The sequence below is a fragment of the Myxine glutinosa genome, chromosome 2 (assembly GCF_964187855.1).
Source record: "Myxine glutinosa chromosome 2, kmMyxGlut1.1, whole genome shotgun sequence".
Classification (NCBI taxonomy): Eukaryota; Metazoa; Chordata; class Myxini; order Myxiniformes; family Myxinidae; genus Myxine; species Myxine glutinosa.
Window position 1 is genome coordinate 109,539,215 of NC_136262.1, and position 144,179 is coordinate 109,683,393.

Consider the following 144,179-nt stretch of genomic DNA (forward strand, 5'->3'; position numbering starts at 1 on the left):
CAGGACCGAACTCTCTTATCTGTCTCCCTCTTCCAAATCCTCGTGGCGTCTGGTCAAATCTGTTTCTGGTGTTTGTTCCCCCTCCATCCCCTCCCTCACCTCAAATGGCCACACGGCTGACTCCGCACATGAAAAAGCTGAATGCCTCAACTCTGTGTTTGCCTCTAAATCCTGTGCCCCAAACCCATCCCTCTCTGTACCCACCGTACCCAGTCATACCCAGCTGCTCCTGGACTCTGTGTCCTTTCCTCCTGACAAGGTGGAAAAGTTTCTGTCAACCCTCGACTCGGATTCTGCAACTGGACCTGACGGCATCAGCCCACGGGTCCTAAAATCCTGTTCTTCTGCTCTTTCACTCCCTCTCTCTGTTCTCTTCACCCTCTCTTTTGCTCAAGGACATCTTCCATCTGCTTGGAAATCTGCCAACATCACTGCTTTGCACAAAAAAGGTGCAAAAACAGATCCCAGCAACTACAGACCAATCAGCCTTCTCCCAATTATCAGCAAAGTCATGGAATCCATCATTGCTTCAGATATGAAATCTTTCCTCTTCTCCAATGGCTTGATCTCTGATCATCAATTTGGTTTCAGACCTGGACACTATACTCTGGACATGCTGCTTCTGCTTTCTCAACAATGGATGGAGGTCCTCAATGCCAAACAAGAAATTAGAGCAGTCTCCCTTGACATATCATGTGCCTTTGATACTGTCTGGCACCCCGCTCTGCTCACCAAACTCTCCTCTTTTGGTATCCATGGAAATCTCCACGCATGGCTGGCGGACCTCCTCTCTAGCCGTAGTCAACGTGTGGCCCTGAATGGGTTTCTCTCATCTCCTCTTCCTGTTCAGGCTGGAGTTCCACAAGGCAGTGTTCTGGGCCCTGTGCTTTTTCTGGTCTTCATCAATGATCTCTCTGACTCTCTTGAAAATCCTCTGTATCTCTTTGCTGATGACTCTACTCTCTGTCGCTCCATTCTTTATCCCTCAGATCGGCAGTCTGCAGCCTCCTCACTCTCTGCAGACCTGGACAAAATCACAGACTGGGCAAACAAGTAGAACATGTCTTTCAATCCTGACAAATCTCACACTCTTACGATGTCTCTCCAAAAAGACCGACTGGACAACCCTCCCATCCACTTTCTGAATAATCCTCTCCAAGAAGTTCTGTCACTCAAGCTTTTGGGTCTCACTATCTGCCATGATCTTTCCTGGGAAAACCACATTTCAAATCTGGCCTCCAAAGCCAGTCGCCGACTGGGCATCCTCTGTCGTGCGAAGTCCTTCCTTGGCACACCTGAGCTCCTCACCACATACAAGGCTTTCATCCGCAGCTCAATGGAATACTGCTCTCCCCTCTGGGCTGGTGCTCCTGCCTCACACCTAGCTCGCCTTCACGCTGTTGAAACCAAAGCATTCAGAATCATTGGAATCTCCCGCGATGAAGCTAACTCCAAGGGCCTCTCACTCACTCACCGCAGGCAGGTTGGTGGTCTTTCCGTCTTCTACCGAATTCTCTCTGGCCTTGCCCCCCCAGCTCTCTCTGGGCTCTGTACCGCAAATATTCCTACAGGTCGCACAAGATCTGCCTGCAACCCTCTTATGGTCAAACTGCCAAAATCAAGACTCTCTGCTCACCTTCACTCCTTCATTCCTCTTTTCTCCCGCCTCTGCAACAAACTCCCTCACTCTCTTCAATCCCACTCCACCCTCCAGGTCTTTAAAACAGCTGTTCACCACCATCTCTTATCTTCCCCCATCCAAAACCTTGATCTTTTCTACCCCTGCTAATTTCACCCCAATTCCACTTTTTTGAAATACCAACTTCTGTCCTGGAAGTCCTTGGTGTTCTTGTGTTTTATACTTCTCCCCCCCCCCCCCCTTACCACGCCTCCTCCCCCCAAGCCCTCTCCCTTCCACACATCTCCCTGCTCTCAAATGTTGTGTTTGTGTGCTTCCCCTTCTCTCCCCATCTTGTCTTCTGCTCCCTCTTTTTATATATTTTGTTTGTCTGGTCGATTTGTTTGTGAAGTAAATGTTAGCTCTTTCACGAGACTCGATTCAGTATACAAAAAAAAAAAAACAAACAAAAAAAAACAACCTAAATTGCCTATAAAAATGTAATATCCCAAACACTACAAATCAATATGTGCAAAATAATTGATTGTATTGAAGGAGCTGTGCTCCAACTCGAATCGAAAGAATGGACGCGAAAAAAGCTGGAATTCGTCCGAGTTTCTTTATTGCATCAAATCAACTCGGGTAAAACTGAAAAGCCCGTTTATCTGGCGGCATTATATACAAGCACTCGAATATCTCATGCCGGAGCGTTTGCCCTTAAAAGGCGCGACTGGGCGTGTCCGGGAGACCTGGGTGAGTCTGGACATGCCCGGGAACGGCGAGACTGGGTGTCGCCGGACGGGCCGGGCGTGCCTGGACATGCCTGGGAACGGCGAGACTGGGTGTCGCCGGACGGGCCCGGGAAAGGCGAGTCCGCGCATGCCCGGGGAAGGCGCGTCTGGGCATGTCCGGGTGGCCTGGGCAAGCTCGGCCCGGCGATCGCTCCCTGGTTGCGTCTTTGGCCTGTGCAAGGCGATTGTGTATGTTCAGCGGCAACCGCTACACGCGCCCCCCCAGAATCGACTTGCACCGGCAGGGTCAATTTAAGGGGGGTCCTGATGACCCGGCCAAAGCGACCCCTGGAGGGTCGTGGGGGGGGGGGGGTCCGGTGTGGGGGTGGGTGGTCGAGCGGGAGGCACCGTGGACGAGGGGCGGCCTCGCCGCGGAGGAAGGGCCAACCGAGGTGGTTGGTCGATGTCCATGTGCGCCGGCTTGAGGCGGTCCACCAAAATCCGGTCCGACCTGCCGCCGACGTCGATGACAAAGGACTTGTCGTCCGGTCGCAGGACCCAGAAGCGTCCGTCGTACGGCGGCCTGAGTGGCCCCCGGTGTGCGTCATGACGCACAAAAACGTACTCCGCTGTGCGAAGCGCTGGGGGGACATAGGACTGGGGGTCACCATGGTGGGACGTTGGCACGGGGGCAAACTGTCGGCGGTCTCCTGGAGGTCCGAGCGCTGGCGAGCTGCAGACCAGGGACTGGTAGCGTCGGGCACGAATTCGCCCGGGATGCGTCGCGGCTGGCCGTAGACAAGCTCGGCGGTGGACGCCCAGAGGTCCTCCTTGGGGGCCGTGCGGAGGCCCAAAAGGACCCACGGCAGCCGGTCGGCCCAGCCGCCGTCCTGAAGGCCGGCCATGAGCGCGGCCTTTATGGAGCAGTGGAACCACTCACACAACCCGTTGGCTTGGGGGTGGTAGGCCGTGGTATGATGGAGCCTGACCCCCAGGTTGCGGGCGACCGCGCCCCACAGCTCGGAGGTGAACTGCGGCCCACGGTCCGAAGAGATGTCCGCCGGTGCGCCGAAACGGGCGACCCAGGTGGCTATGAAAGCCTGCGCCACGTCGGCGGTGGTGGTGGAGACGAGGGGAACGGCCTCCGGCCACCTGGTGGTCCTGTCCACCATGGTGAGCAGGTGTGTGAAACCCCGTGATGGGGGGAGGGGGCCCACCAGGTCCACGTTGACGTGGTCGAAACGCCGTTCGGGCAAGGTGAAAGGTGCCAGCGGGGCCTGGGTGTGTCGGTGGACCTTGGCCTGTTGGCAGGCCGTGCAGGTGCTGGTCCAATCGCGGACATCCCGTCGAAGGCCATGCCAGATGAATCGCGCCGACACCAGCTTCTGGGAAGCTTTCCGGCCTGGGTGGGAAAGGCTGTGGAGGGAGGCGAAGATGCGGCGTTGCCAGGTAATGGGCACGATGGGGCGAGGCTGGCCTTGGGAGACGTCGCAGAGCAGGACAGTGTCCGCGAAGGGGACGTCGGCCAGGTGGAGGCCCGTGTCCGCCGCCCGGAGGGCCTGCACCATGGTGTCGGTGGTCTGGTCAGCCGCCATAAGCGCGAAGTCCACGCTGAGGTGGACCGCGTTCGCGCTGGCCCGAGAAAGACAGTCGGCCACGGCGTTGTCTTTGCCGGCGACGTGCCGGATGTCCGTGGTAAACTCCGACACGGCAGAGAGGTGGCGCTGCTGGCGGGCCGACCACGGCTCCGTGACTTTGGCCATTGCGTAAACCAACGGCTTGTGGTCGACGAAAGCCGTGAAGGGCCGGCCCTCCAGGAGGTGGCGGAAATGGCGAACGGCCAGGTGTAGACCGAGGAGCTCGCGGTCAAACGTGCTATATTTGAGCTCGTTCGGCCGGAGTTGCCGGCTGAAAAAAGCGAGTGGCTGCCAAACCCCGTTCACCCATTGCTCATGTACGGCGCCCACCGCGTAGTCGGAGGCATCCGTGGTGAGGGCGATGGGAGCGTTGAGCACCGGGTGAGCGAGCAGTGTTGCATCGGCGAGGGCCCGCTTTGAGCTTGTAAATGCCGCGTCCATGGCTGCGGACCAGATGACGTCATGTTTGGCCGGCTTGCCCCGGAGGGCTTCGTAGAGGGGCCGCATGTGCTGAGCAGCGCGGGGCATGAAGCGGTGATAGAAATTGACCATTCCGAGGAACTCCTGCAGGGCCTTGATGGAGCGGGGACGCGGAAACACGGTGATGGCCTCGACCTTGGTAGGCAGCAGCATGGCCCCGTTCTTGGTGATGTGGTGGCCCAAAAAATCAATGGCCGTCATGCCGAAGTGGCATTTGGCCGGGTTGACGATTAGGCCGTGCTCGCTGAGGTGCCCGAACAGTGTTCGGAGGTGGAGGAGGTGCTCGGCCCGGGACGCGCTGGCGACGAGGATGTCGTCCAGGTAGATGAAGAGGAACGGCAGGTCGCGCAGCATGCCGTCCATCAAGCGCTGGAACGCCTGAGCCGCATTCTTGAGGCCAAATGGCATTCGAAGGAATTTGAATAAGCCGAACGGCGTGATGACGGCCGTTTTTGGGACGTCGGCCGGCCTGACAGGTACCTGGTGATATCCCCGTATCAAATCGATCTTCGAAAAAATGACCCGTCCTGCCAAACGGGCGGAGAAGTCTTGAATGTGCAGGATCGGATACCTGTCGGGGGTGGTAACGTCGTTAAGGCGGCGGTAGTCGCCACATGGGCGCCAGCCGCCCCCCGGCTTCGGTACGATGTGTAGTGGCGAAGCCCACGCGCTATCGGAGCGCCGCACGATGCCGAGGTGTTCCAAAGCGTCGAACTCGGCTTTGGCCACAGCGAGCTTGGCTGGGTCGAGGCGGCGGGCTCTGGCATAGACCGGCGGGCCCGTCGTTGGTATGTGGTGCTCGATACCATGTCATACCGCGACGGCCGAAAACGTCGGCCGCGTGAGGGCCGGGAACTCCGCGAGCAGGCGAGCAAACTCGTTCCCCGCCGGGAGGGCGCATGTTAGCTTGGTCGGCGCGGAGCTGCTCAACGTGCATGCCAGGGAGCTGAAGGTCTCGGCGTTGATGAGGCGACACCGTTTGACGTCAACCAGCAGCCCGTGTGCGCAGAGGAAGTCGGCGCCCAGCAGAGCCATGGGCACGCTTGCGGTCACAAAAGTCCAATTAAAGCGCTGGCTGCCGAAGCAGAGGGTGACGTTGCGCGGGCCAAAGGTGCGGATGGCCGATCCTGATTGGAGGCGGGTATGACGCTCAGTTGGGCGCCGGTGTCACACAGGAAGCGCCGTCCGGACGCTTTGTCCCTGATAAAAAGTAAGTTACCCGTGTGGCCGGCGCTCATGGCTGGTAATGAACGCCGGCCCGGCCGTTTCCCGACTTGCCGAAAGTGCATGGTGGTCGGCATGTCCGGACCTTTGGCCCGAACCTGGCATGGTAGTAACACCATGCCTGGTCAGGTGGAGGCCCCGATCGTCATGTTGGAGGCGGTCAGCGCGGCGTCGCGGCCGCCAATTGCGCCGGCAGTTCGGCCGCCGACCGTGCCGGGTGCTCGGGCGCCATGGGCGTTGCTTCGGACGGCGGCGGGCTCCACGTCACTGCCACAATGCGTTGGCCTGCCGAGGAGATCTTGTCGGCTTCCCTGGCGAGGGCGCGGGGAGCCATGATCTGCATGCTTGCCAGCGCGAGGCGTACCTGGCTAGGCAGCTGACGGAGGAACAGCTCTTGAAAAAGAAAATCCGGGGCATGCTCCCCGAGCAACGAGAGCATGTAATCCATTCGCTCGGACGGGTGCGTGTCGCCGAGCTCGGGCAGGTCGAGCAGGCGCCGTGCGCGTTCCGCCGATGAGAGGGCGAAAGCGTCGAGGAGGAGCTTCTTGATCGCGCCGTACTTGTCAGCGGCTGGCGGGTGCTGGAGGAGGCTGAGGGCGCGGGCCGCGGTGGTTGAGCCGAGTGCTGCTACCACGTGATGGAAGCGGGTGTCGTCGGCGGTGATGCCTCGCAGGGCGAACTGGGAGTCCGCCTGGGCGAACCAAACCGCCGCGTGAGCCTCCCAGAAGGTAGGCAGTTTGAGGGCAACTGCCGTGTCCATGTCGGTAGGTCACCAATGAAGGAGCTGTGCTCCAACTCGAATCGAAAGAATGGAAGCAACAAAAAGCTGGAATTTGTCCGAGTTTCTTTATTGCATCAAATCAACTCGGGTAAAACTGAAAAGCCCGTTTATCGGGCGGCATTATATACAAGCACTCGAATATCTCATGCCGGAGCGTTTGCCCTTAAAAGGCGCGACTGGGCGTGTCCGGTTGACCTGGGTGAGTCTGGACATACCCGGGAACGGCGAGACTGGGTGTCGCCGGACGGGCCAGGCGTGCCTGGATATGCCCGGGAACGGCGCGTCTGGGCATGTCCGGGCGGCCTGGGCAAGCTCGGCCCGGCGATCGCTCCCTGGTTGCGTCTTTGGCCGGTGTAAGGCGATTGTGTATGTTCAGCGGCAACCGCTACAGTATTATGATTGGTGTAAATCATGACAATGCAGCAACTCAGGTACAGTCATTATCCTCAGCTAATGCAAGCCCGTTCCGCTGCAACGGCGTTTGGTGAGGCGAGCGTAGCGAGCCGAGCCAAGCTTGTATGTATGTTTATGTACGAGTATATTTGTATGTGTGTTTGCGTATGTGTGTATGTTTGTGTGTGTGTGTGTATATATATATATATATATATAATAATAATAATAATAATTCATTTATTTTGTATAGCGCTTTTCCAGAAGCCCAAAGGCGCTTTGACAGAGTGGAAAACATAATGCATAACAATACATGAAAACAACAATTGCAAAAAGACAAGAATCAAGAAAACAAACAGCAGCGATATACGGCATATATATAAGACAAGAATCAAAAAGACAAGACAAGAATCAATAGGGAAATATTTAAAGCAAAAGGAGGGAGAAGGAGAAGAGATAGTCAGGGGTTAAATGCTGTGGGTTGAATGTTGAATGCAGCGTTGAACAGGTGGGTCTTTAGTGATGTTTTGAATGTGGTGAGTGAGGAGGAGTCTCTGATGGTGTGAGGTAGTGAGTTCCAGAGGGTGGGAGCAGCGATGGAAAAGGCCCTGTCCCCCCAGGATCTGAATTTGGTCCGGATGGAGGGGGTCAGGAGGTTGGTACCAGCAGAGCGGAGGTTGCGGGTGGGAGTGTGTCTGGAGAGGAGGTCAGCCAGGTAGGATGGGGCCAGGTTATGGAGGGCTTTGTATGTCAAGAGGAGGATTTTGTACTGGATTCTCTGGGGGATGGGGAGCCAGTGAAGCTTGTAAAGGACGGGGGTGATGTGGTCACGGGTCCGGGAATGAGTGAGTAGACGGGCAGCGGAGTTCTGAATGTATTGGAGTTTATTGGTGATTTTTGAGGGTGAACCATAGAGGAGGCTATTGCAGTAGTCCAGACGGGAGGTGATGAAGGCGTGGATGAGGGTTTCTGCAGCCGTGGAGGAGAGGGATGAGCGGAGACGGGCAATGTTTTTCAGGTGAAAGAAGGCTGACTTTGTGATCTGTTTAGTGTATTTGTCGAAGGAAAGGGTTTGGTCAAAGATGACGCCAAGATTCCGGATGTGAGGGGAGGTGGATACTGGGATACCGTCGATGTTGAGGGCAAAGTTATGGGTGGATTTTGTGAGCGTTTTTGGGCCAATGATGATTATTTCAGATTTATCACAGTTAAGCTTGAGGAAGTTGATTTGAAGCCAGGATTTTATTTCAGTGATGCAGTTTGTCAGGATATATATATATATATATTGTTGCGGATATGAGGATTGTGTTTTTTTTTATTGTGTTGTATTGTGTAGTAAATTGTTGTAAATATCACCCTCTGTAAAATGTAATGATTCCTTGTAAATACCTCCGTAGTGTAAAGGTCAAAGGGCGTCTCGGTAGTTATTCCATAAACACCACATTGCAGGACCCGTTAAAACCCTTGTTCAGTAGCTTATATCTTATTATGTGTTTTAGAGTAAGGCCTTGTCTTCCATTAGAATGACACTCCATTGCACCGAGTGAAATAAGAGTAGATTCCCTTCATTCCCATTCCCAAAACCTCCATTTCCCCTTTAGTCATTGCCAGGCCTCAATTGCCATTGCCAATTACATCCCCTCCAATTGCCGCCATTGACCACGAGGCAGGGTCGGAGAAGAAGGGCGTGTCTCCACCTCGTCATAGAGGGGAGGAGTGAGCCAGCCCCACTCGACCAACCATGAACAAGGGGTTTGGCTTGAGAGGGCGAAGAGAGAACGTTTTGGGGGAGGTTCGAAAAGGTTGAGGGGCGGGGCCTATATAACCCGCCACGAGAAGCTCCCAAAAGAGACGAGAGATGAGTCCCAGAGATGAGCTGAAAGGCTGAGCTGAGCTGCGTGGTGAGGTGCAAAGCAAAGAGCTGGGTCATCAGCAGATGCGCTTTTACTGAGACAAGGAGATGAGTCTGAAAAGAGAGGTCCATGACAAGAGCTGAGTTGTGTGGTTTTGGTCAGAGCTGAGTTGGCGTCAGGGGTGGTCAGTGGTTGCGTTGAGTGGTTGCGTTCGTTGCGTTGAGTTGTCGGTGGAGAAAGAGTGGTTGGACCAAGAAAGAGAGAGGAGAGAACCCGTCACGCCAGACCCCCCACCAGCGCGTCGGCTCCGACCGTGATCCGACCCGTGATCCGAACCGTGATCCCGCGCACACGACAGGATCGGTGGCATCAGCGGCCGTCGAGGTCCAGCCCGACGTCCCGTGCGGGATCAAGCTCCAGCCAGCTCCGTGCCGTCCTCCCCCTCCAGCCATACACCTCCTTCCAGCCAATCCACTCTGCAATTCCCCGTGTGAGTCGTCTTTGTTTGTTCTGTCCTGGGTAGTAACTAAGTCTGTATAAGCTAGTAATTTTCACTGTGTCACCTGCGTCTCATGTCCCCTGTAAATAATCGTGACTGCTCTTTTTGCTTATGTGTGTAAATAATAATAAATCCCGTTACTCTTCTGTACGTCTTCTTCGTCTTTGCATTCGGTCGCTTTAGAGTTTTCCAGATTGAGTAGCTGTGGCGCGATACGGCCAACGTTGGGTGAATCGGGTTTAGTGGGGAACAACTGTTCGGCCGCGGTCCGCGGACCGTAACATCTAATCCGCGGACCGTAACAAATTGGTAGTCAGGAGTTGGGATTCGAACCTGGGACTAAATTTATTTAGCCCAAATTGTGGAACACCAATTGTACTATTGGAGTAACAAATTGGTGTCGGGGAGTGAGATACGAAGCCCGAAGCGTGCTTAACGCGCTCAAAATTACGAGCTGCTGGAAATTTGTGTTGTAAAGCAAAACCCGAATTTTGAAATCGCGCCATGGCTGGTCAAGGCGACGGGATGCCGGTGGGAGAGATAGACGGGGTGGAATCGACCCAGGACCTCGGGGAAATGTATGTGGAGGAAAGGGAGGAGGAGAAAAATGGCAATGTGGTTGCGGAAGGTTTCAGACGCACAAAATGGCGCTCTCGCGCCCGTGGTTGAGGGGGCCACGGCCGCGGAACCAATGAGCGCGGCCCAAATGCAAGCCTTCATGACCCAATTCATGGTGGAAATGCAGGAAAAAAACGACAGTATGGAACGAATGGAAAACAGAATGAGGGCTGATAGTGAGCGAATGAGGGACGAAGCAAGGGCTGATAGTGAGCGAATGAGGGACGAAGCAAGGGCTGATAGTGAGCGAATGAGGGACGAAGTGAGGGCTGATAGTGAGCGATTGGGGGGCAAAATGGGAGAAATGGGGGGCAAAATGGGAGAAATGGGGGAACGGCTAGAAGCTAAATTTGAGGGATTAGACAAGAAATTTGAGGGGTTAGACAACGGGATAAAAGAGGTAAAGAATGGGTTAACGGGGGTGGAAAATAGAATGGCTGCCCAGGAGAATCAGATAGAGGGGGTGAAAAATGGGTTAATGGGGTTAGAAGATAGGATGGAAGACAAATTGCGGGAGATAGGGGAGCAATCCGCCCGAGAAATTAAACAAATGGGAGAGCAGATAGAGGAGGTAAAAATCGGGGTAGAAACCAAATTGGATGCTCAGAGGGATGAATTGGGACAGATGAGGGCAGCATCTACAAAAGAGATGGAGGAGATGAAAGAGGGGATACGACGAGGCGTAAGTGAGGAGGTCTCGGGGGTACGCGAGGAGGTAAAGCGAGGTGAAAAGCGTATGGAGAAAGAGGTGAGAAATGGAACGGCAAGGTTACAGGGGGGAATAGAGGCCCTGACGGAGGAGGTGGAACAGCTGACGGAGGGACAGACGGAGTTAGTGGAGCAGGTTCAAAGGAACACTGCGGTACTAGGAGGGTTAAAAGCGACACAAAACGACATAAAAAATGACCTGATAGCGACGCAGAGGCAATGTCAGATGGTACGTGAGGGACTGACAACGAGGTTGGAAGAGGTGACAGAAGTAATGGAGACGAAGGACCGAGAGGTGAGGACGCACATAGAAACGGTCAAGGTAGCCTTAGAGGACGAACTTGAGGAAACGCACCGGGAAATAAAAGAGGTGAAGCAAAAATTAGAGGAAGTGGAAGAAGAGGTGAGTGAAATTAAGAAGAGACGGACAGAAACTAAGAGAGAAATACAGGAGGAGGTGATGGAATATGTACAAGGTCGGTGCTCAACTCATAATGTTGTGCTCACTAAACAAATAATGAGTTTGCAGGTGGTGAAGGAGGTGCGGAGACGAGGTGCCAAGGTGAGTGGCGAAATATTCGGCAATGTATATGATGTGAGGAAAGCTTCAGTCGGCTTGGGGGTTGATTCGGATCCGGGTGTTCGTGAGAGGCCGTTGGTGAAGTGTGTGACAGGTACGGTGTGCGAAGGAGGAGGTGTGCGAGAATGTCCGACTCTGGGGTGTGTGAGGAAAAAGGGCGCGCCAAGGAGTGAGTGTGCTGTCGAGAGTGAGTCGGTCGTAGCGCATGTGCGAGGGAGCACATGGAAGCGCGTAGTGAGGAGTGTTACAGAGGATGTAACGAGAGAATGTACGCCGGTGGTGAGTGTTATGGAGGAAGTAACGGGAGAGTGTGCGCGAGAAAGGTGTGTAATGGACGGGTGCATGGGGAAAGAGTGCACTGTCAAGAGTAAGGAAGAATGCACACCTGTGGTGAGTGTTACGGCAGAAGTAACGGGAGAGTGTGCGCAAGAGGGTGCGCGAGAAAGGTGTGTAACGGACGGGTGCATGAGGAAAGAGTGTGCTGTCGAGAGTAAGGGAGAATGCACGCCTGTGGTGAGTGTTACAGAGGAAGTAACGGGAGAGTGTGCACAAGAGTGTGCGTGAGAAAGGTGTGTAACGGACGGGTGCATGGGGAAAGAGTGCGCTGTCAAGAGTAAGGGAGGATGCACACCTGTGGTGAGTGTTACGGAGGAAGTAATGGGAGAGTGTGCGCAAGAGTGTGCGCGAGAAAGGTGTGTAACGGACAGGTGCATGAGGAAAGAGTGCACTGTCGAGAGTAAGGGTGAGTGCGCTGTCAAGAGTGGAGGTGAAAGTAGTGAGAGTGACCCGGAGCGTGAGTTGGTTGTGACAGGTGAGAGAGGTTGTACACCTGGAATGGAAGGATGCACACCTGGAATGGTAGAGCGTGTGTGGGAATGCACACTTGAGTTGGTAGTGAGGCACGTGGTTGGGTGTGCGAGTGAGAGCACACCTGTGATTGTCACAGAGGAGGTGACCGAGGAGGGAGCGCAAAGAGGTGTGTTGGTGAGGTGTGCGAACGACGAATGTGTGCCAAGGTGTTCGGTGGTCAGGTGTGTGACCAAGTCTGTGAGCGGAATGAGTGTACCTGGGTGTGTAAGAGAAGGTGCAATGACGAGGAGCATGGGAACAGCTGGATGTATGAGCAAGGAACGGGCTGCTGGGTGTAAGCATGCATGTGAGGCATCGACGGTAACTGGGTTAGAGGTTAGAGCGACTTATAGCCGAATCGGGCCCTCGGTGCGTGCCGGGTTTCGCGTGCCGCGAGGACCAGCGGGGATCCGAACCACGGCGGGTTGGTTCGAAAGGACCGCCGTACGGGATCCACGCTGGGCCGTGCTTGGAACGGCCGCGTCCGTGCTCCGCTAGGCGGAACGGGCAGCCCGATAGGAAGGGTCGTCATGGCGACCCCTTTTTGTTGACGCGTTCCAGCAGGTCGAGATCGGGCCAGGGGATGGCTCCATGCCGAGGTGGTGCGTGGGATCTCGGCCCGGGTAAGCCCCCGTCCCTGCACCGAATGCGGGACGTATCCAGCCACTGGCACCAAGCAACCTGCATTCATTGCTCGGCTTTACGAAGCCGGCCTGTAGAAGTGAATTGGCGCACCGAGAGGCAATAGTAAGTAGACAGTGATGACGAGGATAGTGTTTTGGCCCCGAAATTAGAAAAATAAAATTTGATGATTGGCAAAGGATTGGCAGAGTGATGATTGGTAATGGTACAGTGATTGGCAGATGATTGGCAAATTTTTGATTTGTTGGATTTGGACGAGCAAACATTTATAGTAAGAGCTGCCCCATGTGATGGGATGGCCAATCCACCATCCCTCACAAAGGGGGGCAAAGGAGCACTAGTTTATGGGGTTTATGGCAGTGTAAGCTCGCCGAGGGAGGGTTTGGATAATGTGTAGGGTCCTAGAGATTGACATTAGGTAACGTTAAGGTTAGGTAGTGACAATGACACCTGTAGTGGGGATGCAGGTAGTTTAGAGTGGATGATAATGACGAGGGAGCGCAATAATGTAAGGGGCGACTGGGAAGCGCAAGTTTCAGAGGGGAGTAGTTAGATGAGATGATGCCGTGTGAGTGTTGGAGGTGTATTCAAGTGTATTGAGCAGTGTGTGAGGATTGAACAGGTGTGATTGAACAGGTGTGATTGCACAGGTGTGCAACTGAACAGGTGTATGGAGCAGTGTTTGAGTGAGTAATGGTGATGTGTGTTGTGTTGACCAACTGGTCCAGGAAGAGGAGGAGGGTGCAGGTGGCACCAGGTGTGAGTGCACAGGTGTGCAACAACAGGTATGAGGAACAGGTGTATGGAATAAATGGTAGTGTGAGCTATATGGAGTATTGGAATGGATGGTCGTGGAGTGAGTATGGTGGAAACTACGGAGTGGAGTGGATGGTGCGAAGGTGTGAATGGGGGAAGAGTGGACCCCCATCACGAATACCCGGGGCGGGTAGTGTAAGTGTTAGGTAGAGGGTATAGGTAAATTGTGGTTGGATATTGGCATCTGTGGTGCGGGTGGAAGAATGGTATTTGGATGGGTGCATTAGTGTTGTGGAAATGGCTGGGCGTGTAGCCTGTTAGTGTGTGTAGTTGGTTTGGGCACTCCACCACTGTGAGGATGTCGGCCAGGTGAGGCCGCAGGTGGGCTCTGGGAGCCGGTAATGTTGTGGATGGGGCCCGAGGATCCGGAGGACGGACCCGGGTAGCCCAGTGCCAGAGGGCACCGAGTGGGGTGACAGAGCCAGGAGGGGCCTTCCCCAGTTAGTTAGGTTAGGGTGAGGAGCTAGGTAGGCTCGGGTGGCAACTGCAGTGGTGGAGGTGTGCAGGTGGGTAGACCTGCTGGGAGAGCTACACGTCACAGCCCAGAAATTGTGCAAGGGCACAGAGAGATGAATCGGGGGAGTGAGACCCCAAATTGAGAAGCACCACAGTTTGGGCAATGGGAATTGGTTTTTAGAACCCATAGTGTAAGTTGGCCAATGGATTGGCAGGGAAAGACCCCGGGTAGTGTAACGTGTGTTAAAGTCATTTAGAGGATAGTTAGGATGAAGAAGTCTCCTCGCACCATCTGCATGCACTCACCTGAGATGACGTACCTCCACACCATGCCATGTTTTGATTATTTTTTATTGTGCAGATGTTTGGAATGTGAGACGCATCATGACGTGGGTGTGACATTGTGCTGATGTTCCATCTCTTCCTCCTTATGAGGATTGATGAGGAATTGATGATGGCAAATTTTGAAGTAGAGGGAGTGAAGACGAATTTGGTATTGGGGAAATATGGGGAAGACGTGACGGTAGCGACGGATTGGTAATGTGTAGATTTTGTACATATGGGGTAAGGGCAAGGGTAGTGTAGGTGACAGGGGGGTGACGTACGGTAGGGACGAGCTTTCTCACTTCGCCCTCCGTGCGCATTTCGCCTTGCATTGCCTTATTGATGTGTACCCTTGTGACCTTACCCCTCGCTCATTTGTCTTCCCCCTTTTGTCTCCCACATGACCTGTGCGCCATTGGGCGCCGAGGGGAGCGTGCGTGAGTCGGCCATTGTGCACCCGGAACTCCCAGAACCAGCTGTCTGCATCGATGCACCACATTATGGACCACATGTCTGTGGCCGAGCACCACTTATGGACCCCATGGGTAGGGGCATGGCCCCTCTGCTGGAACCGGCCATGAGGGCCCGAAATCTTGCTGGCGGACCTGGGCCACCGGGCACCGATGCCCCACAGGTGAACCACACTAGTCGGCCCTGTGGGCCATAAAGAAAATAAATACAAATGGACACGTTGGGTGCAAGTTTTATTACAAATAGGCCGCCAGCAAAGAAAATGACAACAACTGGAAGAAATAATAATAGCCAGCAGAGGGAGCCGAAGAGCAAGAGATCACCTGCAGGGTTAGGGGTTGTTGATTTTATTTTTATTGAACATAGATGAACAGTGGTGACTGCACCGATTGGTGCTTGGGGGTGTATTGGTGCGTTTTTGGGTGCTTTCATGGTGCATTGATGCAGAGCAGACTGTCTCCCCCCCAGAAAGAACAATTACAGGTCCTGGGTTAGTTTTGTAAATAAAAGTAGTGTCAATTGTAAATAATACTCCCCACCGTCAATGTATAGTTTGAAGACCATTCCGCAATTCGGTTAACTGTGGGCGTAAGTCTGTTTGGCAGGGTGCAATGGAGCAGCGGGACCCATTTATTTATGTTTTAAAACTGTCGCACTCAGGGTCAGGTTAAAAGTAGAGGGAACTACACCTACGTGTCACACTAAATTAAAGTTGTAGGCCCGGGCCGTGCCTAAGAGGAGGAGGGTGCAGTGTTGCGGATATGAGGATTGTGTTTTTTTTTATTGTGTTGTATTGTATAGTAAATTGTTGTAAATATCACCCTCTGTAAAATGTAATGATTCCTTGTAAATACCTCCGTAGTGTAAAGGTCAAAGGGCGTCTCGGTAGTTATTCCATAAACACCACATTGCAGGCCCCGATAAAACCCTTGTTCAGTAGCTTATATCTTATTATGTGTTTTAGAGTAAGGCCTTGTCTTCCATTAGAATGACACTCCATTGCACCGAGTGAAATAAGAGTAGATTCCCTTCATTCCCATTCCCAAAACCTCCATTTCCCCTTTCGTCATTGCCAGGCCTCAATTGCCATTGCCAATTACATCCCCTCCAATTGCCGCCATTGACCACGAGGCAGGGTCGGAGAAGAAGGGCGTGTCTCCACCTCGTCATAGAGGGGAGGAGTGAGCCAGCCCCACTCGACCAACCATGAACAAGGGGTTTGGCTTGAGAGGGCGGAGAGAGAACGTTTTGGGGGAGGTTCGAAAAGGTTGAGGGGCGGGGCCTATATAACCCGCCACGGGAAGCTCCCAGAAGAGACGAGAGATGAGTCCCAGAGATGAGCTGAAAGGCTGAGCTGAGCTGCGTGGTGAGGTGCAAAGCAAAGAGCTGGGTCGTCAGCAGATGCGCTTTTACTGAGACAAGGATATGAGTCTGAAAAGAGAGGTCCATGACAAGAGCTGAGTTGTGTGGTTTTGGTCAGAGCTGAGTTGGTCGTCAGGGGTGGTCAGTGGTTGCGTTGAGTGGTTGCGTTGGTTGCGTTGAGTTGTCGGTGGAGAAAGAGTGGTTGGACCAAGAAAGAGAGAGGAGAGAACCCGTCACGCCAGACCCCCCACCAGCGCGTCGGCTCCGACCGTGATCCGACCCGTGATCCGACCCGTGATCTGACCCGTGATCCCGCGCACATGACAGGATCGGTGGCATCAGCGGCCGTCGAGGTCCAGCCCGACGTCCCGTGCGGGATCAAGCTCCAGCCAGCTCCGTGCCGTCCTCCCCCTCCAGCCATACACCTCCTTCCAGCCAATCCACTCTGCAATTCCCCGTGTGAGTTGTCTTTGTTTGTTCTGTCCTGGGTAGTAACTAAGTCTGTATAAGCTAGTAATTTTCACTGTGTCACCTGCGTCTCATGTCCCCTGTAAATAATCGTGACTGCTCTTTTTGCTTATGTGTGTAAATAATAATAAATCCCGTTACTCTTCTGTACGTCTTCTTCGTCTTTGCATTCGGTCGCTTTAGAGTTTTCCAGATTGAGTAGCTGTGGCGCGATACGGCCAACGTTGGGTGAATCGGGTTTAGTGGGGAACAACTGTTCGGTCGCGGAGCCTCCGCTCGGTAAAATAACATCTCATCCGCGGACCGTAACAATATATATACTAGCAGAAGTACCCGGCATTGCCGGGCGGGGGAGGGAAGGGGGAGGGGGGGGGGGGGAGCGAGCCCCTTGGCAAAGCGAGCGATTTTTTTTTTCATAGCGTCATAGCGTTCATAGCGTCATAGCGTTCATAGCGTTTCATAGCGTCATAGCGATTTTTTTTTTTCATAGCGTCATAGCGTCATAGCATTCATAGCGTCATAGCGTTCATAGCGTCATATCGTTCATAGCGTCATAGCGTTCATAGCGTTTCATAGCGTCATAGCGATTTTTTTTTTCATAGCGTCATAGCGTCATAGCGTTCATTGCGTCATATCGTTCATAGCATTCATAGCGTCATAGCGTTCATGACTTTTCATAGCGTCATAGCGATTTTTTTTTTCATGGCGTCATAGCGTCATAGCGTTCATAGCGTCATAGCGTTCATAGCGTCATATCGTTCATAGCGTCATAGCGTTCATAGCGTCATCACGTGATCGCTCTGAGCAAATCAGCGCCCACCGGCTCTGATTCCGTTGATTCCTTGCGCTGAAATGCGCTGAGGTAAATATGAAAAAAAATATGGATCGTCAAATATTTTGAGTTCGGCCATGTTCGTCCCAGGCTCAATGGCCATGTCTATGCCAAATATCAAGCACGTAAGCCTCTCCGTTTGGGAGTCTATCGGTAACATTACACACACACACACACACACACACACACACACACACAAACTGTGTTTTATATATATAGATATATATATATATATATATATATATATATATATATATGTAAGAGTATATTTGTATGTGTGTATGTGTATGTGTAGGTGTTTGTTTGTGCGTATATATATATATGTACGTGTATATTTGTATGTGTGTATGTGTATGTGTATCTGTGTATGCGTATGTGTGTGTATGTTTATGCATGTGTGTATATATATATACATATATATATATATAAATATATATATATGTATGTATATATATATATATATATGTATATATATATATAAATTGTTACGGACGCGGTTTAGATATTTACCGAGCGGTGGTATTGCCGCGACCGAACAGTTATTCCCCGACTAGACCCCGATTCCACCCAGACGTTGACCAAATCGCGCTATGCCAAATCAATGATGGAAAGGACACGACGACTGGGAAAGAGGAAACGACGCAAGGGGTACAGTTCTCAAGACCTCCGGAGGAGGGTATAATTACAGTGGTGGAGAAAAGGGGGTAGATTACACGGCAGAGTGAGGTAAAAGACACAGAAGAGATGGGCACTTAATTACCGTCTTATCTTAACCCAGACAGACCACAGACAAACAGAACAAGGCTGACTTACACAGGGATTGATGGCAGGAAGGGACAGGTAGTTCGATGGCACAAGGTGCACCTTGGCTCGGGGACAGGATAAAGCACGGTCCAGTCCAGAAGATGCGGGGAGGCCTCACAGCGCTCGGAGGGTACGTCTTGCTTGCTCCAAGCTCAGCGCGCATCTGACGTCACCTCCCTCTCCCTGCGCATGCTCAGTGGGGAGTGACACGCCCTCGGCTGGTTGGCTCCGCCCCACTGGGGCCGGTCCGCCGCTTCCATTGGGTGCGGGGGTTACCGGGCTCCTCCCTTGACGAGGAGCTGACAGGGAGCCACTATTTGGTAACCCCGTCGAGCACATGTTCGATGGCGGCTCGTTGGGAAGGCCTGATGCCCTCCCAACACCCCCTACCAACCAAGCCGGAGTGAGGACGCGCACTTCCCGCGCCCGCCGCTGCCGTTGTTGTTGTTGTTGTTGCTGAACCGTGAGGAAGAGCTGCGGGGAGGTATTGGGAGGTCCTAAACTTCCTAACGGTGCCATACAATCACATTCTGGTGCAACGAAGGGTCAGAATTAATGGAAACGAGTCCTTAACTGACATAGACTAAGAATAACTAGCAAGATGTCCTATAGTTGTCTTACATGAGATGCGGTGAACCTGGGCACGACATTTAATGGGGGAAATAGGGGGAGGTCGGGTCTACAGAGTGTTGTTTACAGAAAATGGGACTAGGGAATGGGGGATTGGGGATAGTTGGGAAGTATTGAGGAAATAGGGGAATATTTACAAGCGGATATGGATGGATGCAAATCCCATATCCGCAACATTGCACCCTTCTCTACCTCGGGGCGTCCCGACCCGATAAATTTTTACCTACTTTAGTGTGGCACTCAGATGTAGTTCCCTCTACTATTAACTCAACTCTGAGTGCGACAGTTTTACAGATGTTCACAAATGAGTAAATATGTCCCCCTGCGACGTTGCACCCTTCTCCTAACAGAAACACACCCACAGGATAACCGAATCGCGGAAAGCATCCTCAAACTAAACATACAGCCGGTAGGGAGCATCATTTATACAAGACTACACTGATATTTACACTACGATCCAGGACCTGTTCTTTGAGGAACACATGCAGATGTTATGCATAGGGAGAGCACGCATGCCAGCATCGATACACCAACCCACGAGTGCCCTGTGGCCCTACGGCCTTTAATAATGTGCAGAGCACCCCGTCCAAGCACCAAAAGCACCACCCCATTACGCACAGTCAGCACCATCCGGTGCACCAATAAAGTGTTCAATAACAATGCACAATTAAGTGTCCATGGTCACCGGTGGTGTCGCAGCCGGCCGATGTTCTGCCGCTGGTCTTGCCTTCATGGAGTGCACTTGGCCTTCTGGCTTCTTTAGAAATAAAGAAAGGCGCCAACCGCGTCCATTTCTGAATTGTGGCCGTCAGGGGGCCAACTAAAAGTGGTTCACCTGTATGGCATAGGTGCCACGTTGACCCAGAGGTCCATCCACGGGTGGTGCTTGACCGCAAAAGAACTGCGGTCCATTGTGGGCGGCCACAAAAATTGCGGTCCATATGGTGTATCGATCCAGGCAGCAAGCAGCGGAAGTACAGGCCCACAACTGCGGAGCCAGCACCTCTCTCTCCTCTCTCTCTGCCCCAAAGCCAGATCCTCGGAGGTGGGAGACAAAAGAAGACAAGTGAGTAAGGTGGTAAGGGCGCAAAAGTGCACGCAATACAAGGTAATGCACACTGGGGGCACATGGGAACCAGGTGAGACAGGTACGTTCCTACCGTACGCCCCCCCCCCCACCAGGTAACCTACATTGCCCCTCCCTTACCCCTTACTGTATCCACAAAACACAACACTACCCATAAACATCTACTTTACACATCAACAACGTCCCTACTGCCTTCCCCGTTCCTCCCATAAACCAAATTCGTCTTCTCTCCCTCCTAACCATACAAATTTGCCATTTCCAACTCTCATCAAAATCTGCCATCTCCAACTCAACATCAAAATCTGCCATCACCAATTCATCATCAGTCCCTCCTAAGGAGGGAGAGATGGAATCACCCCAATGTCTTATCCATGTCGTGATGCGTCTCACAAATCCAAACAGCAATTCTCATTTCCTGCAACACAAAACAAAGAAAACACAGGTGTGGAGTCATCATCATCACCTCAGGTAAGTGGCTGCGTATGGTGCGACAGGTTCATCAATCCTAACTATTTCCTAAATGACTTTAACAACTTTACATTACCCGGGGTCTTTCTCCTGCCAATCCATTGGCCAACTTTACTCTATGTGGTTCGAAGAACCAAAATCCCATTGACCATCTGTGGTGCACACCATCAATTTGGGTCTCACTCCCCGATTCAACACTCGGTGCCCCCGCACAATTTCGGTGGCTGGGTCGTGTGACGCTCCCAGCTGGTCCGCCCACCTGCACACCTCCACCACTGTTGTTGCCTACCGAGCTCACCTGCTCCCCACCCTAACCTAACTAACTGGGGAAGGCCCTCTCGCACTCTCACCCCCTCAGTGCCCTCTCTGGCACGGGCTGCCCGATCCACACCCGGGATCCTCAGGCACCCACTGACACTAACGGCTCCCAGAGCCCACCTGCGGCCTCACCTGGCCGACATCTAACAGTGGCGGAGTGCCCAACCATTCACACTCATACGAACAGGCCGCACGACCAGCCAATTTCACCACACCAATGCACCCATCCACAATACCATTCTGCAACCGCACCACAAATGCCAATATCCAACCACAATTTACCTATACCTTCTAACTATTCTTTAAACTACCCTCCCCGGGTACTCGTGAAAAGGGGTCCACTCTTCCCCCATCCACACCTTCGCACCATGCACACCACTCCGTACCACTTACTCCAACTCTCTCCACACCACTCATTCTCTGCTCCATATATTCCACACACCTGTACTTGCACACCTGTGCTCTCATACTTGGTGCCGCCTGCACCCTTCTCTCCCCCAAGCGCATTCGCGCTGATCCACAACACTCACTACTCATACACTGCTCCACACACCTGTCCAGTTCTCACACAGCATCATCTCATCTAACTACTCCCCTCTGAAACTTGCGCTTCCCAGGCGTCCCTTTAAACTATTGCGCTCCCTCGTCATTATCATCCACTCTAATCTACCTGTGTCCCCTCTACAGGTATCCTTGTCACTAACTAACCTTAACGTTACCTAATGTCATCTTCGCTAGATCCCTACACACAATATCCTAACCCACCCGGGCTAGTTTTCACTGCCATACACCCCATAATCTATAGCGCATCTGCCCCATCATGGGAAGGGTGGCAGGGATGCCACCCTTACCCACCGGGCCCATCGCTCATCAATCCCCCAGTCCTCTGGCACTAATAAGCCCCCCTTATTCAGAGGTACTGGGTCCCGCCTCGGCATCTAAAGCCGAGGCAATCCACGGGGGCGCCTGCTCGCCGGTGTAAGGCCTTATCCGGTCGGCGTGGACGATCCGAGGGAGGGCTCGTGGCCCCATTTTGATTTTTACTACCACGTCACAGACTTGCGACAGGACGACCCCCGGGCCTTGCCAGGGAGAGGTGAGTTTCGGGCACCTACCCTTCCTCCTCCGGGGATTGAAGAACCAAATCTTCATCCCCGGAGTGTACTGACTCCCCTGGCTCCGGTGGTCGTACCTGCGCTTCATCTTTTCCCCCGCCAGATGGAGTTGGCGGCGGGCGAAGGCATGGACTAGCTCCATGCCTTCCTCTAGGTGACGTGCGTACCCCTCCCTCGGCGGCTTAACCACTGTGTCTGGCACGGGACCGCATAGCAAGTCGGCGGGAGCCCGTAACTCCCGCCCATACATAAGCAACGCTGGACTGCATGCGGTGGCCCCTTGCTGGCTGGTTCGGTAGGCCATGAGCAAATAAGGGAGATGTTCGTCCCAGTCATCCTGACGGGTGGCGGTGAACAGTGCCAGTTGTTGGATTAAAGTTCGGTTGAATCTTTCCACCATCCCGTCAGATTGAGGTCTTAAAGGCGTTGTTCTTGTTTTCCGAATTGACAGGAGACTGCACACATCTTTTAGCAATTTGCTCTCAAAATTTCGTCCCTGGTCGGTGTGCAACTCCTGTGGAATCCCATGCCGGCACACAAATCCTTCCACGAAGGCCTGCGCTACCACCCCTGCTTCTTGGTTGGGGAGGGGGTAGGCCTCCGGCCACTTGGTGAAGTAGTCCATCACAACGAGGATGTACTTATTACCTAGGCGGGTGCGGGGTAGTGGGCCTAGGATATCCATGGCCACCCGCTCTAGGGGGGCCCCCACCTGGTGTAATTGAAGGGGGGCCCTCATCCTCCGTGCTGGTCCCTTTTTGGCAGTACAGGCGTCGCATCTCCGACACCAGTCCTGTATGTCGCGCCCCATATTCACCCAATAAAACCTCCGGCGTACCTGCGATGTCGTCTTTGTCCTGCCCAAATGGCCGCCGGGGCGGGTACCATGCACCTGTTGCAATATATCGGTCTTAAATTTATTTGGGACTACCACCAGCCAGGAAGTTTTATCAGAGGGAACCTCCACCCACTTGCGATACAAGATGTTATCCTTCAATTCCAGGGTTTTCCACTGAGCCCAATATGCCTTGGTCTGTGCCCTGAGGGGGGTGACCTCTTCCCCATTAGGTCTTTGCCCCAATCTCACCCATTCGTGCACCGGCCCCAGTACGGGGTCCTCCCGCTGGGCCGCGCTCCAAGCCAAAGTTCCGAATTCCTCATCTGCGGTTAGTGGCAAAATTGGCCCTCTCACCCGGGTTGCACGGACAACGAGGGTCGGGTCCGAATCGCCCAATTGTTCCCTCTCCTCGTGTCTCGCACAAAATTTGCAGTTTTCCCCCAGACAAGGACGCCGAGAGAGTGCGTCCGCATTACCATGGGCCTTCCCGGCCCTATGGGCCACATCAAAATCGTACTGCTGCAACTTTTCCAACCACCTTGCAATTTGGCCCTCCGGTTCCTTGAACCGAAGGAGCCATTGCAAGGAGGAATGGTCAGTTCTAACCAAAAATTTCCGCCCGTACATGTACGGGTGGAAATGGTTCATGGCAGCCAGCATAGCCAATAACTCTTTGCGAGTGACACAATAATTTCGCTCGGGCCTACTTAAGGCCCGACTATAGTAACCAATCACTCTCTCCACGCCCTCCTGTGTCTGAGACAAAACTGCGCCCAATCCTTCCTGGCTCGCATCCGTGTCCAGGGTAAATGCCCCGTTGCTAGTGGGGTAAGCTAGAAGGGGTGCGGATGTTAGACACCCCTTCAATTTTTGGAAGGCCACGTGGCACTCCCTTGTCCAATTAAATCTCGTCCCCTTCTCCGTAAGGCGGTGAAGGGGCCGAGCCAACTCCGCAAATTTCGCCACGAAGCGCCGGTAGTAGGAGCAGAGTCCCAAAAATCCCCGCACCTCTTTGATGGTACGTGGTGCGGGCCACTCCTCTACCGCTTTAATTTTGTCTGGGTCCGTTTTTACCCCCTCGCAACCGATGACGTGGCCTAAATAGGCCACCTCCTTGGCAAACAAGGTGCACTTACTGGGGCTCAGTTTCAACCCTGCCTGTCTGAGGCACCTAAACACCTGGTCCAAATTAGCTACTGCCTGGGGGAACGTTTTGGCATGTACTAGGACGTCATCCAGGTACACCAGGCATGATTGCCATGGCATGCCGCCTAGTACATGTTCCATCAATCTTTCAAAGGTGGCGGGGGCGTTACACAAACCAAACGGCATCACAGTAAACTGATACAGTCCCTTACCTGTGGAAAATGCCGTTTTCTCCTCCCCTGCCCTATCCATCTCCACCTGCCAATACCCACTCTTGAGGTCCAAAGTTGAGAACCAATTTGAGCCCGCAACGGCATCGAGGGTGTCATCAATCCTTGGCAGGGGATATGAGTCCTTGAGTGTCACGTTGTTTAGCTGGCGATAGTCCACGCAGAACCGCGTGGTCCCATCCTTCTTTTTGACCAGCACAACAGGTGACATCCAAGGACTTCCCGAGGGCTCGATCACGCCTGCGTCGAGCATTTTTTCAACCTGCTCGTCAGCTTCCGCCCTCTTGCTCCAAGGGAGCCGTCGGGCGGCCTGACGAATAGGCCGGGCCTCACCGGTGTGGATCTGATGTTTCACCAGGCCCGTACGTCCAATATCCTCGGTGGACAGGGAGAAGAGGTCCAAATGGGACCCAACCAGTTTGTGTAAGGCCTCCCTCTGGGTACCTCCCAACTCTATGCTACTACGATTTACCATCTCGCAAATGGGATCGGGCCAATTCCTACTTCTTATTGAAGGCTCCCCCTGGGGCCGGCTCGGCTGGACGTTCTCGCCCCTCACTGTCGCGACTTCCTCAACTGGGGTGCAGCCAGCTACCCTCGTGCCCCTTCCTATAGTGCGTGGTTCTGTACTTATATTTATTACTCGGACGGCCACTACCGGTCCGTCCGTTTTTACAAGGGTGCGGCCCACGATTAAACCCGGTATGGACTGCACTGCCACCGGTTCGACCAGGCCGCAGACTCCTGCCATGTTGGGCGAGCTGCCCATCGGGCCGGCACTATCGCCTCGGCCCTTGGAAGAATGGTCACGGCCTCGGAAGCCTCCAGCTCCGCTCTCTCGGCCGTGCTCACTCCCCCTAACGGCAGCTCTTCTACTCCCACCTGCAGGATCCCCCGGCACAAGTCGATTTTACAACCGCTGGCAGTCATCAAATCCAACCCTATTAAACATGGGTCGCACACCTCCGCCACCCAAACATCTATCTCCCTCCTTACCGACCCTAACTTGAGGGTCACAGAACCACGCCCTATGATCGGGGCCGTTACCCCGGTAGCAAGTTGCAAACTATAATTTTGCAGGCGCTGGAACTTATCCCAGCCACCTGCGCTCGAATCAAAGACCACAGGGCTGATGATCGTGGCGCTAGCTCCTGTGTCCACTATGGCGTCTACCCCCACGCCGGCAATTTTGCATCTGATTGTCAGGCTACCGGTTCCAATTTGGCCACAATAAATGACCTGTTGCGTCAATGAGGGCTCTCCTCCATCCTCTTCTGCCGAACACCGCCCTACGTGCCCGACACCTTCTAGTTTCCCGGGGTCTGGCGGGGGGGTGTCTGGGGTCGGCTAACCCGCTCCCCCCTGGGCGGAGTTGAGGACCTCAACCGCCGGGGATCATCCCGGCGCGTGGCTCGACAGTGCCGCGCCAGGTGACCCAGACGGTTGCAAGTATAGCACCTCACCTGATAAGGTGCTTGTCTCCGGAATTCCAAATTCCCCCCCCTGAAGGTCCAAATTGGATTACCCGCTCGTGGTCCACTGCGGGCCACCTCCGGGGCCGCCTGCCATGGTCCAGGTCCCGCCAGGCGCTGGTCCACCAGCCTCCGGACCATGCCCGCCAGGTCAGGACTCACGTCGGGGGCGGGCCCCCTAAGGGGTCCGCCCTCCATCGGGGGTCCCACCTGGCGGACCGCCATTGCGTGACGCTCGCTCCCCCGGGCCAGGGGCCTCGCTGCTTCCCAACGGGCTGCAGCGTCAGCCGCCTGGCTCAGAGTCTGCGGGCGCCACATGGCGAGCTGTTGCCGGAGCTCAATATCCGGGAGGGCCTGGATAAAATGGTGCAGCGCCAGGCTTTCCCGGGAATCCGCTGCCATGTTAGCATGTGCGATCCCCACTGCGTGGCGAATGTCGTGGGCAAGTTCCCCGATGGCTTCCTGGGGCTTGCGTTTTCGCAGCGCGAGCTGAGCTTTAACAAGCTCGCTCTGCTGTTCAATGCCGAATCGATTAATTAGGGCGTCGCGGAGGGCTGGCAGAGTGAGAGCACCCGGTGGTAATGCCGTCAGCACCTCCGCCGCCACGCCGCGCAATGCGGCCACCAGGTGTACTCCACCTTTGTCCTCACCCCAACCGTTGCCCTTACACACACAGTCAAACTGCGCCAGGTACGCGCGTAGATCACTCTTGCCGTCATACGGCGCGAGTGGGACCTTGTGGGACCACCTCATATGCGAGTCGTTGCCCGCCTGCCGGACCCCGTGCGTCGCCCCTTGCGGGGTCAGCGCGGGGCCGAACCGGCCGGGCCCCCACAGTACATTACCCCCAAGGGGCTCCCGTGCCTCCCCTGTCCCTCTAAAAACTACCCCTGTTGGTGTCGATGCATGGGTCACGCTTACGCAACCCGCTACCCATTCCATACCACCACAACCTTGCTCACTCACACCTCGCACCTCTCCCATCACCGGACCCTCTCGCTCGCAACCTCGTTCCATACCCTCCGGACCAGCCATACACCTCACTCTTGGCCTCTCACGAACATCCGGGTCCATCTCGACCCCCAAGCTTATTAAATCACCTGGCGCATCATACGCACGACCATATTGGTCACCACTTACACCGGGTCCTCTTTCTCTTCGCTTCTCCTCCATCACCTGCGAATCCCTCATCCGGTTAATGAGCACATCATCACGATCCGAACACAGACTTTGGACCAATTCTTTTACTTCCTCCTTTATCTCTTTCTTATCCTCTCTCCGTCGCTTCTTAATTTCGCTCACCCCTTCTTCCACTTCTTCTAATTTCTGCTTCACCTCCTTCATCTCCTCGTGCGCCCCCTTAAGTTCTTCCTCTAACTCCACCTTATTTTTTTCTATGTGCTCCCACACCTCCCGCTCTTTAACCTCCATCACCTCTACCACCTTGTTCATTTTCCTCGTCAGGTCCTCATGTACCGTCTGACACTCTTTTTTAATTACCCATACGTCCTTTTTCATCTCCTTCTGTGTCGATTTTAAACCCTCTATTACCGCTGTGTTCTTCTTTACCTGGTCCCCCAACTCCTTTTGTCCCACTGTCAGTTGTTCTACTCCCAGCGTCAACTCCTCTATACCACCTTGCAATTTTACAGTCCCCTTTCTCACCTCCTTCTCCATGCGCTCCTTACAGTGCCTCACCTCCTCGCGCACTCCTCCGACCTCCTCACTCACACCTCTTCTGATCTCCTCTCCCATCACTTGCATCTCCTGCCCAGATGCCACCCTCATCTGCTCCATTTCCTCCCTGTGAGCATCCAATTTAGTTTCTACCCCCATTCTGACCCCCTCTATCTGCTGCCCCATTTTTTTAACTTCCCTTTCCGCTTGGTCCCTCATGTCCCTCAATTTGCCTTCCATACTGTTTTCTAACCCCTCTAACCCCTTTTTCATCCCTTCCATTTGATTCTCTTGAGCGGCCATTCTGTTTTCTACCCCCGTTAACCCATGTTTCACCCCTTCTATTTGATTCTCTTGAGCGGCCATTCTGTTTTCTACCCCCGTTAACCCATGTTTCACCCCTTCTATTTGATTCTCTTGAGCGGCCATTCTGTTTTCTACCCCCGTTAACCCATGTTTCACCCCTTCTATCCCATTGTCTAACCCCTCTAATTTAGCTTCTAGCCGTTCCCCCATTTCTCCCATTTTGCCCCCCATTCTGCCCCCCAATCGCTCACTATCAGCCCTCATTTGCTCACTCTGAGCATCCATCCGGTTCCCCATTACCCCCATCATTCTGCTTTCCATTTCTTCGCTATTCTTGTCCATAAGGGCCTTCATTTGTATAAAAAAAAGGTTCAAATCCACCAGCAGCGCTGCTAGGGTCGCGGGCGCGGTCGCCGTAGCCATGTGCGAGGCGCCATTTTGCGCACCTGCCGCCCTCACTGCTTCGCTCTCCTCATGTCCCTCAATTTGGTCCTGGATCGACCCTGCCTCACTCTCCTCTACCGGAACCCAGCCGTCTTGATCTCCCATAGCGCGACTTTCAAAATTCGGGTTTTTTGTAAAACAAAATCAAATTTCGGTTACTTGTAATTTTGAGCGCGTTAAGCGCGCTTCGGGTCCGTATCTCACTCCCGACACCAATTGTTACGGACGCGGTTTAGATGTTATTTACCGAGCGGTGGTATTGCCGCGACTGAACAGTTATTCCCCGACTAGACCCCGATTCCACCCAGACGTTGACCAAATCGCGCTATGCCAAATCAATGATGGAAAGGACACGACGACTGGGAAAGAGGAAACGACGCAAGGGGTACAGTTCTCAAGACCTCCGGAGGAGGGTATAATTACAGTGGTGGAGAAAAGGGGGTAGATTACACGGCAGAGTGAGGTAAAAGACACAGAAGAGATGGGCACTTAATTACCGTCTTATCTTAACCCAGACAGACCACAGACAAACGGAACAAGGCTGACTTACACAGGGATTGATGGCAGGGAGGGACAGGTAGTTCGATGGCACAAGGTGCACCTTGGCTCGGGGACAGGATAAAGCACGGTCCAGTCCAGAAGATGCGGGGAGGCCTCACAGCGCTCGGAGGGTACGTCTTGCTTGCTCCAAGCTCAGCGCGCATCTGACGTCACCTCCCTCTCCCTGCGCATGCTCAGCGGGGAGTGACACGCCCTCGGCTGGTTGGCTCCGCCCCACTGGGGCCGGTCCGCCGCTTCCATTGGGTGCGGGGGTTACCGGGCTCCTCCCTTGACGAGGAGCTGACAGGGAGCCCCTATTTGGTAACCCCGTCGAGCACATGTTCGATGGCGGCTCGTTGGGAAGGCCTGATGCCCTCCCAACACCCCCTACCAACCAAGCCGGAGTGAGGACGCGCACTTCCCGCGCCCGCCGTTGTTGTTGTTGTTGTTGCTGAACCGTGAGGAAGAGCTGCGGGGAGGTATTGGGAGGTCCTACACTTCCTAACGGTGCCATACAATCACATTCTGGTGCAACGAAGGGTCAGAATTAATGGAAACGAGTCCTTAACTGACATAGACTAAGAATAACTAGCAAGATGTCCTATAGTTGTCTTACATGAGATGCGGTGAACCTGGGCACGACATTTAATGGGGGAAATAGTGGGAGGTCGGGTCTACAGAGTGTTGTTTACAGAAAATGGGACTAGGGAATGGGGGATTGGGGATAGTTGGGAAGTATTGAGGAAATAGGGGAATATTTACAAGCGGATATGGATGGATGCAAATCCCATATCCGCAACAATATATATGTATGTATATATATATATATATATATATATATATATATATATATTGTTGCGGATTCGTGGGTCGGCGCTCCCCTTACCAAGGGGGGGTTAATCCCCTTGTCTTTTAAGCTGGCCGTCCCCCGATTCTGGAAATTATAACGCTCCTTTCCGGTCGGGATTGGCCAGGGTGATTGGTCAATGGAGTCCCAAATACCTGAGTGCCAATCCGACCGCAAAGCAGGGAGATAATTCCCGATCGAACCACGGATATGATGGTAATTGCCGAGCGGTTTAGCAATCCGAAGTCTGAGCCGTTAACAAAGGGACTAAACCCGATCCTGAGCGGTTGGCCAAATCGTGCTGCAGGCACCCAATGGGGAGAAAAGACTAAAGCGACCGAATGGAGAAGAAACCAAAAGGGTAAGGAAGAACACAGGATTTATTACAACAATCAAAGAGGAAGCGGCAGGGAAGAATGTACAAAGGAAGAAGAAGAAGTAGGACACAGGGCAAGCTTACCTATACAGTCTTACTTAACCCCAGGATGAACAAACAGACGTACACAGGAGGGTAGTGGTAGGAGGAGAAGGGTCCAGGCAGATGGTAGGGGAGGAAGGTCCAGGCAGATGGTCGGCGTTGAGGTCCGGCTCCAGGTGTTAACTCGTACCGTGGCGAGAACCCAGGCAGCAGCGAGCACGTACCGTTGGCGCGCGATCGGACACAATTAATGGCTCGTGGCGCAGTCCGTTATGATGATGCAATCGACGGTCCCCTGCGCAGTCCTCTCTCTGAAGCAGTCCTCTTTTGCGTGCCCTCTCTCTCCCCTCATCCTTTTGCGCGCCCTCTCTGTCTTCTCTTTTGCGTGCCCTCTCTCTCTCTTCTCTCCTCTTTTGCGTGCCCTCTCTCTCTTCGCTTCTATTACGTGCCCTCTCTCTCTTCTCTTCTCTTGCATGCCCTCTCTCTCTTCTCTTCTGTGTCAAGGCGCCGCGCTTGCGCTTATATAACGCGCTTAGAAATCAAGCCGCGTATTCTCGCACTTCGCCCATCGGTGAGCTCACCTCAGCCCTGGTTGGTTAGCGAGGGCTCACCGGCTCTGCCCCTTATGGGTCGATGACAGGGTTACACCTCGTTCTGGGCGCTCCACCCCCTTCTGAGCTTGACCGCGTGCGTAATGGCGGCGCTTGGGCGGAAGCTCAGCGAGGCAGCGAACGCTGCTGGCCAGGCGCGTACCACAATTTGGAGAGAGTCAAGCCGCAAAATGAATGGCATTGAAAAGGACCTATCTTATTTAATTAATACAATGCAGATGCAACTATTGGGAACACAGCCTTACCTAAACACAGACTAAGGAAATAACTAACGTCCTATGGTGTCCTACGTGTTGCTCATGGACCAACTATGGGTGCGACCTTATTAAATAAAGAGATTTATTTACAAGTATTATTTAAAAGTGAGGTGTTCTAAAACTGCAACAATATATATTGTTACGGATCCGGGGGACGGCACTCCCGTTAGCAAGGGGGGGGTTAATCCCCTTGTCCTGTTAAACTGGCCGTCCGCCGGTCCTGGAAGTATGACGTCACTTCCGGTCGGTCGTGAGTAGGGTTGTAAGCCCAATCTGTCCTACTACCTAATTACCACCACCGGCCGTAAGCGAGAAGATACTCCCACCCGGGCCGCAGCGTGAATGGATGCGCCGAGTGAAGCGAGCTGCGACTCGGGCCGTTAACAAAGGACTAAACCCGATTCCGAGCATTGGCCGAATCGTGCCACAGGTACTCAATCGGGAAAGGACTAAAGTGATTGGGGGAAGAAGAAACCAAAAGGGTAAGAAAGAACACAGGTTTATTCACTATTTACAAAACCAAATCCAAGGAAGAAACGAAAGGTAGGACTGTACAGGAAGAGGAAGAAGCAGATACACAGGGCAGCCTTAAAACAGTCTTATATTACCATACGCCCAGACAGAACAAACAGACTTACACGGATAGGGAATGGCAGGAAGGAATGGCTGGAAGGGGGAGGAGGTCCAAGCAGATGGCAGGGCAGGAAGGTCCGGGCAGTTGGCACAGCGTCGAGGTCCGCTCCAGGTTGCGCTCCAGTCCACGCTCCGGGCTTGAGGCAAAACCTGGTGGCAGCTGCACGTATTGGTTTCACGCGGTCGGACAATGCGAAGATATTGCGGTATTGTCATTGTCAACGGACCCACTCTCCTGCCTTATGATTCGTCGTGTTCTCATCTGGTACCTCGTACTTCGGACCTTCGCACTCATCTGGTGAAGCAGTCCCTCCCAGCTGCTTTTATTAGGCGTTTCTGTATCCAGCCGCCGGCTCCTAGGACACGCCTACCGGTCGGCTCACCTCGGCGCTGGTTGGCCGGCGAGGGCTCGCTGGCTCCACCTGTTGAGGAGACATTGACAGGCCACGCCTTGTTCCTGGCGCTCGAACCCACTCCTGTCCTTTTTCCTCCAGATTACCGTGTGTTCAATGGCGGCTTTGGGCAACCAAACCAAGACAAAGGGCAGCGAACGCTGCCACACCGCTACTGCACTTTGAAGAGAGAGAGATGATTGGGGATAATTGAAGGGGCCTATCTTACTTGATTAATGCAACGTAGATTCAACTATTGGGAACAGATCCTTAACTAAAACACATAATAATGAGATAACTACAGAGAGGTCCTATGGTGTTCTACGTGTTGTACATGGACTAACTAGGGTGCGATCTTTAACCTTTATCAAAAATGGGAATATTTACAGGGGATTATTTATGAGGGCACATTTACCAAAATTTACAAAGTGAAGGTTCTAAAAACCGTAACAATATATATATATATATATACATATATATATATATATATATATATATATATATATATATATATATATATATATATATATATATATATATTGTTACTGATCGCGGTTTAGGATGTTGTTTGCCGAGCGAAGGCTCCGCGACCGAACAGTTGTTCCCCGACTCACCCGATTCACCCAGAACTTTGGCCGTATCGCACCGCAGCTGCCCAATCTGGAAAAGACTAAAACGACGAAATGCAAAGAGGAAAAGGAATAAGACGAGAAGACGGACAGAAGAGTAATTGGATTTATTATACACACAAGCAAAAAGAAAGCAGTCACGTTTATTTACAACACATAAGACGCAGGTGACACAGTGCAAATACTAGCTTATACAGACTTAATTAAATACCCAGGGACAAGACACACAGAACAAACTCACGTACACAAGAAGGGTGGAAAGGCAGGAGGTGGATGGCTGGAGGGAGAGGAAGGTCCAAGGGGGTCCTGCAGCACGATCGGCGCGTTTAGCAGCCGCCGTTCCTTCGCGGCCCTGCTCAAAACCGCCATCCAGGCCCCAAGCGGCTGTTGGGTGTTGTTGCTGCTGTGGCCGCCGCTTGCTTTGCCAGGACTCGTCTGACTCGTCTGGTCCAAACCCTCAACTCAACAACACTCTTGCATGTCTCCCTGTCCAACCACTCTTTCTCTCTTGGTCCAACCACTCTTTCTCTTTCTTGGTCCAACCACTCTTTCTCTCTCTTGGTCCACTCACTCCTCACCACCGACCCGCCCACGCTTCTTGCGCGCGCGCCTTTATAGCGCCTCCGTCGATCAAGCCGCCGGCCTTCTGGACACGCCCATCGGTGTGCTCACCTCGGCCCTGGTTGGTCACGCGACCCTCTGGCTCCGCCCTTGATGACGACAGGCGGGCACGCCCCTCTTCCCCGACCCGAGCACATGTTCAATGGTGGTTTTGGAGGGGATGTAATTGGCAATCGAGGCTTGGCAATGACGAAAGGGGATGTGAAAGGAAATGGAGATTTTGGGGATGGGAATGAAAGGGGATCTATTCTCTTTCACTGGTGCAATGGAGTACTTCAATTAATGGGAGACACAGCCTTACCCTAAAACACAGAATAAGATATAACTATCGAACAGGGGTATTCTATTATTGGCTGACGTGTATGCTTGTGGACTAATTATGGGATGCCCTTTCACCTTTACACAGCTCCGGAGGCAGGGGGCGCAGAATAAACAATAATAATAATAATAAAGCACACAATCAAAAAAATACAGTCCTCATATCCGCAACACTGCACCCTCCTCCTCTTAGGCACGTCCCGGGCCTACAACTTTTATTTAGTGTGACACGTAGGGGTAGTTCCCTCTACTTTTAACCTGACCCTGAGTGCGGCAGTTTTAAAACATAAATAAATGTGTCCCGCTGCTCCATTGCACCCTGCCTAACAGACTTACGCCCACAGTTAACCGAATTGCGGAATGGTCTTCAAACTATACACTGACGGTGGGGAGCATTATTTACAATGACGCTATTTTTATTTACAAAACTAACCCAGGACCTGTGATTGTTCTTTCTGGGGGGGGAGACAGTCTGCTCTGCATCAATGCACCATGAAAGCACCCAAAAACGCACCAATACACCCCCAAGCACCAATCGGTGCAGTCACCATTGTTCAAGAATAAAAAATAAATCAACAACCCCTAACCCTGCAGGTGATCTCTTGCTCTTCGGCTCCCTCTGCTGGTTATTATTATTTGTTCTTCCAGATGTTATCATTCCTTTGCTTTGCTTACTGGCGGCCTATTTGTATTAAAACTTGCACCCAATGTGTCCATTTTTATTTATTTTATTTATGGCCCACAGGGCCGACTACGTGTGCTTCACCTGTGTGGCATCGGTGCCCTGTGGCCAAGGTCCGCCAGCAAGATTTCGGGCCCTCATAGCCAGTTCCAGCAGAGGGGCCATGTCCCAACCCATGGGGTCCATAAGTGGTGCTCGGCCACAGACATGTGGTCCATAATGTGGTGCATCGATGCAGACAGCTGGTTCTGGGAATTCCGGGCGCACAATGGAGGACTCACGCACGCTCCCCTCGGCACCCAATGGCGCACAGGTCATGTGGGAGACAAAAGAGACAATTGAGCGAGGGGTAAGGTCACAAGGGTACACATCAATAAGGCAATGCAAGGCGAAATGCGTACGGAGGGCGAAGTGAGAAAGCTCGTCCCTACCGTACGTCACCCCCCTGTCACCTACACTACCCTTGCCCTTACCCCATATTTACAAAATCTACCCATTTACAAATTCGTCACTACTGTCACGTCTTCCCCATATTTCTCCTATACCAAATTCGTCTCCACAATCCCTCTACTTCAAAATTTGCCATCACCAAATTCATCATCAATCCTCATAAGGAGGAAGAGATGGAACATCAAAGCACAATGTCACACCCACGTCATGATGCGTCTCACAATCCAAACATTTGCATCATAAAAAATAATCAAAACATGGCATGGTGTGGAGTACCTGTCACCTCAGGTGAGTGGATGCAGATGGTGCGAGGAGACTTCATCCTAACTACTTTCTAAATGACATTAACACACTTTACACTACCCGGGGTCTTTCCCCGCCAATCCATTGGCCAACTTACACTATGGGTTCTAAAAACCAATTCCCATTGCCCAAACTGTGGTGCTTCTCAATTTGGGGTCTCACTCCCCCGATTCATCTCCCGGTGCCCTTGCACAATTTCTGGGCTGTGACGTGTAGCTCTCCCAGCAGGTCTACCCACCTGCACACCTCCACCACTGCAGTTGTCACCCGAGCTTACCTAGCTCCTCACCCTAACCTAACTAACTGGGGAAAGCCCCTCCTGGCTCTGTCACCCCACTCGGTGCCCTCTGGCACTGGGCTACCCGGGTCCATCCTCCGGATCCTCAGGCCCCATCCACAACAACTACTACCGGCTCCCAGAGCCCACCTGCGGCCTCACCTGGCCAACATCCTCACAGTGGTGGAGCGCCCAACCAACTACACACACTAACAGGCTACACGCCCAGCCATTTCCACAACACTAATGCACCCATCCAAAGACCATTCTTTCACCCGCACCACAGATGCCAATATCCAACCACAATTTACCTGTACCCTCTACCTAACACTTACACTACCCGCCCCGGGTATCCGTGATGGGGGTCCACTCTTCCCCCATTCACACCTTCGCACCATCCACTCCACTCCACAATTTCCACCATACTCACTCCACGACCATCCATTCCAATACTCCATACCATTTATTCCATACACCTGTCCTCCATTCACCTGTCATTGCACACCTGTGCAATCATACCTGGTGCCACCTGCACCCTCCTCCTCTTCCTAGACAATTTGGTCAGCACAATACACAATCACCTTCACTCACTCATACACTGCTCCACACACCTGTTCAGTTGCACACTTGTGCAATCACACCTGTTCAATCCTCAAACACACGGGATCATCTCAGCTAACTACTCCCCTCTGAAACTTGCGCTTCCCAGTCGTCCCTTTAAACTATTGCGCTCCCTCGTCATTATCATCCACACTAATCTACCTGCGTCCCCACTACAGGTATCCTTGTCACTAACTAACCTTAACGTCACCTAATGTCATCTTCTAGGTCCCTACACACAATATCCTAACCCACCCGGGCTAGTTTTCACTGCCATCAACCCCATAATCTAGTGCTCCTTTGCCCCCCTCGTTGTGAGGGATGGTGGATTTGCCATCCCACCACATCGGGGAGGTCCTATCAATTTCGCTCGTCCAAATCCAACAAATCAAAAATTTGCCATTTACTGCTAATCACCGTACCAATCATAAAATTTTGCTTTTTTTCTAATTTCGGGTCCAAAACACTAACCTCATCGCCCGTCTACTTATTAGATCCTCTCGGTGCGCCAATTCCCTTCTAAAGCTCGGCTTTGTACAGCTGAGCAATGAATGCGGGTTGTTTTGTGCCAGCGGCTGGATACGTCCCGCATTCGGGGCAGGGACGGGGGTTACCCGGGCCGAGATCCCACGCACCACCTCGGCGTGGAGCCATCCAATGTCCCGATCTCGACCTGCCGGCACGTCTCAACAAAAAGTTGTCGCCATGACGACCCTTCCTATCGAGCTGCCCGCTCCGCCTAGTGGAGCACGGACGCGGCCGTTCCAAGCGAGGCCCAGCGTGGATCGCGTACGGCGGTCCTTTCGAACCCGCCGTGGCTCGGATCCCCGCTGGTTCTCGCGGCACACGAAGCCCGGCACGCACCGAGGGCCCGATTCGGCTAAAAGTCGCTCTAACCGCTAACCCGGTTACCGTCGATGCCTCACCTGCATGCTTACACGCATACGCTACCCCTTTCTTGCTCATACCTCCAGCTGTTCCCATGCTCCTCGTACCTTTCCTTACACACCTCGGTACACTCATTCCGCTCACAGACCTGGTCACACACCTGACCACCGAACACCTTGGCACACATTCGTTGTTCGCACACCTCACCAACACACCTCTTCGCGCCCCTTCCTCGGTCACCTCCTCTGTGACAATCACAGGTGTGCTTTCACTCGCACACCCAACCACGTGCCTCACGACCAACTCAAGTGTGCATTCCCACACACGCTCTACCATTCCAGGTGTGCATCCTTCCATTCCAGGTGTACATCCTCGCTCACCTGTCACAACCAACTCACGCTCCGTGTCACTCTCACTACTTTCACCTCCATTCTTGACAGCGCACTCACCCTTACTCTCGACAGCGCACTCTTTCCTCATGCACCTGTCCGTTACACACCTTTCTCGCACACACTCTTGCGCACACTCTCCCGTTACACCCTCTGTAACACTCACTACAGGCGTGCATTCCCCCTTACTCTTGACAGTGCACTCTTTCCCCATGCACCTGTCCGTTACACACCTTTCTTGCGCACACTCTTGCGCACACTCTCCCGTTACACCCTCTGTAACACTCACCACAGGCGTACACTTTCTCGTTACATCCTCTGTAACACTCACCACACCGCGCTTCCATGTACCCCCTCGCACACGCGCTACGACCGACTCACTCTCGACAGCACACTCACTGGTCGGCGCGCACTTTTTCCTCACACACCCCATGGTCGGACATTCTCGCACACCTCTTTTTTCGCACACCCGACCTGTCACACACTTCACCAACGGCCTCTCACGAACACCCGGATCCATAGCAACCCCCAAGCCGACTGAAGCTTTCCTCACATCATATACATTGCCGAATATTTCGCCACTCACCTTGGCACCTCATCTCCGCACCTCTTTTGCCACCTGCAAACTTTTTATTTGGTTAGTGAGCAGCACATCATGATTTGAACACAGACCTTGTACATATTCCATGACTTCCTCCTTTATCTCCCTCTTAGTTTCTGTCCGTCTCTTCTTAATTTCACTCACCTCTTCCTCCACTTCCTCTAATTTTTGCTTCACCTCTTTTATATTTCCCGGTGCGTCTCCTCAAGTTCGTCCTGTAAGGCTACCGTGACCGTCTCTATGTGCATCCTCACCTGCCGGTCCTTTGTCTCCATTACCTCTGTCACCTCGTCCAACCTCATTGTCAGCCCCTCACGTACCATCTGACATTGCCTCTGTGTCGCTATTAAGTCTTCCTTGATGTCTCTTTGTGTCGCTTTTAACCCTCCTAGTACCGCAGTGTTCCTTTGAACCTGCTCCACTAACTCCGTTTGTCCCTCTGTCAGCTGTTCCACCTCCTCCGTCAGATCTTCTATTCCCCCTTGTAACTTTGCCGCCCCATTTCTCACCTCTTTCTCCATACGCTTCTCACCTCGCTTTACCTCCTCGCGTAGCCCCGAAACCTCCTCACTTACACCTCGTCGTATCCCCTCTTTCATCTTCTCCATCTCTTTTGTAGATGCCACCCTCATCTGTCCCAATTCATCCCTCTGAGCATCCAGTTTACTTTCTAACCCGATTTGCACCTCCTCTATCTGGTTCCCCATTCGTTTGATTTCCCTGGCAGATTGTTCCCCTATTTCCCGCAATTTGTCTTCCATCCTATTTTCTAACCCCATTAACCCATTTTTCACCTCTTTTATCCCATTGTCTAACCCCTCAAATTTCTTGTCTAATTCCCCGATTTGATTTCCTAGTCGCTCCCCCATTCTGTTTTCCATTTTCTCACTATCAGCCCTCCTTCTGTCTTCCATTTCCTCCATTTCCCTGGCTCTTTTTTCGTTGTCGCACTTCGACTCTGCCATGTATTCGCTAAACCGTGCCATGAACTGCTGCATGTCAAACGGCTGCATGTTAAAGCCCGCTGATACAGCGGGCTCGGCTACCGCGCGCTCGTGTGCGGCGCCTTTTTGCGCGCCTGAAACCTCGTGCACGAGAGCGCCATTTTGTGCGCCTGATACCCCCTCAACCACATTGCCAATGTTCTCCTCCTCTCTTTCATCCACATACATTTCCCCGAGGTCCTGGGTCGATTCTACCCCGTCTATCTCTCCCACCGGCATCCCGTCGCCTTGACCAGCCATGGCGCGATTTCAAAATTCGGGTTTTGTAAAACAAAAGCAATTTCGGTACTTTGTAATTTTGAGCGCGTTAAGCGCGCTTCGGGTCCAATCCCACTTCCCGGCACCAATTGTTACTGATCGCGGTTTAGGATGTTGTTTGCCGAGCGAAGGCTCCGCGACCGAACAGTTGTTCCCCGACTCACCCGATTCACCCAGAACTTTGGCCGTATCGCACCGCAGCTGCCCAATCTGGAAAAGACTAAAACGACGAAATGCAAAGAGGAAAAGGAATAAGACGAGAAGACGGACAGAAGAGTAATTGGATTTATTACACACACAAGCAAAAAGAAAGCAGTCACATTTATTTACAACACATAAGACGCAGGTGACACAGTGCAAATACTAGCTTATACAGACTTAATTAAATACCCAGGGACAAGACACACAGAACAAACTCACGTACACAGGAAGGGTGGAAAGGCAGGAGGTGGATGGCTGGAGGGAGAGGAAGGTCCAAGGGGGTCCTGCAGCACGATCAGCGCGTTTAGCAGCCGCCGTTCCTTCGCGGCCCTGCTCAAAACCGCCGTCCAGGCCCCAAGCGGCTGTTGGGTGTTGTTGCTGCTGTGGCCGCCGCTTGCTTTGCCAGGACTCGTCTGACTCGTCTGGTCCAAACACTCAACTCAACAACACTCTTGCACGTCTCCCTGTCCAACCACTCTTTCTCTCTTGGTCCAACCACTCTTTCTCTTTCTTGGTCCAACCACTCTTTCTCTCTCTTGGTCCACTCACTCCTCACCACCGACCCGCCCAAGGTTCTTGCGCGCGCGCCTTTATAGCGCTTCCGGCGATCAAGCCGCCGGCCTTCAGGACACGCCCATCGGTGTGCTCACCTCGGCCCTGGTTGGTCACGCGACCCTCTGGCTCCGCCCTTGATGACGACGGGCGGGCACGCCCCTCTTCTCCGACCCGAGCACATGTTCAATGGTGGTTTTGGAGGGGATGTAATTGGCAATCGAGGCTTGGCAATGACGAAAGGGGATGTGAAAGGAAATGGAGATTTGGGGGATGGGAATGAAAGGGGATCTATTCTCTTTCACTGGTGCAATGGAGTACTTCAATTAATGGGAGACACAGCCTTACCCTAAAACACAGAATAAGATATAACTATCGAACAGGGGTATTCTATTATTGGCTGACGTGTATGCTTGTGGACTAATTATGGGATGCCCTTTCACCTTTACACAGCTCTGGAGGCAGGGGGCGCAGAATAAACAATAATAATAATAATAAAGCACACAATCAAAAAAATACAGTCCTCATATCCGCAACAATATATATATATATATATATATTATATATATATATATATATATATATATATATATATATATATATATATATATATATATATATATATATATATATATATATATATATATATATATATAGTTGTGGATATGAGAATGTTTTTTTGTTGTTGTTGTTGTTGTAGTGTAAATTGTTGTAAAGATCACCCTTTGTAAATGTCATGATCCTTGTAAATACCTCCGTAGTGTAAAGGTCAAAGGGCGTCCCATAATTACTCCATAAAGCATACACGGCAGCCAATCATAGAATACCCCTGTTCAGTAGTTTATTTCCTTATTATGTGTCTTAGGGTAAGGCCTTGTCTTCCATTAAGATGACACTCCATTGCACCAAGTGAAAGAGATAGATTCCCTTCATTCCCATTCCCAAAAACCTCCATTTCCCCCTTTCGTCATTGCCAAGCCTCGATTGGCAATTACATCCCCTCCAAAGCCGCCATTGGCCACGAGGCAGGGTTGGGGAAGAAAGGCGGGTCCCCACCTCGTCAGAGAGGGGAGGAGTGAGTAACCCCACTCAACCAACCACAAACAAGGGGTTGGACTTCGAGAGGGTGTGGCAAGAAAGATCAAGGAGGTTCGAAAAGGTTGAGGGGCAGGGCATATATAACCCGCTGCGGGACGTTCCCCAAGCAGATGAGTTCTGAGTCTGAAAAGAGACGACCTTCAGAGAGACAAGTGCGCAAGGAGAGAAAGACACGTCAGACGATTTGGGAGAAAGAAGGGGAGGACCCAAAAGAGCCCGAGACGTGGAGCGACAACCAGCCCCGGCCGCGTGCAGCGAGATACGCGTGCCGCCGTCGCCCTGCTCGCTCCCAGCCTGACGAGGCCCGGCTTGCTGTGCGCCCTGCCAAGCCTTCCAGCTTGTGGTCCGAGCTGAACATTCCTCCTTCCAGCCAATCCACTCTGCAATTCCCCGCGTGAGTCTGTGTCTTCGTTTGTTCTGTCCTGGATATTAATTAAGCCTGTTAGGTAAGCTAGTCATTTGCACTGTGTCACCTGCGTCTCATGTCCGCTGTAAATACCCGTGACTGCTCTTTTTGCGTATGTGTGTGTAAATAATAATAAACCCCGTTACTCTTCTGTACGTCTTCTTCTTCTTCCTCTTTGCATTCGGTCGCTTTAGAGTTTTCCCACATTGAGTAGCTGTGGCGCGATACGGCCAACGTCTGGGTGAATCGGGTGAGTCGGGGAAAAACTGTTCGGCCGCGGTTACCTCCGCTCGGTAAAAGTAACATCTAATCCGCGGACCGTAACAAATTGGTAGTCAGGAGTTGGGATTCGAACCTGGGACTAAATTTATTTAGCCCAAATTTTGGACACCAATTGTGTTATTACCGTAACAAATTGGTGTCAGGGAGTGTCAGATTCGGACCTGAAGCGTTTAACGCGCTCAAAATTACAAAGTACCGAAATTGCTTTTGTTTTACAAAACCCGAATTTTGAAATCGCGCCATGGCTGGTCAAGGCGACGGGATGCCGGTGGGAGAGATAAACGGGGTAGAACTAGAATCGACCCAGGACCTCAGGGAAATGTATATGGAGGATGTGGTTGAAGGGGTTCCAGGCGCGCAAAATGGCGCTCTCGCGCACGAGGTTATGGGCGCGCAAAATGGTGCCTCGCACATGGCTACGGCGACCGCGCCCGCGACCGTAGCAGCGCCACCGGTGGATTCGGACCTTTTTATGATACAAATGGGGGCCCTTATGGAGAGGCTAGAAGCCAAAATGGGACAAATGGGGAACCGGATGGAGGCTCAGAATGAGCAAATGGGGGCAATGAGGGACGAATTGGGGGGCAAAATGGGCGAAATGGGGGCGAAATGGGGGGCAAAATGGGAGAAATGGGGGAACGGCTAGAAGCTACATTTGAGGGGTTAGACAACGGGATAAAAGAGGTAAAGAATGGGTTCACGGGGGTGGAAAATAGAATGGCTGCCCAGGAGAATCAGTTAGAGGGGGTGAAGAATGGGTTAACGGGGGTGGAAAATAGATTGGCTGCCCAGGAGAATCAGTTAGAGGGGGTGAAAAATGGGTTAGAGGGGCTAGAAAATAGGATGGAAGACAAATTGCGGGCAATAGGGGAGCAATCCGCCCGAGAAATTAAACAGATGGGAGAGCAGATAGAGGAGGTGGAAATCGGGGTAGAAACCAAACTGGATGCTCAGAGGGATGAATTGGGACAGATTAGGGTGGCATCTACAAAAGAGAGGGAGGAGATGAAGGAGGAGATACGACGAGGTGTAAGTGAGGAGGTCTCGGGGGTACGCGAGGAGGTAAAGCGAAGCGAAAAGCGTATGGAGAAAGAGGTGAGAAATGGAACGGCTAGGTTACAGGGGGGGATAGAAGATCTGACGGAGGAGGTGGAACAGCTGACGGTGGGACAGACGGAGTTAGTGGAGCAGGTTCAAAGGAACACTGCGGTACTAGGAGGGTTGAAAGCGACACAAAAAGAAATAAAAAATGACTTGATAGCGACACAGAGGCAATGTCAGATGGTACGTGAGGGACTGACAATGAGGTTGGAAGAGGTGACAGAAGTAATGGAGACGAAGGACCGAGAGGTGAGGACGCACATAGAGACGGTCAAGATAGCCTTAGAGGACGAACTTGAGGAGAGGCACCGGGAAATAAAAGAAGTGAAGCAAAAATTAGAGGAAGTGGAAGAAGAGGTGAGTGAAATTAAGAAGAGACGGACAGAAACTAATTGAGAAATACAGGAGGAGGTGATGGAATATGTGCAAGGTCTGTGTTCAAATCATGATGATGTGCTCGCTAACCAAATAAAGAGTTTGCAGGTGGCGAAGGAGGTGAGGAGACGAGGTGCCAAGGTGAGTGGCGATATACATGGAAATGTAGATGATGTGTGGGGAGCTTCAGTCGGCTTGGGGGTTGCTTTGGATCCGGGTGTTCGTGAGAGGCCGTTGGAGAAGTGTGCGACAGGTCTGGTGTGCGAAGGAGGAGGTGTGCGAGAATGTCCGACTCTGGGGTGTGTGAGGAAAAAGTGCGCGCCGAGGAGTGAGTGTGCTGTCGAGAGTGAGTCGGTCGTAGCGCGTGTGCGAGGGAGCACATGGAAGCACGTAGTGAGAAGTGTTACAAAGGATGTAACGGAAGCATGTACACCTGTGGTGAGTGTTACGGAGGAAGTAACGGGAGAGTGTGCGCAAGAGGATGCGCGAGAAAGGTGTGTAACGGACGGGTGCATGGGGAAAGAGTGCGCTGTCAAGAGTAAGGGGGAATGTACACCTGTTGTGAGTGTTACGGAGGGAGTAACGGGAGAGTGTGCGCAAGAGGGTGCGCGAGAAAGGTGTGTAATGGACAGGTGCATGAGGAAAGAGTGCGCTGTCGAGAGTAAGGGTGAGTGCGCTGTCAAGAGTGGAGGTGAGAGTAGTAAGAGTGACACGGAGCATGAGTTGGTTGTGACAGGTGAGAGAGGAAGAACACCTGGAATGGAAGGAAGCACACCTGGAATGGTAGAGCGTGTGTGGGAATGCACACTTGAGTTGGTAGTGAGGCACGTGGTTGGGTGTGCGAGTGAGAGCACACCTGTGATAGTCACAGAGGAGGTGACCCAGGAGGGGGCGCGAAGAGGTGTGTTGGTGAGGTGTGCGAACAACGAATGTGTGCCAAGGTGTTCGTTGGTCAGGTGTGTGACCAAGTCTGTGAGCGGAATGAGTGTACCTGGGTGTGTAAGAGAAGGTGCAATGACGAGGAGCATGGGAACAGCTGGATGTATGAGCAAGGAACGGGCTGCGGGGTGTAAGCATGCAGGTGAGGCATCGACGGTAACCGGGTTAGAGGTTAGAGCGTCTTATAGCCGAATCGGGCCCTCGGTGCGCGTCGGGCAGCTTCGCGTGCCGCGAGGCCCAGCGGGGATCCGAACCACGGCGGGTTCGAAAGGACCGCCGTACGTGATCCACGCTGGGCCGCGCTTGGAACGGCCGCGTCCGTGCTCCGCTAGGCGGAACGGGCAGCCTGATAGGAAGGGTCGTCATGGCGACCCCTTTTTGTTGAGACGTTCCGGCAGGTCGAGATCGGGCCATTGGATGGCTCCTTGCCGAGGTGGTGCGTGGGATCTCGGCCCGGGTAAACCTCCTTCCCTGCACCGAGTGCCGGACGCATCCAGCCGCCGGCACCAAGCAACCCGCATTCATTGCTCGGCTGTACGAAGCCGAGCTTTAAAAGTGAATTGGCGCACCGAGAGGATCTAGTAAGTAGACTGTAATGATGAGGATAGTGGTCTGGACCCGAAATTAGAAAATCAAAATTTGATGATTGGCAAAGGATTGGCAGAGTGATGATTGGCAGAGGATTGGCAGATGATTGGCAAATTTTTGATTTGTGGAAATTGGACGAGCAAAATTTATAGTAAGAGATGCCCCATGTGATGGGATGGCCAATCCACCATCCCTCACAGAGGGGGGCAAAGGAGCACTAGTTTTATGGGGTTGATGGCAGTGAAAACTAGCCCGGGTGGGTTAGGATATATAATGTATAGGGCCCTAGAGATTGACATTAGGTAACGTTAACATTAGGTAGTGACTGATACCTGTAGTGGGGACGCAGGTAGATTAGAGTGGATGATAATGACGTGGGAGCGCAATAGTTTAAAGGGGCGACTGGGAAGCGCAAGTTTCAGAGGGGAGTAGTTAGATGAGATGATGCCGTGTGAGTGTTGGAGGTGTATTCAAGTGTATTGAGCAGGGTATGAGTAACTGATTGTGATTGTGAGTAGTAGTGTGATTGCACAGCTGTGCAACTGAACAGGTGTGTGGAGCAGTGTATGAGTGAGTGAAGGTGATGGGTGTTGTGCTGACCAAATGGTCCAGGAAGGAAGGAGGGTGCAGGTGGCACCAGGTGTGAGTGCACAGGTGTGCACCAACAGGTGTGTGGAATACATGGAGTGTGGAATATATGGGGTATTGGAATGGATGGTCGTGGAGTGAGTATGGTGGAAACTGTGGAGTGGAGTGGATGGTGCGAAGGTGTGAATGGGGGAAGAGTGGACCCCCATCACGAATACCCGGGGCGGGTAGTGTAAGTGTAAGGTAGAGGGTATAGGTAAATTGTGGTTGGATATTGGCATCTGTGGTGCGGGTGGAAAAATGATGTTTGGATGGGTGCATTAGTGTTGTGGAAATGGCTGGGCGTGTAGCCTGTTAGTGTGTGTAGTTGGTTTGGGCACTCCACCACTGTGAGGATGTCGGCCAGGTGAGGCCGCAGGTGGGCTCTGGGAGCCGGTAGAGTTGTTGTGGATGGGGCCTGAGGATCCGGAGGACGGACCCGGGTAGCCCAGTGCCAGAGGGCACCAGGGGGTGACAGAGCCAGGAGGGGCCTTCCCCAATTAGATAGGTTAGGGTGAGGAGCTAGGTAAGCTCAGGTGGCAACTGCAGCGGTGGAGGTGTGCAGGTGGGTAGACCTGCTGGGAGAGCTACACGTCTCAGCCCAGAAATTGTGCAAGGGCACCGGGAGATGAATCGGGGGAGTGAGACCCCAAATTGAGCAGCACCACAGTTTGGTCAATGGGAATTGGTTTTAGAACCCATAGTGTAAGTGGCCAATGGATTGGCAGGGAAAGACCCCGGGTAGTGTAACGTGTGTTAATGTCATTTAGAGGATAGTTAGGATTAAAGTCTCCTCACACCATCTACATCCACTCACCTGAGGTGACAGGTACTCCAACCATGCCCTGTTTAATTATTTTTATGTGCAAATGTTTTGGATTGTGAGACGCATCATGACGTGGGTGTGACATTGTGCTTGATGTTCCATCTCTTCCTCCTTATGAGGATTGATGATGAATTGGGTGATGGCAAATTTTGGCTTGAGGGATGACGAATTTGGTGTAAGGGAAATGTGGGGAAGACGGGACAGTAGCGACAAATTTGTAAATGTGTAGATTTTGTAAATATGGGGTAAGGGCAAGGGTAGTGTAGGTGACAGGGGGGGTGATGTACGGTAGGGACGAGCTTTCTCATTTCGCTCTCCGTACGCATTTCGCTTTGCATTGCCTTATTGATGTGTACCCTTGTGACCTTACCCCTCGGTCATTTGTCTTGTCCCCCTTTTGTCTCCCACATGACCTGTGCGCCATTGGGCGCCGAGGGGAGTGTGCGTGAGTCGGCCATTGTGCGCCCGGAACTCCCAGAACCAGCTGTCTGCATCGATGCACCACATTATGGACCACATGTCTGTGGCCGAGCACCACTTATGGACCCCATGGGTTGGGGCGTGGCCCCTCTGCTGGAACCGGCCATGAGGGCCCGAAATCTTGCTGGCGGACCTTGGCCACAGGGCACCGATGCCCCACAGGTGAACCACAGTAGTCGGCCTGGTGGGCCATAAATAAATAAAAGGGACACGTTGGGTGCATTTCATTTTATGCTCAAATAGGCCACCAGTAAGAAAATGAAAGGAAATGACAACATCTGGAAGAATAATAATAGCCAGCAGGGGGAGCCGAAGAGCAAGAGACCACCTGCAGGGTTAGGGGTTGTTGATTTTATTTTTATTCATGAACATTGATGAACTGTGGTGACTGCACGGATTGGTGCTTGAGGGTGTGTTGGTGCGTTATAGGTGCTTTCATGGTGCGTCGATGCAGAGCAGACTGTCTCCCCCCCAGAAAGAAGAATCACAGGTCCTGGGTTAGTTTTGTAAATAAAAGTAGTGTCAACTGTAAATAATGCTCCCCACCGTCAGTGTGTAGTTTGAAGACCAATTCCGCAATTCGGTTATCTGTGGGCGTGAGTCTGTTAGGCAGGGTGCAATGGAGCAGCGGGACACATTTATTTATGTTTTAAAACTGTCGCACTCAGGGTCAGGTTAAAAGTAGAGGGAACTACACCTACGTGTCACACTAAATTTAAGTTGTAGGCCCGGGACGTGCCTAAGAGGAGGAGGGTGCAGTGTTGTGGATATGAGAATGGTTTGTTTTTTTTGTTGTTGTAGTGTAAATTGTTGTAAAGATCACCCTTTGTAAATGTCATGATCCTTGTAAATACCTCCGTAGTGTAAAGGTCAAAGGGCGTCCCATAATTACTCCATAAAGCATACACGGCAGCCAATCATAGAATACCCCTGTTCAGTCGTTTATTTCCTTATTATGTGTCTTAGGGTAAGGCCTTGTCTTCCATTAAGATGACACTCCATTGCACCAAGTGAAAGAGATAGATTCCCGTCATTCCCATTCCCAAAAACCTCCATTTCCCCCTTTCGTCATTGCCAAGCCTCGATTGGCAATTACATCCCCTCCAAAGCCGCCATTGGCCACGAGGCAGGGTTGGGGAAGAAAGGCGGGTCCCCACCTCGTTAGAGAGGGGAGGAGTGAGTAAGCCCCACTCAACCAACCACAAACAAGGGGTTGGACTTCGAGAGGGTGTGGCAAGAAAGATCAAGGAGGTTCGAAAAGGTTGAGGGGCGGGGCATATATAACCCGCTGCGGGACGTTCCCCAAGCAGATGAGTTCTGAGTCTGAAAAGAGACGACCTTCAGAGAGACAAGTGCGCAAGGAGAGAAAGACGCGTCAGACGATTTGGGAGAAAGAAGGGGAGGACCCAAAAGAGCCCGAGACGTGGAGCGACAACCAGCCCCGGCCGCGTGCAGCGAGATACGCGTGCCGCCATCGCCCTGCTCGCTCCCAGCCTGACGAGGCCCGGCTTGCTGTGCGCCCTGCCAAGCCTTCCAGCTTGTGGTCCGAGCTGAACATTCCTCCTTCCAGCCAATCCACTCTGCAATTCCCCGCATGAGTCTGTGTCTTCGTTTGTTCTGTCCTGGGTTTTAATTAAGCCTGTTAGGTAAGCTAGTCATTTGCACTGTGTCACCTGCGTCTCATGTCCGCTGTAAATACCCGTGACTGCTCTTTTTGCGTATGTGTGTGTAAATAATAATAAACCCTGTTACTCTTCTGTACGTCTTCTTCTTCTTCCTCTTTGCATTCGGTCGCTTTAGAGTTTTCCCACATTGAGTAGCTGTGGCGCGATACGGCCAACGTCTGGGTGAATCGGGTGAGTTGGGGAAAAACTGTTCGGCCGCGGTTACCTCCGCTCGGTAAAAGTAACATCTAATCCGCGGACCGTAACAATATATATACGTATATATATATATATATATATATATATATATATATATATATATATATATATATATATATATATATATATATATATATATATATATATATATATATATATATATATATATATATATATACAGACTTGGCATTTAATATGGAATATTTTTTTTTTTCTCGACTTTGGTTTACTTTCTGAACTCAGTATATCAATCTGGTGAGTTTCTTTTACACTTTGGTGATTTATTTGTTAAAAGAACCATGTCACTGATTGTCTGTCGCAGCAAGAAGTCAACAACAGGATTATATCACAGTTGGCATGGCAAAATGTACGGACAGGTGCATTTGATGATTGGCTTCACAGTCGGGTATACAAGGGTTGTTGCGTTCTGTATTAGTGGAAAACAACTGCTGCACATCTCCAGAAGTTATTGCCGCTTCCTCTGGAGATGGTACGTCAACTCGACAATGCTGTTTGTCATGGAGTGGTGGCTTTACGAAATTACGGCATGAAACAGCGTGCTATTGCTCGGCAGTATGGCATCACTCAAGGTCAGCTGTCAAAGATCCTGAAACGAAATGCTCAGAGGGGTGTCCCTACTCCAATACCGAGGCCAGGACGTCCCTGCAGAACCACAAGGAGGGATGATCGCCAGCTGCACCGGTTAGTCCGCAATGGCCGTACCAAGTCAGCTAATCGGCTTAGGGCTGAGTGGCAGCAACTGACAAATGTGCCTGTATCCAGAAGGCTAGTCAACCAACGACTGGTTCAAGCAGGCTATCGTGCCAGGCGTCCCCTGAGAAAGCCATGCCTGACCAGACAACACCGCCAGCGCCGATTGCAGTGGGCCAGAGAGCACCGTCAATGGCAGCCAGGACACTGGAATCACGTGATCTTCAGTGACGAGTCTAGATTTCTGGTCTATCGTCAAGATGGCTGCGTCCGAGTGCGTAGACAAGTGCATGAAGCCTTCAACAAAGATTTTATAGTGCCAAGAGTCCAAGCTGGAGGTGGTGGGGTGACCGTTTGGGCTGCTTTTCATGCAGGGGGCAAAACTGACCTGGTTGTTCTGAATGGAAACCTGAACCAGATCAAGTACAGGGCCATTCTGGAAGAAACATTGCTTCCATTTGCTTGTGTAGCCTTTCGAGGAAACTTTGTCTTCCAAGATGACAATGCACGGCCTCATTGTGCTCGCATGATCCAACACTTTCTTGCTGACCATGTTGTAGAGCATATGGAGTGGCCTGCCATGTCCCCGGATATGAATCCGATAGAGAACTTGTGGGCAGAATTAACGTGTCAAATCGACCACTTGGACCAGCAGCCGACCTCTGTGCGTGAATTGCAGCAGACTATTGTCACTGCATGGCAAGCGATTCCTGTCCAAACCGTGGCAAATCTCGTGAACAGCATGCCTCAACGTGTACGTGCTCTCCTGAATGCTCGTGGGGGTTACACGAAGTACTGAACTGTAATTTTACTGTCCGTAATCCCAGTCGTAATTTAACTTTTGTTTAAAATTTTTTTGGCTAATGTGCAAAATAAAGAGATACTTCTGGAAAACGTACAGAAGTTTAACACAGTACTGTCCATGAATTGAGTTCGGTATCAGTTTACATCATTTTCAAGGATCAATTTATTTGTTTCGAAATGTCAAATGTGGTTTTTGTTTCTTTTAAAGGTCACATTAACAAAATCTAGAATAATTTCAACATAATTCCAATGAACTTTTGGTTCTAAGACATCTTGAAAAGTAAGTTCACCCCCACAAAAAAAATAATCCATATTAAATGCCAAGTCTGTATATACATATATATATATATATATATGTGCGAGTATATTTGTATGTGTGTATGTGTTTGTGTGTGTATGTTTGTTCGTGTGTGTATATATATATATATATATGTAAGAGTATATTTGTATGTGTGTAGTGTATGTGTATTTGTGTGTATTTATGTGTGTGTGTGTATGTATATATATATATATACAGTATATATATATATATATATATATATATATATATATATATATATATATATATATATATATATATATATATATATATATATATATATATATGTATATATATATATATATATGTACGAGTATATTTGTATGTGTGTATGCGTATGTGTGTGTGTATGTTTGTGTGTGTTTGTGTGTGTTTACACAGTCAGACCCCGCTATTCGCAGGTTCGCATATTTGCAGGTGATAAAATGGAACCTGTTTCTCTATTCCTGGAAAAGTGTCCCGTGAATTAGTGGGTTTTTTTTCCGACTCGTTGCCATGTTCCACGAATTCACGGTTTTTCAGGGGTGCAAAAAAAAATAATTCATGAGCTGTTAGTTTGACATACGATACAGGTACAGCTATTTATAAAACCCATATTTCACCAGCCATGCATAAAGCAGCTGGACGTAAGCAAAAAAACATCTACGATATGCGAGCATGACCTGCTTCTACATTCACTGCTGTGAATTTTCATGGCTTTTGCGGCCGCGAATTTTAGCCGCACTGTAATCGAGAGCTTCGCGGGATGTTCCACCAGCTGCATAACACATCATCCCCGTGACTTACTGTACAGATTTAAAACACTCCACAGTATCTATTAGTGCAATTAGCTGTCTCCCTTTTCCCCCATTGAAACTGGCACGGCATGCATTCATGGATTTTCATCGACATTCGTGGGATTTCCCTGACCATTCGCGGATTTTGCCCAACCATTCACGGTTTGGTCCTCACTCTTCGCGAATTTTCGTGACTCAGGAACCTATCTCCCCTTTTTCCATTGAAACATCCCCCGCTATTCGCGGGTTTCGCTATTCACGGATTTTCCAGGAACGTATCCCCCATGAACAGCGGGGTCCCACAGTGTGTGTATTATATATATATATATATATATATATATATATATATATATATATATATATATATATATATATATATATATATAATATATATATATATACACAGTGCATTCAGAAAGTATTCAGACCCCTTCACTTTTTTCACATTTTGTTATGTTGCAGCCTTTTGCTGAAATTGTTTAAATTCATTTTTTCCCTCATCAATCTACACTCAATACCCCATAATGACAAAGAGAAAACAGGATTTTAGAAAGTTTTGCTGATTTATTAAAAAGAAAAAACTGAAATATCACATTTACATAAGTATTCAGACCCTTTGCTATGACACTTGAAATTTAGGTCAGGTGCCTCCCATTTCTCTTGATCATCTTTGAGATGTTTCTACACATTGATTAGAGTTCAGTAGTAAATTGGTAAATTGTGGTAAAACCACTGTGGTAAATTCAATTGATTGGACATGATTTGGAAAGGCACACACCTGTCTATATAAGGTCTCACAGCTGACAATGCATATCAGAGCAAAAACCAAGCCGTGAGGTCGAAGGAACTGTCTGCAGAGCTCAGAGACAGGATTGTGTCGAGGCACAGATCTGGGGAAGCCTACAAAAAAAATCTCTGCTACATTGAAGGTTCCCAAGAGCACAGTGGCCTCCATAATTCTTAAATGGAAGAAGTTTGGAACAACCAGGACTCTTCCTAGAGCTGGCCATCCGGCCAAACTGAGCAATCGGGGGAGAAGGGCCTTGGTAAGAGAAGTGACCAAGAACCCGATGGTCACTCTGGCTGAGCTCCAGAGATCCTGTGTGGAGATGGGAGAAACCTCCAGAAGGACAACCATCACTGCAACACTCCACCGATCTGGGATTTATGGCAGAGTGGCCAGACGGAAGCCTCTCCTCAATGAAAGACACATGAAAGCCCACATAATCTTGTTTCTCACAGTCTGAGAGTCCTTTAGGTGCTTTTTTGCAAACTCCAAGTGGGCTTTGGAGTTTGCAAAACTCCAAGAGGAAGAGAAGGCTACTGATGTTTGGCCCAGTTGAACTCATCACCATTAGTTGCAGGCTTCACAGTTTCCTTGCGACCAGTATGAGTATGGTGCTCTATACTGATGAGCATTAACACCGAAGGTTACGTGGTACCAACACCAATCTGGAGTGTTCACGGAAGGTGAAGGTGAACGGTAGCTCCAGGTAGGGCGTTTCTATTGGCTCCTACAAAAGGTACACAAAGATGGGCTCTTTCATGCCTGTTTGAAAAATCTCCCTTCATTTTTTCCTTTTTTGTCATTGGAAGGCCGCTTTTGTCCTTTCAACGTCCTCTCTTGATGCGCCTTTGGTTTTCATCTCTCTTCTTCTGCCTGTAATATGTATCACCTTGTCTGACATCCATTTTGACTTCTTCTTTCTCCTTGCTTTTGGGTTGTTGTTTGTGGCCTCTTCTTTTACAACGTCTTCAAGCTCTTGCAGCTATTCGTTTGGCACTCTGTCGCCCGACAAATGAGATCGATGTAGCGGACATCGTCAATAACAAATGTGTGCCTAGCAGTTTCAAAAGAGGAAGAGCACTTTCAACTCTAAAATCTTGATTTTCTTCCATTAAATGCATGGTAATGTTATGTCGGTTGGGTAGAGCATATCTAGATCCAGGTAGATCTGCATAGGTAGGTGCTTCGTCTGTCGTGATAGGGAATCCTCACCTGCAATAAGTTTGTTTAGGCGGGTTGACAGATTAAGTGTATATCTGTGATCATACAAGGATGATCGTGTGGTAGGTAGAGTAGGGATTATGCTAGTTCCCCTGTGTGTCGGACCCGGTTATCATTCCATTTGTCCTGTATGAAAATGCACTCATGGACATTAGTTAGCCCCAATAGAGCACCACATTAATTAATTCCCCTCTCACAATGACTGACGAAAGAACAAACAGGAGGCAACCATGCACTATGGCGCCATAGCAGGCAAACATCGATCAGGCAGGTAATAGCCATGCCCAGAAGGACTCTTGATTGACAGGGGGGAGGGCGAGCAAAGAGCCTGCCACCGATTGGCAAAGTAGGGAAGGACGTGTGATTGGTCAGGGAAGGGATAGAGCTTCTCTGTGATTGGGGGTAATTAAGGTGAAGGACGAACCACATTGACTGGCCACCGACCGATGACACCATGGCCAATCAGTGCAGAAGGCGCAAAACCACGACCAAGAAGCTACGCACTGGTTGGAGGAGAAGCGCCAGTGATGTGAGAAGGCGCCAAAGGCTATGAGTAAGTGACGGACTGGTTGGCAGAGAGAGAGACCTGACGTGAGACAGTAAAAGGAAAAGTAAAATCGTGAGCAGTAAAACCTCTCGCTCACTGGAATTTTCCTCTCTTCCCTCCTCTTGCTCTGGACTGTCCGTTTGCATTGGCTCTTCTCGTTTTGGTTTCCTTCCCGTTTGGACCCCTTCTGCCCTCGCTTTTCGTTCCCATTTGGACCTTGGTGATTGAGCGCCGACGATCATCCTCCCCTGTTGTTCATCCTCGCCTGGTGCCTGCGTGCGAGTGCTGTGCTGAGTGGCGTGTGATGGGCCATGCCGCGAGGCCGGGGTTTGCGCCAACCGGAGTACGGTCGGACGACTGCGCTTGGAGCTGACCATCCTGGACAATTCCCAACGACCACATCCAGACAGATAAGACGCACAAGACAACGTTTTATTTTATTCTCCATTCCCTTGTCTTGTATTTGAAGTGAAGTGGAAGCTTCCCGTTTGGACCTTGGTGATTGAGCGCCGACGATCATCCTACCCTGTTGTTCATCCTCGCCTGGTGCCTGCGTGTATTTGAAGAGACACAATTTGTATTTGAAGAGACGCACAACACAACGTTTTATTTTATTCTCCATTCCCTTGTCTTGTATTTGAAGTGAAGGGGAAGCTTCCCGTTTGGACCTTGGTGATTGATTCCCTTGTGATTGGTTTGAACCTTGGTGATTCCTTTGGACATCCAGACAGATAAGATGCACAACACAACGTTTAATTTTATTCTCCATTCCCTTGTCTTGTATTTGAAGTGAAGGGGGAAGCTTCCCGTTTGGACCGTCACGGGGAAGCTTCCCGTTTGGACCTTGGTGATTGAGCGCCGACGATCATCCTCCCCTGTTGTTCATCCTCGCCTGGTGCCTGCGTGCGAGTGCTGTGCTGTGTGGCGTGGGACGGGTCGTGCAGCGAGGCCGGGGTTCGCGCCAACTGGAGCATGGTCGGACGACTGCGCTTGGAGCTCACCATCCCGGACAATTCCCGACGACCACATCCAGACAGATAAGATGCACAACACAACGTTTTATTTTATTCTCCATTCCCTTGTCTTGTATTTGAAGTGAAGTGTGGGAGCGCTCCATTAGAGGGGTTTCGTGATTACCGGCGCGTTCTTTTCCTGTCCCGACACCATATTAAATAAACCCTTGTATTATTTTCCCAACCAACTTTAATTCCGTTTTCGTTTGTGAGTTATTTTCAAAGGGTGAAGACATCGTCGAGGCCACCCATGTAAGCCGCGGCATTCCCCCCCAAATCCCCCTGCTCGTGTATGATCCGCCATTGAATTAGATAAGGCCTCATTAAGCTCGATTCCATCCGTGGACGCTCTGTCCTAATAGAGTCGTCCACAGGACAGTAAGATTGGTGAGCCTGGTTCATAAAATTAGAATAACAAGGCTAGAGCCGGGCACGTGCTTCATAAATTGATAATAAACTAGATAGTTCATAGAACACTTTACTCCACAGAATCTTGAAAAAAGGACACGGGAAGGGGCTTTTCAACGTTTCCAATGCAATAGTGCTCACAGCAAATTTGATTGGTCAAGATGGCATCAATGGCATTATATTTTGCCCAAGTTCAGCTAAACTGGAGGATTTGGAAGTGCCAACAAGGCCATTTGTGTTCTACTGTAGCGGCCTCATTTTCCCTTCAATTTTACAATATATAAATATGCTTGAGCTCTGGTTTATCAGGGGATTTCTGTTACTGTGATTCCCGGAAAAAGGACAAGGGCATAGGATGTTTTTTGTCGAATAAAAGAACAGACTCCAAATCTGAACGTCTTAGACATCTTTTCTTCCACGTTAAATTGGTTACCACAACGTGATCCAAAAGTCCTGACAATGAGTTCCAAGTGCGCAACCAGTCGCCGGAAACGACCAAGCAGCCCTCCTCTTCCCAGATGCTCAACCAGCTTCACCTGTGGCAGCGGTTTCGATAAAGCTGCCACCATTTTTGGCCTAATGACCCACAGCTGTGGTTTACCCAAGTCGAAGCCCAATTCGATACCTGGAACGTTACTACTGAGTAGACGTGACTCAAATACATCATTGGCTTATTCTCACCAGAGTATGCGACGAGGTCCAGAGATATTTTACTCCAACTTTCAATGAACAACCAGTGCACGATTTTGAAGGCCGTGCTCATAAAGCACACGTCACCCCTCTGTGCACTGCAGCTTTCAACAACTCCTTACAATTGAGGATTTAGGAGATTGAAGACCCACCCAACTACTGCGTAATAGGCAGCAGCTTCTCGGTGACCGCCATGCTACCTTCGGCCAGTCGCTTAATTCATGAGTTGTTCTTGCAACATTTACCGACCACACATCCGCATGATACTTGCAGCTAACGTAGAGTTGGAACAACCTGCTTCTGTGGATGTGGCTGATCATCTCATGTACACCGTTACACCGACCGTGGCTAATGTGACACCGACACCACAGCACGTCACACAGCTACAATCTGAAATGTCGGACCTTAAGAGTAGGACAGGAAAAGATCTAAGAAAAGAAAGACCAGTGAAAAAAAGATGGAAAGACTATACCGAGACTATACGAATATGATGGCAACCTTCGAAGAAAGAGAATATAAGCAAGAAGCAATAGTAATATACAGTGCCTTCAGAAAGTATTCACACCCCTTGACTTTTTGGATCTTGTTGTATTAAGCCTGAATTTAAAATGGATTAAATTTAAAAATTTGGTCACCGATCTACACATAATACGCCATAATGACAAAGTGAAAATATGTTTTTAGAAAATTTTACAAGATAATAAAAAATGAAATACATAAGTATTTAATTTATATAACTATTCAACCTCCTGAGTAAATACGTCATAGAAGCGCCTTTGGCAGGGATTCCAGCTTCGAGTCTACTTGTGTATGTCTGTATCAGCTTTGCACATCTGGATTTGGGGAGTTTCTCCCATTATTCCTTGAAGATTTGCTGAAGCTCTGTCAGGTTGGATGGGGAGCGTCAGTGAGCAGCAATCTTCAAGTCTTTCCACAGATTCTTAATGGCATTCAAGTCTGGGCTTTAGCTAGGCCACTCAAGGACTTTCATGTTCTTGTTCTGAAGCCATTCCATTGTTGCTTTGGCTGTATGTTTGGGGTCATTGTCCTGTTTGAATGTAAATCTTAGCCGCAGTTCTACGTCTTTTGCACTCTGAAGCAGGTTGTCCTCAAGGATTTGCCTGTATTTGGCTCCATTAAATTCTTTTTTTTTTTTTTGTATACAAGATCGAGGCTCGTGAAAGAGCTAACATTAATCACACAAAAAGTCAAACCGACACATAAAACACAAAAATAAGGGGAGCGGTAGACACAAGATGGGGAGATAGGGGAAAGGACACAAACACAACATTTGAGAGCAGGGACATTGGGAGAAATGTGGGAGGGGTAGGGCTTGGGGGGAGGTGGGAGAGGTATAAAACATATGAACACTGCAAGGACTTCCAGGAAAGAAGTTGGAATTAAAAAAAAAAAAAGTATCTGGGGTGAATTAGCGGGGGTAGAAAAGATCAAGGTTTTGGATGGGGGAAGATAAGAGATGGTGGTGAACAGCTGTTTTAAAGACCTGGAGGGAGGAGTGGGATTGAAGGGAGTGGGGGAATTTGTTCCAGAGGCGGGAGAAAAGGGGAATGAAAGAGTGAAGGTGAGCGGAGAGCCTAGATTTTGGCAGTCTAACCATAAGAGGGTTGCAGCCAGATCTTGTGCGACCTGAAGGAATATTGGGGGGACAGAGCACAGAGAGAGCTGGGGGAGCAAGGCCGGAGAGGAGTCGGTAGAAGACAGAAAGACCACCAACCTGCCTGCGGTGAGTGAGTGAAAGGCCCTCAGAGTTAACTTCATCGCAGGAGATTCCAATGATTCTGAAAGCTTTGGTTTCAACAGCGTGAAGCCGAGCTAGGTGTGAGGCAGGAGCACCAGCCCAGAGGGGGGAACAGTATTCCATTGAGCTGCGGATGAAAGCCTTTTATGTGGTGAGGAGCTCAGGTGTGCCAAGGAAGGACTTCGCACGACGGAGGATGCCCAGTCGGCGACTGGCTTTGGAGGCCAGCTTGGAAATGTGGTTTTCCCAAGAAAGATCCCTCTATTTGTTCATTGTTCATTGATTTTTAAAAAGTTTTTTGTTATTTTTTTGTATACAGAATCGAGGCTCGTGAAAGAGCTAACATTTATCAAACAAACAAATCAAACAAACAAGCAAACAAAGGAAAAAGGGGAGCTGTCGACAAGGTGGGGAGAGAAGGGGAGGAAGCACACAAACACAACATTTGAGAGCAGGGACATCGGGAGATGTGTGGGAGGGAGAGGGCCTGGGGGGAGGCAGGATAGGTATAAAACGCAAGGACACCAAGGACTTCCAGGAAAGAAGACAAAAGTCACCTCAAAAAAGTGGATTTGGGGTGAAATTAGCGGGGTGAGAAAAGATCAAGGTTTTGGATTGGGGAAGATAAGAGATGGTGGTGAACAGCCGTTTTAAAGACCTGGAGGGAGGAGTGGGATTGAAGAGAGTGAGGGAGTTTGTTCCAGAGGCGGGAGAAAAGAGGAATGAAGGAGTGAAGGTGAGCAGAGAGTCTTTATTTTGGCAGTTTAACCATAAGAGGGTTGCAGGCAGATCTTGTGCGACCTGCAGGAATATTTGGGGGACAGAGCCCAGAGAGAGCTGGGAGAGCAAGGCCGGAGAGGAGTCGGTAGAAGACGGAAAGACCACCAACCTGCCTGCGGTGATTAAGTGAAAGGCCCTCGGAGATAGCGTCATCGCGGGAGATTCCAATGATTCTGAACGCTTTGGTTTCAACAGCGTGAAGACGAGCTAGGTGTGAGGCAGGAGCACCAGCCCAGAGGGGAGAGCAGTACTCCATTGAGCTGCAGGTGAAAGCCTTGTATGTGGTGAGGAGCTCAGGTGTGCCAAGGAGTTCCCTCTATCCTCACATTCATTGTTCCCTCTATCCTTACAAATCTCCCAGTCACTGTTGCTGAAAAGCATCCCCATAGCATGATGCTGCCACCACCATGCTTCACGCTAGGGATGGTGTTAGATGGGTGATGAGCTGTGCTTTGTTGCTGTCAGATGTAGCACTTTGAATTCAGGCCAAAGAGTTCAATTTTCATCTCATCAGACAACATAATATTTTGCCTCATGCTCTCAGAATCTTTCACGTGCCTTTTTGCCAACTTCAGACGTGCCGTCATTTGCCTTTTTCTCAGGAGTGGCTTCCGTCTGGCCACTCTCCCATAAAGCCTAGATTTGTGAAGGGCTGCACAGAATGTTGTCCTTCTGGCAGGTTCTCCTATCTCAGCCAAGGAGCTCTGTCGTTCTGTCAGAGTGGTCATTGATTCTTGTTCACCTCCCTGTCCAAGGTCCTTCTTGCCTGGTTGCTCAGTTTGGTCAGATGTCCAGCTCTATAAAGAGTCTGGATAGTTCCATATTCTATCCCATTCCTCATGATGGAGCTCTCTGTGCTCTTGGGAACTTTCAATACTCTAGAAATTGTTTTATATCCCTCCCCAGATCTATGCCTCCTAACAATTATTATATTTCGGAGTTCTACGGACAGTTCCTTGTACTTCATGATGGGGTTTCTGCTCTCTGACATGTACTGTCAACTGTGGGAACTTATAAACTTGTGTTTTTTTCTAAATCATGTACAATCAATAGAATTGGCCACATGTGGACTCCAATCAAGTTGTACAGACATGTCAAGGATGATCAAATGAAATTGGATGCACTTGAGCTCAATTTGGAGTGTCACAGCAAGGGGGTTGAATACTTTTTTTTTCTTCTTTTTTTTGTAGACAAGATCGAGGCTCATGAAAGAGCTAACATTATTCACACAAAAAGTCAAACCGACACATAAAAGGGACATCGAGAGATCTGTGGGAGGGAGAGGGCTTGGGGGGAGGTGGGAGAAGTATAAAACATATGGACATTGCAAGGACTTCCAGGAAAGAAGTTGGAATTTCAAAAAAGTGTGTTTCAAACAAAACAAGTTTCAAAACTTGTGTAAATAAGATATTTCTATGTTTAATTTTCAAAAAAATTGTAAATATTTATATTAAAAAAAACATTTCCACTTTGACATTAAGTGGTATTATGTAAAGATCAGTGACAATAAATCTCAGTTTCATCAATTTTATATTCAGGCTGTAACACAACAAAATGTGAAAAAGTCAAGGGGTGTGAATACTTTCTGAAGGCCCTGTAATGTGAGGTATGTGGAGCACTGAAAGAGCTGGTAAATGGAAAAGTACCAGATACCAATTTTTGTTAGGTAACTGGGGAGGCGCAATCAAAATGTTAATAACTATCTGTACACAGATCTGGAGCAGGATTGAGACATAAAATGGTGGAAGCAGTCAGTCTACATATGATCGCCAAAGAATGGGGAATGGAGGAGAATGTTGAAATGACAGTCCCATTGCCTTGATTTTGCATGCCAGCAAGATATTACTAGAACTCATTCAACACAGAATACAAGAAGACGTCATGCAGAGCACGATACTTGCAAAATACGCCCCCCCCCCTCCCCAAGAAAAGAAATTCCATTGATACAGCAAATTGTCCATTTCATCAAGATTAAAATTGACAATCTTGATCAAAGCTCGGGTCAACAGGAAGAAAAGTGAGGATTTTTCAGATGAAAATGATGATTTTGGAAGGTTGACCTTGAGTTGACCTTTGACCTTTTTACCTCAAAAATAGTTGGTTTCCCTATTTAGTGACTCAATGTGCAAATGCTGTTCAATTTTCAAATGAATCGGATGAAAATTTACGGTTTTTCAGATAAAAAGTGATGACTTTGGAAGTTTGACCTTGAGTTGACCTTTAACCTTTTGACCTCAAAACGAGTATGTTTCCCAATTTAGTGACTCGATATGCAATTGCTGTTCAATTTTCAAGTCAATCGGTTGAGAATTGACGGCTTTTTAGATGAAAATTGATGATTTAATTTTTTTTACCGTATGTTGACCTTTGACCTTTTGACCTCAAAAATCGTTCATTTCCCAATTTAGTGACTTGATATACAAATGCTATTCAATTTTCAAACCAATGTCAATTTAAAATTTAATTAAAATTAAATTAAAAAGTCAATTTAAAATGGCGATTTTTGAAATTTGCCCTCCAGTCTCCAGATGACCTTTGAGCTTTGACCTCAAAATCAATAGGCTTCTCAATTGGGACGACTTATACAACTTGGTAAAGTTTCGTGACGATCGGTTTAGAATTGTGACCTGTAGGCCGGTGACAAACAGACAAAAAGACAGAACCACAAACGGAACCGACCAATATACTTGAAAAATCTTCGATTTTGCAAGTAACAAGATAGTGTAGCAGCATAGCAAACCTGTTGTGCATTTTGTGATACAAGCACCAAATTTGGCACAAATGTACATTAATATGTTGCGAACATTTTCAGATATTGGGCCACTTGAAATTCCGTAATTTTTTTTTTCAAATTTTTTCAAATTTCGTAATTTCAAATTTTTCGGGTGACACCGTCACAATTTCGGTCTTCGAGGCCGGCCGATATAGTGGGGCGGCTTAGCCCAAATATTCAAAAGAATTGTGCATTTTGTGATACAAGCACCAAATTTGGCACAAATGTACATTAATATGTTGCGAACATTGTGTGGTCAGCAATGAAGACGAGAGTCTGAATTACATGTATGCAAAAGACCTTGTGAACCAGTGAAGCAAATACACGGGTAAGCATGAATTAAATCTAGGGCATGATATAATTTCCATGATGTTTACCTCTACACTCAATGGTGGAAGGAGGTAATGTTTTGATCCCAGCTTGTCTGTATGTCTGTTTGTCTGTTAGTCCACAAAATTCCAGACAAAGCTTGTAGTAGTGGTAGTTGTAGTGGTAGTGGTGATAACAGAAATTGTTATATAGAACTGAACTTATATTATTATTATATGCAGAAAATAACTTCATTTCTATATGCCCTGCAGTGGACAGGTTAATTGGTTTATGCACTGAAGGGGTCGTCACCCTGGTGTGCACTGCTGTGTTCTGCCTCACTGAGTTGTTCAGGTATGATGTACTCAGCACAAGCTTCCGGTCGGCCCGGAGGTGGGGGTGCGGGGCCTGTCACGGAACGTCAAAACAAACGGCCTGCCGGGGCCGCCCAAAAGTCGGGCGTGAGGGGCGCGTCCACTAATGGAACGCCTCTCGCTTCCAGATCGAGGGCCACGTGGTCAGGAGAACCTCGTCCCTCCGGTCACACTTTGCCTATCGCCGGCCTCGAAGACCGAAATTGTGACGGTGTCACCCGAAAAATTTGAAATTACGAAATTTGAAAAAATTTGAAAAAAAATAATTACGGAATTTCAAGTGGCCCAATATCTGAAAATGTTCGCAACATATTAATGTACATTTGTGCCAAATTTGGTGCTTGTATCACAAAATGCACAATTCTTTTGAATATTTGGGCTAAGCCGCCCCACTAAGACTTAACATACTAGGGCATGCCCGTACTATATATATATCTAAAATTATATCCCCCCCCTCTATTTACATGAAATGGTTTGGTCCATTCGCAAAGCCAAAGCGAACGGCTTGCGAGTACGGTGACAATCCCCCCCCTCTATTTACATTAAATGGTTTGGTCCAAAGCGAACGGCTTGCGGAGTTTGGTAAAGAAATCGCCATAGCTCGGTAACTACTTCTCCGATTAATATGAAACCTTGAAAAGGCACATCCTCGGGTCCCCAGCAATATACCTGGCAAGTTTCAAGTATATCGACCCGTGGTTGTCGAGAAACAGCGGTCACAGACAAACGACAAACACACAGACAAACACACAGACATACAGAGATTACTGAATTATAGATAGATAGATAGATGGATGCGAGTCGTGAACAGTGAAAAAGAAAGAAGAAGATTGACAGTTTTAAAATGTGGTGTTGGAGCCGAATGTTAAAAATTCCATGGAATGCAACATGAACAAACAAATCATGAGTTATGAAGAAATGAAACCATCATGTACATTAGAATCGCTGATGTTAAAATAGAAACTGTCAAACTTTGGACACATCATGCGTGAAGAAAACGAAAGTCTGGAGACATCAACCATGCCGGTAGAGTTGAGGGAAGAAGATGAAGAGGCAGACTTTGTAGGTGGATGGGCTTCGGTAGGCAGTTCAGGATAGGGATGTTTGGAGAAATCTGATCAAGAATGTCACCAGAAGTCGGCCATGGATTGACGGAGTCTACTGCCAATGCTTTCCCTACCTAGGACACTTTAATGATTCACAGTCACAAAATACATAATATGGGGGGGGGGGGGGGGGGGGGTTAGTGGATTTTCTGGAAGGTTCTAGTGAGCGAGCACAATGGAACCTTGCCCACGTGACCTCGTTGCCCTCTTTTTTTTAATGCTAAAAGAGGTTGTCTTGGGGTCATATTTTTGCGATTAAAATAAATCTCCGAAGCTGTTCCACTTGAGTTCCGCTGGGATTTAATGGAATTGGCGAACATTGATGCCAATTTGGAAGCTCGGTGGGTTTTCACCCAAGCCGGGAACATCCGAGTTTAATCACCCGAAGCCAAAGCTGTGCGTAGGAACGACTGAGCCAAGATCCAAGGTGAATACTTCCCACAGGTTGGATTTCAGGTGTTAAGCCACTGGGAGCAAGCAAAATTCTCCATTTCACTGGGGTAACCGTGAGTCCGCTCTACCTGATTCCTTACGCCACCCTAACCTGGGCTTGCTGGGTTTCAGCCCCACGAATTGTCAGTTAAATATCCAGGAAAGGGTTAACACGGAAAAGAGCTCCTAATGCCATCCATTATGTTTGCTCATCTGTGTGTTTTGTGTTTTAATTCCCAGCACAGATATTTACAGTGAAGGAGAGTTATTTATAGAATTATTTATGGCATTGGAATGAAGTTTCCAGACAGAACATGCTGTGAAAGTTAATTATCACGTGTTATACCATTTGATGAATGTTGAAAGTTGTGTTTCTAAATATGTTTGTAATTGTTAAATAAATTAGTTTGTTTCATATTTATTGTTTTAATTACTGCCGACTGTGTGTGTAATGATGATGTCCATGAGGTGATGTTGAAATTATGTGAAATAAATTAATAATAGCAATATGAGATTATGCATGATGACATGAAAGCAAAGTGTACAGCATATACCGGAAGGGTGGGTTACCATTTACACATTCAGAATATACCACCAGATTGATGCTGGGAATGTAAGTTACCAGTTACACATTCAGAATATAACACCAGGTTGATGCTGGGAAGGTAAGCGAAAGTGAACTCTTAATTACGTACTGTTGGAATATACCTTTTGACCCTTTAGACTGATGAGACCCCTCAGACCTTTGATGACCCTTTAAGTCCCCCAAGACTCTTAAGACCACCAAGACCCCTGATGACCCAAGATACCCTTAAAGACTGCAAAGACCCAAAATACCCTTAAAGACTGCAATGACCCAAAATACCCTTAAAGACTGCAAAGACCCAAAATACCACGAAGACCCAAAAGATCCTTAAGGACCCTGGATACCCAAAATACACTTAAAGACCCAAAAGACCCTGACGACCCAAAACACACAAAAGATCTGAAAGACCTCAAAGACCCAAAATACCCCCAAAGATCCTTAAAGACTCAGAGGAACCAAAAGACCCTTAAGACCCAAAAGCCCCTGAAGATCCAAAAGACCCTTAAGACCCAAAATACACCAAACACTCCAAAGACCCTGAATACCCAAAACACCCCAAAGACCCAAAATACCCTTAAAGGCACAGAGGATTCAAAAGACCCTGTGGACCCAAATGGCCCCAAAGACCCAAAAGACCCTGAAGACCCAAAACACCCTGAATACCCAAAACACCCTGAAGACCCAAAAGACCCTGAAGACCCAACATACCCCGAAGACCCAAAACACCCTGAATAGTTGGTGGTTGGTTTCAGTTAACTGATATGCAAATCATATTCAGATTTTAAGTCAATCTGATGAAAATTGAGGATTTTAGAAATTTCAAAAAAGTGGATGACCTTTGGCCTATGTTGACCTTGCGACCTATGTTGATGAAAAAAAAAGTTGGTGGTTGAATTCAGTTAGCTAATATGAAAATCCCATTCAAATTTCAAGTCAATCGGATGAAAATTTAGGATTTTAGAAATTTGAAATTGTTGTTGACATTTGGCCTATCTTGACCTCTTGGCCTATGTTGACCTCTTGGCCTATGCTGATCTCAAAAGTAGTTGGTGGTTGAATTCAGTTTGCTGAGTTGAAAATCCTATTCCAATTTCAAGTCAATCGGATGAAAATTGAGGATTTTAGAAATTTAAAAAATATTGGTTGACTTTTGGCCTATGTTGACCTCAAAATATATGGGATTTTGTCAGACCACGAACTCCACCATTAGGTGAAGTTTCGTGAAGATCGGTTTAAAATTGTTACCTGTAGGCAAGCGTAAGTGAGCGGACAAATAAACACACAAACACACACACACACACAAACAAACAAACACACACACACAAACCGGAGTGATCAACATACTTGCGAAATAAATAAATAAAATTTGCCAAGTAATTAAAAATTACTCATAGAGCGACACTTGACAAAACAGAACAAAGTATAATGGCACTCAGTAGAGCATACTTTTGACCTCAAAAATTATTCCTGGTTGGATTCAGTTAGCTGATATGCAAATCGTCTTCAAAGTTTAAGTTGATCTGATGAAAATTGACAATATTAGAAATTTGGCCTATGTTGACCTTTTGGCCTATGTTGATCTCCAAAAATAGTTGGTGGTTGAAAACAGTGAGTTGATATGAAAATCCTATTCAAGTTTCAAGTCAATCGGATTAAAATTGCAGATTTTAGAAATTTGAAAAAAAGTGGTTGACCTTTGGCCTATGTTGACCTCTTGGCCTATGCTGATCTCGAAAATAGTTGGTGGTTGAATTCAGTTAGTTGATATGAAAATCCTATTCAAGTTTCAAGTCAATTGGATTAAAATTGAAGATTTTAGAAATTTGAAAAAAAGTGGTTGACCTTTGGCCGATGTTGACCTTTTGACCTACTTACGTCAAAAATATATAGGATCTGTCGGACCACGAACTCCACCATTTGGTGAAGTTTCGTGAAGATCGGTTTAAAATTGTGACCTGTAGGCAAGTATAGGTGAGCGGACAGACAAACACACAAACACACAAACACACAGACAAACACACAAACACACAGACAAACACACAAACCGGAGTGATCAACATGATTTTTTTATTTTTTATATTTTTTTTTGGCCAAGTAACAAACACACACACAAACCGGAGTGATTAACGTATTTGCAAAAAAAAGCATTTTTTTGCCAATTGACAAACAAGACAGACAGGAGTGAAACCATAACCTGTGTGCACGCACCTTCGGTGGTGGAGGTAATCATAACATTTTGCTCTACTTTGAAATTCTGATATTTCTGTTTTGTTTTGGAAAGTCCTGTTTTGAAATTCTGATATTCTTGGTCCATTCAATTGTTTGTTGAACTTTCTAAACAATTCAGATTATTACCTCCACTACCAAAGGTGGATGGAGGTTATTTTTCACCCCTGTCTGTCTGTCTGTCTGTTTGTTTGTCCGTTTGTTAACAAAATATCTCAAAAACTTGTGGCTGGATTCGGAGGAAATTTGGTGGAGAGGTTGTGTGTATGACAAAGACGAAATGATTACATTTCGGTGAAGATATGGATATGGTTTCGGATATGAGGATTATTTGATTTTCTAACTGATTCTTCACCATTGGGAGATAGGGCCAAAAACAATACTGAGCAGGATATCTCAAAAAGTTGTGGACGGATTTGGATGAAACGTGGTGGACAGATTGGGTGTCTGAAACCTGGTAGATAGTTTTGTTTCGCAATGCGGACAACGATGGCCGGCTGGCGGCCATTTTAGTTGTAGGATGTTGAACACGTCCTCAACCATTTCGCGGACATGCATTTACCGATGTTGTTCAAACTTGGCAATCAGATTAAGAATGACGGCTTACATATGCACGTCATTTTCTTCCGATCAAGATGGCCAACTGGCGGCCATTTTGTTACTTAAACGTGTCCACCACAATTTTTCTGACATGCATAGTCCGATTTTGGTCAAACTTGGCACAAGCACAGCACATGACGTCATATACGTGCACCTCACTTTATTTTGCGATCTGATCAAAGATGGCCGACTGGTAGACTGGCGGGCATTTTAGTTGTAAAAAACCTGATATTAAACACATCTCGGAAGCTCCTTGTCCGATTTTGTTCAAACTTGGCACAAAGACGATACATGAGAATATGCATGTGCGGAAGGTTTTGTTTTGTAATCCGACCAAAGATGGCCGACTGAGGGCCTTTAACTCCGCACAGCAAAATTACTAAAACCCCAGAGGGGCTATGACATTTTATGTACGGTACTTTTATTCTTGTTACCTGAAGTTCTGAAGTTAATATCATCCCGTACTGACACTCCATCCACTCTTTCTTTCAAACGGCCATCTTATCATGTCACTTTACACTCAAAACAATTCAACAAGTTCATATTGTACTACTTTAGATTAAATAATATACATTGTCAGCTTTTTATATTTTTTGAGAAATGTTAATTTGGCCACGGCATACTTGTAGAGGGAGATAGGCTTCATACTTGTCTCCTGTAGAGGGAGTTCACCTAATGTAGGGCATGATGTGATTAAATAAAATGGATATTGTCATGGAAATCAATCAGGTCCACGACTTGTCCCAAAGGTTGGTTCAATCACATTTAGATCTTTGGTATCATCCTGTAAAATACAATCATGCAATAGATATCAGCATCTTGGTATCAATCATATAGAAAGGTCCGATAACAGTAGGCAAAGCAAGCGAGTCTAGCATATAGGTGCGTACATACCATTCAAGACTACAGGACTATATGTCACAGTAAATGTCTCAGGAGTGGCCCCGCGTCGCGGTTGTCCCAGGTCTTATAGTCGCCCCACAGTGGTTCAAGCGAGTATCACTCCCGGGTTCAGCTTCGGTATTATTTCACTACATTCTCCCTGCCGTTAGAACTATACTGCCACTAGGCAGGTCGCAAGCGAGCATCAGCATTAGTCGGTTAGGGGTACGTTCCATGTCAGTCGGTCCACCCGTAGCGGTCGGGGTGGCGAACTACCCTGCCAGCTCGTGTCCGGAAACTACCGGGTACGGCGTCCCCAAGCCCGGAGTCCCCTGAGTCAGAGTAGCTGCTGGTGGCAGGTGTCGGAGGGGGCACCTCAGAGCCGTCAGGCAAGGGTGTAGGTGACGTCGAAAGTGTCGGCGGTGGTTCCATAGAGGAGGCTTCGGTAGAGTCCATAGACTCGTAGATCGGTTCGTCGATATCCCTATAAGGGTCGTCGACCCCACAAGGGGCGAGATGGCGTACGGAGACAGTGGACTCACGTCCATCTGCCGTCATCACTCGAGCATGCTCGGGATTAGCCTGGAGTACCTGCACCTTATCTACAAAGGGGTCGTACTTGCTTGTGCGAACCGTTCGTTTGAGATAGGCCGGCCCCGGCTCGGCGAGCCAGCTGGGTAAAGATCGGATACTACCCGAGCTTCTAGGGTGGTGGAACAGTTGTTCGTGAGGTGTCTGGTTGGTGGCCGTACATAGGAGAGCTCGGATCGAGTTCAGAGCCGCAGGTAACGACCAAGCCCATTTATCGAGGCCCCGACCGAGGGTCCTGAGGCTCAGCATGACGGCCCTCCATATAATCCCGTTGAAGCGTTCGATCTGCCCATTCGCCTGGGGTCTGTACGGTGTGGTGTAACTCGAAGCGACATTATTTTGGAGCAAATAACCTCTCACCTCCTGAGACAGGAACACCGCACCCCGATCGGTATGCACGTAGGCCGGATACCCAAACATAGAAAACAAATTCTGCAGGCACGGTATGACCGTGGTAGCCGTCATATCCCCGCACGTGTAAGCAAAAGGGAATCGCGAGTACTCATCAACGATAGTGAGCAGATAACGAGAGTTACTCGACACCGGCAGTGGCCCTTTGAAATCCATCGCTAATCTCTCCCACGGTCTAGTAGCCCTAACCAGCGTCCCCATGGGAGGGTTGTAAAAACGCGGTTTGAGTTCCGCACATATAGCGCAGTCACGGCAGATCCGGCGGATGTCCTCAATTGAGTACGGCAGATTACCACTACGCACAAAATGAGCGAAACGCGCCACCCCCGGATGACACATAGTGGCGTGCAAAACGCGCAGTCCCTCCAAAGTTGCGATCCCCGCGCACGTAGCCGGCCTCGATAAGGCGTCGGCGACCATGTTATCCTTCCCCGGGCGGTATTTGATAGTGTAGCAGAAGTCGGCGAGTTCGATACGCCAGCGAGTGATTTTCTCATTCTTAATGCGTTGAGCATGTAAGGTGTCGTACATGAACGCTATGCTTTGTTGGTCCGTGATGATTTGGAAGCATCGCCCGAGTAAGTACGGTCGCCATCGCCGAATCGACTCGACGATCGCGTACGCTTCCTTTTCGACAGACAAATGCCTCCGCTCAGCGGAGGTGAGAGTCCGCGAAAAGAAAGCCACAGGGCGCCCCCCTTGGGATAGAGTCGCCGCTATCGCATGATCCGAGGCATCACTTTCCAAGACGAAAGATTCGCTCTCGTCGATCGTCGCTACAGTGGCGCCAGCGATGTCGGCCTTAAGGCCCCCGAAGGCCGCCAAGGTGGCCGGGCTCATGGGGAATGTGTCGCAGGCCATGAGGGGGTGGAGCTTCGTGGAGCAACTTTGCACCCACTTTGAATAGTGGGCGAACAGCCCGAGGACGCGCTTCAGCGAAGCCCGATCGCTAGGCGGAGCCATATCGAGCAAACGTCGCAGACGCTTCTTATCCAGAGAGACAGAACCATGGGTCACGGTGTACCCCAGAAGATCTATTGTGCATAGAGAGTAACGACACTTAGCCTCATTCATAGTTAGGCGATACTGCCGCGCGACCTCGAGGAAGTGCTTCAGATTAGCATCATGATGCCCCTGGTCATACCCACAAACCGTAAGATTGTCCAGATATACAAAGACATCTGTCAAGTTCTCCTTAGTAACGAGGTCGTCCATAGCCCTCTGAAAACAAGCGACCCCATTCGTCACCCCAAAAGGAAGTCGGGTGAACTGGTATAACCGTTGACCCGATTCAAAGGCGGTGTAGACGCGATCAGCCCTAGAGATGGGGATCTGATGATACGCACTACGCAGATCGAGGGTGCTGTAAACGGAGTACTGGGCCACCTGACGTACTAGCGCGTCCATCCCCGGTAAGGGGTAGGCATCCAGCTGTGTAAAGCGATTAACCGTCTGTGAGTAGTCGATTACCATGCGCCGGCGATGGGCCTCACTTCGCACCACTAAGACTTGGGCCCTCCACGGCGACCTGCTGGGTTCTATAATACCGTCCTTTAAGAGCTGGGCCGTTTCTTCCGCAATGAATTGCGCGTCTGCGCGGGAGTAACGGCGCGATTTTACTGCTACAGGAGCGCAGTCAGTGGTCAAGTTGGGGAACAGCGAAAGAGGCTCCATGTCCATCTTAGCGAGTGCGCACACTGCAAGCGTGTCCGTCCCACCGAATGCCATTTACAAACGTCCATGTCGCTTAAGGAAATCGTGTCCTAACAGAATGTCAGCACACAAAGCAGGTAACACCATGAGATGTACATCTGGGAACATGCGTCCTTTTATCACAAGCTTTAACCGACATTCCCCCTTCGTGCTGAGCCTAAGTCCCTGGGAAGCCATGAAGATCCGTCGCATAGTCCCGAGAACCGGCCACCCATGTTGACGCACTAGCCATTGATCGATAAAACTATCCATAGACCCCGTGTCGACTAAGGCTTGCGCAAAAATGCCCTCGACCATGAGCGGAATGATGGCCTGGGCAAGGCCGGGAGATCCGATAGGTATTGTGCCGTCCTAGCGAGAAGAGCGCGCTTCGCGTGTAGATCCCACGCCGGCTGCAGTTTTCCGGTCGTTTGGGCAGCCTCCAGAGGGCCTCCGTGCTAAACGCATGGTTGGATCACTGCCATCTGCAGTTTCACATGCCGGAGCGAGTGCGTGCAATTCGTTTCCCACGCCGGCTGCAGTTTTCCGGTCGTTCGGGCAGCCTCCGGAGGGCCTCCGTGCTAAACGCATGGTTGGATCACTGCCATCTGCAGTTTCACATGCCGGAGCGAGTGCGTGCAATTCGTAAGAGCCGCCGTCAGATGGCGCTCGAGTCACGCGAGAAGGATCACTGCCATTTGCAGTTTCATATGCTGGAGCGAGTGCGTGTAATTCGTAAGAACCGCCGTCAGATGGCGCTCGAGTCACGTGCTGTGTTTGCCGCACATCAAGAGGAGTTTTCAAAGCAGGAGCTTGTCGTTTGTTTGAGGAAGGCGTTCGAATGCCAGTCAAGGTCGGTTGCGTTTGCGACATTTGTTTCGGCGGCCCGGTGTATCTCACCAAGGTCGTGCGTGCAGCCAGGGGCTCGCGAGGAGGAGGTCCGCTCATCAAAGCCGGGTGAGGCGCCCTGTTCTGTGCTCGGTCCGTTGGCTCAGCGATAAGCCCATTCAAGGTCGCGCGGGTTCGCGTGCCCCGTGCGGTCTTCTTGCAGACCTTCGCGAAATGTCCTTTGGTAGAACACAGATGGCATATTGCCTCCCGAGCCGGACAAGCTGACCTGGGGTGCTGTTGGTTGCCACAAAAGTAACACGTCGCGTGGCGTTCAGGCCGTGGCCAGGCAGCTGTAGCAGCTGCCAGGCCGGAATCCGAGTCCACCTCGGGAGCAGCCAGAGGCTCGGCCGTACTCGAGTCCGCACCCGTATCCTCGGCGGTAGCCCTCTCCGGTCACGCGAGTTGAGAAACCCCCGCCACGACTCATGGGTGGTCATATGCGGTAGATTGTTCACGGGCATCTGTGTAGACGTGGGCCAGCCGTAGTGCCTCCGTGAACGTTAGGTCAGTGGTCTCCAGGAGCCTGAGCCTCAAAATCGAAGAGCTTATGCCGGAGACGAAAGCGTCTCGGACAAGATCATCCTGAACTTGTGCATGTGTCCGTACCTCTTGAGCAGTGTCCGCAAGGAGGTGCTGCAGCTCCTGGGCATAGCGATCGATCGACTCCGTGGGCGGCTGACGCCGCGTCGAGAGCAGATGCCTGTTGTACACCGCGCTACGTTTTTTTTACATATATTCGCTTTAACTCTGCCATGGCGGTGTCGTACGTCGTAAATCGTGCGATGTTCCTGTAGACGCGGTGGTCGACCTTAGACTGCATCACAGACAGTTTCGTAGCAGCGGTGGGAACGGTATCCTGCGCTCCGAACTCCGACTTCCGAACCCAGAACCGAACTGCGCAGCGTGTTGAGCCAGTGAGTGAACTCCGAGCCCGCATCCTCAGCTTGTGGGTCGGCGCTGAGAATCGGGACATTGATCATCTTGTGTCCCGCCATTTCTGTAGATCTTAAATGTGATTAAATGTCATGGAAATCAATCAGGTCCACGACTTGTCCCAAAGGTTGGTTCAATCACATTTCGATCTTTGGTATCATCCTGTAAAATACAATCATGCAATAGATATCAGCATCTTGGTATCAATCATATAGAAAGGTCCGATAACAGTAGGCAAAGCAAGCGAGTCTAGCATATAGGTGCGTACATACCATTCAAGACTACAGGACTATATGTCACAGTAAATGTCTCAGGAGTGGCCCCGCGTCGCGGTTGTGCCAGGTCTTATAGTCGCCCCACAGTGGTTCAAGCGAGTATCACTCCCGGGTTCAGCTTCGGTATTATTTCACTACAGATATAAACTGAGCGCAGCATTGAACAGGGGTAAATATAAGAATGTCATAAGTATTTGTAATGTCACAATGTGTGAAGATGAATGTCCTAATTTGCTGCAATATTCCAACACAACTGCGAGAGATTGTGCAAATTCAGCTGCTTGTGTGGATTGTCTGTGTTGAGCTGAGTTTGTCTGTCCCCTGTAGAGGGAGTCCCTGTAGTTTGTCTGTCTCCTGTACAGAGGGAGTCCCTGTAGTTTGTTTATCTCCTGTAGAGGGTGTTCCTGTAGTTTGTCTGTCTCCTGTAGAGGGAGTCCGTGTTCACGTATTGTTCCCAAACCCAAGAACTTTCTTTCAGGTTTAAGTTGAACTCTCTGTCAAGTGTTCATCGTGGTTCTGTATGGTTTGCAATCAACTAAAATGGGGGCAATGGATTGGATGGTTCGTATTTATGGGATTAAAGGAAGGAGAGGGAGATTATAGAAAACAAGACCAAAAGTCAAACAGCGGCGTAGCTGGGCTTGTAAAATATTATAAACCACAAACACACATGATTAGCTTTTTAAACAGTCGATAATGCTGTTTATAGCATTAAACAAATAAATTTGGAGGAATCCCGACATCCGTGAGGTAAGTTTTACTTACAGAACTGAGCGAAGATCTACTGCAATCTATATACCCCACAGGTTGGGGTGTGCTCATTTACCAAGCTGCAAGCACTTGCCAAGCCAGCCGTTCTTTAATGGTTTTGAATGGCGTGCTTACTCGAATGCTTAAACCACTTGGCCATCTCTTCACAAGAATCTTGGTAAATGAACACACACCCAATGTTCTTGAGACCCAATCGTAGAGAGACTGTAATCTATATACCCCAAAGAGGAATGACCCTTCCTGCCGCTCCCATAGTGAGCGGGGGTACTAGTAAATTAAAATGTTGGTCGGTGGACTCAGCCATCGTAATGACATCATAGACGTAATGACATAACGGACACAAAACTGATATATTTTAACTTCCAGTACGTTTGCAGTCACTATGAAGGGATTAGTGCTGCGATTAGATTTACTATAATATTAACGTTACGTTATCATTATTTCGAAAATGATATTACAATAAAAAAACTGAGGCTAATTCCTTACTTCCTCGATTATTAATATTAATGCCGAACACCGATCATCATTCATTCATGAACCATACACCACTTCAATCCATAAACCTTCAATTCATGACATTGGGATTAAAGTATGATGGTTATATTTACTATATTATTATTACTATTACGAAAACGATACTACTGAAACGATACACGACTGTATTGAGAAACCTGGGCTTAATTTGTCCGAAGCGGTCCGAAGATGAGGCATGAAGCTTAAGGCCTATACGTACCATATTATTGGCAGAGCCGTTACGCCGATGCTTTCGATATTTCATGGTCATTTTAACAATCGGTTTGTTTATGTTTCACACTGAATGAAAAGCGTAAAGGTAGATGGAGCATGGCAATTGTGATTATATGACAGGTTCGATGACATGTTCGGCATGAACGGCATATAAATCAAAATGGCGGAGTGTGGAGAGTCAACCACCGTACGCCGTAATGACATCAGACGTAATCACATCACCCTGTCATGTGACCATATCCTCAGCTCTGATTGGTATACGTTTTAGGGTACATACATGCATGCATACATACATACATACATACATACAAACATACATACATACATACATACGGACGGACAAACACTGTTCTAGACGGCTTCGCCCGATGGGCTCCGTCGTAAAAAATGTGAAAAACGAAAGAAAAGAGAAAGATTGCGGAGAAGGGGGGTGATTGGAAAGGTGGGGAGGATAGGGTAGAGAAAGGCGAAGAATAGTAAAAGTTCAGGAGTAAAAACTCGCACCGTGGATGATCAAACTAGAATAATGAACGATCTAATTATGATAGTCATGATTAGAAAAAAAGTTTTATTGTCTCACTTCGTCATTTGTTTGAAAGTATTTATGTGAAATGACACACACACATCTGAACACACACACACACACACACACACATATATACATATATATATATATATATATATATATATATATATATATATACACATACATACAGTGCATTCAGAAAGTATTCAGACCCCTTCACTTTTTTCACATTTTGTTATATTGCAGCCTTATGCTGAAATCGTTTAAATTCATTTTTCCCTCATCAATCTACACTCAATACCCCATAATGACAAAGAGAAAACAGGATTTTAGAAAGTTTTGCAAATTTTTTTTTTTTTAAACAACTGAAATATCACATTGACATAAGTATTCAGACCCTTTGCTATGACACTTGAAATTTAGCTCAGGTGCCTCCCATGTCTCTTGATCATCTTTGAGATGTTTCTACACCTTGATTGGAGTCCACCTGTGGTAAATTCAATTGATTGGACATGATTTGGAAAGGCACACACCTGTCTATATAAGGTCTCACAGCTGACAATGCATATCAGAGCAAAAACCAAACCATGGGGTCGAAGGAACTGCCTGCAGAGCTCAGAGACAGGATTGTGTCGAGGCACAGATTTGGGGAAGCCAACAAAAAAAATTCTGCTGCATTGAAGGTTCCCAAGAGCACAGTGGCCTCCATAATTCTTAAATGGAAGAAGTTTGGAACAACCAGGACTCTTCCTAGAGCTGGCCGCCCGGCCAAACTGAGCAATCGGGGGATATATATGTATGTATGTATGTATGTATGTATGTATGTATGTATGTATGTATGTATATATATATATATTGTTGTGGATATGAGAATGTTTTTTTATTTTATTGTTGTGGTAAAATGTTGTTGTAAAAGGTTGTTGTAAAATATCACCCCTCCTCCCTCCGTTTGTGGTTGTATAAAGGTCAAAGGGCGTTCCCGTAGTTAGTCCATAAAACATACATGCAGGACACGATATATCTTTTTTGACAGTTATATCCTTATTATGTGTATTAGTGTAAGGCTGTGTCTTCCATTAATTGAAATACTCCATTGCACCAGTGAAAGAGATAGATTCCCTTCATTCCCACTCCCAACACTTCCATTCCCCCCTTCCCGTCAATTGCAATTCGCATTGCCAACTGCATGTTGGGCGGTTTTCCCTTCATCCGCCATTGACCACGAGGCAGGGTTGGGGGAAGGAAGGCGGGTCCCCACCTCGTCAGAGAGGGGGAGGAGTGAGCCGGCCCCACTCGACCAACCATGAACAAGGGGTTTGGCTTGAGAGGGCGGGGAGAGAACGTTTGGGGGAGGTTCGCAAAGGTTGAGGGGCGGGGCCTATATAACCCACGGCGGGGGTGTTCCCAAGAGAGATGCACTCTGAGTTGGTCTGAGTCGGTTGCCAGAGGGAGTTGGTGGTCAAGGGAGAGTCGTGAAGAGTCAGTCAGTGGAGTCGGTGGTCAGTTGGTTGCGGTGAGGAGTCGGTGGTGAGGAGTGAGAGAACCAAGAAAGAGTTGAGGGTTTGGACCAGACGAGTGGGACAAGGCCTGGCAAAGCACGCGACGTACACAGCAGCCAAAACAGCAGCGTGGGGCCTGGCCTGAACGGCGGCTGCTAAACGCGCCGGTTGTGCTGCGGGACCCCCTTGGACCTCCCTCTCCCTCCAGCCATCCACATCCTGCCATTCCTGCAATTCCCCGCGTGAGTCAGTGTCTTTTGTTTGTTCTGTCCTGGGTTAATTAAGACTGTAGGTAAGCTAGTATTTTCCCTGTGTCACCTGCGTCTTATGTGCTTGTAAATAAATGTGACTGCTTTCTTTTTGCTTGTGTGTGTAAATAATAAACCCCATTACTCGTCTGTACGTCTTCTCGTTTTATTCCTTTTTCCTCTTGCATTGCGTCGTTTTTGTCTTTTCCCTCATTGAGCAGCTGTGGTGCGATACGGCCAAGGTTCTGGGTGAATCGGGTGAGTCAGGGATCCTGTAACGGTCGCGGCAATACCAAACCGCTCGGTAACTAACATCTTAATCCGCAACCAGAACAACCAGGACTCTTCCTAGAGCTGGCCGCCCGGCCAAACTGAGCAATCGGGGGATATATATGTATGTATGTATGTATGTATGTATGTATGTATGTATGTATGTATGTATGTATGTATGTATATATATATATATATATATATATATATATATATATATATATATATATATATATATATATATATATATATACTAGCTTGGCTCGGCTCGCGTCGATACTGAGGAACGGGCTTATTTTAGCTGAGGCTAATGACTGTACCTGAGTTGCTGTGTTGTCATGATTTTCACCAATCATAATACAAACAATTACTTTGCACAAATGTATTTGTTGTGTTTGTGATATTACATTTTTATAGGCAATTAAGGTTGAAGATTTAGGTTGAATGTTTTTTTTTCAAGAAAGAACCCCTCAGCACATACATAGGGGAGGGATAGGTGCAGACTGGAAGTTTGGGACGATTACACCTCACCACCACGTAATTCAAAACACCTCACCACCAAGTAATTCAAAACACCTCACCACCACGTAATTCAAAACACCTCACCACCACGTAATTCAAAATACCTCACCACCAAGTAATTCAAAACACCTCACCACCATAAAACACGTAATAAAAACACCTCACCACCACGAAATTAAAAACACCTCACCACCACGAAATTGAAAACACCTCACAGCCATCAAGCACATTATAAAAACACCTCACAGCCATAAAACACGTAATAAAAACACCTCACCACAACGAAATTAAAAACACCTCACAGCCATAAAACACATAATAAAAACACCTCACAGCCATAAAACACGTAATAAAAACACCTCACCACCACAAAATTAAAAACACCTCACAGCCATAAAACAAGTAATAAAAACACGTCACAGCCATAAAACACGTAATAAAAACACCTCACCACTACAAAATTAAAAACACCTCACAGCCATAAAACACGTAATAAAAACTCCTCACAGCCATAAAACACGTAATAAAAACACCTCACAGCCATAAAACACATAATAAAAACACCTCACAGCCATAAAACAAGTAATAAAAACACCTCACAGCCACGAAATTAAAAACACCTCACCACCAAGTAATTCAAAACACCTCATCACCACATAATTCAAAACACCTCATCACCAACTAATTCAAAACACCTCACCACCACCTAATTAAAAATACCTCACCACCACCTAATTAAAAACACCTCACCACCACGTAATTCAAAACACTTCACCACCATGTGATATAAAAACACCTCACCACCATGTGATATTAAAACACCTCACCACCACATAATTCAAAATACCTCACCACCACGTGATTCAAAACCACCACAACGTTATTAAAAACACTTCACAACCACGGAAACAAAAGTTTGAGGGAGTCGTTAAGTGACAACACAGACACTGTCCAGATGTGTCGATATATAGATAAATGACTGTACCCGAGTTGCCGTTTTGTCATGGTTTAAATTAAACCAATCATAATTCAAACAATTATTTTGCACAAATGTATTTGTAATATACGTGATATCACATTTTATAAACAATTGAAGTTGAAAAAAAAAATTTTCCCAAAGAAATTCCCAAAAACAAACAAAAAAAAATTGCAATTTTTTTTTTTAAATACCCTTAGGACATATAATACCGACGGGAGCGATATGTGCATACCAGAAGTTTGGTACTATTTCACAAAAGTTTGAGAAAGTAGTTCAGTGACAACACAACACAACACAACACAGACGCTGCACAAATATATATATATATATATATATATATATATATATATATATATACAGTATGTATATATATATATATATATATATATATATATATATATATATATATATATATATATATATATATATATATATATATATTATATATATATATATATATATATATATATATATAGTATATATATCTGTTCTCAAGATCAATAATCACATCGATTAATTATTGATTACAAACAAGCAGGTGTACACACGTATCAGAGTAAATATAATAGCTGTAAAGAGCAAGAGGATTTCGAAAAATATAAGGTTATGAGATACAAAAACAGTTGTATCATTGTGAGGATGTAAAACAGTAAAATAACTTCATGACATAAAAAGTAAATTCCAAAATTATCTGTTTTTCCTCCTATATTTGTCTACAAAAAAGCAATTGGAACGTTTCAAAATGAACAATACCATCATATGGAATGCAGACAACTTACAGTACCTTCAGAAAGTATTCACACCCCTTGACTTTTTTCACATTTTGTTGTTACAGCTTTAATATAATATGGATTAAATTGAGATTTTTTGTCACTGATCTACACATAATACCCTGTAATGTAAAAGTGGAATTTTGTTTTTTTAAGAAATTTTTACGTTGAGGGTCGTGATGGGGGGTCTGTGTAGGATTTATGCCTGCAAAATGTCGGTACGGCATCGTGTTTCAGCAATTTCAGGGTCTTCTTTCCCAGATAGTGAGCCTGTTTATCAAATGCGAACACTGACGGCTCGAAACGGTGGTGGATTTGATGTTGGATTTGGTTGTTCCTTGGTTTTTCAACCACAAAGCAAAACATTGATGATTTTCCTGTGGAGGTATGCAAAAAATCGACTTATTTGGGCAAATTCCTCAACATTTCAATTAGAACAGTTAAAGAGCTTGGCACATTGGCATCTTGAACGCTAAAATAACTTGTGATGAAACACAGACAATGCGTCTGTCAATTGAGTTGTGAACCCATGACGTCATGCGAATAGATTGAAGTATCTCATTTGCATAACGGAAGTGAAAATAGTCCTATTTTAAAAACTATTATCTGGGTTATTATTCTCCCCAAAATTTTGTTTTGTGCAAATAGGTCAGGGATATCATCCTCTAAAACACATTTATTTTAATATCATCATGATTGTGTCCAATTAATGCAACACAGTACATAACAAGAGCGAAGTCGATGGCACCACCATTGCAAATCTTCAAACTTCCCACCTAAAGCAAAGTTAAAAGATGGTAAAAAGTTCCACCATAAACAACCTAATATCAAATGTTGAGTTAAAAAAAAAATTTCAGTCACCACCCCCTGGGGGGAGAGGGGGGTGGGGGAGGGGGGATCAAATCTAAAAAAAATCGTTACATACTTCACGTGTGCCCCAATGTTGATTGCATATGCAAAGTTTCATTTAAAAAATGCTTTAATCCTATTAATTGAATTTTTTTGTACCTGACCTTTTGACCCCACCCTAGAGGTCGGGTCAAAAAATTGGACTCTCTTGCACATTCTTGCCATGTGGTAATCATAACTACCAAGATTGGTGAACTTCTGCTTGGGATGACAAGGAGCTTCCGAGACATCCAATCCCAGTCGTTACTAACTGGATCCTAGTCGTTACTAACTGGGATTACAAAACACTTACGCTCACATCCATTATAAAATAATTAAACCCTAATTAACCCCAAAGGCATTTTCGTAACTACAACATCATTCCCCTCAGACTCATCCTGGGTTTCAACTGAAGCTGGCCCGGAACAATATGGAAATGACTATTTACCATTTCTGGCCCACTCTAATATAGCCAAAACATTTAAATTGTAGTGGATGAAGCCATGTACTATTCTGTCCGCCAGGATCGTTTCCTGCCCAGACAAATCCATCACTAGGCACTTACTTAACAATTCCAGAAGGAATTTTAAATGTACAATAAAAATAAATTGGTTCTGAGGATGTGCATTTGCATAGAACAGTTGCTCAGCAAGCAATAAAATTGAGACTTCATGGAAAGGGGTCAGATGCTCAGGGTTGGAGTCGATGGCAAGGGGGTTATCCATTTTACATTTTATTTAATCTGATCACTATCACAGTGTCCATGACAGAAAATCATTTAATTGGCCATAGGGCCAGCAAACAGAAGTCAGAGATCAGATCAATTGTTTATTGCAGCACTAGCTGCAGGCTGGTGTAGGCCTGGCAGCAACGATGCGTAGCTGCATGCTTGCATCCTGGTGTTGCTGGAGATGATGGCAGGTGGTTTTGCAGCAAAGGGTGAGAATGGCCATCTCTAATTTATATTTTCCCTCTGGAGAGGAAGTGCTGGAGCGGCCGGAAAGCTTGGAGGCTGATGTGGTGGTGAACTACTCGGCACGCTGATGGAGAGGGTGGCTGGGTGGCACTTGCCCTGATCTAACAATTTGGGAAATAATGGGTCCTCTCAAATGCGCCAATTACTCTATTCTGGCCTTGTCAGTGGCACGCACTCATTGTATGTTGCAGATGACAGCATCGAATCTAACCCCTAGTAAAGAATGAAAACACGTATTCCTCTTTATTTTTAAACTCATTAAGGAGATCCTAATGACCAATTCACCCACTGTTTAGCCTGCTGGTCTCATCCTGTGAAACTGGGCATGGTGAACATAAATATTGGCTCCATGCTCTGGCACAATTAGCTGGCTGGGTAGTGTGGCCCCCGCTCAGGCCTCCTCGCCTGATTTTATTTCTCTAAGGCACTTGAGACCCTGGGGTGAACCCGGAGTACCCTCCCCTATGCTCCCTAATTGTCCCCCCCCCCCCCCCTCAACTGCCACCATGGGTCCATCCAGGTATCCACTGCGGTGTTCTCTTTTAGGTGCCTGGGCCCTCAATCCTAAACTAACTTGCCTTCCTGGTGTCTCTAGCAGCTCTCAGCCGCTCATGATGTCCCAAGGTTCGTTGCCTTTCTCATTGTCAAAGGCCAATCGGAAACGAATAGCAGCATTAATTGCAAAGGGATCAGAGGGAAGAGAGACTGGCATGGGGAGGAGGAGTGGAGGCAGCGGAACTCCAGTGACAAGAAGCCTCTGAGACATCCCATACTTCTTGTTTTAAACTGACATTACAAAACACTTATTGCTAACATTCATTATGAGAGTAATTAGTAATTAACCCCTCATTAACCCCCAAGCCATTTTTACCCGACATGTAAAGTGCAAAGCGAGTCAAGCAATTGGTTCACTCTCCGTCTGTCTGCCTGTCGGCGGATGTCAGTCTATGATCGAGGAACTACTTCATTAGGTTTACTCTCCATGAAATGGAGAGAAACCTATTATTACTGCTAGAGTTTTCCTTATTATTATTCTTCCGCCCTATTTTGCACCTCCGAAAAGTTCATAATTAATGTTCTCAGCAACCGCTGGTCGGATTGACATGAAATTTTCATCAAATGATCGTCTCGTCTCCTAGAATTTTTTCATGCTAATTATGACGTCATAGGTCACGTGGTGTGGGCGCCATCTTGTAAAACAAATTCAACTTTTCCCCTCTGTATCCCCGCAACGGCTCAATGGAAAAATTTGAGGAATGGCTCATTCTAAAGAACTCTTCAATGGGAACAAAAGACCTGTGTATCGAGTATATTAAAAATGCTAACGTTAAGAGGTAAGAATTCGTCAAACAAAAAATTTTCTCCCCCGAAAATGGGATTTTTTCCCCAGATGTTTAGTTAAAAAAAACTCAGAATGCGAAAATTTTCGAAGTCATACGTCACATGGTTCGGCTGCCATCTTGTTTTCCGTGAAAAAACACAAAAAACCCTTTTTCTCCACAACGGCTGAACGGATCGAGCCCAATCTTGGCATGCGTATTCGCATACCCATGACGAACAAAAAAGTCAGCGAGCACGACGTCATCCGACACGTGGTTTCAGAGTTATGACGTTTTAAAGCTCAAACTAGAAATGGAATCACCTCCATAATTTGTGGAGATATCGAGTGCAAACTTTACACAAATGTTCCTCATGGGGGGATGTTTCAACGTTACTTGAGACGTTTTGATAAGTCACATGGTTTGGCCACAATAAATAATGGAATTTAAATTTTAAAAAGCTTGTAACTCTTGAACCACTGCATGGATCGACTTGAATCTTTAATGGAATGTAGCTCTCATCATGCGGAACAAGTGTGCAAAATTTCAAGATGATTGGATGTACGGTCGCGAAGCTATAAGTCTTTATTGTTGAAAGAAGAAGAAACACACCATTTTGTCCTTCCAGGCCACGTCTCCCAGTGCTATTGCCATTTTAAGTTTTAATTTCCTTTAAAAAACATTTTCTCTGCAATAATAGGGCCGATTGAGATAAAATTTTCACCATAGGAGGGACTCGGTCTGTAGAATATTTTAATGATAACTATGACGTCGCAGGTCACGTGGTTCGGCAGCCATATTGTTTTTCGTGAAAACACGAAAACACCTTTTTCTCTGCAACGGCTGAACAGATCGAGGCCAAACCTTGCAAGCAGCATCGCATACCCATGACGAACAAAAAATTCAGCGAGCACGACATCATCCGACACATGGTTTCAGAGTTATGACGTTTTTAAGCATGAACCTTTAAAACGTAGCTCCTCCCTCATTTTTGATCCAATCGAGGAGAAAATTCAGAGATCTGTTCAGCATGTCAGTCTACTAAAATGTCATTTTAGAATTTGCGATAGGGCACGTGGTTTGGCAGATATCGTTAATTAAACGAATTGTTTTTAAAAAAATGGATATCTCTTGAATCGTTTTATTGATCGACGTGAAACTTCATACTCTAGTAGAAGTCATGAAGAGTAACAAGTGTGCAAAATTTCAAGATGATTGGATGTACGGTCGCGAAGCTATAAGTCTTTATTGTTGAAAGAAGAAGAAACACACCATTTTGTCCTGCCAGGCCACATCTCACAGTGCTATTGCCATTTTAAGTTTTAATTTCCTTTAAAAAACATTTTCTCTGCAATAATAGGGCTGATTGAGAAAACATTTTCACCATAGGAGGGACTCGGTCTGTAGAATATTTTAGTGGTAAATATGACGTCGTAGGTCACGTGGTTCAGCCGCCATATTGTTTTTCGTGAACACACGAAAAACCCTTTTTCTCTGCAACGGCTGAACAGATCGAGGCCAAACTTTGCAAGCAGAATGGCATACCCATGACGAACAAAAAAGTCAGCGAGGGCGACGTCATCCGACACATGGTGTCAGAGTTATGACGGTTTAAAGCATGAACCTTTAAAACGTAGCTCCTCCCTCATTTTTGATCCAATCGAGGAGAAACTTCACAGATCTGTTCAGCATGTCAATCTACTAAAATGTCATTTTAAAATTTGCGATAGGTCACGTGGTTTGGCAGATATCGTTAATTAAACGAATTTTTTTTTAAATGGATATCTCTTGAATCGCTTTATTGATCGACGTGAAACTTCATACTCTAGTAGAAGTCATGAAGAGTAACGAGTGTGCAAAATCTCAAGATGATTGGATGTACGGTCTGGAAACTAGAAGTTGTTATTGCCTGAAGAAGAAGAACCACAACACTTTTTTTTGACCAGGCCATGTGACATAACCACCTCACGAGCTAAGGGTAGCTCGAAATTAAATTGTCTTCGGATTTGGCAGTCGCTAGAGGGTGTTAACATTCGAATGCAACAAATCTGGGCAAATTGTGATGAATTTTCGTAAAACTACACGATATTGTCATTTACATTGGAAAATAACATTGTAAAACTCTCTGCCGCCTCGGCTTATTTCTCGCTCTGAAGTTCATCCTGTCTTCAATTTTAAGGAGAAAGAGAGGTATCTGCAAGCAATGGTGACCTGTATTTTGTGGAAATCCGATTTAAAATGACGAAGTTATCCAAAATCTAACATTTTAAATGGAGTGCATTTCCAAAGTGAATCTTCCACAGGTAAAATATCCACACGTGCAGGCAGATCTTACGGCGTCAATTTGGCTCCGATTTCAAATCGGATTTCGATTGTCGTATTGCCTCGGATGAGTTAACAAAATACCACAACAAATTTGGTGACAATCATGAAAAATTTGACCAAGTTCGATCGACGGGATACTTCGTTCTTCCGCTGACATACGGCACGGGCCACGGATGACGTCATGCCACGGCAGGACGTTCTTCCACGGGTGGCAGATATCGTTAATTAAACGAAAAATTTTTTTTTTAATGGATGGGGTGGGGGGGGGGGGGATGTGTGTATGTGGGGGGGGGGGGGGGAGGTTGGGGTGTGCGTGTGCAGGAGGGGGGATGGATATGTGTGTGTGTGTGTGTGTGTGTGTGTGTGTGTGTGTGTGTGTGTGGCTGTGTGTGGGGGGGGGGGAGGGATGTGTGTGTGTAGGTGGGGAGGGGGGGTTGGTGTGTGTGTGTGTGTGTGTGTGTGTGTGTGGGTTGGGGGGGGGGGATATGTGTGTATGTGGGGGGGGGGGGGGGAGGTTGGGGTGTGCGTGTGCAGGAGGGGGGATGGATATGTGTGTGTGTGTGTGGCTGTGTGTGTGGGGGGGAGGGATGTGTGTGTGTAGGTGGGGAGGGGGGTTGGTGTGTGTGTGTGTGTGTGTCGGGGTTGTATCCAAGGGGGTTGTGTCAAAGCATGTCCAATGAAAGTGGGGTTGTATCAAAAGTGGGGTTGTATCAAAAGTGGGGTTGTATCAAAAGTGGGGTTGTATCAAAAGTGGGTGCGAGTAAACCGGTCATCACTGCCAGCAGTTTTAAAGTGGCAGTTCTAGTTTCAATTTAATCTTATATTGTTAACACTGTAGAGCACAAATCGAAACACGAACCTGCAGTTTAGCAGTATTTTGACTCTGAATTTGGCAAATTGTACAGAATGTCTTCCTGATTCACAGTGAAGTAAGTTAATTGTTGTAATCTGTCTACCTGTCTGGAACTCAAACAAAATTGAAAACCATCCCAGTTGAGTTAACTCAAGGCAGCTAGCCTCCCTCTATTCTGACCATCATTTTCCGCCACTCCCTGGACGACCACACGATTCTCGAAGAGATGAACTTATAAAATTGGTCCTGATGTCTGTCTGTCCATCCGTCCAGTCGTCTGTCCTTCCGTTATATTTTTGCTATCTTTGCTACTCCTCCCTTATCACCCGGCTGATAATATTCTGAAACTTGGCACATGAATGCCTCAAGGCAATGCCTTGGCACATGAATGCACAGTAGCCCACACAATTGCTCAGGCTTTGATTTTTCGATTTCGGATCAAGGGGGCTCCAGATAAACAGTCCCATTCACTGGTAACGATCTGTTCGGGGTTTTTGTATCGGATGCCCATTGACTCGGGCCTTGCACTGACCCACATGGTCGGGGTTTTGCAGTACGAGCAGCTTCCAGTTCGGCGAGCTGAGAAATTTCTCCAACTATAAAATTGAGCAGAGGCACAGCCCCTTCTCTCAGGTACTTTTTCAATTATTTTCAGGTTCTTTCAGAAGCTTTGTGAGACATTTCAGGTAACAGTCCTTATCTCGCTGAGAAAATATACTTTGTCAAGCCCAGAGGTGGCTATTTCCTGGGGTATTCTGAGTATTCTGGGGTGGATTACGTTGTTTTGCAAGTGTCATATTAATAACCGGCAGAGTTCTCAACAATGTTTTATCTTCAGGGCGCATTTTCTGATCAGGCGTGTTCTTGAAAGGAAATTGTTGTTATAATGGTCATCCATGAAGCAATCTATTTTGGCGTTTGTGGCTTCATGCCCGGTTTGGGTTAAGCAGTTATGGCATGTGGCTAAAAACGTGGCAGTATATTAAGTTTATATCGTACTCCCCAAAGATGAGTTATTTTCACTTTTTAAAGTATTTCTCTAAGAAGTTGTGTTCCAAGATGATGTTTGAAGCAACTTGGCATGATTTATTGGTTGAATTCTGTAAAATCTTACATCAAGGTGAAAGGCTCAGTGGTTTCAAAATAAAGCACACGGGAATGTCCAGAAACCTTTTTTGCTGTGTGCAAATGTATTACACTCATGGTGGGCAGCCTGCCATCCAGGACATGACTCTTCAGAGTGGCATCGTCCCAGGACCTGACTCTTCAGAGTGGCATCGTTCCAGGACCTGACTCTTCAGAGTGGCATCGTCCCAGGACCTGACTCTTCAGAGTGGCATCGCCCCAGGAACTGACTTTTCAGAGTGGCATCGTCTCAGGACCTGACTCTTCAGAGTGGCACCGTCCCAGGACCTGACTCTTCAGAGTGGCATCTTCCCATTAACTGTGACCCTTATGTGCTTCCACCCATGTGCACCTTCAGCTTTCAGAACTTCAGAGACAATTTGAAGGTCTGAAAGTGGAAGACCCACATGTACGGAAGCAGCAAAGAAGATAGTAGGAGATTACTTTAAGTGGTCAAGAGGTATTCCTTTGAACAGGAAAGAATAATTTTGAAGGCATTGAAGGGCTGAAACATAAATGATGCAGGTATATAGGAACTAGGTTGTGTGGCAAAACATATTTTCGGTTGAACAGTTTCATTACACCTTGGCTGTTCGAAAGACCTTTGCGCCATATGTAATAAACCTGGGTTGGCTTGTTGGCATTCCTCGCCCACTCTCGCCTGGAAGCTAAGTTCAGCACTTCCAAAGGAGGTCAATGGAAATAATTTATCCTTGGTGTTGTGCCTTAGGCTTCCCATGGATCAGAATAGGAATTTATAATTTGTCCATGATGCCAGTTAACTGAGCTACTTTTTTGGCGAAAGACACCTTGTTATCTTTAAGGTTTACCAACCTATGCTGGCAGACAGGATGCGCAGGTTCATGTTAATCCGAGAGATGGCACACTTTGCCACTCAACGTCCTGCATGCGAAACACCAATATCCAACAGTTTAGAATCCAGTGGAGAAAGTAAGTGTGCTACCTCTGCACCATCCTGTCAGAGAAGATTTATATATGGGCTGGAAGGATAACCTAGAGGTATGCACACTCACCTCCAAGTTGTGTAGCTGGGTTCGAATCTCGGCCTAGGTATATAAACTATCATCATGATGTTTCACGGGTGGGATGTCTGTACTATCGCTTAGAATAGTTGGTGGACATTAAAGATCCCACCGGGATTAGTAGGCATCGTCACCCTGAGGAAAACACAAATTCATAAATTAATGTCCTAACCTACTCGGTGCAGCCGCACTCACAGCAAAACTATGATGCAAACCTGAAGCTATGTCAGGCCTGTAGCCAGAAATTCAAATGAAATTCAAGAGGGGGTGTTTATTTGAAGAAAAAAAAACGCATCAAAACAACTGGAGACGATGGTGCTTCTACCTCCTTATACGGGAGTTGATGCATTTAGATATGTGGATTCAGCAGATATGTGGATGATAAAAAGCAGAGGCAAAATCCTCCAAAAAAAAAAAATACACCACCCTTGATTCTTCTTACAGTTTACACCACTTATATATCACGTTCAATTACTCTTCCTTCCAGATTAATGAAGTTCAGGTTTTATACCTGAGGCCATGGTTTGGCCTCAGTTCCATGCGAAAGACTCAAGGATTTTTCTCATTATAACCTTTGTTATTTATGGTCGGTCAGATTCTCGAAGAGGCGAAATTAAACCTGGGGAAGGGAGGGGGAGGGGGGGGTGGAATTCCACCCCATGCCCACCGCCGTTATCTTGCTATCTATCGTTTTTGGCCCAATCACTCAATGGTGAAGAATCACCTAATATTAAAAACTCTCATACTTGGATTCAGATCTTCACCAAAATTGAATCACTTTGCCCTTGTCACACACCCAACTTATCTCCAAAGTTTCATCCAAATCCGTCCATAATCTTTTGAGATATTGTGCTATATATTGTTTTTGGTCCTATCACTCAATGGTGAAGAATCACTTAAAAATTATCTGATCCAGATGCAGATCTTCACCAAAATCGAATCATTTTGTCCTTGTCACATACCTCACCTCCCCACCAAATTTCGCCCGAATCAGTCCACAACTTTTTGAGATATTCTGTTCACAGACAGACAAACAGACAGACAAAAACAAGAAAGGATGTCAGGCGTTAGCCGAAAATCGAAAGAATCAATAAATTGTTTGATTAATTGTGCAATTAAAATAAAGAAATAATAATCGTAAAATAATTAATTTCTTAATCAATTGACTAATAGCATACCGAAACCACCAGTGTTTCATCAAAATTTGTAACTTTTAGAAAATTAAATAATTGATTGGATAATTAAATAATTAATCGATTAATTGATTAATCAATAAATCAAAAATACCCTTAAGGCTGCTGGGCCATAGAAGTTCACGGTTCACGTTTCACGTTTCACGGTTCACGTTCACGTGAACAATCGGACCCTGGGCCATAGGATTTCACGCTTGGCTGTTCACGTGTTGTGCGCCAGTTCTGCTTTGGCCGAGTAACCGTCAACATGGACTCTTCGGATGAAGAAGATTGCCTCATTCTGCTTCTACTAAGACGGAGGAAGAGAAAAGGGCACAGAATTTGGAGCCGAGAGCACTTCCTTCTGAGAGAAACCCGTGGTGAATTCCACCGAACATTCCGTTATCTGCTTGACAATCCCGATGAAGAACTGTTTTTCAATTATACCAGGATGTCATACAGGACTTACGATGCCTTGAAGACCCTCGTCCTGGAACATCTACAGCCAGGTCAAACAAACTGGAGAAAATCGATCGAAGCAGAACAAAAGCTCATCATTACTCTCAGGTTGGTACCTATTAATTTGGATAATGTGGTGTTGGTCGTGATGATCTAGGCTAGGGTAATTTGTCTAGTAGTCTAGCGAGTCTAATGTCAGTCTAATGTCAGAAATTTGCCCGGATGTCAGTCTAAAAATAATCAGGTCGACCGAGATCTCCGTGTTCACGCATAGAAAAAGTGTGCATGTTCATTCCGCCTTTCACGCGTGAAACGTGACACGTGAAACGTGAAAGGCGTTCTATGGCCCAGAGCAAGTCATACTACGTTTGTCCACTTTTCTTTACACGCGTGAACCGTGAAACGTGAAACGTGAACTTCTATGGCCCAGCAGCCTTACAGTCAATTCTGTTGCCCAGAAACAACTTGCCTTCGTCTCCTGGAAAGCAAATCCAACAGAAGGAAATCTCATTTCCTTTCACAAAGCCCGAAACAAGTGTGTGTCCACCCTCAGGAGAGCCAGGAAACAATATCTCTCCATTCTCAAGACCGAACTCTCTTATCTGTCTCCCTCTTCCAAATCCTGGTGGCGTCTGGTCAAATCCGTTTCTGGTGTTTGTTCCCCCTCCATCCCCTCCCTTACCTCAAATGGCTACACAGCTGACTCCGCACGTGAAAAAGCTGAATGCCTCAACTCTTTGTTTGCCTCTAAATCTTGTGTCCCAAACCCATCCCTCTCTGTACCCACGATACCCAGTCGTACCCTGCTGCTCCTGGACTCCGTGTCCTTTCCTCCTGACAAGGTGGAAAAGTTTCTGTCAACCCTCGTCTCTGATTCTGCAACTGGACCCGACGGCATCAGCCCACGGGTCCTAAAATCCTGCTCTGCTGCTCTATCTCACCCTCTCTCTGTTCTCTTCACCCTCTCTTTTGCTCAAGGTCAACTGCCATCTGCTTGGAAATCAGCCAACATCACCGCTTTGCACAAAAAAGGTGCAAAAACAGATCCTAGCAACTACAGACCAATCAGCCTTCTCCCAATTATCAGCAAAGTCATGGAATCCATCATTGCTTCGGATATGAAATCTTTCCTCTTCTCCAATGGCTTGATCTCTGATCATCAATTTGGTTTCAGACCAGGTCACTCTACTCTGGACATGCTGCTTCTGCTGTCTCAACAATGGATGGAGGTCCTCAATGCCAAACAGGAAATTAGAGCTGTCTCCCTCGACATATCACGTGCCTTCGACACGGTCTGGCACCCCGCTCTGCTCACCAAACTCTCCTCCTTTGGTATCCATGGAAATCTCCACGCATGGCTGGCGGACTTCCTCTCTAGTCGTCGTCAACGTGTGGCCCTGAATGGGTTTCTCTCATCTCCTCTTCCTGTTCAGGCTGGAGTTCCCCAAGGCAGTGTTCTGGGCCCCGTGCTTTTTCTGGTCTTCATCAATGATCTCTCTGACTCTCTCGAAAATCCTCTCTATCTCTTTGCTGATGACTCCACTCTCTGCCGCTCCATTCCTCGTCCCTCAGATCGGCAGTCTGCTGCCTCCTCACTCTCTGAAGACCTGGACAAAATCACAGACTGGTCAAACAAGTGGAACATGTCTTTCAATCCTGACAAATCTCACACTCTTACTATGTCTCTCCGAAAAGATCGACTGGACAACCCTCCCATCTACTTTCTCAACAATCCTCTCCAAGAAGTTCTGTCGCTCAAGATTTTGGGTCTCACTATCTGCCATGATCTTTCTTGGGAAAACCACATTTTCAAGCTGGCCTCCAAAGCCAGTCGCCGACTGGGCATCCTCCATCGTGCGAAGTCCTTCCTCGGCACACCTGAGCTCCTCACCACATACAAGGCTTTCATCCGCAGCTCAATGGAATACTGTTCTCCCCTATGGGCCGGTGCTCCTGCCTCACACCTAGCTCGGCTTCACGCTGTTGAAACCAAAGCTTTCAGAATTATTGGAATCTCCCGCGATGAAGCTATCTCTGAGGGCCTTTCACTCACTCACCGCAGGCAGGTAGGTGGTCTTTCTGTCTTCTACCGACTCCTCTCCGGCCTTGCACCCCCAGCTCTCTCTGTGCTCTGTCCCCCAAATATTCCTACAGGTCGCACAAGATCTGCCAGCAACCCTCTGATGGTTAAACTGCCGAAATCTCGGCTCTCTGCTCACCTTCACTCTTTCATTCCTCTTTTCTCCCGCCTCTGGAACAAACTCCCTCACTCCCTTCAATCCCACTCCTCCCTCCAGGTCTTTAAAACAGCTGTTCACCACCATCTCTTATCTTCCCCCATCCAAAACCTTGATCTTTTCTACCCCCGCTAATTCACCTCAGATCCACCTTGTTTGAAATTCCAACTTCTTTCCTGGAAGTCCTGGCAGTGTCCATATGTTTTATACCTCTCCCACCGCCCCCTTCCCATGCCCCCCCCCCCCAAAGCCCTCGCCCTCTCTCAGATCTCTCGATGTCTCCATGTCTCTCGGTCCCTGCTCTCAAATGTTGTGTTTGTGTCCTTCCCCCTCTCTCCCCATCTTGTCTACCGCTCCCGATGTTATATGTTTTATGTGTCGGTTTGTCTTTCTGTGTGATTAATGTTCGCTCTTTCACGAGCCTCGATCTTGTATACAAAAAAAAAACAAAAAATCACTTGGTCACCGCTGTGTCCAAATATCAGCTTCCTAGCTCAAAAAGTGCCTGAAATATTGTCAAGATGAGAAAAAATAAGTTCTTAATAAATCGATAATAATTAAGTAATTAATCAATTTATTGATTAATCCAAAAATAAAAATTTTTTTTTTGCCAAAGCACTTGTTCACCATTGTGTCCAAATTTCAGCTTCCTTTGCTTAAAGGACAGCTGAGATATCGCCTGGAAAAACAAATAAGGGAACCTTGACCTTTTGACCTTTGGCCTATATAGTCCAAAAACATTGACAGCCTCACTTTTGTCCTTCGGAATCCAAAAACAATAGCTGAAAGCGTTCGTAAGTTATCGCATTCACAGACAAACAAACAAACATGCAAATGGGACAGACCGACATATGACGGAAATTTTTAATTTTGTCATAACAAACAGGTATCAAGGAGAACAATGTCAAAGTGAACAATCATTTATTGCATCACCCGGAATCAGGTTCAAGTCGCCGACCCCGTACACACACAGCCTGCCCCCTGGTCGGAACTCCACCTTCATACTCGAAAACGCGAGCAAGCACTTCCGGTTGCACACAACTGATGTAATACCATCACATCTCCCTTTCCCACAACAAGAAAAGTAATAAAGTAAAAACAGCAAATAGTCAGGGCCCTTAGGGATATTTTGGTTCAAATTCTTCCAAAAGCATCAAATTTGGCGCAGATGTTGCCCTTGCCATACTCTTTCGATTTTTGACGGGCGCCAAGGGCGGTATGATCCGGGGACCATACCGGTCCATCCCACCATGTCACCTGACCTATGACGTCATAATTAGGATATGCATCCAATCACATGGCGTACTATAAGTGGTCAAAGTTCAAAATGAATCGATCGAAAAATGAAGGCAGGGATCCATTTTTAAGGTTTTCATAAAATCCAATATGGCCGCCAGGTCACATGACCTATGACGTCATATTTATGACATGTATACAATCATGTATACATGAACCCGGATCATGATCGCACAAAAATTAAACACAAGGATATGGCATACAGTTCATAAAACATCAAAATCCGTACCTTTGTAATTAGACTGATGAACTGCATATGCCTGAAAATTAGGAAATAGACATGTAAATATTTCCTCTAATTGTCAAAAATAAGGTCAGAGTTCGATTACCCAACCCAGAAACATAAAATAGTGAACCTCGTGTAAATCTTGACAAAAAACTCAAAAACCGACATGTTCGACTCAAAAATGACCTTTAAGATGACCTTGAGGGTTGACCTTAACCTCGAATCATCAAAATAACATCATAATTGGATTCCTCGACCTCGAAAACCCCTGAAAAGTGGTATCATACATGATTCCAACCCTTTTGGTTATTTAACTGATTTTCCTCTAACCCGGGTAGCGGTCATTTAGTATTTCGCCAATATGGGGCCCCCCGGGGGGGAGGGGGGCGCCCGTATTGGCGCCCGTCAAAAATCGAAAGAGTATGGCATGGGCAACATCTGGGCCAAATTTGGTGCTTTTGGAAGAATTTGAACCAAACGGCCCCAAAATATCCCTAAGGGCCCCGACTAAAACCCTTGTAATACCATTACATGTCTGCACTGTCATTAGATCATTACAACACTACACCAGTAACCCAGAGCAGTTAACACGAGATAACGAAAGTGTATAAATGCAAACATCAGATAAGCAACGTGTTTTATAGATCAAGACGGCAAGATGGCATGAACAGCTCTGCCAGACCTCGTATGGACAGTTGTCAGGTTCTGTGACGGACGCAACATGTGACTAAAACTGGCAGAACGCCGGGGATATTGATGAACCATCTCTGCTCTGGTCGCACAAGTGACGTCACAGTCATGATTCACAGGTTCATTACCAGACCTTGCAGATGGTTCGCTGTTCCCACTCACTGTGGCTTAAGAACTCTTGTTTTGGCCCAAAGATTGATGGGGCACCGCATCACACGCCGTTAGCTCCTGAATGCGAATTCGGTTGCATCGGTGTTTGATCATTTGGTGATGCGAGCAAATATGACCGTGGCTCTTCACATATGCCGAGAACCGTGGCCGGCTCCCAACAATGGGTGTTGTGGTTCTGAACGCGAACTCGCTGTCCAGGGTATAGGCCCGACATTTCGTGTGTCTGAGCATGCCTATCGTGGTAGAGCTTTTGTAAGTAGCGGCGCCTCTCCAGGTCCTCATGGATGAGGTTGTCATCGTCGTGCACATTGGTGATTCTGGTTGGTACCAGCGATTTGATTTTTCTGCCCATTAGCAGTTGAGCAGGACTTGCCAAGCTGTAGCTCACCGGGGTGGACCACCAAGCTAGCAGTGCCAGATGAAAATCGTTTCCCACACTTTTTGATTTGCGGAGGATATATTTCACTGTCTCGACTTGGCGCTCAATTAATCCATGAGATTTTGGGTATGTTGGGGATGAAGTGACGTGGTCAAAATTCCATTTCCCAGCAAATGAACGAAATTCTGCGCTGGAGAAATGAGGACCATTATCACTCATAAATGTATCAGGATTCAGGAATTCTGAACTCAGAAAAAATCTGTCCCAAGGTCGCAATAATCGTGCGACTGGGAGCAGACTCGGGCAGTTTGCGAACAATAGGAAATTTGGAATAATAATCTGCAATGACAAGTTACTGAGCTGCATCAAAATAGAACAGATCACATCCGACTTTGATCCATGGTCTGAGCGGAATGTCATGTTGCTGTAGTGGTTCCTGCAGCTGAGATTTCCGGTGTCGTTGGTAGGTAGGACAGCATTCCACTAGCTGATCAATGTCCTTGTTAACGTTATACCAGTACACAATGTCCTTCGCCAGCAGTTTAGTTTTCTCATGTCCAAAATGGCCTGAGTGGAGTTTCTGCAGAATGTCGTTTCTCATACTCTTAGGTATAATGACTCTCTTTCCTTTAAGAATTACGCCATTTTCAATTGACAGCTCATCCCGAAAACTCCAGTATATCCGGAGAGCCTCTGGGAGGTCCTTCAGATGGTCTGGCCATCCACTGATAATGAAGTCTCGAAGTTGACTCAGGTCAGAATCACGAAGTGTTTCCTGTTGTAGCTGAGAAAACTTCTCAGAAGAGAAACAGACTAATAGTGGGGCTGCTTAACTGATGAATTGTGCCTTTTCCCTTAAAAGCATGAAACTTGGCACATGGCTAGAATATCCCAAAAGAAAGATTTTTAGTCCAGGGGGCATCTCCAATTTCACCCCATATGGCGGCCATCTTGAATTTCAAGATGGCCGCCATAACAGACCTGTTTTGATGAATATCTCCATAATTAGAACAGCTATCTAAATGGTTGCAGTGCCTACACCTACATTTTTAGGGTCTAGGAATCCAATGGTAACATAAAATATTAAGCAGTCATATGAAAATATTAATTTTGCATAGTATCATGCATACTGGGAATGCATATAAATACTCTTAACAGGTTGGCATTCTTCAGTGATTAAAAGTGTCTATGACATCGCAGACTGTAACTGTGCCATCTTGTGGTTTTCTAGTCTTTGCTGCATTCTCCATCACATGCGCAGAGAGAAGTACAGGGAAGTGCAGCTTTCTTACACCGGCAACGACCAGTACATCCTTTTTTGCACCCACACTTAACAAGTTCATTGCAGATCTTTGCAGCCTCTCGAAGTGTTGTCCATATTGGTTTGAACTGGCCAGCAGACGTTTTTTGCCAACCCCATTCAGTGGGGCTTGGTAGATCAGGCTTAGCATGCAATGCTTGTCCCCAGCATAGTGCGCCTTGGTATACTGCCCGCTTTACGTGCTGCACAAGGGCATCATGTGTTGGTGGAATTGATTCCACAGGTCTGCCCTTCTTTGCAAACAGTTTCTTTCATACAATGCTAATGTCAGTAGCAGTACTTGTGCGATCATACAACAGAATAACAAATCTCTCAATGACGTTCATGCAGGTTTCAGTTATCTCTGTGCTCTGGTGGCAAATTTCTGCTAGTCCCTCTGTGAGCTCAGGGAATGATTCCCACACATTCCATGCAGTTACCTTTCCACGCCCATTAAACGCTGAAGAAGTGTCACACCCTGTTAGTGTATGAAACATGGGGAGGGCTTTAGATTTCTCAGGGCCAAGAGCTGTGGCTATATCATGTGCAGAGATAAATCGCATGTTCTTGCCTGTCCCAAATTGTAACCATATCATCACTGAAAGTTTCTGGGATGCTGTAACTGCAAGCACGACAACATCTGTGTCCACAGTTTGTATGAGGACCTTACTATGCCCTCTCTGTGTTGCATCAGCAGCATGTAGGAACATCCGACCATCTGCCTCTTCCTGAGTGCACGGGGAGAGTGATTCTAGATCAATGCGTGGTGGAGCAGTAAGAACCTCTGTATCAAGTGTGACAACTAGCTCCTTGCGCTGGTCTTCAAATGATTTAATTGTTTCATTGGAAAGGAAGCTGAAGAGTTCACGCTTGTTTTCATCAACTCGAAGAAAGTTCTGCCACTGTCCAGGAATTGCAACTGAGGTATCTACTCGTCGGCGAACCCCCTTGCCACGCTTTTCACGGGTCATGCTCTTAAGGCTGTCGGGTAGGTAACGGTCCCACACCAGATCAAGTCGGGTTGCAGATTTGTACTGTGAGAAAACAAATGGGATGAAGACCTTTTCGGCATATTCGCCAAATGTTTTGACTGTGCCAACATCGGGCTTTAGCTTTTGAACAATTACTGCCCCGTCAAGTATGACACATGTCACCTCTGGCATCTGTGTGCTTGATGGTGAAAGTTCCTCTAAGCAGTCCAAAAGGTCGCTCTTTGTACCAGGTCTAAGCTTTTTTTTTCTTTTTTTTTTGTATACAAGATCGAGGCTCGTGAAAGAGCGAACATTAATCACACAGAAAGACAAACAGACACATAAAACAAATAACATCGGGAGCGGTAGACAAGATGGGGAGAGAGGGGGAAGGACACAAACACAACATTTGAGAGCAGGGACCGAGAGACATGGAGACATCGAGAGATCTGTGGGAGGGAGAGGGCTTTGGGGGGGAGGCATGTGAAGGGGGGGAGGCATGTGAAGGGGGGGAGGCATGTGAAGGGGGGGGGGTGGGAGAGGTATAAACATATGGACACTGCCAGGATTTCCAGGAAATAAGTTGGAATTTCAAACAAGGTGGATCTGGGGTGAATTAGTGGGGGTAGAAAAGATCAAGGTTATGGATGGGGGAAGATAAGAGATGGTGGTGAACAGCTGTTTTAAAGACCTGGAGGGAGGAGAGGGATTGAAGGGAGTGTGGGAGTTTGTTCCACAGGCGGGAGAAAAGAGGAATGAAAGAGTGAAGGTGAGCAGAGAGCCGAGATTTCGGCAGTTTAACCATCAGAGGGTTGCTGGCAGATCTTGTGCGACCTGTAGGAATATTTGGGGGACAGAGCACAGAGAGAGCTGGGGGAGCAAGGCCGGAGAGGAGTCGGTAGAAGACAGAAAGACCACCTACCTGCCTGCGGTGAGTGAGTGAAAGGCCCTCAGAGATAGCTTCATCGCGGGAGATTCCAATGATTTTGAAAGCTTTGGATTCAACAGCGTGAAGCCGAGCCAGGTGTGAGGCAGGAGCACCAGCCCATAGGGGAGAACAGTATTCCATTGAGCTGCGGATGAAAGCCTTGTAAGTGGTGAGGAGCTCAGGTGTGCCGAGGAAGGACTTCGCACGACGGAGGATGCCCAGTCGGCGACTGGCTTTGGAGGCCAGCTTGGAAATGTGGTTTTCCCAAGAAAGATCATGGCAGATAGTGAGACCCAAAAGCTTGAGTGACAGAACTTGTTGGAGAGGATTGTTGAGAAAGTAGATGGGAGGGTTGTCCAGTCGATCTTTTCGGAGAGACATAGTAAGAGAGTGAGATTTGGCAGGATTGAAAGACATGTTCCACTTGTTTGACCAGTCTGTGATTTTGTCCAGGTCTTCAGAGAGTGAGGAGGCTGCAGACTGCCGATCTGAGGGAAGAGGAATGGAGCGGCAGAGAGTGGAGTCATCAGCAAAGAGATAGAGAGGATTTTCCAGAGAGTCAGAGAGATCATTGATAAAGACCAGAAAAAGCACAGGGCCCAGCACACTTCCTTGGGGAACTCCAGCCTGAACAGGAAGGGGAGATGAGAGAAATCCATTCAGGGCCACACGTTGACTACGACCAGAGAGGAAGTCCGCAAGCCATGCATGGAGATTTCCATGGATACCATAGGAGGAGAGTTTGGTGAGCAGAGCTGGGTGCCAGACCGTATCAAAGGCCCTTGATATGTCAAGGGCCTTTGCTTCCCATCCTTGGACAGAGATGGAGGGAAAGATTGATTTTCATGACGGAAAAATTCATCCAGGTTTCCCTCGCGGGTTTGACAGGCAATATAGAGGCGAGAAAACAGTTGAACATCACTCTTCAATGAGGCTACCTTGTGTTTATCTGTCAGCTGGTCTGTTACTGATGAGCTGCCAAACAGAGGTAACTTTTTGCGCGGGACGACATCATTCAAAGGCTTTGAGCGTTTAATCACCCTCTCTTGCACAAATGACTCCAGAGCCTCCTTTCCCACTTTCTGCACGTCTTTCACACTTTGTACGACTGATGCACTTGCTATATCCTTTGTGTCAAGGACCAAAAGGTCAGCGGTTTCTTCAAGAAATGGATTACCTAGCTCCTCGATAACTGATACAAGTGATCTGACATGTTTGTCAAAGGTCATCTGGGTGCTTTTATTCTGATCATGATGCAGTGATGGCGCTTTGCTTTCATGTTGCTCCTGTGCAGTCTCAAACTCATCAATCACCCTTGAGACCTCTGGACCTGCAACCATCCATCTTTGCAGAGCATGGGCATTGTCCAGCAGACCCACAGCTCCTCCATCTCCCTTGATACGTGCATTGTTCTGTTCATGTGCATGATCTGTAGCAATTGAAGAAAATTTGCGTTGGGTATTTTGTACCGTGAACATGCCAGCTCGGAAATTATCCAGAACTTTAGGGTGTGTCTTGTGCAAGTCCATCATATCACGCAAATGGACTGTGACCCATCTTGCATAGTGCATATGGTCAAGAGCAAAGAACCACGGAAGAAGCTCCCATTAAGCATCTAAGTACATTTCAAAGTCAGCCTCCCTCAATGAGCGCACAAAGGTCAGGATGCTGTTCTCCAATGCCATCGTGAGACTCCAGTATTGGAACCGTGGGTGTTCCTTAGTCATTTTGCCACACCAATCAGTAAATGAAAGTTTCGTCTCAGCTTCTATTGCATAGTCATTGTATGCCCGATGCTGCAGTATGTGCAAGGCTGCAGCTGTCACCTGATGGGTATTGCGCGAGCGTGAAACATGTGCAGCTCGCAGGAAAGAATCTGCACTTCCCACTGAGGCAATATTGGCTTGCACCAATGCTTCTACCCAGCTGCTTCCAGATAACCAGTCACCCGATGTCTTCAGTGCAGTCATTTCAAAGTGCAATCCTCCGAATAGCAGAACAAATCTGTCCTCTCCATATTGCTCATGCCATTTCAATTGAATCTGTTTTGCAATTTCAAATAATGGTTGATCAAGGGCAATGACAGGAGTCTGTCCTGGATTTAGATGTTGCACGGCACTCCCAATGACATCCATGGAGTGTTTTATCATGGCCACAGTGTGTGCACTTTCATGAAACAGCGGCATTAGAGCCGTTACAGATGTTGGTCGAGTTGACTGAGACAGGTTGTGAGCATGGTATGCAGCCCAGGAAATGTTCTCTGCACGGGAGGTTGAAGTGTCGTTTTCAATGTGTTCTCTTACGTTCTGGAGCCATTTGTCCTCATTCTCATCCGGTTTCTCCCGTGCAAGGGTCTTCAGACCTATGTCTGGAACTACAGATCCTTTTACACTCGTCTGAATAGGTGGTACGTTCGTGTAGTAATTTGGCAAAGGTTCAAGTTTCTTCATGCCGACAGCACCACCAAGTATGGCTCTTCCACGATCAGTACCCTCATCATGTTCCTTTGGATGCTGGAATAATGAGATGCCAGTTCCATGGAAATGGTCTTTTGCTGTTGTCGAGCTCTTATTGACATCTATGTTGTCAACGGCAGATGTAGTGAACAGGTTCCCCTTAAGTTTAGGTGGACACACGACCTACCATTACACACGACACACGACCATTACTTTCATAGACGCTTTAAATCACAGAAGAATGCCAACCTGGTAAGAGTATTTATGTGCTTTCCCAGTTTGCATGATACTATGCAAAATTAATATTTTCATATGGCCGCCACATACTGCTTAATATTTTATGTTACCATTGGATTCCTAGACCCTAAAAATGTAGGTGTAGGCACTGCAACCATTTAGATAGCTGTTCTAATTATGGAGATATTCATCAAAACAGGTCTGTTATGGCGGCCATCTTGGATTTCAAGATGGCTGCCATATACTATTGAATATTTTATGTTGCCATTGGATTCCTAGACCCTAAAAATGAAGGTATAGGCACTTCAACCATTTTGATATCTGTTCTAATTATGGAGAGATTCATCAAAATAGGTCTTGTATGATGGCCATCTTGGATTTCAAGATGGCCGCCATATGGGGTGAAATTGGGGATGCCCCCTGGACTAAAAATCTTTCTTTTCGGGTATTCTAGCCATGTGCCAAGTTTCATGCTTTTAAGGGAAAAGGCACAATCGATCCGAATTTTTTAGCTAAGCCGCCCAGCTATAAGTCAACACGCAGGTCCAAGCTAATTGTCATTGTATTGAGTGGACTAGGAAGGTGGGATAGGCCATCAGCAATCTGATTGTCTTCCCCAGAGCGGTACTCCATTGTAAAGTTATACCCTTGGAGCCTGACAAGCATTCGTTGCAATCTCGGTGGGGCAGAAATCAATAGCTTGTTAATGATCATCAACAACGGTTTATGATTGATGAGCACAATGAAACTCCGACCATACAGGTAGGTATGGAAACGTTCAATGCCAAACACGATGGCCAATAGCTCACGTTATTTTTATTTTTTTTTGTATACAAGATCGAGGCTCGTGAAAGAGCGAACATTAATCACACAGAAAGACAAACCGACACAAAAACATATAACATCGGGAGCGGTAGACAAGATGGGGAGAGAGTGGGAAGGACACAAACACAACATTTGAGAGCAGGGACCGAGAGACATGTTCAATGCAAGCGTAACGTTGTTCAGTATCTGTTGGAGTTTTCCTTGCATACGCCACTGGCTTTAGCTGGTTTCCATGGGCCTGAAGCAATGCTGCACCAAGGCCTTGAAGACTCGCATCACATTGGAGGTAGACTGGCTCCTCTGGCTGATAGTAGTGGAGAAGAGATGTTTCCGACACCTCATTCTTCAGATGATCAAATACAATTTGATGGTGCGGCTCCCATAGGAATTCAGAATCCTTTTTGAGAAGGTCTCTCAGAGTCGCGGATTTCACACTGAAGTCCTTGTTGAAGCGCGACAAATATGTCATGAGGCCGATGAAATGTCGAAGCTCGGCTTTGTTCTCAGGTTTTGGAACAGCTCTCAGATCTTCAACCTTCTGCTGGTCAGGCTGTATTCCTTGGCTACTATAAGTGTTACCGAAGAAGGTAATGCTGGTCTTTTTGATGTAGCATTTGCTTGAATTGAAAACGAGGCCTTCACATTGTGCTGTTTTCATCAGTTCGTCGAAGTGTTGGTCATGCTCCCCCTCGGTGGCACCATAGACAGCGATGGCATCTGCTATGCCAACTGCACCTTTACAATTCTGGAGAACATGGTCCATTTCCATCTGGAAAATATCCTGGCTTACACACAGTCCAAATGGCAACCGTTGGAAACAATACCGGCCCGCTGGGGTCTGAAATGTAAGAAGTTGTTGGCTATCTTCATCGATTCTTACAAACCAATAACCTGACTTGGCATCAAGTTTGGAGAAGTATTTCGCTCCTGCAAATTTGTGATTGAGCTCTTCCGTTGTAGGTATTTTGTGATACGGGCGAATCGGGGCTCGATTGAGGTGCTTTGGGTCCAAACAAATCCGAATATTGCCATCTTTTTTGGTTACATATGTGAGAGAGCTGACCCACTCCGTTGGTTCCTTGATACGCTGTATGACTCCCTGTAGAACCATCTCATCTAGTTCTGATTGAATTTTGTCCCTGAGAGCAATAGGGGTTCTGTGTGGTGGATCGACATGTGGTGGGACATTTGGGTCCACAACAAGCTTGTGCATTGTATGAAATTCACCGATGCAGTCAAATTGTTGTGGGTATGCATCCATAAGATCCTTCGCACTGTTGTAAACCAGTGGTTGGTTACTGTTCACTGAACAATGCAACATAATAACGTGTAGATTCTCACACGATGGAAGGCCGAGAACTGCAGGACCACTGAAATCCACAAAACAAAAAAACGTGTGCTGGTCCACGGTGATCCCTTGTAACTGCAGGCCACGTCTACAGTGCCAAAACACTTGATGTGGGTTCCATTGTATGCAGTTAAGACAATCTCTGCTGTCTGAAGAGAGCCAATGTAGGGTTCATAATTCAAATTCAGCATTTCAGGAAACGTGTCAAAAAGTGCGAATGGGCAACGTGTTTCCTTGTGCACCTGTGTCCATTTTCAGCTTAAGATAATGAATACCTGGCCTGTTGCATAGATCTATATGAAGTGTTGTGTAAACCTCATTACGTTGACCAGGTGTATCAAACGAATCAAAAGTCAATGAATCAAACTGTGACGCAAGGTCATCAGGGTCATCGGTGTTGTGCTGACGCCTGTGTTGCTGTTCCATTATAGGTGCGTCATACACTGCTTCGTGTTGTGCACTGGCATGGTGAACACTGTGAGTGTTAGGAAACCACGAATACCTTGCGCATGGGTGTTGTCCTGGAACTCGATGGTCTGGTGTACCTTCTTGGTCTATGCTGTGAAGATCAACACGAGCATGTGATGTCCGGGGGTTCCGGCGAGCATTACTTGTAGGATCATAGTTGTTGGGTGCAAAGCTTCTCAATGTTTGGTGTCTGTAGGCACTCGATGAGAGGTAGGGTCGCAGTTGTTGAAACTTGGACGTAAGACAGAACTTGGCCCAATGGCCTAGTTTAGCACACAATCTGCATGTGTCGTTGCGAGCAGGACATTGGTTACGTGTTGGAGGGTGTGAGGTACCACAGTTTTTGCACTTACTGAGTCTCGGGCCAACAGTGGAGATGTTTACGTTGTCGGTTGCTTTGTTAGCAAAATCACTCATAGTGTACAGCTGTTTGATGTATGTGGCCGACGCCTCGTATATGCGCCCCAGTTTCAAGGTGTAGTGGTTACCGGAAGCATGACACAATCACCTTGCACCGGCCGATGACGTAACTGGCGGGCGGTTACTTGCCCGGACTCGCCCGGACGTGTCCGGACTTGCCTTGCCCGGGCGGACTCTCGATTTGCATACCACGCCCCGTTGAGAGGCGTGGCTGACTTATTTGCATACCACGCCCCACCTGAGAGGCATGGCTTTTGTGTGGTGAACTTTTGATATAAATTGCCACCGGTGTTAACGGGCTATTCGGTGCTTTTGAGTTCTTTCAAATTGAGCTAGAATAAATAGCTCAGTGAAACTTAGTTCCTGGTGTCATCCATTTTGTCCGGCTTTATCGTGTGAGCATAGCTCCACAGTTGGTGACCCCTTTTCAAGAACATGGCGATGGAGTCATCTGTAGCTTTGAAGCTCCCTGGCTTTTGGGAATCGCATGCAGCCATCTGGTTCGCCCAAGCGGATTCTCAATTCGCCCTGCGGAACATTATGGTGGACACGACGCGCTACCACCATGTGGTCTCCGCGCTCAACGCCTCCACTGCTGCCCGGGTCCTGAGCTTCCTACAGAACCCGCCGAACGCCGACAAATACGGCGCGCTCAAAGGCCTACTCCTCGGTGCGTTTGGACTCACGGAGACCGAATGCGCACGACAACTGCTCGACCTCCCGGAGCTGGGTGAGGCCCGTCCATCCGAACGCATGGACCACATGCTTGCTCTACTCGGTGACCACAGCCCAGATTTCCTCTTCCGCGAGCTGTTCCTCCGGCAGCTACCCGGGCAGGTACGATTAGCTTTGGCTAATTCGCCCATCACGGACCCTCGCGCCTTGGCCAAGGAGGCCGATAAATTTTTCTCGGCCAGGCGACACGTCGGAGCGGCCGCCTGGAACCCTGGGCCGACCGAGGCAATGCCCGTGCCATGACCGGTGCCAACACCGGCCGAGTTAGCACCACTGGCGGCAGCGGCCGCCGCGACGCCCCGTCGACCGAACCCGACGCGACCGCCGGAGCCTCCACCAGAGCGGACCATGTGCTACTACCACACCAGGTTCGGGCAGAAGGCCAGAACGTGCCGCTCACCGTGCACTTTCGGCAGGTCGGGAAACAACTAGGCCGGCGCTCGCTGCCTGCCATGAGCGTCGGCCATTCAGGCAGCTTTCTGTTTATTATGGACACAGCGTCCGGGCGGCGTTTTTTGTGCGACACCGGCGCTCAGCTGAGCGTGATACCCGCCTCGGTGCAGGACAAACAGGCCGCGCTTTGCGGCCCCGCCTTGGTCACCGCAAACGGCTCCTCCATCCGCACCTTTGGTTCGCGCAGCGTCGCATTCTGCTTGGGGGCCAGCGCTTCAGGTGGGACTTCATCACGGCGAACGTGCTCATGACCTTGCTGGGTGCAGATTTTCTGTGCGCGCATGGGCTTTTGGTGGACGTCAATCGGCATTGGCTCATCAACGCGGAGACCTTCAGCTCGCTCGCTTGCTCATTGAGTGGCTCCGCACCAACCAAGCTAGCCCGCGTGCTCCCGGCCACGGACGATTTCACCCGCCTGCTCGCCGAGTTTCCCGCCCTCACGCAGCCGACGTTTTCGCCCGTCGCCGTCAAACACGGCATCGAACACCACATCCCGACCACAGGTCCACCGGTCTATGCCAGGGCTCGTCGACTCGACCCGACCAAACTCGCTGTGGCAAAGGCGGAATTCGATGCGCTGGAGGGATTGGGCATTGTGCGGCACTCGAATAGCACGTGGGCCTCGCCCCTGCACATCGTGCCCAAACCGGGTGGCGGATGGCGACCATGCGGCGATTACCGCCACCTCAACGACGCCACCACCCCCGACCGGTACCCGATACCACACATGCAGGACTTTTCCGCCCGTTTGGCGGGGCGGGTGATCTTTTCCAAGGTCGACCTCATTCGGGGCTACCACCAGGTACCCGTCCGGCCGGCCGACGGGCCGAAGACGGCGGTAATTACACCTTTTGGCCTCTTCGAGTTCCTTCACATGCCGTTCGGCCTTAAGAACGCGGCCCAGGCCTTCCAGCGGCTGATGCACAGCGTGCTGCGCGGCCTCACCTTCCTTTTCGTCTACTTGGACGACATTCTCGTCGCCAGCACTTCCTGGGCGGAGCACCTCATCCACCTGCACACGCTTTTTGAGTGCCTCAGCCAGCACGGCCTCATTATCAACCAGGCGAAATGCCAGTTTGGCGTAACGGCCGTCGACTTCCTGGGCACCGCATCACGAAGCGCGGGGCCGTCCCGCTGCCTACCAAGGTGGAGGCAGTCACAAGTTTCCCGCGCCCCCGCTCCATCAAGGCCCTACAGGAATTTTTGGGGATGGTAAATTTCTACCACCGGTTCGTGCCTCCCGCCGCCCATCTCATGTGCCCCCTGTACGGAGCCCTCCGGGCTCCATACAGGGGGCGCAAGCCGGCCAAGCACGACGTCGCCTGGACCAAAGAGATGGACGAGGCGTTCACGGGCGCTAAGCTGGCCCTCGCCAACGGGACCATGCTGGCGCACCCTGCGCTCGACGCACCCATCGCCCTCACCACGGACACTTCCGACTATGCGGTGGGCGCTGTGCATGAACAGTGGGTGAACGGGGCTTGGCAACCGCTGGCCTTCTTCAGCCGGCAGCTTCGTCCTAACGAGCGCAAGTATAGCGCTTTCGACCGTGAGCTCCTCGGCCTTTACCTGCCCGTTCGCCACTTCCGCCATCTTTTAGAGGGCCGCCTGTTCACGGCGTTTGTGGACCACAAACCCCTGGTCTTCGCCATGGCCAAGGTTGCAGAGCCGTGGTCTGCCCACCAGCAGCGCCACCTCTCCGCCGTGTCCGAATTTACGACGGACATCCGGCACGTTGCTGGCAAGGACAATGCTGTGGCCGATTGCCTCTCCCGGTCCGGCACGAACGCCGTCCACCTCGGTGTGGACTTCGCCCGCATGGCGGCCGACCAGACCGCCGACCCCATGGTGCAAGCCCTCCGGACAGCGGACACAGGCCTGCGGTTGGCCGACGTCCCCTTCGAGGTCACAGGCACAGTTCTCCTGTGCGACGTTTCCCTGGGCCAACCTCGCCCCATCGTGCCCACCGGATGGCAGCGGCACATTTTTGACGCCCTCCACGCATTTCCCACCCGGGCCGGAAAGCATCGCAGAAGCTCGTGGCAGCAAAGTTCGTCTGGCACGGGCTCCATAACGACGTCCGCGACTGGGCCAACGCCTGTGTCGCCTGCCAGCGCGCGAAGGTCCACTGGCACACCCAGGCCCCGTTGGCACCATTCGACGTGCCTGCATGGCGCTTCGACCACGTCAATGTGGACCTGGTGGGACCCCTTCCCTCCTCGCGGGGCTTCACCCACCTCCTCACGATGGTGGACAGGACCACCAGGTGGCCGGAGGCCGTCCCGCTGGCATCAACAACATCCGCCGACGTGGCGCAGGCCTTCATTGGCACCTGGATTGCCCATTTCGGCGCCCCCTCGGACATCTCCTCTGACAGAGGCCCGCAATTCACCTCCGAGCTTTGGGGCATGGTCGCCCAGGCCTTGGGGGTCAAGCTACACCGCACCACGGCCTACCACCCCCAAGCCAACGGCTTGTGTGAGCGATTCCACCGCTCGATGAAGGCCGCTCTCAGGGCCAGCCTCCAGGATGACTGTTGGGCCGACAGGCTCCTGTAGGTCCTATTGGGCCTCCGAACGGCCCCTAAAGAGGACCTCCAGGCTTCCACCACCGAGCTGGTCTACAGCCAGCCACTGCGCGTGCCGGGCGAGTTCATCCCTGATGCCACCGGCCCCTGGTCCGTGGCTCGCCAACGCTCGGTCCTCCAGGAGGCCGCCAGGAGATTTGCCCCCGTGCCCACATCCCACCACGGCTGCCCCCAACCCCACATCCCCCCAGCACTTCACACTGCGGAGTAGGTTTTTATCCGGAACGACGCACACCGGGTACCGCTCCGGCCACCGTACGATGGACCTTTCCGGGTCCTGAAGAGGGACGACAAGTCGTTCATCATTGACATCGGCGGCAAACCGGACCGCATCTCCGTGGACCACCTCAAGCCGGCCCATTTGGACCTCGACCAACCTCCACGGTTGGCCCTTCCTCCACGACGGGGCCGTCCCCCGTCAACCAAGCCCCCCACCCAACCATCCACCACCACGCCACCTACCACCCCCACACGAATCGCCAGGGGTCGTTTCGGCGAGGTCATCAAGACCCCCCTCAAACTGACTCTCCCGGTGCAAGTTAATTCTGGGGGGGGGGCGCATGTAGCGGTTACCGGAAGCATGACACAATCACCTTGCACCGGCCGATGACGTAACCAGTAGGTGGTTACTTGCCCGGACTCGCCCGGACGTGTCCGGACTTGCCTTGCCCGGGGCGGACTCTCGATTTGCATACCACGCCCCGTTGAGAGGCGTGGCTGACTTATTTGTATACCACGCCCCGCCTGAGAGGCGTGGCTTTTGTGTGGTGAACTTTTGATATAAATTGCCGCCTGTGTTAACGGGCTATTCAGTGCGTATGAGTTCTTTCGAATTGAGCTAGAATAAATAGGTCAGTGAAACTTCGTTCCTGGTGTCGTCCATTTTGTCCGGCTTTATCGTGCGAGCATAGCTCCACAAAGGCCTCATTAAGAGTGAAGGTCTTAGGTTTTGTCAGAGGCTCCTTCTGAAAGTCAGACATTTGGGTACTTGCAATGATCTGTTCTATCAAGCGGTCGTCCTCTTCTTGTTTGGAGCTGAAATCACACTTCTGGGAGAGAAGCTTGCACCGGCTGATAAAGGCATCCAGCGACTCACCGAAATTCTCACTGTAGTAACGAAGCTCCAGTCGACAGATCCTGAAGATACCCGAGGGTTCCATTTGTTCCAGGAAGCAATTGAAAATATGTGTGGGTTGCTGCCGCTGTTCGTCTGTTAAAGTCCATGTGTTGTACCGTTTGAGGTCTTCCTCTCCCACTTGAAGCAGGATCAGTGGCACCTGGTTGTTCTCCGTAATGCCTCTAACTTGAAAGTACAGCTCCAATCGCTGCCTAAACATCTTAAAAACTGCCGCTGTGTTAGGCGCGGTCCAGTCCATGCACGGAGTTCCCCACAGGTCCGCCATTGTGAACTGGAGGTGCGAGGTCAACGAGGAATGAGCCGACTACAAGGGGCACGGGAAACACCGGCTTTTTACCTCGATGAGTTCCAATATGGTTCGTAAAACGGCTGCCACCATGTTAAGTTCTGATGTAGAATAGATCAGGAGGCGATGTCAAAGCGAACAATCATTTGTTGCAGCACCCGGAATCAGGTTCAAGTCGACGACCCTGTACACACACCGCCTGCCCCCTGGCCGGAACTCCACCTTCATACTCCAAAACGCGAGCAAGCACTTCCGGTTCCACACAACTGATGTAATACCATTACATCTGCCTTTCCCACAACAAGAAAAGTAATAAAGTAAAAACAGCAAACCCTTGTAATACCACTTCTGACCACTTCATATGGGGTATGTTGGTGTTTTTGTTTATAACATTCATCCTTCGGAAGTGTTTGACCGAAAACAATCGTTTTGAACAAATGAGTTCATGCATGAGACACTAATAGTCATATTATTCTATGATTGAGATCGTGATGTTTTACATTCACTGATGTTAATTAACAGTCTGTATGTTGTGAAGGAAACTTTGCAATAAATGATAACACTGTGCAAGGAAGAGGTATATCAGATAACTATAATACACCATACATGTGGGGATGTAATTACCACCGTCACCGAATGTAGATGGAGGTCATGTTTTCACCTGTTTCTCTGTCTGTGAGCAAAATACCTCAAAAGGTTGTGGACAGATTTGGACGAAACATGGTGGATGAGTTGGGTAAATGACAAGACAAGCGATTATATTTTAGTTCAGGGGCTTCCTCGAGAAATAAAGATAAATGTCAATTTTATAAATATAAATAAAGTAAATATAAATGCAGATCTGGCCGATCAGTGGATACAAAACGTAAACTGCTCACCTGACGGAGGTATGCGTTCTACCTATTGACGTTCTAATTAGCCCGTCACGTGCACAACAGGAGACGGGGTATTGTAATTGTGTGTGTGTGTGTGTGTATGTGTATGTGTGTATGTGTGTATGTGTGTGTGTGTGTGTGTGTGTGTATGTATGTGGGTGTGTGTGTTTAGTGCATATATAGCGCACGATGCGACGACAACAGGATGACACGACCGACGATGTGCTTTTGGCAGGTGGTGCCCTCCGCAACAAGCACAAGGTACAAGAGGTCTCGCTCTCACGCCCGAGAGGTCCACAAAGCACCATAACTTGGCGCTTCCGACTGTCCTTGGCGTTTCTGAAGCGGGCATCGAGCCAGGGGACACACAGGGTACCGGCTTTCCGCGCAGCCCAGGGGGGAAGCGGACGTGGAAGGGTCAAGTCGAGCACCGCGGGTGTGGCACCGACACCTTTGGGATTCAAAACCTTGCTCCACAGCCAAAGCTTGATCTCACCCGCGGAAGCACCTGCTCCCCGTGATGCCTTTCTCAATCGGTGCATCCGACGTGCCACGGTCGTGAAGAAAAGCTTCCATGGGAAAGATTGGGGAGGAGATAGAGTCGATTTGGGCATGGCGCCCATCGCGATCCTTCATCCAACCGTTGCAACTCGCCGAAGTGCTCCTCCCTTCCACGGTCCACCCTCACGATCCTTAAACTAAAGTGTACAAAAATAGATTGCATCGACAGCCTCATTGTTTTGCCTGGTTACCACGCGTCGACATGCAATTACGTGCTTTCAACCAGGCTTTCGACAGCATACCGTAGTCGTAGTCGTAGCCTCGCCAAACAAACACGCCGCATGCGGCGCGATGCCAAGGACACCACACGGACCTCGAACTGGCGCAATAAATCACGACACAAGGTGGTGCTTGGGAAATGTAAACAAAAGATCACAGTAGGTTTGCTCGGCCTATAAAGCTGCTGCAAAGCATTTCCTTGGTTCTCCATCAGGACGCAGCTTCCCTGGATGCACAACTGTCACGAGCAGGCAGCGGTGCCCAACGATGGCAACTTGACCTACCCCCATGGAGATACATTGCAGATGTTGTCTTCCTTTTTCTTTGTTTCCTTGACATCAACGAACGATGCGTTTGACCAAGACAAGATGAAATGGCTGACATTTGCTCATCGGTGGAAATTGCTCCAGCAATGACCAATCCTTTCTGCAGTGATCGTTGTGACTTTTATTGCAACAATTAGCATTGTTCACACAAACGAACAACAAACAGTGCGAGGCTTTGTTCATTCACACGGCGCGAACAAGGCGAAACCACCTGAGTTTGAACTGGCAACGAATGGATTTACCCAAAACTCGACCCACCCAGAGGATTTGAAAAGGAGGAATTTGGACCGAGGCCCTGATGTAACGCAACACATGGCCTAGTGTTGTGAAAGATTGCTTTCAATATTCCTTGTCGACGATATCAAATGCAGACCGGACAGCCATCGGACATTACGGCTACTTCAGAATCGGGATCTCAAATCACAAAGCGGAAGATTATTTGAAGGATGAAACATCTGCGCCCTTAGAGATGATTGTGGAATGAGTATGGGGGTATTCGAAGTCGATGTACGAACGATAAATTGGAGAGGTCATAGAACACCTTACCCCATGTAGTCATGGGTGGGGTCAGCGAGCGGCAAATTTGATTGGTCGAGATGATGTAAAATGATGTAATATTTTGTCGAAGTACTGCTAAACGGAAGGGTTTTGAAAGAGACAATAAGGTGATTTGTCCTCGACAGTGTTCAAGTATATATTTCTATTTAAATAAAATAAATATTTAAAGGTTCGTAGAAAAACAATTCGGAAGTTTACCAACGCCGTTGATTGTTTTTACACCACGCTATTAAACACTTTACATTGTTATTGGGGATGCCTCTTCGTGGTGGTTGTACCACCCAACGCAAGTCGCGGGCCGAATCTTCCCCATTTTTCTCTGCTGCCCTGATTCTGCAGGGCAGTGCGGTAATGCTCAGAGTGCCAATCGGTCCCCATGGACCAGCCCTTTCCCTTCTGTTTCTCGGTTTCTGTTTCTCTGTTTCTCTGTTTCTGTTTCTCTTTCTGTTTCTCTATCTCACTCTCTTTCTCACTCTCTTTCTCACTCTCACGCTCTCACTCTCTCTCTCTAACTCCGCCGTGGCCCTCACTTCATGATGGACGACCACGACAGTTAGAGATTATCCTTTATTTCACTGTAAATGTTACTGAACCTTTCTTTTTTTTATTCAGAACTTAATACATCCTTTTTTTCTTTTTTTTGTATACAAGATCGAGGCTAGTGAAAGAACTAACATTAATCACACAAAAAATCAAACACACATAAAACATATAATAAGAGGAGCGGTAGACAAGATTGGGACAGAGGGGGGAGCACACAAACACAACATTTGAGACATCGGGAGATCTTCTTTTTTTTTTTTTGTATACAAGATCGAGGCTCGTGAAAGAGCTGTAACATTAATCACACAAAAAGGCAAAAACCGACACAAACAGACACATAAAACACAAAATAAGGGGAGCGGTAGGCAAGATGGGGAGAGAGGGGGAAGGACACAAACACAACATTTGAGAGCAGGGACATCGAGAGAACTGTGGGAGGGAGGGGGCTTGGACGCAGGTGGGAGAGGTATAAAACATATGGACACTGCAAGGACTTCTAGGACAGAATTTGGAATTTCAAAAAAGTATCTAGGGTGAATTAGCGGGGGTAGAAAAGATCAAGGTTTTGGATGGGGGAAGATAAGAGATGGTGGTGAACAGCAGTTTTAAAGACCTGGAGGGTGGAGTGGGATTGAAGGGAGTGGGGGAGTTTGTTCCAGAGGTGGGAGAAAAGGAGAATGAAAGAGTGAAGGTGAGCAGAGAGCCTAGATTTTGGCAGTTTAACCATAAGAGGGTTGCTGGCAGATCTTGTGTGACCTGTAGGAATATTTGGGGGACAGAGCACACAGAGAGCTGGGGGAGCAAGGCCGGAGAGGAGTCGGTAGAAGACAGAAAGACCACCAACCTGCCTGCGGTGAGTGAGTGAAAGGCCCTCGGAGTTAGCTTCATCGCAGGAGATTCCCATGATTCTGAAAGCTTTGGTTTCAACAGCGTTTAGCCGAGCTAGGTGTATGTAGGAGGGAGAGGGCTTGGGGGAGGTGGGAGAAGTATAAAGCACATGGACACTGCAAGGACTTCCAGAAAAGAAGTTGGTATTTCAAAAAAGTGGATCTGGGGTGAATTAGCGGGGGTAGAAAAGATCAAGGTTTTGGATGGGGGAAGATAAGATATGGTGATGAACAGCTGTTTTAAAGACCTGGAGGGAGAGTGGGATTGAAGAGAGTGAGGGAGTTTTTTCCAGAGGCGGTAGTAAAGATGAAAGAAAGAGTGAAGGTGAGCAGAGAGTCTTTATTTTGGCAGTTTAACCATAAGATGGTTGCTGGAAGATCTTGTGCGACCTGAAGGAATATTTGGGGCCAGAGCACAGAGAGGGCTGGGGGAGCAAGGCCGAAGAGGAGTCGGTAGAAGACAGAAAGACCACCAACCTGCCTGCGGTGAGTGAGTGAAAGGCTCTCGGAGTTAGCTCCATTGCGGGAGATTCCAATGATTCGGAAAGCTTTGGTTTCAACAGCGTGAAGCCGAGCTAGGTGCGAGGCAGGAGCACCGGCTCAGAGGGGAGAACAGTAATCCATTGAGCTGCGGATTAAAGCCTTGTATCTGGTGAGGATCTCAGGTGTGCCAAGGAAGGACTTCACACAACGGAGGATGCCCATTCGGCGACTGGCTTTGGAGGCCAACTTGGAAATGTGGTTTTCCCAGGAAATATCATGGCAGATAGTGAGACACAAAAGCTTGAGTGACAGAACTTCTTGGAGAGGATTGTTGAGAAAGTAGAGGGGAGGGTTATCCAGTCGGTCTTTTCGGAGAGACATTGTAAGAGTGTGAGATTTGTCAGGATTGAAAGACATGTTCCACTTGTTTGACCAGTCTGTGATTTTGTCCAGGTCTGCAGAGAGTGAGGAGGCTGCAGACTGCTGATCTGAGGGATGAGAAAAGGAGCGGCAGATAGTGGAGTCATCAGCAAAGAGATGGAGAGGATTTTCCAGAGAGTCGGAGAGATCATTGATGAAGACCAGAAAAAGCAAAGGGCCCAGAACACTGACTTGGGGAACTCCATCCTGAACAGGAAGGGGAGATGAGAGAAACCCATTCAGGGCCACACGTTGACTACGACTAGAGAGGATGTCCGCAAGCCCTATGTGGAGATTTCCATGGATACCATAGGTGGAGAGTTTGGTGAGCAGTGCGGGGAGCCAGATCGTATTGAAGGCACGTGATATGTCAAGGGAGACAGCTATGATTTCCTGTTTGGCATTGAGGACCTCCATCCATTGTTGAGACAGCAGAAGCAGCATACTCGGAGTGGAATGACCTTGTCTGAATCCAAATTGATGATCATAGATCGAGCCATTGGAGAAGAGGAAGGATTTGATATCTGAAGCAATGATGGATTCCATGACTTTGCTGATAATTGGGAGCAGGCTGATTGGTCTGTAGTTGCAAGGATCTGTTTTTGCACATTTTTTTGTGTAAAGCGGTAATGTTTGCTGATTTACAAGATGATGGCAGATGACCTTGAGCAAAAGAGAGGGTGAAGAGAACAGAGAGAGGGTGAGATAGAGCGGCAGAGCATGATTTTAGGACCCATGGGCTGATGCCGTCTGGCCCAGTTGCAGAATCTGACATTCGAGTCTGACAATATGTCTTACATTTTGTCGAGGTTTGACAAAAACTTCTCCACCTTGTCAGGAGAGAAGGACACATATCATCTGAATTTAACATATCATCTGAATTTAAGATAGACTATCTGAATTTAACATCCATAATGACGCACTACTAGATGGCTCCTCCGGAGCTTGGCAGGCAATGCGGACATACATGGCGATTACGTCATGACGTTCGCTCATTAGGTTGGAGCACCAAATTATAGATACTAATTAGTTACTCCCAACCGCATCCAGGACGACTTCATATCGTGAGTGGATACCAGAGGTAATGTTACCGTGTGGCAGGCGGTGCTTATCGCTCCCAGTAAGGTGCAGCAGTAGCTGTATGGGACGCCTTACTGGCGGTTCCCAACTGATTTTAACCACAGGGCTGACAGGACAATCACACTAAAATACGCAATTTGGTGTCTGTCTGATGATATTTTGACCACGATATATTCTATTGTTACTTATCCAATGTCAACCAAACTTAACAGGAGGACTAAGGTCACACAATGAAGGTTCTAGCGCATCCATTTGCCCCCCTCCCCAAGGGGGTTTTCTCCCCCGAGTGGGATTTCCCCACCATTGCCATCAATTCAAATCTCACCCCTTGCCCCTCCCCTCCTAAACCCCCTCCTCACCCCTCTCCTCCTAAACTCCCCCCTTGCCCCTCCCCTCCTAAATTCCCCCCTCCCCGCTCCCCTTCAAATCTCCCCACCCTCCATTTTTCTCCAATTTTCTCCTCACTCCTCCTCCTCAAAACGTCCTCCTCCCCACTTCCTCTCCCTTCCAACTCTCACCTCCATCTCCTCCAACCCTCTTCCTCGCTCTGCTCCCCCCTCAAACAACACCTCACCTCATCAGTACCTCATCCAATCACCATCAAACCTTTTGTCATCCTCATCCTACCCTTTCTCCTTGCTCTTCTGAAATCTCCGACACACTATCAACAGCTATTCCTACCTCCTCCTCCTCCTCCTCCTCTCCCTCATCTTACCCTACCCCTCCCTGTCCTGTATCCGATGTTCCTCCTTCCTTAACGGTGTGGACCTCAAACATCCGGGGCCTTCGCTCAAACCTGACTGATCTCTCCATACAGGTTGCTTATGACTAACCAGACTTAATCTGCTTAACAGAAACTTCCCTCCTTCAAGATGTCTCTGATTCCTTAATATCTCTCCCTGGTTACTCCCTCCTCCGGTATGATAGACCTAAGCTCATCCTGGAGGTGGGGTTGCTATCTTTATCAAAAACTCCCTTCCTCACTCTCCCTGCACTGCCCTCTCTCCACCGCATCCCCAGGAATACATCTGGCTATGGCTTCCCCTTTGCTCCCACCTTTTGTTCATATGTGTGTTGTACTGTCCACCAAACAGTGATGACTCCATCTACATCTCCCTGTCTGATAACATGGACCAACTTATATCTACTCAGCCCAACTCTCTCTTCCTCATATGTGGTGATTTCAACTGTCATCATGCCAGCTGGCTGGGTGTGGGTACCTCCCACACCATCCATGGCACCTCAGCAAAGGACTTCTGCGACCAACTGGGACTGACACAATCTGTCAATTTCCCAACCCGGATCTCAGTCAACGGAGAATCTTCTCTTCTAGACTTGGTTATGACAAACTTCCCTGCAAATGTCTGCTGCTCTTCTTCTGCTCCAATCGGCTCATATGATCATGTGTTTGTTAAAGTGGATATCTCTCTGGCCATTCTCAGAGGGCCTCCTCAGCATCCACGAGTCTGGCATTTCACTCAGGCTAACTGGCACAGTCGTCAAGCAGCCATCAATCATCTGGACTGGTCTCCCATCTCTACTGCCTCTGACATCAACTCATCCTGGGAATTCTTCCAAAGTAAATTACTCTCTCATGCACAAATTTATCCCATCTCGCCTTCAGTTGTCATACCCTTCATAACGTCCAAGGTACATGGAATCTTGTGGTGAGGCAGTTGCTCTGAAACAATTTGCCTTCGCCTCCTGGAAGGCAAATCCAATGGAAGGCAATCTCATTTCCTTTCAGAAAGCCCGGAACAAGTGTGTGTCCACCCTCAGGAGAGCCAGGAAACACTATCTCTCGACTCTCAAGACTGAACTTTCAAACCTGTCTCCCTCTTCCAAATCATGGTGGCGTCTGGTCAAATCTGTTTGTGGTGTTTCTTCCCCCTCCATCCCCTCCCTTACCTCAAATGGCTACACAGCTGACTCCGTACGTGAAAAAGCTGAATGCCTCAACTCTGTGTTTGCCTCAAAATCTTGTGTCCCAAACCCGTCCCTCTCTGTACCCACCGTGCCCAGTCAAACCCAGCTTGTCCTGGACTCTGTGTCCTTCTCTCCTGACAAGGTGGAGAAGTTTCTGTCAAGCCTCGACTCTGATTCTGCAACTGGACCAGACAGCATCAGCCCACGGGTCCTACAAGCCTGCTCTGTCGCTATTTCACACCCTCTCTCTGTTCTCTTCACCCTCTCTTTTGCTCAAGCTCATCTGCCATCAGTTTGGAAATCAGCCAACATCACCGCTTTACACAAAAAAGGTGCAAAAACAGATCCTTGCAACTACAGACCAATCAGCCTGCTCCCAATTATCAGCAAAGTCATGGAATCCATCATCGCTTCGGATAGCAAATCTTCCTCTTCTCAAATGTCTTGATCTCGGATCATCAATTTGGATTCAGACCAGGTCATTCTACTCTGGACATGCTGCTTCTGATGTCTCAACAATGGATGGAGGTCCTCAATGCCAAACAGGAAATCAGAGCTGTCTCCCTTGACATATCACATGCCTTCGATATGGTCTGGCACCCCGCTCTGCTCACTAAACTCTCCTCTTATGGTATCCATGGAAATCTCCACACATGGCATGCCGACTTCCTCTCTGGTCGTAGTCAACGTGTGGCCCTGAATGGATTTCTCTCATCTCCCCTTCCTGTTCAGGCTCGAGTTTCCCAAGGCAGTGTTCTGGGCCCTGTGCTTTTACTGGTCTTCATCAATGATCTTTCTGACTCTCTGGAAAATCCTCTCTATCTCTTTGCTGATGACTCCACTCTCTGGCGCTCCATACCCCATCCCTCAGATCGGCAGTCTGCAGCCTCGCAACCCTCTTCAAGTGAAACGGCCAAAATCAAGAATCTCTGCTCACCTTCACTCCTTCATTCCTCTTTTCTCTGGCCTCTGGGACAAACTCCCTCACTCTCTTCAATCCCACTCCTCCCTCCAGGTCTTTAAAACAGCTGTTCACCACCATCTCTTATCTTCCCCCATCCAAAACCTTGATCTTTTCAACATGGCACCTTTTGTTTCCTGGCTCTCCTGAGGGTAGACACATACACTTGTTCCGGGCTTTGTGAAAGGAACTGAGATTACCTTCAGTTGGATTAGCTTTCCAAGAGGCAAAGGCAAGTTGTTTCAGGGCAACTGCCTCACCACAAGATTCGGTGTACCATGGATGGGAGGAAGGGTATGACAACCACCGGTTGGGATAAATCTGTCCATGAGAGAGAGAGCAATTTTCTTTGGAATAATTCCCAGGATGAGTTTATGTCAGAGGCAATGGAGATGGGAGACCAGTCCAGGTGATTGATGGCTGCCCGAAGACCATGCCAGTTGGCCTGAGTGAAATGCCAGACTCGTCGGCGCTGAGGGGACTCTATGAGAATGGCTAGAGAGATGTCCACTTTATCAAGGAAATGTTCAGAATAACCGATTGGAGCAGAAGAAGAGCAGCAGACATTTGCAAGGAAGTTAGCCAAAACCAATTCGAGAAGAGATGATTTACCGTTGACTGAGATCCGGGTCAGGAAATTGGCAGATTGTGTCAGTCCCAGTTGGTCGTAAAAGTCCTTTGCTGAGGTGCTGTGGCTGGTTTGAGATGTACCCACACCCATCTAGCTGGCATGATGACAGTTGAAGTCGCCACATACAAGGAAGAGAGAGTTGGGATGAGGGGATAGAAGTTGGTCCTTGTTATCAGAAAGCGAGATTTCAATGGAGTCATTAATGTTTGGTGGACGGTACAGAACACATAATGAACAAAAGGTGGGAGCAGAGGGGAAGCCTTATCCAGAGGTACTCCTCCTGGGGTGGGGTGGAGAGAGGGCAGTGCAGGGAGAGTGAGGAAGTGAGTTTTTGATAAATAAAAAGAATAGCCACCCCACCACCAGGACGAGGCTCAGGTCTATCATACCAGAGGAGGGAGTAACCAGGAAGAGAAATTGAGTAACCAGGCTTTTGGTTACTCTTTACTTTGGTGGCTTTAGTGGCTTTTGTGGCACTTTGGTGGCTTTTGAGTGGGAAATCTGCGGTTCGCCGAGTGGGAGCCGTGGAACATCCATACCCGAGGGTGTGATTTCCCAGTCGCCTTGAGGGCGCCTTTGCGCAGCTTTGGCTGCGTGACTGTGACTGTCATCCTAACAGGATTCTGATCTCGATACGACATCGTACGGACGATCACTGGAGTGGATCGACTTTGGCTTGAAGCCGGAATCAACTTTAGCTTGAAGCCGGGAAAGAGACATTGGGGATGTTCTTTCGCTCACTTGGAGCACAGTGAGTTATATATTACGAAACTGATGGTACCATCATAGGAATGATATATATTGATTGTACTTTTGATTAATATTGTTACTGTAGCGTTATTCTTGTGTGACCTTAATACAATACTTGTTTGATGGTAACAATTGGTGTGGTTTCACCATTGATCCTTGGCATACAGAATAACACATCTTTCTGCCGTGACTCCTCTCGGGGCTCGGAGGTACACCATGACCGGGGTTTGGGGAGGAGCACGTAACAGAAATTGGGGGCTCGTCTTTGCTGACAGAATTCCCTAACATTCTCGTCCGGGATAGAATTCCCTAACACTCGTCTGGGATAGAATTCACTAACATTCCCAAAATTCCCAAATTTGGAATTTTTCTAACATTCCCAAATTTAAAAAATATATATATATTTGAATTTTTTTGTGTGAAGGTTAACAGGTGTTAACTGATAGTCACCATGGTGTTTGATGCAGAAAAGTTTGCGGCGTCCCCTAATGAGGCACAGTTCCAAGCGTTAAAAAGATCGGAACCCTTGATATTGGCCAAATATTTTAACTTGGAGGTCCGAGTTAATATGAAGAAAGCAGAGATGCAGACATTGGTGGTAGAATCTCTGGTGGGACAAGGAACATGGAAAGAGATAGCCTTGGATTGGTTACCCGAGGAAAAAGAAAATGTGGAGCTCCGGAAATGGATATGCAACTGCAGAGCCAGGAAAGGTTAAAAGCAGAGGAAAGGAAAGCCGAAAAGGAAAGAGCAGAACAGGAACGAGAACTCGAGGAGAGAAGAGCAGAGGAAAGGAGAGCTGAAAGGGAACTCGAGGAAAGAAGAGCAGAACAGGAACGAGAACTCGAGGAGAGAAGAGCAGAGGAAAGGAGAGCTGAAGAAGAAAGAAGAGCAGAGGAAAGAGCAGAGGAAAGGAGAGCCGAAAGGGAGTTAAAGGAACGTGACATGGAGTATCAGAAGGAACTTAAACTCAAGGAGCTGGAATTAATGGGAGAACGGAGAGAAGTAGTATCCATGCCGGCTAGTTCGACAACTAGTCAGAACACTTGGGATGTTGGTAGGCATGTGAGGCTGGTTCCACTTTACACTTTGAGAAAGTGGCTCAAATGCTAAAATGGCCTGTGGGGTCCTGGACTATGTTAGTGCAAAGTGTTCTGGTGGGTAAAGCTCAAGTTATCTATTCGGCTTTACCGATAGACCAATGTGCAGATTATGAGATAGTGAAGAAAACCATTCTCAAAGCCTATGAATTGGTCCCTGAAGCTTACCGGCAAAAATTCAGGAATGCCAGGAAGAGGGAGAGTGAGACCCTTGTGGAGTTTGCCAGAATGAAGGAAACCATGGTTGATCGGTGGTGTGACTCGAAGGGGATTGGGAAAGATTTCAACCTGTTGCGACAATTGATCTTGGTGGAGGAATTCAAACAGTGTGTCCACGCGGACATTAAAGTACATCTGGATGAAAAGAAAGTACCAGAGTTGTATGAGGCAGCAACTGTGGCAGATGACTATGCCTTGACACACAGGATGGGGTTCCACAAACCTAACTTCCCACCTAGAGTTAGCCAGGGGAGTTATGGTAAATCAGGTGCGGAGAACAAATATTCATGGAGGCGGCCTAGAGATGACTATGGGGACAAATCTGATACCGCGACTTTTAGGGATCAGAAGACTACAGTTCCAAGACAGACTTATCTTGCAGGGGGCCCGAGGCAGACCACGAGTTTTTCCCCCGGGCCTACTTGCGCTTTTTGCAAGAAACCTGGGCAGTTGATGTCCCAAAGTTACGCCCTGAAAAGGAAAAATCAGGAGCGGAGTCAGACTAGTACAACTCCGAATGCATTGGCCAATGCGAGAAATCGTCCTTGGAGGACAGTGCCTTGTGAAGGTTCCCATGCCAAAGTTACGGCATCACAGAACGACCTTGTTCAAGAGGGTTACAAACCTTTTATTTCAGAGGGGTTTGTGTCACTGGATGGAGACTTAACAAACCACAGACCTGTTAGGGTATTGAGGGACACAGGAGCACATCAATCTTTGATGCTTGAGGGCATTTTGCCATTGTCAGAGAAGACGGCAACTGGTGTTAGTGTTATTTTACAGGGGGTTGGTGGCTATGTAAAAGCTCCACTTCATGTCATCCATTTGAAGTCTGATTTGGTGTCAGGACCGGTCACCCTAGGTTTACAAGCCACTCTTCCTGGAGAGGGAATCTCTTTTGTTGTCGAGAATGATTTGGCCGGTGGTCAAGTTTCTGGTAATCCGATGTTTGTTGAAAAGCCTAGTATGGAAAATAACACCGCACAGTTAGAGCAGGAGATTCCGGGTATCTTTCCATCCTGTGCAGTGACTCGTGCTATGGGTAGGAAGCACTCTGAAGAGAAGGAGAAGGTACTGACATCACGCTTTGCACAGGCACTTCTTGTCGAGTACCTTGAAACTAAGTGTCAGCACACACAAGTCATGGATGGAGGCAATGTTGGCAAGCTCTTTGTAGGTGGACTGAACTTTGACACAAGTGAAGATGTTCTGGACTCTATCTTTGGCAAATATGGACCACTCTTGGAGTGCTGCTGATAAAAGACAGGGAGACGCAAAAGTTGAGAGGGTTTGGCTTTGTCACGTTTGGAAACACAAAGGACGCCAAAGATGCAGAAAAGGATTTGAATGGCAAGGATTTGGATGGTCGGACCATAACAGTAGAGAAGGCAGGCCATGGGCGTCGAGGGGGTTACAGAGGAGGAAAACGTGGACGTAGTTTCAGGGGTGGCTATGGCTCCCGGGGTGGGCGTAGTAGTTTTGGTGGCGGCCGCAGTCGTGATTACTACGGAGGCTCCCAGCAGCAGCAGCGCAGTTTTGGCAACTCTCGACGGGATGACTATTACGGTGGTAGCCGTGATGGGGACAGCTACTCACGTGACTACAGCATCCGACTCTACAACTGTGATTATGATTTTTTATGATCAAGAGAAGAGTTGGAAACACTGAGTGCTCAGGAGCAGCCGAGCCAAGATTCCTACACGGATTAACCCGTGAACTCCACATTCCTAAATGCGTCCATGCAGTGAATACTTCCAGGCCTCACCACCCAACCACCATGAAACCTGACTCCCAGCTCGGCCTCCTTTAAAAAAGTGCTATAGATTTGTTTTGCTTTGGATTTCTGATCACAACCCCTTAACCTTCATTCAAAAAATGAAAAATAAAAACCAGAGGTTGATGAGATGGAGTTTGGGCTTTGTATGAGTTCAACTTGGAAATTGAGCATGTAAAGGGCAGGGACAATGTCGTTGCTGATGCTTTGTCCAGAGTGAACTAACTTTGGAAATTTCTGTAGGTTGTTTGGAAGTTTTGTTGCTTTATTTTGGGGAATATTAATTATGGTTGCGCACTTGAATTGATAATTTGGGTGTGAGTTTTACTTTTGTTTGTTAAAATAGTTTTTGCCTGCAAAGAAAGTTTTCACGATGTTCAAACTTTCTTTCTTGAGGGGGGGAAGTGTTACGGATTCGTCACTTCCGTTGTTGTGGTTTTCATCCACTGTAAACATTTTTGATTCCATGTACTATTATTGTTGTCGTTTGGGGGAAATAGAGATTACTATTTTCAAAAGGTAAAAAAAGTTAATGTTTTAAATGAAACCGGAACCGGACGATAATGAAGAGGAAGAAGAGGAAGGGGAGGAAGAAAAGGCGGAGTGAGTGAGTCGGACAAGAAGCCTAGCTGCTTCGAGGTCTGGAGCGAACGATTGGCAAACGAGTCACGAGTGAACTTTAGGGTTTCCCGGGAAAGGGCTTCCTGCGACAGAGTTGTTATCACTGTGACTGATCAACCTGCGTGTCAGGTTTTGCGGTGATTCCGAAGAGAATCATCAGAGTGCCGTTACGCCACGAGAATGGGACGTCGGCCATTTTGACTCGCGTGCTTTGCGCATCGCTCAAGGTTTTTCATTTCGCTTCAACCATTTTCACCGCATTCAGACGTTAATCTGGTGTGTGTGTGTAACGTGGCTTTTGAGTGGGAAATCTGCGGTTCGCCGAGTGGGAGCCGTGGAACGTCCATACCCGAGGGTGTGATTTCCCAATCGCCTTGAGGGCGCCTTTGCGCAGCTTTGGCCGCGTGACTGTGAATGTCATCCGAACGGGATTCTGATCTCGATACGACATCGTACGGACGATCACTGGAGTGGATCGACTTTGGCTTGAAGCCGGAATCAACTTTGGCTTGAAGCCGGGAAAGAGACATTGGGGATGTTCTTTCACTCACTTGGAGCACAGTGAGTTATATATTACGAAACTGATGGTACCATCATAGGAATGATATACAGACTTGGCATTTAATATGGAATTTTTTTTTTGTGGGGGTGAACTTACTTTTCAAGATGACTTAGAACCAAAAGTTCATTGGAATTATGTTGAAACTACTCCAGATTTTGTTGATGTGACCTTTAAAAGAAACAAAAACGACATTTGACATTTCGAAGCAAATAAATTGATCCTTGAAAGTGATGTAAACTGATATCGAACTCAATTCACGGACAGTACTGTGTTAAACTTCTGTACGTTTTCCAGAAGTATCTCTTTATTTTGCACATTAGCCAAAAAAAATTACAACAAAAACAAAAGCTAAATTATGACTGGGATTACGGACAGTAAAATTACAGTTCAGTACTTCGTGTAACCCCCACGAGCATTCAGGAGAGCACGTACACATTGAGGCATGCTGTTCATGAGATTTGCCAAGCTTTGGACAGGAATCGCTTGCCATGCAGTGACAATAGCCTGCTGCAATTCACGCACAGAGGCAGGCTGCTGGTCCAAGTTGTCGATTTGACGCGTTAATTCTGCCCACAAGTTCTCTATCGGATTCATATCCAGGGACATGCAGGCCACTCCATATGCTCCACACCACAGTCAGCAAGAAAGTGTTGGATCATGCGAGCACGATGAGGCCGTGCATTGTCATCTTGGAAGACAAAGTTTCCTCGAAAGGCTGCACAAGCAAATGGAAGCAATGTTTCTTCCAGAATGACCCTGTACTTGAACTGGTTCAGGTTTCCATTCAGAACAACCAGGTCAGTTTTGCCCCCTGCATGAAAAGCAGCCCAATCAGTCACCCCACCACCTCCAGCTTGGACTCTTGGCACTATACAATCTTAGTTGTGGGCTTCATGGACTTGTCTGCGCACTCTGACGCGGCCATCTTGATGATAGACCAGAAATCTAGACTCGTCACTGAAGGTCACGTGATTCCAGTGTCCTGGCTGCCATTGACGGTGCTCTCTGGCCCACTGCAATCGGCGCTGGCTGTGTTGTCTGGTCAGGAGTGGCTTTCTCAGGGGATGCCTGCCACGATAGCCTGCTTGAACCAGTCGTTGGTTGACTAGCCTTCTGGATACAGGCACATTTGTCAGTTGCTGCCACTCAGCCCTAAGCCGATTAGCTGACTTGGTACGGCCATTGCGGACTAACCGGTGCAGCTGGCGATCATCCCTCCTTGTGGTTCTGTGGGGACGTCCTGGCCTCGGTATTGGAGTAGGGACACCCCTCTGAGCATTTTGTTTCAGGATCTTTGACACCTGACGTTGAGTGATGCCATACTGCCGAGCAATAGCACGCTGTTTCATGCCGTGATTTCGTAAAGCCACCACTCCATGACAAACAGCATTGTCGAGTTGACGGACCATCTCCAGAGGAAGCGGAAATAACTTTTGGAGATGTGCAGCAGTTGTTTTCCACGAATACAGAACGCAACAACCCTTGTATACCCGACTGTGAAGCCAATCATCAAATGCACCTGTCCATACATTTTGCCACGCCACCTGTGATATAATCCTGTTGTTGACTTCTTGCTGCGACAGACAATCAGTGACATGGTTATTTTAACAAATAAATCACCAAAGTGTAAAAGAAACTCACCAGATTGATATACTGAGTTAAGAAAGTAAACCCAATTCAAGAAAAAAAAAATATTCCATATTAGGGTTGTTAGGTAACAATGCCAATATAAATGCCAAGTCTGTATATTGATTGTACTTTTGATTAATATTGTTACTGTACCGTTATTCTTGTGTGACCTCAATACAATACTTGTTTGTTGGTAACAATTGGTGTGGTTTCACCATTGATCCTTGGCATACAGAATAACACATCTTTCTGCCGTGACTCCTCTCGGGGCTCGGAGGTACACCGTGCCCGGGGTTTGGGGAGGAGCACATAACAATATATATATATATATATATATATATATATATATATATATGTATGTATGTATGTATGTATATATATATATATATATATATATATATATATATGTATGTATATATATATATATATATATATATATATATATATATATATATATATATATATATATATATATATATATATATATATATGTATATACAGCAATACCCCGTTTTACGCCATTTCAACCTATCAAATCCGACTTTAAGCCACTCTTCCAGAGTAAATTTCATTTCAGCGAACGCCATTATGTGTGACTTTACGTCACTCCTACATCATAATAGGAGGATGTGAAAAATATATATTTAAAATAAATAAAATAGTACATAAAAATTAACAATAATAGAAGCTAAAAAACAATTTAGAATACAATAAAAGGCACATTAAAAAAATATAAAAATGTACGTATACGTACGCATAGCTGCTGGTTCTCATTCAAAACAAAGGCGACACCATATGCATTTTGTCCTGTGCTGCGGTTGCGTGCTTGCTTTGCCTTTCGCTGTTATTTTTGTGATTAGTCCTTTGCTGTGTAAAGGTTCCTTTACTGTGTAAAACAACCAACGCAACGTGGCAACGGCGAAACATGACGACGATGCCGGCTCGGACGACCGTCCGTGGCAGACGTCACGTCACGTCACGTCACCGTGCAGAGTGTGTAGTGTCCGCGATGAGGTCAGGCCCCAGGGCCCATGGCCCATGTGAAACAAACGACCGTGTCATGCATGCCTCGAGCCAGGGTGCCTCGTCGGGCACCTCACCGGCATCCGGCGTCGACGAACCAATCGACGTGTGCATGTGCACATGTGCATGGGTTTGCAAATGCCTGCCTGTACATCGTCGTTTCTGCGTATATCGCATTGTCCAAAAAAAAAGAAGCACGCAACTTCGGCCACTCGAGGAAAGATGGGGCACGTCTACGACGAGGAGGCGAGCGTCGATCCCCGGGCGACTGGGTTCACGGAACCCTGAGCTCGTTCGTTCGTCACAGACGACATGACACGACCACCGGTGAAACTGCTCGGACACGTGAAGCACGCCGTGGTGAAGCGGGCCGCGGAGCCACTCGGCACACAAGCCCGCCTACGGTCGACACGTCCGTGCAGGTCACCCCGTTCGAGGAGAAGACCTGACCGATAGAAAACAATGGAGGGACTCCCGACAGGGAGCGGCAAAGATTCAGGGCAAAGCCGCAGCCTCCTCCAGTTATTTACTCTAGTTTTACGGTGTTTGTCTTCATTTTAAGGCATTTTTAAGGCATTACGCCCGGTTTACATAAAAAAACCGAGTTACATCACAGCTTATGGAACTAATTAATGACGTAGGCTGGGGTATTGCTGTGTATGTGTGTATGTATATATATATATATATATATATATATATATATATATATATATATATATATATATATATATATATATTTATATATGTGTGTGTGTGTGTGTGTGTATGCAGTAATTTAAAAAAATTTGGAAATTCATTTTTCAATTTTGCAAATTCTAATTTGGAAATCATGCCACTGTATATGTATATTTATATACAGTACAGTATATGTACGCATATATATACAGTATATGTATATATATATATATATATATATATATATATATATACTATGTATATATATATATATATATATATATATATATATATATACATACATATATATATATATATATATATATATATATATACGTATATATATATATATATATATACTAAAAAAATATAAAAATGTAAAAAATTATATATATATATATATATATATATATATATTGTTACGGTCCGCGGATTAGGATGTTATTTTACCGAGCGGTGGTGTTGCCGCGGCCGAACAGTGCTTCCCTGATTAAAACCCGATTTGCCCCAAACTTTGGCCGTATCGCACCGCAGCTGCTCAATATGGAAAACTCTAAAGCGACCGAATGCAAAGAGGAAGAAGACGTACAGAAGGGTAACTGGGTTTATTATTATGTACACACATAAGCAAACAGAAAGCAGTCACGTTTATTTACAGGGACATGAGACGCAGGTGACACAGTGAAATCTTTAGCTTATACAGACTTATTGTTACTACCCAGGACAGCACGAACAAAACAAACTCACGTACGCAAATGGATGGAAATTGCAGGCAGGAATGACAGGAGGTGGGTGGCTGGAGGAAGGCACGGAGCTGGCTGGAGTTTGATCCCGCACGGGACGTCGGGCTGGACCTCGACGGCCACCGATGCCACCGATCCTGTCGTGTGCGTGGGGTAGCGGGTCGGAGCTGCTTGGTGGAGCCAAGCCAACGCTGCTGGTGGGGGGTCTGGCATGACGGGTTCTCTCTCCCTCTCTCAATAACTCCAGGACTCTTTCTCTCTTTGCTTAGTCCAACTCTTCCTCACCACCGACAACTCAACGCAACACCTCCACTCTACGCAAACACTGACCACCACTGACGACCAACCCAGCTCTGACCAAAAAAACCACACACTCCGCTCTTGTCGTAGTGGTTTTTCAACACTAACACAAGTGCGAAAAGTGGTTTTTCAACACTAGCACAAGTGCGAAAAGTGGTTTTTCAACACTAACACAAGTGCGAAAAGTGGTTTCCTGCACCAACACAAGTGCGAAAAGTGGTTTTTCAACACTAACACAAGTGCGAAAAGTGGTTTTTGAACACTAACACAAGTGCGAAAAGTGGTTTTTCCACACTAATACAAGTGCAAAAGTGGTTTGCTGCACCAACACAAGTGCGAAAAGTGTTTTTTCAACACTAACATAAGTGCGAAAAGTGGTTTTTCAACACTAACACAAGTGCGAAAAGTGGTTTTTCAACACTAACACAAGTGCAAAAGTGGTTTCCTGCACCAACACAAGTGCGAAAAGTGGTTTTTCAACACTAACACAAGTGCGAAAAGTGGTTTTTCAACACTAACACAAGTGCGAAAGGTGTTTTTTCCACACTATTACAAGTGCAAAAGTGGTTTCCTGCACCAACGCAAGTGCGAAAAGTGGTTTTTCAACACTAACACAAGTGCGAAAAGTGGTTTTTCAACACAAACACAAGTGCGAAAAGTGGTTTTTCAACACTAACACAAGTGCGAAAAGTGGTTTTTCAACACTAACACAAGTGCGAAAAGTGGTTTTTCAACACTAATACAAGTGCAAAAGTGGTTTCCTGCACCAACACAAGTGCGAAAAGTGGTTTTTCAACACTAACACAAGTGCGAAAAGTGGTTTTTCAACACTAACACAAGTGCGAAAGGTGTTTTTTCCACACTATTACAAGTGCAAAAGTGGTTTCCTGCACCAACGCAAGTGCGAAAAGTGGTTTTTCAACACTAACACAAGTGCGAAAAGTGGTTTTTCAACACAAACACAAGTGCGAAAAGTGGTTTTTCAACACTAACACAAGTGCGAAAAGTGGTTTTTCAACACTAACACAAGTGCGAAAAGTGGTTTTTCCACACTAATCCAAGTGCAAAAGTGGTTTCCTGCACCAACACAAGTGCGAAAAGTGGTTTTTCCACACTAATACAAGTGCAAAAGTGGTTTCCTGCACCAACACAAGTGCGAAAAGTGGTTTTTCAACACTAACACAAGTGCGAAAAGTGGTTTTTCAACACTAACACAAGTGTGAAAAGTGTTTTTTCCACACTAATACAAGTGCAAAAGTGGTTTCCTGCACCAACACAAGTGCGAAAAGTGGTTTTTCAACACTAACACAAGTGCGAAAAGTGGTTTTTTAACACTAACACAAGTGCAAAAAGTGGTTTTTCCACACTAATACAAGTGCAAAAGTGGTTTCCTGCACCAACCCAAGTGCGAAAAGTGGTTTTTCAACACTAACACAAGTGCGAAAAGTGGTTTTTCCACACTAATACAAGTGCAAAAGTGGTTTCCTGCACCAACACAAGTGCGAAAAGTGGTTTTTCAACACTAACACAAGTGCGAAAAGTGGTTTTTCAACACTATCACAAGTGCAAAAAGTGTATTTTCCACACTAATACAAAGTGCAAAAGTGGTTTCCTGCACCAACACAAGTGCGAAAAGTGGTTTTTCAACACTAACACAAGTGCGAAAAGTGGTTTTTCAACACTATCACAAGTGCAAAAAGTGTTTTTTCCACACTAATACAAGTGCAAAAGTGGTTTCCTGCACCAACACAAGTGCGAAAAGTGGTTTTTCAACACTAACACAAGTGCGAAAAGTGGTTTTTCAACACTAACACAAGTGCGAAAAGTGTTTTTTCCACACTAATACAAGTGCAAAAGTGGTTTCCTGCACCAACACAAGTGCGAAAAGTGGTTTTTCAACACTAACACAAGTGCGAAAAGTGGTTTTTCAACACTAACACAAGTGCAAAAAGTGGTTTTTCAACACTAACACAAGTGCTAAAAGTGGTTTTTCCACACTAATACAAGTGCAAAAGTGATTTCCTGCACCAACACAAATGCGAAAAGTGGTTTTTCAACACTAACACAAGTGCGAAAAGTGGTTTTTCAACACTATCACAAGTGCAAAAAGTGTTTTTTCCACACTAATACAAGTGCAAAAGTGGTTTCCTGCACCAACACAAGTGCGTAAAGTGGTTTTTCAACACTAACACAAGTGCAAAAAGTGGTTTTTCAACACTAACACAAGTGCGAAAAGTGGTTTTACCACACTAATACAAGTGCAAAAGTGGTTTCCTGCACCAACACAAGTGCGAAAAGTGGTTTTTCAACACTAACACAAGTGCGAAAAGTGGTTTTCAACACGATCACAAGTACAAAAAGTGTATTTTCCACACTAAGACGAGTGCAAAAGTGGTTTCCTGCACCAACACAAGTGCGAAAAGTGGTTTTTCAACACTAACACAAGTGCGAAAAGTGGTTTTTCAACACTATCACAAGTGCAAAAAGTGTTTTTTCCACACTAATACAAGTGCAAAAGTGGTTTCCTGCACCAACACAAGTGCGAAAACTGGTTTTTCAACACTAACACAAGTGCGAAAAGTGGTTTTTCAACACTAACACAAGTGCGAAAAGTGTTTTTTCCACACTAATACAAGTGCAAAAGTGGTTTCCTGCACCAACACAAATGCTAAAAGTCGTTTTTCAACAGTAACACAAGTGCGAAAAGTGGTTTTTCAACACTAACACAAGTCCGAAAAGTGGTTTTTCAACACTAACACATGTGCGAAAAGTGGTTTTTCCACACTAATACAAGTGCAAAAGTGGTTTCCTGCACCAACACAAGTGCGAAAAGTAGTTTTTCAACACAAACACAAGTGCGAAAAGTGGTTTTTCAACACTATCTCAAGGTCAAAAAGTGTTTTTGCCACACTAATACAAGTGCAAAAGTGGTTTCCTGCACCAACACAAGTGCGAAAAGTGGTTTTTCAACACCAACACAAGTGCGAAAAGTGGTTTTTCAACACTAACACAAGTGCGAAAAGTGGTTTTTCAACACTAACACAAGTGCGAAAAGTGGTTTTTCCACACTAATACAAGTGCAAAAGTGGTTTCCTGCACCAACACAAGTGCAAAAAGTGGTTTTTCAACACTATCACAAGTGCGAAAAGTGGTTTTTCAACACTATCACAAGTGCAAAAAGTGTTTTTTCCACACTAATGCAAGTGCAAAAGTGGTTTCCTGCACCAACACAAGTGTGAAAAGTGGTTTTTCAACACCAACACAAGTGCAAAAGTGGTTTCCTGCACCAACACAAGTGCGAAAAGTGGTTTTTCAACACTAACACAAGTGCGAAAAGTGGTTTTTCAACACTAACACAAGTGTGAAAAGTGTTTTTTCCACACTAATACAAGTGCAAAAGTGGTTTTTCAACACTAACACAAGTGCGAAAAGTGGTTATTTCCACACTAATACAAGTGCAAAAGTGGTTTCCTGCACCAACACAAGTGCGAAAAGTGGTTTTTCAACACTAACACAAGTGCGAAAAGTGGTTTTTCAACACTAACACAAGTGCGAAAAGTGGTTTTTCAACACTAACACAAGTGCAAAAAGTGGTTTTTCCACACTAATACAAGTGCAAAAGTGGTTTCCTGCACCAACCCAAGTGCGAAAAGTGGTTTTTCAACACTAACACAAGTGCGAAAAGTGGTTTTTCAACACTATCACAAGTGCAAAAAGTGTTTTTTCCACACTAATACAAGTGCAAAAGTGGTTTTTCAACACTAACACAAGTGCGAAAAGTGGTTTTTCAACACTAACACAATTGCAAAAAGTGGTTTTTCAACACTAACACAAGTGCGAAAAGTGGTTTTTCCACACTAATACAAGTGCGAAAAGTGGTTTCCTGCACTAACACAAGTGCGAAAAGTGGTTTTTCAACACTAACACAAGTGCGAAAAGTGTTTTTTCCACACTATTACAAGTGCAAAAGTGGTTTCCTGCACCAACGCAAGTGCGAAAAGTGGTTTTTCAACACTAACACAAGTGCGAAAAGTGGTTTTTCAACACAAACACAAGTGCGAAAAGTGGTTTTTCAACACTAACACAAGTGCGAAAAGTGGTTTTTCAACACTAACACAAGTGCGAAAAGTGGTTTTTCCACACTAATCCAAGTGCAAAAGTGGTTTCCTGCACCAACACAAGTGCGAAAAGTGGTTTTTCCACACTAATACAAGTGCAAAAGTGGTTTCCTGCACCAACACAAGTGCGAAAAGTGGTTTTTCAACACTAACACAAGTGCGACAAGTGGTTTTTCAACACTATCACAAGTGCAAAAAGTGTTTTTTCCACACTAATACAAGTGCAAAAGTGGTTTCCTGCACCAACACAAGTGCGAAAAGTGGTTTTTCAACACTAACACAAGTGCGAAAAGTGGTTTTTTAACACTAACACAAGTGCAAAAAGTGGTTTTTCCACACTAATACAAGTGCAAAAGTGGTTTCCTGCACCAACCCAAGTGCGAAAAGTGGTTTTTCAACACTAACACAAGTGCGAAAAGTGGTTTTTCCACACTAATACAAGTGCAAAAGTGGTTTCCTGCACCAACACAAGTGCGAAAAGTGGTTTTTCAACACTAACACAAGTGCGAAAAGTGGTTTTTCAACACTATCACAAGTGCAAAAAGTGTATTTTCCACACTAATACAAGTGCAAAAGTGGTTTCCTGCACCAACACAAGTGCGAAAAGTGGTTTTTCAACACTAGCACAAGTGCGAAAAGTGGTTTTTCAACACTATCACAAGTGCAAAAAGTGTTTTTTCCACACTAATACAAGTGCAAAAGTGGTTTCCTGCACCAACACAAGTGCGAAAAGTGGTTTTTCAACACTAACACAAGTGCGAAAAGTGGTTTTTCAACACTAACACAAGTGCGAAAAGTGGTTTTTCAACACTAACACAAGTGCTAAAAGTGGTTTTTCCAGACTAATACAAGTGCAAAAGTGGTTTCCTGCACCAACACAAATGCGAAAAGTGGTTTTTCAACACTAACACAAGTGCGAAAAGTGGTTTTTCAACACTATCACAAGTGCAAAAAGTGTTTTTTCCACACTAATACAAGTGCAAAAGTGGTTTCCTGCACCAACACAAGTGTGAAAACTGGTTTTTCAACACTAACACAAGTGCGAAAAGTGGTTTTTCAACACTAACACAAGTGCGAAAAGTGTTTTTTCCACACTAATACAAGTGCAAAAGTGGTTTCCTGCACCAACACAAATGCTAAAAGTGGTTTTTCAACAGTAACACAAGTGCGAAAAGTGGTTTTTCAACACTAACACAAGTCCGAAAAGTGGTTTTTCAACACTAACACATGTGCGAAAAGTGGTTTTTCCACACTAATACAAGTGCAAAAGTGGTTTCCTGCACCAACACAAGTGCGAAAAGTGGTTTTTCAACACTAACACAAGTGCGAAAAGTGGTTTTTCAACACTATCTCAAGTGCAAAAAGTGTTTTTTCCACACTAATGCAAGTGCAAAAGTGGTTTCCTGCACCAACACAAGTGCGAAAAGTGGTTTTTCAACACCAACACAAGTGCGAAAAGTGGTTTTTCAACACTAACACAAGTGCGAAAAGTGGTTTTTCAACACTAAAACAAGTGCGAAAAGTGGTTTTTCCACACTAATACAAGTGCAAAAGTGGTTTCCTGCACCAACACAAGTGCAAAAAGTGGTTTTTCAACACTATCACAAGTGCGAAAAGTGGTTTTTCAACACTATCACAAGTGCAAAAAGTGTTTTTACACACTAATGCAAGTGCAAAAGTGGTTTCCTGCACCAACACAAGTGTGAAAAGTGGTTTTTCAACACTAACACAAGTGCAAAAGTGGTTTCCTGCACCAACACAAGTGCGAAAAGTGGTTTTTCAACACTAACACAAGTGCGAAAAGTGGTTTTTCAACACTAACACAAGTGTGAAAAGTGTTTTTTCCACACTAATACAAGTGCAAAAGTGGTTTTTCAACACTAACACAAGTGCGAAAAGTGGTTATTTCCACACTAATACAAGTGCAAAAGTGGTTTCCTGCACCAACACAAGTGCGAAAAGTGGTTTTTCAACACTAACACAAGTGCGAAAAGTGGTTTTTCAACACTAACACAAGTGCGAAAAGTGGTTTTTCAACACTAACACAAGTGCAAAAAGTGGTTTTTCCACACTAATACAAGTGCAAAAGTGGTTTCCTGCACCAACCCAAGTGCGAAAAGTGGTTTTTCAACACTAACACAAGTGCGAAAAGTGGTTTTTCAACACTATCACAAGTGCAAAAAGTGTTTTTTCCACACTAATACAAGTGCAAAAGTGGTTTCCTGCACCAACACAAGTGCGAAAAGTGGTTTTTCAACACTAACACAATTGCAAAAAGTGGTTTTTCAACACTAACACAAGTGCGAAAAGTGGTTTTTCCACACTAATACAAGTGCAAAAGTGGTTTCCTGCACCAACACAAGTGCGAGAAGTGGTTTTTCAACACTAACACAAGTGCGAAAAGTGGTTTTTCAACACTATGACAAGTGCAAAAAGTGTTTTTTCCACACTAATACAAGTGCAAAAGTGGTTTCCTGCACCAACACAAGTGCCAAAAGTGGTTTTTCAACACTAACACAAGTGCGAAAAGTGGTTTTTCAACACTATCACAAGTGCAAAAAGTGTTTTTTCCACACTAATACAAGTGCAAAAGTGGTTGCCTGCACCAACACAAGTGCGAAAAGTGGTTTTTCAACACTAACACAAGTGCGAAATGTGGTTTTTCAACACTATGACAAGTGCAAAAAGTGTTTTTTCCACACTAATACAAGTGCAAAAGTGGTTTCCTGCACCAACACAAGTGCGACAAGTGGTTTTTCAACACTATCACAAGTGCAAAAAGTGTTTTTTCCACACTAATACAAGTGCAAAAGTGGTTTCCTGCACCAACACAAGTGCGAAAAGTGGTTTTTCAACACTAACACAAGTGCGAAATGTGGTTTTTCAACACTAACACAAGTGCGAAAAGTGGTTTTTCCACACTAATACAAGTGCAAAAGTGGTTTCCTGCACCAACACAAGTGCAAAAAGTGGTTATTCAACACTAACACAAGTGCGAAAAGTGGTTTTTCAACACTATCACAAGTGCAAAAAGTGTATTTTCCACACTAATACAAGTGCAAAAGTGGTTTCTTGCACCAACACAAGTGCGAAAAGTGGTTTTTCAACACTAACACAAGTGCGAAAAGTGGTTTTTCAACACTATCACAAGTGCAAAAAGTGTTTTTTCCACACTAATACAAGTGCAAAAGTGGTTTCCTGCACCAACATAAGTGCGAAAAGTGGTTTTTCAACACTAACACAAGGGCGAAAAGTGGTTTTTCAACACTAACACAAGTGCGAAAAGTGTTTTTTCCACACTAATACAAGTGCAAAAGTGGTTTCCTGCACCAACACAAGTGCGAAAAGTGGTTTTTCAACACTAACACAAGTGCGAAAAGTGGTTTTTCAACACTAACACAACTGCGAAAAGTGGTTTTTCAACACTAACACAAGTGCTAAAAGTGGTTTTTCCACACTAATACAAGTGCAAAAGTGATTTCCTGCACCAACACAAATGCGAAAAGTGGTTTTTCAACACTAACACAAGTGCGAAAAGTGGTTTTTCAACACTATCACAAGTGCAAAAAGTGTTTTTTCCACACTAATACAAGTGCAAAAGTGGTTTCCTGCACCAACACAAGTGCGAAAAGTGGTTTTTCAACACTAACACAAGTGCGAAAAGTGGTTTTTCAACACTAACACAAGTGCGAAAAGTGGTTTTACCACACTAATACAAGTGCAAAAGTGGTTTCCTGCACCAACACCAGTGCGAAAAGTGGTTTTTCAACTCTAACACAAGTGCGAAAAGTGGTTTTTCAACACTATCACAAGTGCAAAAAGTGTATTTTCTACACTAAGACAAGTGCAAAAGTGGTTTCCTGCACCAACACAAGTGCGAAAAGTGGTTTTTCCACACTAATACAAGTGCAAAAGTGGTTTCCTGCACCAACACAAGTGCGAAAAGTGGTTTTTCAACACTAACACAAGTGCGAAAAGTGGTTTTTCAACACTAACACAAGTGCGAAAAGTGGTTTTTCAACACTATCACAAGTGCAAAAAGTGTTTTTTCCACACTAATACAAGTGCAAAAGTGGTTTCCTGCACCAACACAAGTGCGAAAACTGGTTTTTCAACACTAACACAAGTGCGAAAAGTGGTTTTTCAACACTAACACAAGTGCGAAAAGTGTTTTTTCCACACTAATACAAGTGCAAAAGTGGTTTTTCCACACTAATACAAGTGCAAAAGTGGTTTCCTGCACCAACACAAGTGCGAAAAGTGGTTTTTCAACACTAATACAAGTGCGAAAAGTGGTTTTTCAACACTATCACAAGTGCAAAAAGTGTTTTTTCCACACTAATACAAGTGCAATAGTGGTTTCCTGCACCAACACAAGTGCGAAAAGTGGTTTTTCAACACCAACACAAGTGCGAAAAGTGGTTTTTCAACACTAACACAAGTGCGAAAAGTGGTTTTTCAACACTAACACAAGTGCGAAAAGTGGTTTTTCCACACTAATACAAGTGCAAAAGTGGTTTCCTGCACCAACACAAGTGCGAAAAGTGGTTTTTTCCACACTAATACAAGTGCAATAGTGGTTTCCTGCACCAACACAAGTGCGAAAAGTGGTTTTTCAACACCAACACAAGTGCGAAAAGTGGTTTTTCAACACTAACACAAGTGCGAAAAGTGGTTTTTCAACACTAACACAAGTGTGAAAAGTGGTTTTTCCACACTAATACAAGTGCAAAAGTGGTTTCCTGCACCAACACAAGTGCGAGAGGTGGTTTTTCAACACTAACACAAGTGCGAAAAGTGGTTTTTCAACACTATCTCAAGTGCAAAAAGTGTTTTTTCCACACTAATGCAAGTGCAAAAGTGGTTTCCTGCACCAACACAAATGCTAAAAGTGGTTTTTCAACAGTAACACAAGTGCGAAAAGTGGTTTTTCAACACTAACACAAGTCCGAAAAGTGGTTTTTCAACACTAACACATGTGCGAAAAGTGGTTTTTCCACACTAATACAAGTGCAAAAGTGGTTTCCTGCACCAACACAAGTGCGAAAAGTGGTTTTTCAACACTAACACAAGTGCGAAAAGTGGTTTTTCAACACTATCTCAAGTGCAAAAAGTGTTTTTTCCACACTAATGCAAGTGCAAAAGTGGTTTCCTGCACCAACACAAATGCTAAAAGTGGTTTTTCAACAGTAACACAAGTGCGAAAAGTGGTTTTTCAACACTAACACAAGTCCGAAAAGTGGTTTTTCAACACTAACACATGTGCGAAAAGTGGTTTTTCCACAATAATACAAGTGCAAAAGTGGTTTCCTGCACCAACACAAGTGCGAAAAGTGGTTTTTCAACACTAACACAAGTGCGAAAAGTGGTTTTTCAACACTATCTCAAGTGCAAAAAGTGTTTTTTCCACACTAATGCAAGTGCAAAAGTGGTTTCCTGCACCAACACAAGTGCGAAAAGTGGTTTTTCAACACCAACACAAGTGCGAAAAGTGGTTTTTCAACACTAACACAAGTGCGAAAAGTGGTTTTTCAACACTAAAACAAGTGCGAAAAGTGGTTTTTCCACACTAATACAAGTGCAAAAGTGGTTTCCTGCACCAACACAAGTGCAAAAAGTGGTTTTTCAACACTATCACAAGTGCGAAAAGTGGTTTTTCAACACTATCACAAGTGCAAAAAGTGTTTTTACACACTAATGCAAGTGCAAAAGTGGTTTCCTGCACCAACACAAGTGTGAAAAGTGGTTTTTCAACACTAACACAAGTGCAAAAGTGGTTTCCTGCACCAACACAAGTGCGAAAAGTGGTTTTTCAACACTAACACAAGTGCGAAAAGTGGTTTTTCAACACTAACACAAGTGTGAAAAGTGTTTTTTCCACACTAATACAAGTGCAAAAGTGGTTTTTCAACACTAACACAAGTGCGAAAAGTGGTTATTTCCACACTAATACAAGTGCAAAAGTGGTTTCCTGCACCAACACAAGTGCGAAAAGTGGTTTTTCAACACTAACACAAGTGCGAAAAGTGGTTTTTCAACACTAACACAAGTGCGAAAAGTGGTTTTTCAACACTAACACAAGTGCAAAAAGTGGTTTTTCCACACTAATACAAGTGCAAAAGTGGTTTCCTGCACCAACCCAAGTGCGAAAAGTGGTTTTTCAACACTAACACAAGTGCGAAAAGTGGTTTTTCAACACTATCACAAGTGCAAAAAGTGTTTTTTCCACACTAATACAAGTGCAAAAGTGGTTTCCTGCACCAACACAAGTGCGAAAAGTGGTTTTTCAACACTAACACAATTGCAAAAAGTGATTTTTCAACACTAACACAAGTGCGAAAAGTGGTTTTTCCACACTAATACAAGTGCAAAAGTGGTTTCCTGCACCAACACAAGTGCGAGAAGTGGTTTTTCAACACTAACACAAGTGCGAAAAGTGGTTTTTCAACACTATGACAAGTGCAAAAAGTGTTTTTTCCACACTAATACAAGTGCAAAAGTGGTTTCCTGCACCAACACAAGTGCCAAAAGTGGTTTTTCAACACTAACACAAGTGCGAAAAGTGGTTTTTCAACACTATCACAAGTGCAAAAAGTGTTTTTTCCACACTAATACAAGTGCAAAAGTGGTTGCCTGCACCAACACAAGTGCGAAAAGTGGTTTTTCAACACTAACACAAGTGCGAAATGTGGTTTTTCAACACTATGACAAGTGCAAAAAGTGTTTTTTCCACACTAATACAAGTGCAAAAGTGGTTTCCTGCACCAACACAAGTGCGACAAGTGGTTTTTCAACACTATCACAAGTGCAAAAAGTGTTTTTTCCACACTAATACAAGTGCAAAAGTGGTTTCCTGCACCAACACAAGTGCGAAAAGTGGTTTTTCAACACTAACACAAGTGCGAAATGTGGTTTTTCAACACTAACACAAGTGCGAAAAGTGGTTTTTCCACACTAATACAAGTGCAAAAGTGGTTTCCTGCACCAACACAAGTGCAAAAAGTGGTTATTCAACACTAACACAAGTGCGAAAAGTGGTTTTTCAACACTATCACAAGTGCAAAAAGTGTATTTTCCACACTAATACAAGTGCAAAAGTGGTTTCTTGCACCAACACAAGTGCGAAAAGTGGTTTTTCAACACTAACACAAGTGCGAAAAGTGGTTTTTCAACACTATCACAAGTGCAAAAAGTGTTTTTTCCACACTAATACAAGTGCAAAAGTGGTTTCCTGCACCTGCACATAAGTGCGAAAAGTGGTTTTTCAACACTAACACAAGGGCGAAAAGTGGTTTTTCAACACTAACACAAGTGCGAAAAGTGTTTTTTCCACACTAATACAAGTGCAAAAGTGGTTTCCTGCACCAACACAAGTGCGAAAAGTGGTTTTTCAACACTAACACAAGTGCGAAAAGTGGTTTTTCAACACTAACACAACTGCGAAAAGTGGTTTTTCAACACTAACACAAGTGCTAAAAGTGGTTTTTCCACACTAATACAAGTGCAAAAGTGATTTCCTGCACCAACACAAATGCGAAAAGTGGTTTTTCAACACTAACACAAGTGCGAAAAGTGGTTTTTCAACACTATCACAAGTGCAAAAAGTGTTTTTTCCACACTAATACAAGTGCGAAAAGTGGTTTTTCAACACTAACACAAGTGCGAAAAGTGGTTTTTCAACACTAACACAAGTGCGAAAAGTGGTTTTACCACACTAATACAAGTGCAAAAGTGGTTTCCTGCACCAACACCAGTGCGAAAAGTGGTTTTTCAACTCTAACACAAGTGCGAAAAGTGGTTTTTCAACACTATCACAAGTGCAAAAAGTGTATTTTCTACACTAAGACAAGTGCAAAAGTGGTTTCCTGCACCAACACAAGTGCGAAAAGTGGTTTTTCCACACTAATACAAGTGCAAAAGTGGTTTCCTGCACCAACACAAGTGCGAAAAGTGGTTTTTCAACACTAACACAAGTGCGAAAAGTGGTTTTTCAACACTAACACAAGTGCGAAAAGTGGTTTTTCAACACTATCACAAGTGCAAAAAGTGTTTTTTCCACACTAATACAAATGCAAAAGTGGTTTCCTGCACCAACACAAGTGCGAAAACTGGTTTTTCAACACTAACACAAGTGCGAAAAGTGGTTTTTCAACACTAACACAAGTGCGAAAAGTGTTTTTTCCACACTAATACAAGTGCAAAAGTGGTTTTTCCACACTAATACAAGTGCAAAAGTGGTTTCCTGCACCAACACAAGTGCGAAAAGTGGTTTTTCAACACTAATACAAGTGCGAAAAGTGGTTTTTCAACACTATCACAAGTGCAAAAAGTGTTTTTTCCACACTAATACAAGTGCAATAGTGGTTTCCTGCACCAACACAAGTGCGAAAAGTGGTTTTTCAACACCAACACAAGTGCGAAAAGTGGTTTTTCAACACTAACACAAGTGCGAAAAGTGGTTTTTCAACACTAACACAAGTGCGAAAAGTGGTTTTTCCACACTAATACAAGTGCAAAAGTGGTTTCCTGCACCAACACAAGTGCGAAAAGTGGTTTTTCCACACTAATACAAGTGCAATAGTGGTTTCCTGCACCAACACAAGTGCGAAAAGTGGTTTTTCAACACCAACACAAGTGCAAAAAGTGGTTTTTCAACACTAACACAAGTGCGAAAAGTGGTTTTTCAACACTAACACAAGTGCGAAAAGTGGTTTGTCCACACTAATACAAGTGCAAAAGTGGTTTCCTGCACCAACACAAGTGCGAGAAGTGGTTTTTCAACACTAACACAAGTGCGAAAAGTGGTTTTTCAACACTATCTCAAGTGCAAAAAGTGTTTTTTCCACACTAATGCAAGTGCAAAAGTGGTTTCCTGCACCAACACAAGTGCGAAAAGTGGTTTTTCAACACCAACACAAGTGCGAAAAGTGGTTTTTCAACACTAACACAAGTGCGAAAAGTGGTTTTTCAACACTAACACAAGTGCGAAAAGTGGTTTTTCCACACTAATACAAGTGCAAAAGTGGTTTCCTGCACCAACACAAGTGCGAGAAGTGGTTTTTCAACACTAACACAGTGCGAAAAGTGGTTTTTCAACACTATCTCAAGTGCAAAAAGTGTTTTTTCCACACTAATGCAAGTGCAAAAGTGGTTTCCTGCACCAACACAAGTGCGAAAAGTGGTTTTTCAACACCAACACAAGTGCGAAAAGTGGTTTTTCAACACTAACACAAGTGCGAAAAGTGGTTTTTCAACACTAAAACAAGTGCGAAAAGTGGTTTTTCCACACTAATACAAGTGCAAAAGTGGTTTCCTGCACCAACACAAGTGCAAAAAGTGGTTTTTCAACACTATCACAAGTGCGAAAAGTGGTTTTTCAACACTATCACAAGTGCAAAAAGTGTTTTTACACACTAATGCAAGTGCAAAAGTGGTTTCCTGCACCAACACAAGTGTGAAAAGTGGTTTTTCAACACTAACACAAGTGCAAAAGTGGTTTCCTGCACCAACACAAGTGCGAAAAGTGGTTTTTCAACACTAACACAAGTGCGAAAAGTGGTTTTTCAACACTAACACAAGTGTGAAAAGTGTTTTTTCCACACTAATACAAGTGCAAAAGTGGTTTTTCAACACTAACACAAGTGCGAAAAGTGGTTATTTGCACACTAATACAAGTGCAAAAGTGGTTTCCTGCACCAACACAAGTGCGAAAAGTGGTTTTTCAACACTAACACAAGTGCGAAAAGTGGTTTTTCAACACTAACACAAGTGCGAAAAGTGGTTTTTCAACACTAACACAAGTGCAAAAAGTGGTTTTTCCACACTAATACAAGTGCAAAAGTGGTTTCCTGCACCAACCCAAGTGCGAAAAGTGGTTTTTCAACACTAACACAAGTGCGAAAAGTGGTTTTTCAACACTATCACAAGTGCAAAAAGTGTTTTTTCCACACTAATACAAGTGCAAAAGTGGTTTCCTGCACCAACACAAGTGCGAAAAGTGGTTTTTCAACACTAACACAATTGCAAAAAGTGGTTTTTCAACACTAACACAAGTGCGAAAAGTGGTTTTTCCACACTAATACAAGTGCAAAAGTGGTTTCCTGCACCAACACAAGTGCGAGAAGTGGTTTTTCAACACTAACACAAGTGCGAAAAGTGGTTTTTCAACACTATGACAAGTGCAAAAAGTGTTTTTTCCACACTAATACAAGTGCAAAAGTGGTTTCCTGCACCAACACAAGTGCCAAAAGTGGTTTTTCAACACTAACACAAGTGCGAAAAGTGGTTTTTCAACACTATCACAAGTGCAAAAAGTGTTTTTTCCACACTAATACAAGTGCAAAAGTGGTTGCCTGCACCAACACAAGTGCGAAAAGTGGTTTTTCAACACTAACACAAGTGCGAAATGTGGTTTTTCAACACTATGACAAGTGCAAAAAGTGTTTTTTCCACACTAATACAAGTGCAAAAGTGGTTTCCTGCACCAACACAAGTGCGACAAGTGGTTTTTCAACACTATCACAAGTGCAAAAAGTGTTTTTTCCACACTAATACAAGTGCAAAAGTGGTTTCCTGCACCAACACAAGTGCGAAAAGTGGTTTTTCAACACTAACACAAGTGCGAAATGTGGTTTTTCAACACTAACACAAGTGCGAAAAGTGGTTTTTCCACACTAATACAAGTGCAAAAGTGGTTTCCTGCACCAACACAAGTGCAAAAAGTGGTTATTCAACACTAACACAAGTGCGAAAAGTGGTTTTTCAACACTATCACAAGTGCAAAAAGTGTATTTTCCACACTAATACAAGTGCAAAAGTGGTTTCTTGCACCAACACAAGTGCGAAAAGTGGTTTTTCAACACTAACACAAGTGCGAAAAGTGGTTTTTCAACACTATCACAAGTGCAAAAAGTGTTTTTTCCACACTAATACAAGTGCAAAAGTGGTTTCCTGCACCAACATAAGTGCGAAAAGTGGTTTTTCAACACTAACACAAGGGCGAAAAGTGGTTTTTCAACACTAACACAAGTGCGAAAAGTGTTTTTTCCACACTAATACAAGTGCAAAAGTGGTTTCCTGCACCAACACAAGTGCGAAAAGTGGTTTTTCAACACTAACACAAGTGCGAAAAGTGGTTTTTCAACACTAACACAACTGCGAAAAGTGGTTTTTCAACACTAACACAAGTGCTAAAAGTGGTTTTTCCACACTAATACAAGTGCAAAAGTGATTTCCTGCACCAACACAAATGCGAAAAGTGGTTTTTCAACACTAACACAAGTGCGAAAAGTGGTTTTTCAACACTATCACAAGTGCAAAAAGTGTTTTTTCCACACTAATACAAGTGCAAAAGTGGTTTCCTGCACCAACACAAGTGCGAAAAGTGGTTTTTCAACACTAACACAAGTGCGAAAAGTGGTTTTTCAACACTAACACAAGTGCGAAAAGTGGTTTTACCACACTAATACAAGTGCAAAAGTGGTTTCCTGCACCAACACCAGTGCGAAAAGTGGTTTTTCAACTCTAACACAAGTGCGAAAAGTGGTTTTTCAACACTATCACAAGTGCAAAAAGTGTATTTTCTACACTAAGACAAGTGCAAAAGTGGTTTCCTGCACCAACACAAGTGCGAAAAGTGGTTTTTCCACACTAATACAAGTGCAAAAGTGGTTTCCTGCACCAACACAAGTGCGAAAAGTGGTTTTTCAACACTAACACAAGTGCGAAAAGTGGTTTTTCAACACTAACACAAGTGCGAAAAGTGGTTTTTCAACACTATCACAAGTGTAAAAAGTGTTTTTTCCACACTAATACAAGTGCAAAAGTGGTTTCCTGCACCAACACAAGTGCGAAAACTGGTTTTTCAACACTAACACAAGTGCGAAAAGTGGTTTTTCAACACTAACACAAGTGCGAAAAGTGTTTTTTCCACACTAATACAAGTGCAAAAGTGGTTTTTCCACACTAATACAAGTGCAAAAGTGGTTTCCTGCACCAACACAAGTGCGAAAAGTGGTTTTTCAACACTAATACAAGTGCGAAAAGTGGTTTTTCAACACTATCACAAGTGCAAAAAGTGTTTTTTCCACACTAATACAAGTGCAATAGTGGTTTCCTGCACCAACACAAGTGCGAAAAGTGGTTTTTCAACACCAACACAAGTGCGAAAAGTGGTTTTTCAACACTAACACAAGTGCGAAAAGTGGTTTTTCAACACTAACACAAGTGCGAAAAGTGGTTTTTCCACACTAATACAAGTGCAAAAGTGGTTTCCTGCACCAACACAAGTGCGAAAAGTGGTTTTTTCCACACTAATACAAGTGCAATAGTGGTTTCCTGCACCAACACAAGTGCGAAAAGTGGTTTTTCAACACCAACACAAGTGCGAAAAGTGGTTTTTCAACACTAACACAAGTGCGAAAAGTGGTTTTTCAACACTAACACAAGTGCGAAAAGTGGTTTTTCCACACTAATACAAGTGCAAAAGTGGTTTCCTGCACCAACACAAGTGCGAGAAGTGGTTTTTCAACACTAACACAAGTGCGAAAAGTGGTTTTTCAACACTATGACAAGTGCAAAAAGTGTTTTTTCCACACTAATACAAGTGCAAAAGTGGTTTCCTGCACCAACACAAGTGCCAAAAGTGGTTTTTCAACACTAACACAAGTGCGAAAAGTGGTTTTTCAACACTATCACAAGTGCAAAAAGTGTTTTTTCCACACTAATACAAGTGCAAAAGTGGTTTCCTGCACCAACACAAGTGCGAAAAGTGGTTTTTCAACACTAACACAAGTGCGAAATGTGGTTTTTCAACACTATGACAAGTGCAAAAAGTGTTTTTTTCCACACTAATACAAGTGCAAAAGTGGTTTCCTGCACCAACACAAGTGCGACAAGTGGTTTTTCAACACTATCACAAGTGCAAAAAGTGTTTTTTCCACACTAATACAAGTGCAAAAGTGGTTTCCTGCACCAACACAAGTGCGAAAAGTGGTTTTTCAACACTAACACAAGTGCGAAATGTGGTTTTTCAACACTAACACAAGTGCGAAAAGTGGTTTTTCCACACTAATACAAGTGCAAAAGTGGTTTCCTGCACCAACACAAGTGCAAAAAGTGGTTTTTCAACACTAACACAAGTGCGAAAAGTGGTTTTTCAACACTATCACAAGTGCAAAAAGTGTATTTTCCACACTAATACAAGTGCAAAAGTGGTTTCTTGCACCAACACAAGTGCGAAAAGTGGTTTTTCAACACTAACACAAGTGCGAAAAGTGGTTTTTCAACACTATCACAAGTGCAAAAAGTGTTTTTTCCACACTAATACAAGTGCAAAAGTGGTTTCCTGCACCAACATAAGTGCGAAAAGTGGTTTTTCAACACTAACACAAGTGCGAAAAGTGGTTTTTCAACACTAACACAAGTGCGAAAAGTGTTTTTTCCACACTAATACAAGTGCAAAAGTGGTTTCCTGCACCAACACAAGTGCGAAAAGTGGTTTTTCAACACTAACACAAGTGCGAAAAGTGGTTTTTCAACACTAACACAAGTGCGAAAAGTGGTTTTTCAACACTAACACAAGTGCTAAAAGTGGTTTTTCCACACTAATACAAGTGCAAAAGTGGTTTCCTGCACCAACACAAGTGCGAAAAGTGGTTTTTCAACACTAACACAAGTGCGAAAAGTGGTTTTTCAACACTAACACA